Here is a 144,179-nt window from a genome sequence, read left to right as displayed (position 1 = left end):
ACACAATTCTGAATATTAGATCTTCATTCTCCATTTGAAGGTGTTGTGTCGCATAGCCATATGCTGTTAAAAGAGCTTTTCCTTACCCCATATTGAGTGAATTTCAGTTGTAGAGAGTCCCTATGCTTTTCAGCAGGTTTATTATCATTATTATTATATTTTACATGTATACAGTAAATCCTGGCAGACACGATTACACAATCTCCAGAGGACAAAGTGAAGGACTAGTTTATACCTGAATGTTTATCCAATGCTGATATGAATGATCTTAGATACCACCATGCTCTTGAATTAGAATTGGAATTAATGATTCCTGTCAATAAATAGTAATGCTAGCTATTAATGATGCAAGGAAAAATAAAATAAAATAAAATTTTTATTCATGGCCTACATATTTTAAATCCAAGTTTTTGTTGGTAAAAAGATTAAAAACTGCTATAATTTTCAAAAACACTTGAAAACCATTGTGTTTTGGACATGTTAAATAATCCTACATTTGCCTATTACACCAGCAACCTTCACATTCATTTTGTACACTGAGAAAGAAAACCTCTTTGCTTGTAAAAACCACCTTGTCCTTTTGGCTACTTGGGTGGACTAATAAAATATGTACATAATAGTACCTGCTTTGTTACCTCTCATAGCTATAATCTTTACTGCCTTGTAGTGTACTTATTTTTCATTGCTATTACTTGATTAATTATTTTTATATTCTCCGGTTTAGACAGGAAAAATGTTTGAAAAAAATCTTGTGCTTTATTTGTATCAAAGATACAAATGTATATAAGCAATGGTAACAATCAAGCAAAGGAAATTCAGATGTAAATCAAAGTTATGATATGTGCGTTCCTGATGTTCTTCCTCTTTGAGGATTTCAGAGATATTAATAGATGTTGCTGAATCAAGGATCACAATTCTGTGAAAAGGTGCCATAAGGAATGGTGTCCTCACTTTACACATGGGAAAAATGCACTCTGGAAATAATTATTCTACTTCTAACCAAAGAATCACGTTGACTCCCCATGCTTTCATCATAAACTGTTCTATCCTCCTCATATTTTAAATGATCATTTAAAGTCTTCTAATTGACTTCTAAAATGATCATTTAAAGTCTTCTAATACAGAGAAATCCCTTCCTTAGCCCCTCTGATCGAGAAGCAGATATGCTTTTCATTCGTTCCAAATGGATGAGATGGCTTTTACTAAAATAGTTTACTTTTTGTTCTGTGCATTTCATTTCCAGTTTGATTCAAATATCAACAAATTGATCCTTGGCAAACCAAGCTCTCCACTAGGTAATGCCATTTCCTCATTGAACTAATTACTTCACTGTATCAGTTGAAATATTGCTTTTAAAGTAATTGGAGACTTACATATCCATGTTCTTTATGCAAATTAAAATGAATAGCTATACTTAGTAAATGGGAAAACTGCCTAAGTGCTAGAGCTGTACCCAACCTGGAAATCCATTTCCCACAAGAGAAGTTCAGTTTTTAAGCCACTTCTGAATTCAAGTTACAATTTTTAAGCCTGTATGGCTAAAATGCCACTCCTCAACCAGATTGAGAAATCTAAATACAGGTGGCTTCACTGCAAAACTGCTTGTCACCTACAATTGCCTCTAACCCAATAAGATCTGTCAGTGTTCTCACTTTCTCAAAGCCAAATTATCTGCTCAATTACTTCCTTGAAAGTCCATAGAAATCAGGCGTTGTTGCACAGAATGAGCTGGCTCGGGATCAGTCTGTTTCACAGCTTCTGAGAGCAGGAGGCTTGTGGCATCACGGTGGTTGAGTGGTCATTGCAAACAAATGGTGGAGTGTGACTCTCTCTCAGGACATCAGTTATTTTCCAGAGCTAACCACTCAACTCCTGGCTGTCCCTTCAGGGGCACAATGCTGCTGATCCTGCAGCTGATCCAGCAAGGTATATACCAGCTCACACAAAATGGGCTGGAGGTGTGAAGGGTCAACACGCTCATTCAGGCAAAGCTTTAAAAATTTGGCTACTGAGGACATGAATCAAAGGTGAAGCGAGGCCAAGATCTGTGAGAACAAGATATGAATGAGATCATGGAGACACACGGTAGAAAAGAAGGGTGAATAGGCACCATCCACAATCTCAGTTTGCCCCAGCTGAAGCCAAGAACATGCAGTGAGTAGGAAAGTTTACATCAGAAGACACACTAGTTCTGTGACAATTGTTCTCTTTTCTTGTTAACTCCCAGATATTGTTTTATTAGTCTTGCTTGTCTGTGTCATGGATTACAATTTAAATGCATGTTTCAATTCTGCAGATATATAAGGACATATAATTCAACCATCTTACTGGAATTGTGAAATATTACTGTTAAACAAGGTGTGCTTAGAGGGCTAAAGAATATTGCCACAAAGTGAAGTGCACTGCATGCAATTAAAACTACAGCTCTGCATTCATCCAAGAGGCAACACTCAAACATTTAGCTGTGCTTCTTTTTATGTTATTTATTCTCCTAATTTAATTTTGAATAATCTCACTTACGGAAAGGGGAAAATGACTGCTATGGATTGTGAAATACAGGAGTACTAAGAGGGAACTGAATGTGCCAGCTGGGAATATACAAAGGAGGGAATGAGTCATGTAACTTCTGGGTATTGCCAGTCATTCGGAAAGGGGTCGGCCTAACTGTGCAGGACTGCAATTATTAAAATTTATGTAGCAAGCACAGCATTTATTCCTGGGTTGAATTAATAAATGATCTGCTAGCAGATTATAATGATCATAAATGATCTGCTAGCAATGCTGTGTTAAAGGTTCTGTCAGCAATTATATTATAGAGATTTATAATATCAAACTAAAATAGTGCATCCTGGTCACTAAAATAACTCCAGAGTCAGACTTTGGATCAAGTTATCATAACCAAGTAGCTGACTAATGCCCACAAAAATATCTGTGTGCATGAGCATATCTTTGTGCATGTTGGTTGGGTAATTGCTTTTGTAGGGTGTTTTTTTGTGTGTGCATAAACATCTTTATGGAATGGATGGGCACTTGTGTGTGGTGTGCAGGTGCTGTAAACAAACATATGAACATCAGTGCATACCTGTGCATGGGTTTTACACCAAAACAAGCTATTAGACTGTAAAGAACTGAATATTCTTATGGTTAAGTAAGAAATAATCCAGTACATCTCAGTAAATCCCTGTAACAGAAATGCTGGCAATACTTTAAATGTGATAGTGTTAATAGGGATAATTTAAAGGATTTTTTCTTAGTCAGCTGCCTGTGGTTGAAAATGTGCTTTCATAAAATTTTCTGAAAATGAATATAGTTCACTTTGTTTAAAATAAATGGTTGGATTCTTTAACTAGTTGATGTTTTCCGCAAAGCCTATGTGCTGATATCCCAAAAATCAACTAAGTGGACTCTCAGCTTGTACTTACAATGTCCCTCCATGCGTTCTGTCAACTCTTAATCTGGCTTTGGTGCATATTACAGCAAGTTTGCTGTAAGTTGCAGAATTGCATAACAATAATAACTTAAAAAAATGAAAGTTAGTTAACACTCTGCCTGTTAATACAAAAGTAGGGCAGGTAGGGTTATTTTGCAAGAATATCAAACATTTTCAGTGTAACTGCCTGTCTTTATGATCTGCCAGGGCTGGAAGAGCAATCCCAAACACATTCCAGTGCATCTTGTTATTCATCAAGGTAGAGCAATCCTCCTGGGGTTCCAAATGGTGATTGGATTTGTACGGAGCCTGCCAAATTAAAATTGCCTGCTTTAAAATAAAAACTTGAACAAAAAAAAACAGGACAAAATTTTGAGTTCCAGTTGACAATGTATTCTTATCTCATCATGCTACCATAGAGGGCCCTGAAGAAAAAAAAAGAGTGACATAAGAAATCACTCCCTCAGTGCTGTGACTCTGCTATTGATAGACCCAATTTCGTATATTGATAGACATGTTTTGTGAATGCATCAAAAATCCAAGTCTATACACTAATATGTAAAAGATCATGTAGATTGCATTGGTGTTACTGGAATCAGAGTTGAATTTGTTCCAAATGCTGTTGTCAAGTTTGACAACTGGATTGTAAGAGTTAATAGCAAAAGCAATAAGCAAATACAAATTTCAAAGGAAGACAATTATTCAGAAGTCTAGCACTGAACCCTTGCCTGAAAGAGACTTGCTGATAAAAGAACTTCTCTAACATTAAAATGATACTTAGCTCCTAAAGTTGATCCTGATTTCAGCATTCTGTTGTTATATATATGTAAATAGCTGTGCATTTATATATAAAAACAACACCTGTGTGCGTGAAGAGTTCTGAATATGTTTTTTCACCTTGATTGTATCGTGCACAGTGGATTAGGTGATCTTCATGCATCATAGCATCATTGAAATAGTAAACTTTTATTGTTTCAGACTTCAAATAATTCAAACCCAGTCCCAAATTCATGAAAACTGCGTAAGTTCACTGAAGGTCATCACTTAATTTTGACTCACAATCACTAAAGGCTTGGCCTCCGAGCTACTAGTTATACATTTGCAAACAATACATATATTTTTCTGTGTATGTTACGGTACATGATTTTATGTGCAATCATAATTACGAAATGGGTCATGATTTTCAGAAATAGCAGTTTAAACAAGGGGTCCCCGAACTTCTTATCTGATCCAGATGGACCTAGCCAGATTCACCTAGCTGTGAAGAACACAGCTAGTTCCTAAAATCAGGAAGGCACTTACCCTTATGTTTGAATCTAACACATTTGGATTCTCTCCTGAGTAGAGATGTTTCCTAGAAGTGAGAGACTTAAGATCCTATCTAGAGATCTCACATTCTAATTTTAGGCACAAGTCTTGTATATATGTATATGTCTGCGTACCTTTTCAGAATAAATATGTTCCTGCTGGGCTGAGATTTTCAGCTTATTACAATCAATAGCACTATTTACAGCAGCTCTGATCACTAATGATTCTTGTAACAGAAATTTCCATTTCCATTTGAGTTTGGCATGACTGAAATCTTATCCTGTGAATTCAGGTACAAAACCCAGACAACTCCCACTTTTGGATTTCACCTCTGTTTCCTGTACCTGAAAATTCTGAAGAAATGGTAGGCTGAAATTTTTTAGGTGTAACTTATGACATCTGGGGAAAACAAAACAAAACACAACAACAATACTGCCTGTCTGATACTGAGAATTTCACTGTTAGGTACAGGAAGCTTATGTTTTGGGGGCTGAAACTAATGCTCTTCTCTTCCCATTTTGTGACTTTTGGAGCTCTCATAACCCTTCCTTGCATTTGCATGTTCTTTTCCACTTTACTCCCACCTATTCCCCTCACACCTTATCTCTGGTTTAGGTCTGCTGAGGCAGAAGCTGAGGATGGAGTCAAAGGCAGCTTCACTTTTATGTTATAAGACTTAAAAACATCCTGTCATATATGGAGTCATCTTTAAATGTTATGCAGTATAAAGTGGAAAGAGATGTTTCCTCCAGCACTTCGGGATGAAGACTGTGACAAAGGAACTTGGAATCTAAGATTCACGAATCTCCCTGATAATCTGCTTTCAAGTGCGTGAACCTTGTGGAGAAATGTTCCATAAGTCATGCAGTTCAGTTGTGGTGGGGTTGAAAAGATCATTTGCTTCTTTTCTTATGTAACACATGTCAGAGGATCAGGTATCTGCACTGCAATGGAGGCAGCAGTTTGAGTTGTGGGGTTTTGTTCAGCATATAAACCCTGAAGAAATCTTCACACCAAGAAATGGAGATGAGACCACGAGCAGGAAAAGACTGGCACTGAGAGTCAAAGAAAGGTATTGCCTTGATAAAAACGCTTCCAGGGAAAGAGCTATAGAAATATCAAACTAGGGAGCTCATAAAGGTCTGAACAACAACAACAACAACAACAACAAAAAGGAATATTATGAATTTATTTTCTAAAATGATGTGACCATGTTTTTAAAAATCTGTAATACAGAACTAACTTTCAGTACCTCTGCCCTTCACTCCTTGAACTTCTGAACTATGGTCTCAGGACAAGATGCCACATAGAAATATCTCAAAAGAATGATTTCCTCTAAAAATTTCAATGGTGGTAGGTGCGGAAAATTATGCTGTTATTGAAAAGTACCATTAATTGTCACTATGGAGCAGCTCCTGTGCTATATAATAGAGTATCCAAAGCAAGCAAATAATGGAAATATACCAGTGAGAAGTCAAACCTGACTTTCAGGTATTGTATTGCATAACATGATTTGTACTTGCATTATTCAAGGACATGCTGATGTTGAGTAATGTCCTTACCTTACCTAAGAGTCAACCTAATCTTTAGTGAGACTACAACTCAGAAAAAAATATGGTCAGCTCTAGCAACGTAAATTTTATATTGAGATAAGAAAATAAGTAAGTGAAATACATATGGTGCTAGACAGTCTCTATACAGCAATTTCTTACACAGATTATTTTTCATATAAGAAGATTATCCCATATAAAAATTCTTGTACTGCTTAGATGTTGAACATAAAATGGAGGAAAGAGTCTTTGCATGATTTTTCTCCTGTGGGCGTAAACAGATATTTTTAACTTCAGCTACCAAACAGAACTGACTGAGACAGAATTAGATTATACTTGCAACCAATACTTTTGTACCTTGCAAATATATGACAGCTGCGATTTAGAAAGATTCAGAACCAAGTTTGTTAATATCAGTTGTTGCTAAGAGATGCATCGCCTTTAGTAGAAGAATGAATATGCACCCACATACTAAGGGATCTATGAGCTAAAAGTCACAAACACAGTACAAAATATATTGTTTATGTTACAAGAGAGTCTGAAAATATTTTGTTGTTGAAAAAAATAATCATTATTGCACTTTGAGTTCATCATGTGTTTTGTTGACTTGCCCCCTCACAGAAGGTGTACCCAGTGATGACATTTTTGAAAATTATGAATGATTGAAAATCACATTGAAGGCTAAAACTCATATAATGGTTACCGCACACTCAATAAATGAAACCATTAAAATACACTATTTTAGCATCTAAGCTTTTTTGAATGATATTGCAAAGTCTAAAGAAGTTCAAACCTCAGTCACAAAAAGCTTACAATGAAATATATATATATATGGAATATATACCAGATGTTTTCATATGCAGTTATAACTATTGTTACCATCATCATTTTAACACCTGCTTATTCTTTACTGCTAGCTGATGTATTCTCCAGTTTCACTTCTCTCTGTTTGGGTTAGCACACTGAGTTTCCACATTTCTCGTTTCCACATTTCTCTTAAGAATTCTTTCACATTTCTTAACCTATAATTTACTTCTTTATTACGTATCATTTTGTTGAGAGGTGTTTGTTGATGTTTGTATTGCTCTCTAAAATAAGCACTTATTGAATCTCTTTTTAGCACATTTCATTGATTAACTATCTGTGTTAATTGGGGATATCTAAGTTGGTAGGGGTAAATGACATAGATGCCAAGGTCTGGAGATACAACACAGTTCTGCCAGCAAAAAGCACTGCAAAGAAGGGCTATGCATCATCTGAGCCTCCTTATTCTTTATAATCCCTTGTTGGGTTCAGTGGGGGGAAAAAATATCCACAAGAAGTTTTATATTATATAAAAATGCTCAATAGACTATCTTCACCAGGGGACATAGTTGCAGCAATGAGTACTCAGGAACTAAAGCATAACTGACCTACTGACCTGGACACGGTCAAGTGTATAAAGTGTATACCTGGACATGGTATAAAAGTTTTAAAACTTCTAAGTGTAAAAAGAAACCTCCTAATATCAATTCAGCAAAATTTCCTCCGTGATGATTATGTACAAGATACATTATAGGTAGATAATCATTACTGTAGTATACATATGGGCAATCTAAGGTAAAGAAAATAAGTAATAAAAATTTAGTAGCCTTCACAAAGCCCCAAAAACCTTATGTACTTATTTTTCTAATAAAATTCAAGCAGCTTTTTATTCTCAGCCTGCATTCATTCCACGACTACCCAAATGTTTGTCACTGTTATATGAATGAAGCTGCATTTTTCTCGTTGGAGTCATTATTTTGAAACCATTCTCCCTGCTAAATGTCTCTCGGAAAACAGCGAAACTCCATCTGTGAGAATACATACGGGACAGTGTCTTGTTCCAGAAAAATTGCTTCAGGAAAAAAAAAAAAAAGAATAATAAAAAAAAAAAAAGGTGAATAGTTATGAAACTGCAAAGTGGATTCTGACCCTTTGCAGAGTCACATGCAGAGTACGAGTAGCATGTCTCATAGCAGATAAGCTATGAAAAGCAACAAAATACAGCTTCTCATGCCCAAACAGCAGATGGCCCCAGATAATTCCCAACAGCAGATATCATAACGAGCCACTACTTCCTAAATCAACACTGCTAAAAATTTTTCACTGACAACTTTTCCCCTCTGCATTTGTCAGTTCAAAGACTTAAATACCTTGGGGCCGGATTTTGCTGCCGTTGCATTTACCTTCTTGAAGTGGCCAACTTGCTAAAATACCACATGTACTAATTGAAACACACACATCTCTGCACATGGAAAAGAGCACTTCAAAATTGTGACAGGTTACAAAAGGAATGTAAGGCTCAGGAAAAACATATGCAGGGACTCTGTGGGTAGTAATTTCAGAATATCTGCTCAGTGTGCTTTTAAAGTGTCAAAAATACAAGTGAATTTTTGGCTTAAAATTTCTGCAGTCATACTATTATTGTGCCTTCAGCTGAACTACTTTGAATGAAAAACTGAAATATTTTGTAAACTAATCGAGGTTATCTTGGGTTAACCCAAGATACAAAAAATAAATGGATGTGCTGTCACAACTGATGCAGGCAATTCATCTGATAGCTTCTCAGTGGGCCTGAAGGAAGACACAGCTGGTTGTTAGAGGATGCTTGATGCTGCAAATGCCTTCATTTGGATAAGATTGATAACAGGGTTGTGACAATTTGTTGTCCTTAAAGACTGCAATGCATCTTACAGATAGATATAGCTATTGCACACAGCTGGGAGGAGAGAAGCAGTCTCTCAGGGTGTCATGTAACTTTGCATGGACTGCAGCAGCTTTCCTGCTAAGAGGAATTTTTCAAATCTTTTTTAGGGACTTCTGCTCCACATCCTATTTTTCAATTGCTTTTTACACCCACAGAGAAAAGAAGGGAGAAGATGAAACTGTTGATGTCTTGTAACTATCACTGTTAAGTTCTCTGTTTGATGTTATTACACATTGTAAAAAGCTCTCCACTGCCTGAAAACATCTAGACTTTCATTAATCCTACATGATTTTAGGCATCTAGAACCACTAATGGCAGTGAAAATGGGCACTTTCAGATTATCCAAGGCCTGAAATGCTCTTTGATACAACTCTCTGTTCAATTAACTTAGAGGTAGAGTTTTAGAGGGAAACTACACACGCTGTGGTCTTCCAAGGAAAGAATAAAGCGCTCTTTGTTTTTCCAGGATAAGTGGCTAAATATTAAGCTGAACGAATCTGGCCTCTGAACGCATGATAAGAACACGAGAAGTGAATGTGAAGGAGATCTTGTACGTGAAATTCAGGCCAGATATTTTGCCCTTGTGCCCATGTGAATTCCTTCTTCAAACAAGTATTCTACTTTTACTTTGAGCAACCTACTTCTTATATTCATGTTTACTCCTCTATACATTGTAAGTGCTTTGAAACAGGAACAATTATTTTAATTAATAACCCTGCTATGACCACTGCAGCTAACTAATGGCATTTTCAGCCTCAGCATTTCCCAATTTGCAAGAATTTATGCTGCCTTGAGGGGTGGTTTGGGGGCCGGTTGGTTGTGTGGGTGTTTGTGGTCCCATGAAGCATGGCACAGGTGGTCCATGACCTGGGGGGCTGCCGTGAGCCCTGGGCACACCAGATGACCGCAGCAGCACCGTCCTGCACACCGGAGGGCTCACAGACGGGTCTCCTTTCAGAGGCCTCCTGCACAAAGCGCCGCACAAACAAGGACGGCAAGCCGGTGACCTGAAGTGCGAGGTCAGGTCCCACAGGCACACTGAAGCCCTGTTGGCTTTACAGTTGTTAATTCACCTCTCGTTCTCCTTCCCCAATCACGGCTTTATTTGTGCAGCGCGGCGTGGATTAATAACTTCAAAATCGCTTTGCACTGCTGCCCCTGAGCCCACGCCACCTTTCCTTTACACCAACAAGAAGACACACGAGACCTCTTCCCTCACACAACCACCTTTATTCCCGCCCCACGACATAAATAAAACCCGAATCAGCCTCAAAGGCCCTCAGCTGGGGGTGAGGGGGGGGGAGGCTCGGACAGGAGGGGGAAGCCTCGGTGAAGACGCGAGGGAGCTGCCGGCGCGCAAGCGGTTAAGGGCGGCGGGGCCGCACAAGATGGCGCCGCGCCGGCATCGCCCCCGTCCCCGCCCCGCGCCCGGCTGTGTAGCGGCGGCCAGGCCGGGCCGCGCGGCGCCGCCGTCGCACGGTGATGAGTCAGCGGCAGGGGCGCGGCGCGGCGCGGGGCCCGGGGGCGGCCAGCGCGGAGCGGGCGGCGAACATGGCCGGCGTTGCCGACGCCGCCGCCGCCGCGCCGGGGAGCGGTGGGGAAGGGCGGCGCGGCGGCGCCCCGGAGCAGCAGCCCCAGCAGCAGCAGCAGCCGCCCCAGCAGCAGGAGGGCTGCCGCGGGGAGCCCAAGACTCTGTGGGGGAGCAGCGAGCCGCAGGCGGCCCCGCAGCAGCGGACGGAGACGCTGGGTTTCTACGAGAGCGACCGGGGCAGGAAGAAGAAGAGGGGGCTCTCGGGTGAGCAGCGGAGCGGGGAGCGGGGAGGGACCCAGCGGGGCTCGTCCCGGCGCCTCGCATCGCCGCCCGGCCGCGCTGAGGGGCCGGCTGAGCCGCGGCGGGGCTGAGGGCGCTGCCGCCGGCCGCCTTGGCGAACTTGGGCGAGAGACTTCAAAAAGTGCGCCGGGCTGCGGGCAGCCGCGCTGGGCGGCGGCTCCGTGAGGAGAGGAGGGAAGGGAACGGGGCTGAGCCGGCGGCTGAGGCCCTTTCTGCACACTTCGCTTTATTTTCGGCCACCCGGCTCGGCCCCATCGCTAAGTGCAGCCTCTACGCTCGCCCTGTCCGCCCCCATCTCCACACAGGCGTGTCCAAAGCGAGGAGCGGGCACGCTGAAGTTTCACCTAGTGCGTTCACCGATCGGTGTCAGGACGCTTTGTTAAGTTATAAAGGTGTCTGTAACGGGAAAGCTTCGCACCGGAGTTAAAAATGGGGCTGTTAAACCTGCAGCCTGCTGAGGAACGGCTCCGGAGGGCAAGGAGCGCAGGGCAGAGCGGTGTTGTGCCCTCAGCTCCACTCCTCGGCTCTGGGGCACGCTCGCTTGGCTTTCTTCTTGAGGCACAAAACATGCTTCATCGTTAAACATTGCTCGTTAGGTACGCGTAATTACCAACGTAATAGTGTTTTCCCCTACCGCTGAAAGTAGCGGTGCTGTTAGAGCCTTGAAATCCTACACGGATTGTTAGAAGGCTTCTGAACTGACCGTGTTTTACTACCTAATGGTTTCACAGGGAAAAACAGTAAGGGAAAGTAGACTGACAGCAGCCTCCGCTACACGCCTTTATTTACATTTATACTCGAACTGATTATTCTAGGTATCCACCAAGCAGGTTTTGAAATTTAGCCCTGCCTCGTTCATAAAAAGTAAAAATTGTCATCTAAATGACTTGGTTGGCATCTGTGCCGTAGATAAATGATATGGCCAGGTAGATTTGATGTTGGTAAACTTGCAACCAACTTTTTTAGCACCGTATGCTTAATGGAGTGGTTAGCTGGAAATGTGAAGAGTGCTCACAGAAGTGTTCAGATTTCCAAGCTGTCTGCCTCACCGTTGGCTGGAATGTGACACCACAGGGCATGCCAAATAGAAAAGAGGAAAAAAAACGTGATTAGAAATTAGCTTAAATCATTTAGCAATGATTGAATGGTTTCCGTCTAAGCTTGATCGGTGTTATGGCTGTTCTTGATGTGTTATGTCATAGCATCATTGATCACACGGTTTGGTGGTGAAACCGCTGCAGTTCCCATAGTTGTAGGGAGCTGGCTTGGTTATAGTACTGTGACTTGGTTTGTGGTGGGGAAAATATGGTCAAGATGCGCAGTGATGTTCCTGAAAGACAGCTGAACAGAACTTTTTTTAAAGCAAACAAATCAGTATGCGGGGGAAAAAATACTAATAACCTTCCAGTTGATCTTAATTTTAAAAAATAGTTAAAAGCCATTGGTGTACTCTGATTCTTCAAGAAAACATTGGAGGAACAGGCTTTTGATATAGCAACTAAAAATTCTAACTCATCTTTGCTGGTAGCGTTACACTTTATAGTACACAGAAGTAGATTTTCTTTCAAGGTGGTACAGTAGGGTAAGTACTGTACAGAGGAGTTGTCTGGCAGGGAAGGAAATAACTACTTCAAAAATATAGGTATTGTGCTGCTTTAGTCTTGATTTATTTGAGTGTTCACGGAAGAAGTGTGTGTTTAGGATTGACAGGAGCAAAGTGAATGCCTGAAACTGTTAGCATTTAGGATTAATGTTCTGATTGTTTCTCAACAGAAAATTTGTGAGGCACGGTGGATTTTACATTTGCACAAGTTTTTCTCTCCGCTTCTGGTTAATGGTTATCCCTTGTGTCGCTATGCATTGAAGTATAACTTTGGTAAATCATTATCTTTTTACCTTGAAAAATTAACTGTGGCCTTTTATGTTTTGAAGATGCTTGTGCTGCATCTTCACTGCACTGACGTGGGGAGATGAATGAGGATACTTAAAGCATTTAGACTATGCCGTCTGAACAGTTTAAACTTAGGCCAAAACTTTGACTGCAAAGGAGGGAAATTTTAAATAAATTGAAAGTAGGAATTAAAGCAGTTTCTTCCATTTAACAGAAAATGATGCTTTGACAGCAGAATTAAGACCTTTTTCAGGTGATTTACTGCTCTGTCCTGCCTTGGTGTCTCATCCTGTTCTGCTGGCTATGTTTTTCCTACAAGGCCAGCACGGATCTGCTCCATGGCTCTGTGGGCACAGAAGTAGGGCTGATGTTGGGTGCTAGAAAGTGCTTGGAAAGGAGGTGGCTGGGCGACTGCTTCAGCACATCCCATCGCTGGAGAGGGTGTTTGCGTGCACAGTCTGGAGCTTCTCTATTGATCAGCTTCGGTCGTGAGGAGTGTGGGGTGTGGAAGTTAAGCGAGGTGGAGGGAACTGAAAATGATCTGTTTTTCAACGACAAAGCCAATGAACCAGTTCATGTGAGGTAATGGGAAGTGGGAACAGACAGCTCGGCTGTCACTCCACAGTGGTTGCCCGTATGTCAATATTGGTTTTGCAGGAAACTTGTGTTGGTTTTGAGATGCATTACCTTTAGGTTAGTGAAAGTTGGTTATCTCTAGTGTCAGAAGATGTCCCTGGGCAGTTAACCACAGTAGTTAATTTAGATGTTCATACCTAAGCTTATCTTTTGTTATTTTTTTTTCCCCAATTCTTTCTTGAGTTTTACATTATGATGTTACAGAGGAGGACTGTAGAAAACAAATTTGGCTGAGATCTGAACAAGCATTTAGTGGTATGAACTTCTGCCATTATTTCACTAGCATGACCTTTGATTGAAGCTTTAAATGTCAATATTAACTTTTTTTCCACTCACTAAACTACATGTTTGTTGATTTTAAAACAAATATTTCTAGGGGTTACAGTAGCTGTAGCCTGCTAGAAGGGGATCAGTTATATAAATTATTGCAAACACCACCCAAACAAGTCCTTACAGGGTTCGGTTCACATAGTTGAAAGCAAATAATGATTGCAATGAGTTACTAACAGTACATATTTATGTTAATATACCACTGCAAACTTCAAGATGCTCGTAATGCTGAGAAGTTCTAATCACATGTCCACCACCCAAGGCAGTGTAGGTTACCACCCAAGGCAGGCACACACCCCTGCCTCTTCTGTGGCTTTTAAACTTCTTTTCAAGCTGATTGCTTCTTTGCCTTAAAACTCGTGGTCATTTCTTGGCTACTGTTCTATCCAGCTGATGGTTGTCATCATCTTTGGTGTGATGACTTTGGGGTGAACTGTTCACAGGTACCATCCCTGCTTGTGTTCTGTCTTAGCAGCTGTTGTTATCTCGGCTGTTTTAAGGCTGTGCTGTGCAGCCTTTTCCCTTCACCCTCCTCACCACAAACGGGGGCACTGTACCGTGCAAGGCCCCCTGCAGCAGTCACCAAAACTCTCTGAAGTCTGAATCTGCTGCTGGTGAGCGTGTTCTTGCCCCATGATAAGTTCACTGTTGCTTTTCACCTGTCTGGATAAGTGATATCTGTATTTTGGATGCTGTGTGAGCACTGGGAGTGTCTGGTTTTGAATGCCAGTAACAACCAGAAATTTTGAACACGAGTGTAGTCTCCTGTCACTTGTGAAGTGTTACAGATGGGAAGTGCTGATCTCAGAACTTGTCAGTGAGTGTTGTAAGCTCAACTTCCTCGTGCTGCTGATAGGCTGAGCTTTCATAATTGTGATTTATTTACTGTTGAAAGGCTGTTCTGTCCTTTTTTTTAAAGCCATATGGCTTGATTAGAAACTTAGGTCAGCCTTCAGCCTATTTACCTACAGCTGTTAAAATGTGGAAGACCTACTGTATATGCCTGATTGCATTTCAGTCTTGAAGGGCTTTTTATCTGATAAGCAAACAATCAGGACACCTCTACTGTTTGTGAACTGAATCACCTGCAATCACTTACCTATGAATGCTATGATCTTACAGGAGGTGTTCTTTATTTAAAGAACAAGCTGCTAATGTTGCTGAGAGAGAAAATAACTTTAAAAGTCTAGAATTAAGCTCAGTAATTTAGGAGAGCTCTCAGTATGGTAAGAATTAGATCCATTAGATATACTGCGTTCAGCATAGCTTTTTTTAGTAATCTTTTGGAGAAGCAGGATGTCTGATGAAAACGATTGGCTGGGCAGAGCAGTTTGTTTTGCTTGTTGGGAAGCGATCAGGAAATGGGAGGGAGTAGGACTCGATTCTCATAGCTCCTTCTGTACCAAGTTATTTGACATTCTGGTTGCTGTTAGCAGAAACCTATTGCGTTAGATGTGATGGAACTGGAGCACGTAGCAAGTAACAAAAGCACAGGAGCCTTCTCACTCTGTGGAGTTCATGTCTAAAATGTCTTCTGCTTATGTGTGTTCCCAAATGTAGATCTTTCGTTGCTGAGGTTCATCAGTGCTGAGCTGACAAGAGGCTACTTCCTTGAACACAATGAAGCAAAATACACAGAGCGGAGAGAGAGAGTATACACGTGCATGCGGATACCAAAAGAACTGGAAAAGGTGAAGTATTCTTTAAGATTTCTTTTAATTTCGAGATTAAATTGGCTATGTGAAGGTATTTAAAGGAATCTTTGTTTTTCAAACACTTCACTCAAAAAAAAATTGCACATCTGCATTGATTAATATTCAGTGTTTTCAGCTAATGGCCACTTGATGCTATTAGCAGAGACTGACATAATCAGCTTGGAAGTCCAGGTGGTGATGTATTCAAAAATGTCTCTGATCTTCAAGGAATAGTCAGTCAAAGGAAAACCATGGTTTTAAAGAATTTTCCAGTCTGAAAATACAGTGATAGATAAGTTTGTAGAAGGTTTTTGACTTCCGCAGCTTTCTGTTTTGCTTCTGGCCACTGCTTATGACACCTTCCTTTCCTTCTCCCTCTATCCCAGTGTTGTGGTTCTTCCTGATTGATGCATTCCTGCCACTTCCTTTGTGGTAGCTTAAATATAATTCAGTGGGCCAATTGCAGTGCTCTAACGTAAAAGGGAGTTTTGTTCTGGTGTAACCTTTTTGGAATCCTGTAGGACAGGGTGTCAAAGTTGGGAGGCAGCAGGAATATGCTCAGGGATGAAGAGTAAGGCAAATTGGTAATAAGGTTGTGTAGGTTACAGTGTTACCATAACCTTAAGAGTTAATATAGTTAAATTTCTCAAAACCTCTAGATTTTGAGAAATATGGTAAGCCTAAACCAGTTGAACACTACTTTATGTTGAAAAACATAAAGTGCTTGCTCCCACTTCAGTCTCCCACCTTACACGCACTACATGTTTTGCATGAGCTCGTTGTACCGTTCTGAAATGTAAAGCAGCTCATAATTTGGCAGTGAATGCTTCACATTTCTTGCCTGTTTTGTCCTCTGCTAGGGTAGTGTGCTGAATTGCTCAGCCAGTATTCTCACAAATCCAGAGTTTTTGAGGACAGAGGGGTAGATGAATAGCTTAGAGTAGTAGAAAGCTTACATACAGAGAAGTGGAGGAGGGACGGAGAGTAGGATTTGTTTTTGTCAGAGCCCTGCTTCCACCTTCAGCGTCGTCAAATTAATCCTCGGTCACAATGAGACCTGGCTCTACAGAAGTAAATATTCATCTCCATTGTAATTATGTAGACTACTATGTGTAGTTTCCAAGCTACAGAAATTATTCTGAAGGATCATCACCATAGGTTTCCAACAAAACTTAGAGCATTTAAGAACATACAAGATTGTTGGCCTTTGCTTAAACAGGGTTGAGGGTATAAGTGGTCAAATTACTGTTGTGTTTTTGTTTTGTTTTTTTTTTTTTTTTGCGCATGGTAAATCAGACTTCGGTGTCTGTTTTGAATATCAATGAAAGAATATGAAACTAAGGAATAAGCAGAGATATCTAAAAGGTGATTGATATCTTTTTACAGAGAGATTATGAAATAAATGTTCTTTGCCTGGGCATAGTCCAGGTTAGCTTTCATTCTAAATGTATCAAATTGAATAATACTCACTGGAAAAAAATGAAAAAGTATGCTGATGAGCACCTAGAAAGCAAACTAAATAGTGTGCAGACCATCACCTATTGTAGGAATTGTTTGACTGAGTTTCAAAATTGCTTCATTCAAATGAAACATGAGTAGGAAAGGAAGGCAAGAATTGTCTTAATGACTTGTATTGTTTGCTACCTAATGATTTACTTAGAGAGTGGGGATGTACATCATAAAAAGCTAGAGTGAGAATAAACTGGAATAAAATTTACCTTCTGATATTAGGTAAATACTTGATTTTCTTTAACTTGCTATTATTACATATAACCTTTGAGTTTATTTTGCAAAATACATTTTCTTGATCATCATCAACAACAACAAAAAAAAAAAGCATAATATTCTTTTAAACTCAAAATTAGGACTTTATATGCCTAGCTAGGTATGTGCCTAACTTTTCTTGAAATACAATTAGGAAAATCAACAAGTGCCCAGAGTCTCATTCAGATAAATCTTAGATCAATTCAGAAAGCACATAAAGAAGGAACATCATCTGGGGGGAGACAGGTATGTAACAGCTTTCTAATTGGAGAATTCAGGTCTAGTATAATTATGATAGAGTTGCTTGGCTTTTGACTATAGTGAAATGGCTTTAACTGTTCTTACAAGTTAAGGAGGAAGCATTTAAACTGAGGGCGAGTATGTAAATTGATTCTTCATATTTTATATTCCTCTTCTAACGAAAGAAAGGTGCATATTTTCTGAAGGAGAAAACTACCACAGCAGTAATTAGGTGTGCAATAGAAAGCTAACTAGGTAAAACTTTGTTTTTTGGAGGGGGGAAGACATGTTAAAAAGAACATAAGCAGAAAAAGTTTTTGCATGTGTACACACAGCTCTACGGTTCTTTCCCCTCCCTAAAGTTAAAACATTAACATCTCTAACTTTAGAGGAAAGTCACTACTGCAAAATGAGCTGCAGTAATTAAGTGCAATTCATCTGTTGAATAAGGTTTGGTGAATTGGGGAAGTTTGTAAAATTCTTTGCTATCTGGGCCTTGTGGAGCAGAATTTTTGCTGAGTAGTCTAACTGGATAGTTTTTTTTCATCTTATCTTATTTGGTTAATTAAAGTAATATGTAAATGTATTTTTCATAAAACAGTATAATTCTTTATTTGTAACTCTGTATAAACTACTAACGTATGTTTTATTTTTATAATTTAGTTGATGTTTTTTGGAATCTTTTTGTGCCTGGATGCTTTTCTGTATATATTCACCCTGCTTCCTTTGAGAGTTTTTCTGGCAATGTTCCGGTTCATCACTTTGCCTTGCTATGGACTACGGTAAGTTGATTGAAGAGGAAGGAGTTGATACACTTAAATAATGTTTATCTGTTTGCTTAACTTTACGGTCTTTCAGTGCTGTTTGATCTACTAATGACTTTTTCTGCTGTGAAGCAGAAGTTTTGCTCTAACCTAGCCAAAGCAACAGTGTTTGTGGGGTACTGTTAAGCTTTACCACCAGTCACTAACTCGAATGTTGTTCCCTTCAGATGGCAGATTGCTAACAACACCCATTAAGCACATTCAGGTTAGTAAGGGGCAGAGACATAACCTTATTCTGGGTCATTCTGTTCATTTAACTAACGTCTATTTGAATAGTGTTCTGGGATTTGTTAGTCTGGAGTTAATGACTCAGCCTTTTGTATTTTGACAGACTCTTTGGTATTGAAACCAAAATTTGATTTTTACAACAAATGAGTTCTAATTTCCCCAGTAATATTTTCTCAAGGGGCTCCTGTATAAAATTGATTTTTTATATTCTTTAAAAGAATCTTTTAAGTAAGTAAGTGGGATGGGACTAGATAGAATAACATTAAGAAATTTAAGTTTTAACCCCTTTACTGTTTTGCTTAGATTGGTACTAAGGAAATCACTAATTCATAGCATTTTGTTTTACCAAAAAATGGGACAATTGATTTCCTTGATTAAAACTTGCTATTTTAAAGTAAGCTTGGTGATACAATCCTAAGTGTAACCTAAAAGGATAGAAGTCTTTGTATTGATGTTTTAATTTTTCCTTGAATAAATAAGAACTTAAGGGTTTTCATTCTTCATTTCCTCAAACTTGATTTAAAAAGTTGATTACTGGTTGCTGATTCTTTTTTTCTTTTAATCAAACCACTTGCATTTACATTATTAGAATCTCTTATATGTGAAGTGCTTTTCAATGCATAGTTCAGGATGTATATTCAGATTAGAGAAAATGCATGTCTAGTTGCATTTAAAAAAAAAAAAAATACTATTTTAAAGTACTGTCCCGAGTTGAAACTTTTGAACTTGGGTGCTGCTTCAAATAGACACTAGGTGGCAGTCTGACATACGGAATTATGGTGTTAATTTTGAGCTGAATTGAGTATTTTCAAAATGTCAAGAGTTTTCCTAGCTGTGTAAAGAACCATATAGTAGCTATTCAATTTTCACATGATGACAAGTCAAATTATGTGCCAATTTGTAAATATCTGCATGGATGCTATTGCTAAAATATTAAAATTTAGATAAAGGTAATGGATTTTAGCATACTATTTCGATTTTCTAGCTACTTTTTTCAATTTACAAAGTGTTCTTCCTCATTTATAAACTCAGCTTTGCTTTTGACAAATGAACTTAATGCTCTTCTGAAATTGTGATTAAAAAAATTGATAGACCAGTTGCTGGCTTCAGCTGTTACTTAATTTACTGAAAAAAGTGGGGTTCAGAAGACCACATATGCATACGTGCAGTGCTAAAACTTAGTCTGCTTGTCTGATGATATTCTTACTGTGAATGGCAGAGTAGAACCCAATTTATTCTGTTCAACTTGAATATGTTAACTTTAAAGTGTTACCAGGTAAGATTCAGTAAAACTAAGATCATCTTGAATTAAGAAGGTTGTGTTTTGGTAGGAATTCTTGAAACAATTTCCCATGTGTCCGTTTCTTCAAAAGTTTATGGAATATCTTTCCTTTGCATCTCAATTACCTCTTCACTACCGGAAGCTTTGTCCAAGTCATCAGTGTTCTAAAGCTGGTGGATTTTTGTTGAAAAGTTGACAGCTGATGTTTACAGTATGTAATGAAACTTTTTCAGATATGACTCTTATTTCTGAATACTCAGTCTGCACTTTGCTTTTTATTTGCGTGTTTTCTTGTTTTTCTTCCTGGTTATGCTGATTTGATTTGTTACGGTAAAAAATGATTGGGGCTTTTCTAGCTCAGGAAACTTATTTTTGTGTTTAAATAGAGGTCAGTAGGTAAAATGTATTTATTATTCCAAAAGGTACTTAGAAAGCAGGTGGCTAGTTATCTCTGAACTCAATGCTTCTTCACAAATGTCAAGTAAGTGCTGAGAGGTGTGATTAGGTGTTTTTTGAACCTGCCACATCATATTCCATTCTGTGTAGTAAATAAAAGTGCTCCTCCCTTCATCTTGACTTTTTTCTCAACATCTAAGTGACATGATTGAGCAGCGAGTGTTCTGTTGACCTTCCACTTCACTCTTCATTTCTATTTCCTCATAACTTCTTTGCTCTCTATTCAGTGTAGAAACAAGGTTGTTACCCTTTATTTCTTCCAAACAATGAAAACACGTTCTATGTAAAATGGGTTAATTCCTGCCTATAATATTGTGTGCAGTGCTTATTTAAATGCAGGGGCAATGCACTGTTTACCTTTTCCACATTTTAATATCCCATCTAAGAAAGCTAAGAGAACAGAGTAGTGTATCTTAAAGTTTGATTTATTTTTCTACCTAGACAGCATAACTTGTTTCAGTCTGACTGCTAAATCCTTCCTCATCACTGGATCTTTCATTTTGAGTCAGTATAGTTCTGCGTATTTGTCAGAGCTATATTGGCATTAACACAGATATTTTAGAACTACTGAAAACTTCAATGAGAAGAATCCAAGATTATGTCATGAAGTAAACTATAAGGTGCAGGTTAAATTGTTGCAGTCAAACTGGCAGTGGCTGAATCATCAGATTGTGGTGGTTTTGGCAGGTGAAACACTTCATTACTGCTCTACTCTATAAAGAGTAGTGTGCTCTTTCAAAAATTAACACTTCACAAAATTAAATTACATCAGCAGTCTTCAGAAATAACAAAAATAAAAAAAAATCTAACAGCTCTGTTTCCTTCCAAGCAGTGGAAAGAAATTTCCTAAACTCTGCACTTTGAATCTTACACATAAGCTCATTTTATTGAAATATATGACAACTTCAAAGCACGTGCTTTGGAACAAGGGGGGAGAGAGAAAGAGAGAGAAAAGTGGACCTGGTAGAGCTCTTTTCAGACTTGGTTCTTGTTAATAGGTTCCTAAAATTAACTATACCTGTGGTTGAAAGGTATGATTATCTTTTAAAAACGAGACATTTTTTTTTAAACCTCAGGTTCTGAGCAGATTAATATCTCTGCTTGTTTTGAATCACTTTTATAAAGCTAACTTTTGGTGTTTTTTTTTTTTTTTTTTTAAATACATTGCACACTAGTAAAAGCTCTCCTGGGAAAATCACTATGATACAAAGGTTAAATTTGTATGTTAGTGAAACTCTGATAAAAGCCCCAATAAAATTCCACTTTAAGACATTTTACATCTTGACTGTAAACTAAATAAGGATTTTTGCTGTGGAAAATGAGATTTCCTGTAAATTCTAGCTTTCTCAAGAGAACATAGTGTAGTATGTGACTCCTCTTACATGAGGAATGATTGTGAAGATCTTTGCATTTCTTACATGTTGAAGTAGCGATATAGCTTATAAATATGTGTTCTGTGGTTTCTTTTATTACGTTGCCTTCTCCCTGAAATAAGTGAATTTAGGTTTTGTCAGCAATAACATCATTAATTTTGAACCTACCACAGGTATTATATGTGCCTTTTAAATTTCCCACTGCCCTCCTGTGAAGTGATAGATGTACACTTTTCAGTAGGAAATAAATGAAAAAAGCATTACTTCAAGAAATAAATAGTAGGAAGAAAGCATCTCAGAGAAAAAAAGATCCACTGGGATTCTCACTATGGACTTTGTTCATAAATGAATTTGAACTTCAGTTGCACACTTAGTCCCAAACCTGTTTGTTTTTTTTTTTTTTTTTTTTTTTGCCAATGTGACTTTCTACCAACCAAAAAGGGCAGGTACACTCAGTATTTTCTGTAGTAATCTCTCGGAAAGTACTCCTTTCTCCTTTCCATAACAGTGCATAGTGTAGCAACATTACAACCTTCTCTTTCTTTCTTTCTTGTAAATCAGACCGAAGGGAAGAGCACTTTCACTTCCTTTATAGGATGGAATGTGGTGTCACAGGGATTCCTCCTTGGTGAGTAAATCCTGATTTTCTTTTTCCTTTCATGCTATCGGCCAAATTCATCGTCATGTAATCAGTAAAAAGACTGATTACAAATGAATAGGATAGCTAAGTTAACCTACATACTTCAAAGGAGAAGCCAGTACTTAATATTCAATACCCAGTACTTGAAACTGATTCGGTAGGGTTTATGGTAGGTATACTTTTGAATACGACTTCACTTCCCTGTGGAAATTGGTTGTGATCTTAATAGGTTTAAAATGCTGTTCATATAGAGCGCCTGTGTACCACTTCAGCCCAATTTACAATAGGGTGTCTTGGAAACAAAACATAGCCCCTGCTGTACTTTATTTATAGAGCCTTAAGCTTTTTATGTTTATTCTAAGTAACAGTTCAGTCAAGTTCATGGCTATATTTTACGTGTATTACAAGCTGTTTTTCTTGTAATACTTAAGAAGTTTTGCAGAGAGTTCTTAAAGTTCATTGGCAGGTACTTTAATATTAGGCTTTAAATTGATTGTAGAATAAAATGCACTATTTTTTTCTTACGCTTATTTACTGACTTCATTTACAGTTGATTCTGTTACTAAAAAGGAATAAACACTTAATGAAGGATAATTTTAGTTGTCACTTATTTGAAACCTCATTTTTTTTTTATTTATTTTGAGACAGCTCTCATCGGGGCCTAACAGAAAGGTTGGTTTTGTTTCATTCTTAGCATGGTTTTGTGCTGTGTTGTGTGCATGTAGAGGCTTTTTACTGTTTGAGAAATGAAATGCGGTTTAGGTTGGCCAGCTTAGCTCTCTATATATTCAAGTCTTCAACTGAGACGTTTTTATCAGCACTAAGTCTATATATGTCAGCAATTCTATGACAATGAAGTTCTGCATACTGTATTTTTAATTTCAAAGTAAGTATTGGACTCGAACAAAATAGCTCTTTTTCTGGAGCTAAGCTTAGTTCCAAACTTGATCATAGTTGTAGGAAAGTATTTTCAAAATGAGAAGCATAATTTTTGAAAAAATTTAAGAGTGTAGCTATATGTGTAAGTATGCCCTCCAGACAAACTGGGTTTTCTTTCCCTGGCATCTTCATTTAGTTTGCCAACAGGTAGTATCACAAAGTATCATCACTTTGTGTCAATCTGTTCATTCTTGTTTATGTTCATATAAGTTAGACACTTAAAACACTGCAGTTCGTTATTGAAGGATGCATTTAAGGATTAAGGTTCTGATAAAGACTAAATATCTGTGCAAAACAAAATCATACAGTTCACTTCTCATACAAGTATCTATGATGTAAAAAAGGAAGAAACAAGATACCTAAGCATACCTACTTATTTAGATCACTATTCTTATAATGGAAGAACTTTACCAATTGATACAAACCTTAGTGGTTGTCCAACTTTGAAAAAGAGTATTCGAATAAAAGAATTAGAAAACATTTGCCGTAAAATTCATGGGCAAATCTGTAACCTCAGAGCTAAAACCTTTCTTCATTGCATTATTAGCCAGATGAACCTATTCAAATGAATTTTTTTAGTAGTGTGAAGTACAATAGCATTTCTAGAAATAAATGTTATTTTAATTTCATAAATACACGTATATGCATGTGATTAAGTTCCATGATTTTAGGATTTAAATATCCATCTAAAGCATTATTGCAGTTGTAGTGTAATTACATCATTAAACTCCTGCATGTGTGACATCAGTCTTTGGTATTTTATCTGTGATAACTGTGGAGAAGTAATTGTTTAGAGTTACCTGAATAACTAAGATGATGGTATACAATTAAAAATGTAGTAGTCATTCTGCCAGATATCTTTAAACAATAAACATTGAACAAGAAAAATGTACTGGATTTGTGTTGGTTTAAAAAAAAAAATAATCTAAGAGGTGTCAGGTAAGCTACATGCTAGTGAAGAACTGGGGAGCACAAGTGGGCACGAAAGACAAAAGTGATATGATAGTATATAGCAGTCTGTGCAGGGTTGCATTTAAAATAATATATGCCGAGTGCCCATACATCACCTGCTACAGTAATCATGGACTCATAAGTGTACTTATCTACAGATTAGTGTGCAGGCATACACAGACATGACATGGTGATAAAGCTGTAGACAACTGAAATGAGATTTTTAGTCGTTGTACGTTGCTGTACTTATTGCTAAGTAGTTTTAGCTCTACAGCTATCAGAGGGAGCAAAAAGGGTTTGTTAGGGTAGATACCTATGAAAGCCTTGAGCTATTTTGTTTCTTTAATAACCTAAAAAAAAAACCCAAACAACTACCGTGAAATCAAATGTTCTGTTCAGCTGAAACAGTCAAAAACATCATTTATCTTGTCTTAGGAATGTGCTTTAACCAGTAAGATACTATATAAAAGCAAATGTGAGAAGACATCACCATCACCTCTTTTAGACAAGTTTTGGAAGAAAGGACACAGGTATCTTATCTGAAGAGTAGGATTTGGGCTGTGAAACTTGGAGGGTTTCAAGTAGTCAAGTAGTAACAAGTTACTAGTCAAGTAACTAGTTCTTTAAACTTTCTCTTGTCTAAGAAAATTGCTTATGATAAAGTTTTCCACACCAAATTTTTCCTTCACTGGGTTTTATGTATATTGTGAAATAAGCTTAATTCTTACTTCTGTGGGATTTCTTACAAATGTCACAAATTCTTAAAAATGAAACATTTAAATATTATTTGTTCCTAGACTGTATAGAAAAAAAATGTATGTTTAAATTCCGTAGTAGTCTAATTTGATAGTTTTTTAATTATGTAAGACGGCAAAGTAACATATCCTAAACATGTATAAGAGAAGCTGCTTGTTCAGATGACATCATTTTCTAAACAGGAAGAACTTGGGTTCATGCTTTCTAAATGTGCTTCAACACACAGTTGACAAAGTCATCCTAACAGGCCAATTCTCTGAATTCCTAGCTCATGGCTGATGGCAGTCAGTGCACTGTACAGGTTTTACTATAGTTTCACTCTCAGCTGTCACAGTGTGATAAGTATTGAGCTTTTCCTTTTTTTGACTGGGCTGAAACCAAAACCTGCTGTGGTATAAGAGAGAGGTATAGTATATAGGCTTGCATGTCACTTCCTCATCAGCATTAGTAACAAGCATGTTTATCCCCTTAAGCATGCATTTGTGTAATTCTATTATTTGGAAGCATAATTGTTTGTTTCAGTGGAGATTTTTCCGTTAATTACGAGGCATAAAATGTTAACTGTAACCCATATGCTGAGGAATTTGAACATTTTGTTAAGCACATGCTGTAAAACAATAATGTCCCTGCGTGTGTTTTTCTTTGTTCTATTAATTTGCTAATTAGTGTTATGGTGGAGGAAGGTTTGTAGATTCTTTGTGAAGGAATGCTTGGATTTTTCAGTTTGAATTCATGTAGACTGAAGCATCACCTCATGTTTAAACAGATCGGTGTATTCAGCAGTAGTAATAGAAAAGCAATTCAAGATTTTATGTAGCAAATAATGGAAAGAATGGATAAGCCTTATGCTTTACTATACAGGGACTCGGGTGTGTGAAGAAGTCTAATTTAAGAATTTGCTTCCTTGGCAGTCAAGTCTTTAGAGCTAAACATGAGGACTTGAAGCTTAGCGTAATGAAACTGCTTGTGAAAAATCTGAAAAGAGTATCTTGAAGAGCATGACTTAACAGTAAAAAGTTAGAAGTGATAATGGAATAACAGCAGAAAAGAAATGGGTGAAAAGACAGGCATCTTGCATCTTGTTAAGGCACTTCTGAAGGATGCTGCAAATGCACTGAATCTCTATTTACTGGTTTATGATGTGAAAATTGTAATTTAAAATACATTCACAATTTGGCTAATTACATGGGTGAAACAGTTCTCGCATAACATGATTTCTGGAATCCACTAAGATGTTAAGAGGAACTGCATCTTGGACTACAGGCTCTCATAATGCCTTTGCAGAGCAAAGTTCACTAAAGCAGTAAATGGGCATAATTCACACCTGCAGTATCAGTGTATGCCTGGGATACTGACTGCTGTTGAAAGATTGTGTAGCTTGCTGTTCAGTAACTGGAACAAGTAAATACAAACTAGGATAGTTGTCATTGTTATTCATTGTTCTCCTTTTCTTGTTCATGAGGAAAAACCCACACCAATAACTAATTTTCATGTGAGATCTTTGTCTGTGTTTTGTAATCTATCATGCACAACTGTAAAAATGGAAATGCTTACAATGAGTTGAGCTGTTTCAACTTCTGTCTCTGTTCAGTATTTTCTGGAGTTATGCACACACTCAGTATTGTCTAGTTCTTGCCTCTGCATTCCAAAGTAGGGAACAAAACCATGAAAACATCAGAACTATACTATGTAAATCTTGTTCATTTCTGGATATTGGCAACTTATAGTTAATATTGCCCAGGGCTATGACTACTCTTCTTCAGAGTTGAGATTATGTAGTACTCATGATAATGAATATAGCATTACTAATTAGTATGTGATACTAATCAAGAGGTCTGATGGCTTAGTGTTCAAGATTGTTCTGAAATTATTTTCTAGTATCAGCGCTGAGTATGAACGTAGTTACTGATTACTGGAGACACTAAGTGGAAACACTGAGGAAAATGAAAGCAGAAAATGCTGTATGTAATGCATGGGCTAAGACTTTTTATGATAGGCACGAAATCATGTCAGCCTGTGTGTATTTATGTATGTATCTAAATAGTTTCATGTTAAGGACAGGAATAATTTATGACAAATGGAACCAATATGAGCTGATCATATACTAAACCTGCAACATTTATTTCTCTCTGAACTCTGACTACGTCATTTCATAACTGCAGGCTTTGCAGATCTTTCTGTATTACATGCCAAAAGAGGACAGATAGAAAGAATACTTAATCCATTTACTTGATTTCCTTGTCCTTGTAAGAAGTAATTATTCCTATGCCACATTATATTCAGAGCCACATGGCTAAATTGTTCAGTAAATGTCATTAGACAACAGAAGAGGATTCTGCTGCTGTAGTGGTGCTGTTGTAGATTATGATATTTCATGGTTAATTTAGAAACTTGTTAGCAGCAGACCCTAGATTTCTTACCTAGACAGTATAAAGGGGTCTGTTCCATGTAAATGGAAGAATGATGGAGCAGCTTTTAAATGCCAGGATCTTCTTACTCCTTTCACTTTCTAGAAAGTAGTTTTCTAGTCAGCCTGTGTAGTAGTCCCTTGTGCTGACTACGGGTTAGAAATGCTGAGAGCTCTTCTGTCATCAAAGTGATTAAATTGAATTTCTGAGGGTATTTCCATGAGTTCCTTTAAATATGTGATTTGAAATGCTTGTCACAGCATTACTGCTTCTCATGGGTGAGAAGTACAAGTTACTGCACAACTTTGAATAGAGCATTTTTTAGTTAAAGCTTCAGAAAAGATTGAAGGAACGCTACTGAAGTTTTCTCTAGGTACTTGCTTATTTACAGCAAGTGAGAAACTAAATCCAGGTCACCTTGAAGACTGTAAAGTAACATTCTCTAAAACCATTATGTGAATGTACTCTGTTCTACAAAAGCTTAATTCCTGCAAGGCACAGCAGTCAAGTGTACATGTAGATGGTCTAACCCTTTTGGACAGCCTTTGTGTTGTATAGTAGTGATTATTTATTCAGTTGTTCTAGGCACAACATATCTAAAATGTCTTCATCTTTTGAGTGCACAGGATGCTGTGTGTGATTTGGCCACACCTTTGTAAGGCATTATTCTCCTGAGTTAGTTTTCAGAATTGATACCACTTGCAGAAGTGCAGTCGTGCTCTTGATTATGTTCTTAAGAGTTTGTCTTCCCTGTGATGGATGCTGGCTACTTTTACAGCAGCTGCTTGTGACAGTAACTTAGAGGTCATACATAACTATTCAGATGTTTTTTCAAAAACAGCATATTTTTTAAAATTAGCATATTCAAACTGATAACATGTTTTGGAAAAATAATGGGAGTGTTGTCTAATTTCTGAAACTGATGACTGAGGAATACAGTAAATAAACAATTGTAACTCATGTTCAGCTAATTTGTTCTGACTTATGTGAAATTCTGCAACAGACTTTCAGTGTGTCTTAAAAAGACTTATATTTAACAGAAGTTATAGCTCTGTAGTTTGATTCATAGTTGTTAAACTGCCTTTTGATTCGAAGATTTTTTTTTTAAATGCTTTTGCATCTTATTAGTACTAAGCTAACTAAATAGACAAGTGTATACTTCCTACCTTGCAACTTCATTATGCTTATGGCTGGTATTGTGTCAGTTGAGGTGAAACTGTATTCCTCCTGGAGTTCTAGGTTGTAGGATAAAATTGATTAGTCTAAACTTCAGGGAGACTTGTGTGGCTGTAAATAGGAAAACTTCTGCATTGTTTCAACATCAAGCTCTGATATAAAATTGTGCTGAGACTGCTGCAGATCTTAGGGCTAAAAGAAGGTATGGAATTGCAATTAGGATCTGTTCTTTAGCATCTGGATCATTATGTTGAATTGAAGACGACTGCTTCATTTCTTTTGGTTATAGCAAATGCAGTTTCTGTAACTGAGGAAGTCAAAATGATAAGTAGAATTGGCTGGAAAAGGGGAGGTAAATGAAAAGTTCAAGGGCATGCATGGAGAATGTTTTTAACAAGTGAGATTCTTACTCAACAAATACAATATTCAAACTAAATGGATGTGGCAGATAAGATGATCCTGTTCAGGAGTGTGATGCTCATCATGATGATGGTGTTAAGTGTTGGAGTGGGGGGTTGGGGAAGGATTAATAAACTATATTGAAATGCATCCTTGCTAAATAGCTTCAGTAAATTCATACTGACTTTGTAACTTATGTTTTGTGGGGATGTGACACTTAGTGGAACTTCTTGCCCTTTGTATTTCAGTGATAGACGTTTGCTGCAACCTGCTCAGGTGTGTGACATGCTCAAAGGAGTGATACTGGTCATCTGTTACTTCATGATGCACTATGTTGACTACTCTATGATGTATCATCTGATAAGGGGACAGTCTGTCATAAAGCTCTACATCATCTATAACATGCTTGAGGTAAGAATTTTGGCATCGGAATATCAAGCATGTTGTTTTCAGAATGTTTAAAAAATACACTCTTGTTACAATATTTGTTCTTAGAATTTGGCACCTCTCTCATAAATGTGCACACCTAATAAGCCTAAATGTTGTGAAACAGCCAAGATCATGAAAATAAACTTCGTAGATTCTGTTCCATATTACTTAGTTTCCGTAGCTTACTAATCAATTTAGTTAAATGAAAATCGAGAACTCAGAATGGAAGAACTGAAATGCAAGAATGAACAACTTTTTGAGCTTCCTAATATAAGCCAAAACTATTGATTTGAAATAATTTTAAGATCCCAAGAGAGACCAGGGATGAAGGATGGAGGAAGGTGTGAAATCTGACTTTGATTTCTTCATTACAGAAATACAGCTCTCATTGAGACTGCAAGGACTCCTGATACAGCTTAACCTATCCTCAGTCCTTGCTGGCAGCCAAAATCTTGAATACATTGTAGTAAGTTGAATGAATATAGAGAATCAAGAAAAGAAAACTCTGTTTTGAAAGGATAAAATAAGCATAAAGAGAAACCATGGGGGAAAAACTGTTCCTGTTTTGATACTAATGTAAAGCATGAGAATTTTAATTGTATTTCTGCCATCAATGATTCACTAAGTAAATAACGATTTTATAGCTATAATCTTATCCCCAACCTGCATATATAGGACGTAGTAGTGATACAACCTCCTTTTGAAAGTATTCAGTCACAGCTTTGTACACAAGTTACCCTACTAGGGTTCTGAGATCTCAGACTTTTTATCTTTGAACATCCTTGTAACTTCATTTGAAGACGACTTAAATGGGCTATACTTTGTGAAAAATCTGTATATTTTGTCTGGAAACATTTGTTTTCATAAAGTATTGTGCAACAACACTATTCATTATCCCAAGTCACCTAAACGTCTCAGAAGCCACTTCAGTTGCTTATTCATAGGGTTTTTTCCTTTTTATTTTAGAATTGATAAAAGTCTCATAAAAATTGGAACTTGATGCAAATTGTAGTTGTTGGCAGTATTCATCCATATATATAGTTCCCTAACCTGTGAGAGTTTCACAGCTATCACTTAATAGTCTTTGAGAAGACTTTCATTCTCCTAGTGCCAAAAAAGTACAGAACCATGTGCTTACTGTGTAATTTGAAAAGAGACTGAAGCGTTTGCTGTGAGTTGGAGCCACGTGCTGTGCCCTTTTGAATGATGAGCTGAGTTTCTTTGCTATTTTGACAGAACCCAAAATGTGTCTCAAGAAGTGGTACCTGGGTTTCCTTTCCCTAACTGAGGGGCAGAGCGGAGGAGGTGTTACAATGCGTAGTTACTGTAGTTATTGGAAAACTTACTTAGAAGTGGGAAGTTGGAAATCATATTTAATTACCACAGTGTCTCATGAAACTTGACATGTCAAAACAAAGGATATAAAAAGGGGGCTTTTTTTACAGCAAAAAGTTGCAGCCATAGAATCAGCAAAAAATGGCATGGAATCCCACTGAAAGACTTCATAGATTGTCAGCTTTAACAGGTTGTTCATTCACTTGCTTACACTACTTCAGTGAATTTCATTACAAGCCTACTACTTACACAAGAAATGAGATTTTTTTAGCAGCTGTTAAATATGCATTTTTAAGCAATCAACTTTACATTTTTCACAAATTTTTAAAATGGAAAAATCGTTTGAATTTAATTTAATCACTGAGCAACAGAGATGTTTACAATGTCCTAATGTTTTCGGCTGTTAGCGTGTCCTGAGAACACTGTCACGGACAGATATGAGGGATGCAACATCTTCAAATTTTGTGCTGAATGCTCCAAATAGCCAGCCTAAGGGGAGCGTTCAGCGCAATTGGCTTAAATGGCACTTTTCTTTTTTAGATTCAGACCCACCGGCTCCTGCTCCTTGTGAAGCCCCAGTGTGCGTTACGCTGGTGACACCGCTCACCACGGAATTCGGCTGGAGCCTGGAGCCGGCATGTAGGGTTTAGGTAAGTCACATTTGGAAGAGCAGACAACAATATTGTGTGGTGGGTTTTAATATCTTTTTATCATACCAGATAAGAAATGTGACTTACATAAATAAAAAGAAAATCAAAGCCGCCATTTTATTTATTAAACCCCGCACAATATTGTTGACAAAACTTCAAACTCTAAGCATTCTGTGGTAGGTATTACTACAAAAGGTGTACTTATTCAGTGGGTTGTCACAACGAGCAGGAGCCAAACAAGGCACACCAACCACTTTAATTTACAAAATTTACAAGCCGAAAACAATGCCGTTGTAAATATCTCTCAAACTGATGTTTTTTTGAACTTCAGATTTACGATAATGCATCAGCTCATAATTCATTTTATTTTCAAAGGTGATGATTAAAAAGTAGCATTCAAGTTAATTAAAAGATTAAGTTAAAAGTTGAAAGATTAAAGTAGAGCTTGCTTGAGACACCCAGTAAATTGTTTTTATTCAGCCTTCATATTTCAGGAAATTTGAATGTTGGCTCAAATAAGTTAAAACATGATTTGTATCCCTTTCGAATACTTACCTTTAGAACTCTGTTAATTAACAAAGCTGGGAAATTATATGAGATCTGTTTACTGATATTGTCTTCAGAATTTATTTTCTAGTTAACGGGGCATGGTTTAATATTTACAGTCAGTTCTGTATTGCTGCTTGCTGTTTAATATGCCCAAAATTGTCATCTTACAGAAAGACAGTAAGAAACATCAGTTTTGTTTAAGTAGAGGTAATTGGTTTTCATATTTAACTGTTTCATTTTGATTGGGTTAGTAAGCAGTAAAAAATACTTTCTATTTTAGCCAGACACATGACTTGTAATACTGAATTTAATTTTTAAAGTGATTTTTTTTCTGGATCTACGTGCAGCTCAATTTAAAAATTATTGACGTTGAGTATATAGGCAGAAAAAAAAAAACAACACTTCTTTGTAATGATCTTCACTTTTCTGTGCTTGCTAGTTAGGAAGTCTTGAACTGGTGTATTTCCTTGTGATCTTTCTTGCTGTGTTACTGAATTACAAGCTCAGTTTTCTGTCCATATTTTTTTCTACCTTTAGAATTACTGCTAAGTTTCTTCCTATATATTCCTTTAGTTAAATTTCAGATGTTTGCAGGTATTTTTTCCTGTTGTTTTTTAAATACCTGATTTTGGCAGAATTTCCAGCCCCCCTCTATCTCTTGGTGTTGTTACAGTATTTTTAACTTTGATTTCTGCTTTATCCATAGATTTGTATTGAGTATGTTCCTCATTCCAAGCTGTAAGAAAACAATACAGTCAAATCTAATTTAAGTCTTTTTTGTACTTGTGAGCTGGTATTTCCTGTCATGCATTCAAAATTCATTTTCTTCCCCTGTTAAGTCCAGAGGCAGGGGAAAAAACGTTAGCAATGGTTTGATGCAACAGACATACTGTTTTATCAGAGGCTGAAGTTTGAACTGCATTTGGATGTCTTCCAAGGAAGCATCTAAGATAAATACTATGTGGTTTCATACTGTAAATACTGTTGAAAAGGGGAAAATAAATTTGAAAGGTAAAATAAGTTGCTGAATATACAAAAGAACCCATCTAACTGTGAAATTGAGAGTGGGATGATAGCAAAAAGAGATGAAAACTCATGTGAAATGTTTTTTAGGTTGAGCTGTACTTAGACTGGCATATTCAAGTGTCTTTGAGAAAAATATTGCTGGAAGGCAGTAAAAAGTTCTTCTTGTTTAGGTGGCTGATCGTTTGTTTTCTTCATTTGGACAAGATATTTTGGATGCTCTTTACTGGACAGCTACAGAACCAAAGGAAAGAAAAAGAGCCCATATAGGTGTGATTCCTCACTTCTTCATGGCAGTGCTGTATGTCTGTATCCTTTTTTTTTTTTTTTTTTTTTTTTTTTAAAAAAAACCTTCATAATGGTATTTCATTTCAGTAGCAGATTGCGTTTTTAATACTCAGTGATTCAAATAAACAGTAGCTGGATACTTCATGGAAAATTAGGTTACTGTTTTGTGATTGAATATTTTGGGTCACAGGATCTTGAAGATAGTGGAATGTTAGAAACATAGTTGAAAACGTTCCCTTGAAATAAAGGGAGAAATGCACGTGTGAAGTAACGTTACAATGAGCTGATGAAAATGATCTGTGAAGGAATATATACATTAATTCAGAATGCTTGTACTTTTTCCCCATTTCCTGTGAAATCTTTAGGCTGATCCCTCTCCCCGCTCCTCCCCCCTCCCCCCCCCCCCCCCCCAGGTAATGTTACATTTTCTCCTGTTTGACTGGGCTCTTTCAGGATGAGAAAGCATAATTACTCCATGCTGTAAAGCACTGTGGGTACATTAGAGATTTAACTACTGACATGCTGCAAACCTAGGTTGACAGATAGAAACTCCTTTGGTTGTTTAATTTTGGAAGTAAAATAGGAAATCAAGTTCTGATGCTGTTCAGTACTGTTGTGCAGAAAAACTATTTCCAAATACATTTCCTTAACCCTGCTATCTACAGTCCTGCATGCTATTCTCATAATGGTTCAAGCAACAACCCTCAATGTGGCCTTCAACTCTCACAATAAATCATTGCTTACCATCATGATGTCCAATAATGTAAGTATGTAACTTTGTTATAAACCTACCCTAAATTTTTCAGCGTCCTTATTTTAGTGTAGCACGTTGTCAATATTCATATTATTTGATTGTCTGATTTGCTTGCACCAGTTTGTTTTCAAGAGAAATTAAATAACTGCTTTTAAAAATTGCAGTTCGTTGAAATAAAAGGAAGTGTTTTCAAGAAGTTTGAGAAGAACAATCTTTTTCAGATGTCAAATAGCGGTATGTATGGCTGTGCTCATCCGGGAAAATGTGAAATAAGAGGCTGATTTTATTTTTTCAATAGTAGTGTGAAAACAGCTTTACCTTGATGAATGTGAGCATTCTGACTTGAGTTCTTCATTGCCCACGTTGGCTCAATAGGACAAAAATGTGATTCTATTTCTAAGAACGCTATTTTTCCTTAAATAGCTAGTTTTTATTTGACACGCTAAAACAAATTTAGCACACAGCCAATAGGTTATTATATTAAAAAATCAAATCTGAAGCAAGCCTGAAGTCTATTTAGATTTTGAAACCTGACTGCTGACGTGTTTTTTGTCTCATTCATCTGCAAATTGCAGTGATAAATGTAAATGTTAAATGAAAATTGTTTTGTGATCCTTCAAATGAAAGACTGTTTACGCAGAAACTGAACTATATCACACAGAAGAAAAAGTAACACTAAATTTAAATCTTCCTCCTGAAAGTTCTTTAAAGCCAAAAAATATTCTTCCTGGCAGGGTTTGACAAAAAGTTTATCCTATGCTAATATGTATTTTTATTCCAGTTTTTAAATACTACTTTTTTAATTAAAAAGATTTAACTTTACAGTAAAAACATCTAGAAGTGATGTTGATTACTAAAATACTGGCAGAAAACAGTTTCCTTAAGCTTTCATTAAATCAGAGTATCCCCTTAAAATAACTGAAAAGGCTGTCTCATCAAAAAACTTTTCCGGACTTAGCAATATGTGGTGCCATTATGTTTCAAATTTTATTCTATTATTTGATAATGCATTTTTAGGAAGGTTTTTTAATATAGGAGAAAATGTGGTGCTTACTGAAGTAGTCTGTTTGGATTGTTTCTGGAAATAAGGTACCGAAGTAGAAAGTCTCCCTGCCTGGTCTGGGAGGTCAGGTCATAGGACTCTACCCCATGTCTGACAGCTTCTTCATTCTTACAGTTTTGATCACTGAGCTGATGTATCCAGCTATTCCCTTCTAACGCAGCAATACAAAAGTCTAGGAAGAAATCTTCTAAATAAGGTGTAGTAGTTTGCTTGAAACCTTTTTTTTGTACTACAGGACCTTCTATATATTAATTTTCACATCCAAGATCTGTAGAAAGTGAAATTTGCCTTGAACTTAAAATGACAGCTGTTCTGTCTCCGTTTTTGCACCAGGAGGTGCTGTTTCTTTTTGGATCCCACAAGAAAGGCAGGAACTTTATCAAGAAAGATAACTATTTTATTAACATACTGGAAAAGGTGATAGCAAGTTATGAAATATTTTGTTCATTCTGATAGTGGGAACCCCAATTTCATGCAGCATTGGATGGATGCTGCAGAGATCCTATCTGTAGTGAAATTTCCAGCATCTCCCTCCTTCCTCTTCTCCCCCAGTCAAACCTGATCAAATTTCTTGTGAAAGAGAGTGTATAATTCAAGACATAAGAAATGATAGATAAATACTCGTTCTGTGGTTTTATGTCAGTAAACATTTGTTTCGAGTTGACATCTTACTTTTTTTTCTAACTAGATATAAAAGAGAGGTTCACCAATTATGTGCTGCTACTAATTGTATGTCTAAGGAATATGGAACAGTTCTCCTGGAATCCAGGTGAGAAAACCTATAGAAAAATAAAATAGAAAATGGTAAATTCCCATGTGTTAAGTAATAGTTACTGTAAACATTCCCATTCATAATGCAATATTAATTATAGTTAGGATTTTTAACAGAGTATTGAACAAATGTTGGGTAAAAAGTTAGGCTTCGTATTAATAAAAATGTTTAAACTTGATTAAAATAATGTTGAATGAGTCTAGGTCTGCGTGATGTGTTTTGCTTCAGTGTTAGTTGCCTACCTAAGCTTTACCTTAAGCACCTAAGAGGTTAAACTACAGGTACTTGGTCAATTCCATACATACACTTAAAACCTAGTATTCAGTATTTGCAAAGACTCTCTTCCTGGTCAAGATAAGCCTTTATGCTTAAAAAGCATAAAGGTTTCGAATCTGATCCTATTTGTGGTGTTAATTGTTAATTTGTCATGTTTTATTGATGAGTGGAGAGGTGGTTACAGACACTGCTTCAGAAATTTGAGGATTTTTGAATGTTGAACAAAAGTCTTGTCATTTTGTATACTAGAGTCAAATTAAATGATCTAACTTGTTTCTTCCCAACCTTCAGATCATCTTTGGGTGTTATTCCCAGATGTTTGCATGGTGGTTGCTTCAGAAATTGCAGTGGATATTGTGAAACATGCCTTTATAACAAAATTCAATGACATCACAGCAGATGTAGGTATTTTATTTAGAATGCTAAATGCTATTTTAAGTTGTAGTTTATTCTGCTATTTTTTTAATATTGAAATCCTGTTTCAGTACAGAAAATGCAACAATTGGTTATTTTCACGTATGAAATATAATTTGGAAAAGCTTGGTAACTTTCTGATACAATACATTTCTGAGGATCTTTATAACATGCAGCAAACGCCTCTGCTTCTAAATTGGTAGTTCCAGATCTGTGAATTACTGAAAGTATTGTGTTAACAGTTCACATAATAACCACAATTCACATAACTGGCAGATAATTTTGTGATGTGATCTCTAGATAAATTGTCAAGAATGTAAAACATTAAACTTCTTTCAGAGCTTGTACCTCTTATTTAAAAATAGTTAAAATTCAAGTCCCAAGGGGGGGGGGGTGCGGGGGAACAAAACAAAACACAGATCTTGAGGCTTTTGAATCTCTATTCTTCCATGCATGTTAAAGGTGGAATCTGAAATCAGAAGCACTTTTCTACTGTCTTTGCAGCACAAATATGAAGTAGTTTATCCATCAGTTTTCCACTCCTGTAATTTCGTAGACCATATATTATGCAGTCCTTCTTTTAAAGTAGTAGATGAGGTCATTATTTGTGTAGTGTGGCATGATACGCTGGCCATTTGACTTGTGCATTGTGTGAATTCAAATGCACTTGATAAATTTGTGACGAGATGAGTTAGCGTTTTTTCGCTATTAAAACCACTTTTCAGGAAATGAGGTCAAAACTTGGAAGTGCTATCACTTCCATCTCTAGTAACTACATTGTGTGGTGTAGAAACAAGTTCAATAATGTACTTAATAAGCTCCCTTATGCCAGAGGCATTTATGCATGCCCTACTTTCATATAGAGTACAGGAAAGAGAAATAATGAAGTCATGGTAGCCAAAGATGTGTGCTGAAACAGCTTGGGGTGTGGAGGGTAGCAGGTGATAATTTTGCAAAGTTCATCTAACAACCCTTGTTTTTTTGTTTGTTTTTTCAGTGTATGAAGTTATAATGACTTGGGGTGGCTAGGTGAAACTTTTCAGAAGTTTTGAGCACCTCCTATGCAAGTTGCCCTTCCAGGCAACTTCCCCTTGTTTTTCTGTCTCAATGGGCAGAGCTGTTTGAAAAAGAACCAGAAAAGCGTTGTTCATCTTCCTGATAAGATTTTCTTTTTTCATGGGATCACTTGCTTAGTATATAAGCTTGCTCGTTTGTTTATTTTGATCCCAATACTATACTTCACGTGTTTAAAACAAATGATAATTCTTAGGGAGAAAAGTAAATGTGATTTCTCTTACTGTGTGGTGTTGGTTATCTTCAAATTCCATAAAAGCTTTACAGTCTCATTCAATTCTGAAAGCATTGCAGTCTTATTTGTTGTAGGTATGTATAAGTTATTACAGAGATACAGACTCATCTGAAGGGTGTAGCTGAACCTCAGGAAAACTGGGTTTGACTCCTTCAGTCTGCACATAAATGTTTATAATATTTTTAGAAAAATTGTATTAATTCAGTTGCTTTTGTAGTGTGTCAACACGTTAATCATGCATCCGATGTGCTGGATTTTTTCCAGGTCTACAGTGAGTACAGAGCCAGTCTTGCGTTTGACCTTGTTAGCAGTCGACAGAAAAATGTAAGCCAGAAAACAAAGGCATATTCTTGTATTAACTAATATAATTGTTATAGTGGCATATTGGAACAAATACTTAAAAAGAAGTACTTACAGAATAATTCCACTCCTTCAACACTGAAATTGTGCTCTGCTTTATTTAATGAGAGATAACAGGAATATTTCCTTGTAACTTATTTTTATCTGGTTGTTTGGGTCAGTTCAGGCTTTATTTAACACGTTGAGAAGTCTCTTCCAAATACAGTCAGTGAAGGTTTATAACAACTTTGTTTTGGGGATATATAGGAAAGTAATCAAACTGAGAAATGTATTAAGATACTTTTAAAAGACTGTTCTTTTTGTGCTGTTTTAACTGTTAGATCAAAATACAATATTCGTTAGCTAGTGTATGGATATTTGTACCATGCATGTTACTCCTGTGGCATGGGTATTTACAGAGCACAGACTGCTGGTGTTTTTTGTAAGAACTGTTTTTTGGTGTGCTATTGACAGCACAGTTCTCATGAATGAGTCTCTAACTGTTCATGAGTGCTCTAGATGGGTGCTCTGTTAATATTTACAACAATTTTGGTAGTGTTCTTGGCTATGTTCCAATAGCTATTGCTAGGGAATGTATTGATTATACCTAATAAAGAAGTTACCTTCAGTTACCACAAACCATTAATTATTATTAATTTGTTGAGAGAAAAACAGCTTATTAGTTCCAAATACTCTATTCCTTCTCCTGAAGATCCTCTGTGGAAAACGAGTGCCTATGTGATGCCACCTAACTTCAGCGTGGCTCTCAGTAACCCACGAATGTTTTCATGTAGAGTAGTTGTGTTTTAGGAGTGCAAATGTAAACATGTTTTTTGCAATGGTTTTGCGACTGTTATCTTAGGCTAATTATAAGTGGTTTTAGAATGATTTAAAATTGATAGTGTGATAATTGCATTTTTATCCCTGTTGTGGGTTTTTCTGCATAATACTAGAGGATCAAAGTCAAATTAGTACAAAGATGTCCCTAAGCTCAAAATAATCTACAGATGAAATACAGTGTGTTTGGATTCAGTGTCCTAATTGCTTTTGATAAAGAGATTTATATTATACTCCAGTTGCTGTTGATCTGGAGTACTGAAGCTGATCTCACCAGTCATGGTAGTATTACTTTTTTTTGTCAGTGAGTATAGCTATCTGCGCTTGCATTTCAAAATACGAATTTACTTTATACCACTGTAGTGTTTTTAGCACAGATCAGTCCTTATCTAGAGGATGTGCTAAGCTAAAATAAGCTCATTTCTTTGCATAAATAGTTCCATTCTTCCTTTTTTTTTCCTAGGCATATACAGATTATAGTGATTCAGTTTCCAGAAGAATGGGTTTTATTCCTCTTCCACTGGCTGTTCTAGTAAGTGATACTACAAGATTGAGTTAGTATTCAGTATAACCTGTATCACATACTAATTATGACTTCACAAATAAGTTAGTGTTTATCAGCTTTTCATAGATTAATATATATTAATTTTTTAGAATTCATGGGCACTTGGATTGTTGCAATGGAATTAAACTACATCTGTGCTTACTAAACATTTATTCCTTTTGGCAAGTATCCTGTTCATTCATTCAGAATAGTCAAAGCAGCTGGTTGCCAGAAGGTTAGCAGTAATGCGCTGGGTTTTTTAGGTTCTTATAGGAGTCCTTGTGGTTGTCCTTGTAATGGCTAAATGGCTAAATTTTCTTTTGTATAGGGGCACTGTGCTTCTGAGATTCCTTGAATATGTAATTCTGAAATAGTTGACCCTGTTACATGGGCATGCTGCTGTAAAACGAATCACATTATTGGAATTGTGTCCATATGCTATCTGTTCTGAATTAACTACTACAGAATGTTTTCTGTAAATAGCTGCTGTGACATTCCCCATCCACACACACAGACAAGCAGTAGTTATCATAGCACTGGGAACGTGTACTCACTTTGCAAATAAAGATGCTAATTCATAATTGCCCTGGAAGACTGTCACTGTGAATTAACTTTTAAATGTAATGGATGGGGGAGAAATACTATTGACAGGCTTAGCCTAGTTTGTTTTGCAGGATTTTTAATAAAGAAAAGCTATGACCATAATAATCTCTTTTACTAAATAAAGGCACGTCCAGTGAGAACTGGATCGAAGTGCCGTTTTCTAATTAATTGTGTTCTTAGATATTATCCTTAATACTAATAGATTTTATTACAAACTGAAGAGTTCTGCTGTGTTGGAGCCCTAGCTGTGAAATACTGAAGTAAAATCAGATTTCAGGATCTTCTGTCACTGCAACTTGGGATTCATCTATCTAGTCCACAAGACAATTTCGTACTGAGTGTTTTGTGTAGTGTGAAATGCTATGGTTCTGTCTTACCATGTTGGCATTTTTTGCCAGTTAATTCAGCTTTTAGCCCTTGACTTTTGGAGAGGTTTTTAGGTTTGTTATTTTACATAGTAATTTGTGTTGAGGTAAACATTGCTAGAATATAGCTTTGGCAAAGTTTTAACTAAATACTGGTATAGTATCTATTCAAACCAAAATCTTGAGTAGTCAGCACTGTCGAGGGGAATGTTAAAACAAAGTACTATTAACATAACTGTTTCTACTTTTGTCTTGTATTTATCCAATATAAAAAGTCTGTTAGAATATTTGATTAATGATTGTGTCCCGTATGGTATAACTATTTAACTTTTATCCTTAAAACAGCTCATCAGAGTCGTAACAAGCTCGATAAAAGTACAAGGAGTCTTAGCTTATCTCTGTGTTGTGCTGTTCTACTGTGGGTAAGTAAATGTACAAAAATATTTACCAATATGTGATCAGATATGAAAAAAGCTTCTGTTGATTCATATGGATGTACATGTAAACACCATACATGTTGAATAGAATTAAATGTAAAATGCTTCTGTTTATAAACTGAATTTGAAAAAGCTTGGATTGGTCCCTGTATTTGGGGATTATAGTCTTCAATAAGTAACTGAAGTAGTGAAAATAATTTCTGGAAAGGTAATGGAAAGAATTTATGACAACAGACAAATGCCATCCCTTAGCATAAAAGGAGAAATTTAATTCAAAGCAGTAAAACTTCTTAAAAGAACAGAAGAGGCAATACGCACAACAGCAGCAAACAAGTTCAGTGCTCTGAGCAGATCATGAATTCTGTCTTGCCCATGGCAGGGGGGTTTGGAATTAGATGATCCTTAAGGTCCCTTCCAACCTAAGCCAGTCTATAATTCTCTGGTAGTTAAAAACATGTTTGTTTGTTTTATGAAAGAATATACATAAATGCAAGATGTGATACTTACCTTTCCAAGAAAGGTGGTGTCAGTAAGTAATATTAGGTAATAAAACATTGTGACAGGACAAAATATTCCTAAAAGCAATGACCTGCAAGTATCCCCTTACTGCCACGTCAGCTTACACTTGTGTTATCCTTAATTTCTTACCAGTCAGTCTGAGATGAGATGAGATACATTTAGTTGTGCTTTAAATCCAATCTAGTTTGCCTGTCTTGAAGTACATGCTGTAGACTATGATGAGTGTTTTCTAGGAAAGTTGCATACTGAGCTGTGTGAGCATTTATCGTCTCAGAGTACTGATTGATCTTAAAACAATCAATTCCTCCTAAAATTGACCATAAAGAATTAAGCGGTTTAAATTGCTGCAGCACAAAGGAACTTTGGATACCCTTTAGTAACACACATGGTAATTTACAGCGTGGCTCTTCAGGTTTCCCCATAGCATGGAGGGAATATCTGTTCCAGTGTCCCACCCAGTTGTGACTGCAATAGAAGGCATCAAAGCTTGGAAAGTGGAAGAATTTTTAGATCTGGGGCACAAGTTCTTCAGGGATGCTGGAAGAGAGGAGTTTGCTGTTTTACAATAATTTAGGAAAAGAATGAGATCATTACCCATCATTTTATGTGACTATTAGATCTACTCTGTGATCTGCAAAAAAGGTAGTAATCAGCATAGAGACTCTTTAATGCAGGATAGCTAGGACTATAAGCTAAATAGGCCAAATGTTAAAATGTTAGCTGTTCCTCTGCATCACGCTTGGAGTTTTTCCCCAGAGTGTGACATGTTCCTTTTAAGCCGGCTCTTTATAATTGAAAGCACTAGCCCCTGACCATCCTTGTGGTATACCAAGCTCAGCACCTTCATACTGCTCAGTGTGTTATGTCTTTTTTCCTCCATATGTGTAAGTTTTCCCTACATCTCCATTCTGCTACTGCAGTTGTAGAATTTTCTCAGTCTCTGTGGCTTGGAGGATGGAGGGCAGGAAGAAGTAACGTGATTAACATGCAGGATAAAACGCTGCTCTTTGAAGGCATAGTTGCTAGTCTATGGGGAAGCTGTAGTGTGCAGTCAAGGACAAGCACATTTGCTGGAATAGGGGAGAATTGTAGAATGGGGAAATAGGCAACAATGAGGGCTTTCTTTAGAGCTTTGGACCAAAAAGATTTTCTTGGGCTGTGTTCAAGCCTGGAGTTTGAAAGTTAAAACTTCTAGGTTACAAGAATAAATTTTGTAATTTTTCCTTACTGAAAAGTGAGAACAAATTCTAGCTTCTGTCATGATCTCATGTTTGGAGCTCTTGCACCTTTTGAGTAATTGGAGTTGTGAACATAAATTTCAGTTCTGCATCAGGTTAGCATAGTGTAGGTCTGTGAGAAACTCCGTGATCAAATCTGAAAGAGCTAGATTGGCAAAGGATTGAGACTACAATGCAGAGGATGTTGCTTTGAGTTGGTATTTAACAACTGTGATTCTTTAAGTTACCACATTACCGAGTCTTATCCAGCATAGGAAACTTGAGTTTTATTTTTCAAGGACTTTGAATAGTTTTAAACTTCCTTGGTGGTTAGAACTTTGAGACTGGGGTGGACTGACAGAAAGGAATGAAAGAATTGCTAGAAACTCTTGCATAATTTTCCAGGAGAACTTGAAGCATTGAAATGTTGATTTATATCTTTCTCAATTTTTGATGTTATTAAATTAGACTTAGATTATGCTTTCATTCTGAGACAGGTGTTTACAGTATGTATTACATTAAAAAAAACATGTAGGAAAAACTTCTTAACATTTTTTTTCAACTCTTAGGTTATTGGGACTGGCTTTGTTTCTAATAAAATTGTAGAGTCATGGCTTTTAACTTTTATAAAATAATCTCTGTGGTTGCTTGGATACCAAAATGTACTTCTGGATGATGAAGGTAGTCTGGTCTGCTCTGTTCTTTCTTCCATTTCTCTAAATATCTTCTAAAAATAAATGTATTCCATAAAATTGGCTTTAAAATGTGATGTATTTTGTTTTTCTGTTTGAGTTGTGATTATGTTAATGCAGTCAGAGAGAGTGAAGTTGCTGCTCAGGTGTCCTTGGGGGCCACTGCGATTCAGCAGTCAGACTGCTCCATGGATTTTAATTTCTGAATGGCCACTTATCCTCAGGTCTTCCTTTTAGTCTGTTAGCAATGTCCAAAATAAACAGGTTTTCAGAGAGTGGAGAATAAAGTGCATCTGCATTTGATTTGCTTTTGTTACGTAGGTTGATTTATGTAGAGGGTATTTATAATTGATCCTACAGGGGATAGATGGCTACTTCATTGTTACTCTGCTGCTGGTTTCACCTCTGGAGTGGACGTTGGCCTGCATGTTGTGTAATACTAGTAATGGAACTTAGATTTACAGTTCAAACAAGCTTTGTAAAATCTATAAGCACTTGATGGTAGATAAGACTCCCTGTTCTCCAGGGATAACAGGTGCAAGGGACTTCACAGATTTGCTGAAGTTTGTGCTGCAAGTTAGTGAAAACAGAAAAGGAATCTGCCATCAACTGCACTGTACTATGATGATACTGCAGTGCTCCCCCTTGGTTTTGTTGAATTTAATGGACTGTCTGTTGTGATACCAAAAAGGACGTTGTTTGATCAGTCTAATTTCACGAAGCTATATATGTGTGTGTTCTTAGGTTTTAAAGTCCACTACCAATCCTCATCTGAGCACACTTAAGGCTACAGATTTAACAGTAATGCATTTAATTTGGGCTTGCTCTGTTGAGGGCCCTCTTTAATTCTTTGTTTAAATATTTGATGTATTAAATGACGGTGTAACTGTCCTTGTCATTTCATTAAACTTGGTGTTTTCCTCTAGATGCCTTCTGGAGACGGTGGGGGGAAGGGTTTTAAGCACTGAACCTGAAACAAATTGTTAAGAAAAGGAAATTACTTTTTGCTATTGAATGGTTTTAATTTCTTAGCTAATTGTTCCAAGACAGCAGTAATCATATGCAATTATTTTAATATTAATGCTTGGTAATGCAAATATGTAAATAAATCCTTTTATTTATGCAGGTTAATATCCCTAAAAGTTCTTAACAGTATTGTATTGCTGGGGAAATCGTGTCAATATGTAAAGGAGGCAAAAATGGAGGAGAAATTATTCAATCCTGTCCCAACTGCCACCCCAGGGAAGTCAGCTGGCAAATCGCAAAGCATGTTTAAATCTACCCATGGTAAGCCTAACTGTCTCACTCTATTTTCAGCTGTAATAAAAATTGCTTTCAGACTAAATTTAATATTGAAACAGATGTATGACATTATTTACCACACAGTAGCCCTGTTGCTAGACCTTAATTGTACAGTATCACAGTTGTGAATACAAGTCAGTAAATAGAATTTACTGCTTTTAGTTCATGCATCATCTTTTAATAAATAATAAATACTCTTAAATACTCTTCCATAAATGAAAAATGCTCACTCTTCTCTCTAATGAAATCCTACCCTGGTATATGGAGGTGATAGAAATGTCAATACTACGCAAGTAAATATTGATACATCATCTCTGGTAGTGGTGAAGTTAAATAAGGAAGCCTTTCATCCATTTGTTGCGTAAATTAATGTAAAACATGGCACAAAAAATAGGCATAATTATTTATAATTGAAATGAGCACACAAATGAAAAAGCTTTCTGAAATCTAAATAGGAATTTCAGCTTGTCTCTACCTACTTTGTTTCAAGTCTGTGCAGTGTGGCTTCCTTGTATAGGTGCTCAGCATTAATAGTTAATGTATAATTGGACTGAGGCATTATATGATATTCCTGTGACGAGTTATAGGAGGAAACAGAAACCTTCATTGTTTCAGTCAGCTGAGCTGGATTGTGTATCTTCCTCCGCAAAGAGTTCAATGAGAGCCCTAGACAACTTAACAGTGAGGCTTTTGTGTTCACTCTGTTGCTTGCCAAAGACTTGAACAGCTTGAAATGTAAGGTGCTTATTAGTTGTCAGTGTCTTGCCAGCAGTAGTAGAGTTAAGAATCTGTCAGTGTTAGTCATAAATCCCTGCTTTTCAGCTGTGTCAAATCACATCAGGCTGAAATGTGGTGCAGATGTTTATTTTTAAATAGCTTAAATTCATAGAGTTGCTTTAGTTTCATTATGAAAGAATGTAATGTGAATTGGTCTGAATGCCTTTTGTGTTCCACTAGAGAACTCTTACCATATTGATGCTAATGTTTTAATTAAATATTCTAATACTACACTTGTGTATAAGGTTTAATAAGCCATACTTAGACTGACCCTTAAACTTACAATAAATAAATCCTGAAGACTGTTTCCAGCTGAAGCAGCAGCAGTTTCACCAAGTCAGTCGGCGTACACTGTGTTTTCCTAAACCAGAAAATTGGTAATTAAAAAGTGGCAAGCCAAAATCTTTTGTTGATTTTATTCAGAATATTCTTAACTTCCATTAGTAATGAGGAAGCTCAGTTTTCAACAGTTTGTGAGGTTTTTTTTATACCTTCTCACATCTCTGTATGTAATAGAAACCTCAGTTGCGTGAAAGAATGATTTCACCTTCCCCAGCTTTTCAGTGTGTATATTACTACTGGGCTCTGCAATATTCATTGATCCCTGTGCCTCACTTAGCAAGTTCTTTCTGTACAAACTCTCTACTCATCTCTTACTAGAATGAGAGTAAGGGAATTAATCTGGTCTGCTTTCTATCAGCTTATAATGTAAGTCAACTTATTTTCTTACAAGAATTCCTACCTCTTCCACAGAAACAGTTTAAAATATTGAGGAATGAAATACTTTCTCATGAAGAATGGAGGTTCTAGTTACTGGTAATCATTTGTAGCCTGATCAGTTTTCTGTGGAAGCTGTTAGAGCAAAATGATTACCTCTGTAACAAAGCTCTACAGTTAGAATTACTTCCTTTTTTGATGCAAGTTTAGTACCTTTGACTTGCATAATACTGTGAGGAGTAATCCATTTACCTTCGAACGGGAGATGGTATACTGTGAAGAGCCCATACAGAAGAAAGTTCTTGTAGTAATAATTTGGAGTGAATAATTTGTGTAGTGCTGCCATTCTGTCAAATACTGTTTGCTTGAATCATTCTGTAAAACTCTCGACACTAGTCAGATTTCTTCAGGTTCCTCTAGAAACAATAATTCCTTTTTAAGAGGAGTGAGTAAATAAGAAAATTTGACTTTCTTGTTACTTGCCTGTGCATTTTAATGTATTTTTAAAATGCTTTAACAAAATGTGGAAACAACACATCAATACTGCTCCTTAATATCTCATTTGTTACCAGAACTCTTTGGAGCCAATGTTCAGTTCCACTGAAGAAAGGACCCAGTGCTATTAAAGTGCGTAGCACTGCGTGAACCATTTATTAGCTATCCCTAGAGAAATGAGGTTTGCTGTACATATGTAGAGGATTAAGCACATCTAACTCCTCCTACAGAAATTCCTTTGATTTATTTCAGTAGAAAAAACTTGTGTGTCTCACACAAGAATTGTCAAATATCTTCTTGTCTAAGCCAACAAAAATGGACTCTACAAAAGAATGCAGAGTCCAGCTTTGGGCTACTTATTACAACACAAAAGGATTCAGCAAAACAGCTACTTATGCTCTTACTATCTATCTGAACTTCTTTAGAATTCTTTTTTTTTAATCCTTGACCAAATCAGAAAAGCAGAATGACTAAAAAGGATGTTGCATCTTAAAACTAAAGAGGTAATGGCTTGGTAGTTACATTACCGGGCTTTCACAAAGCATTCTTCTGTTGCTTCTGCTGCTTTGATGCATTGCTCTTTTTCAGGACGGCTTTGGCAGAATCTACATGTTAAGAATGCATCAGGATGTCTGTGTTAAATTCATGGTTATCTTTGCAACTGTCTCCTCTCCCAACAGGAATTTCCACAGATGAAAATGGATCTACATCAGTTACCAATCAACCCGTGCATCAGAAGGACAATATGCCGTCTTTACTTGTAACAAGCAATTCCGATCAATTTCTGACCACTCCTGATGGAGAAGAAAAAGATATAAGCCAAGACAGTTCAGAATTGAAACACAGGTCTTCAAAGAAAGACTTGTTGGAGATAGACAGGTTCACTATTTGTGGAAACAGAATTGACTAAGATCTTTTTAATCAATGTGCTAAGGATACTGAGCTGTTGGGACAGCAGATGCTACCAGAATGGACAGTTGCCAAAAAGGCACATAAATATTTATTTAAAAACTTAAATTATTAATGGCAAAAATATTAATTTCTTTCTACAAGTAACTTGGCTTGGTATCTGGTCAGGTCAAGTAAGCGATCTGTAACTTGCCTCTTGGAAAATGTGGTGGATCGTGAGCCTCTAGCCTGGTGGCAGAGCTGCAGTATCACTTTTCTGGAAAATAGACTGGGAAAAAAAGCATAATCCTGTTCTGCATTATGAAACCACGCTTCCAGAACATGCTACTTTTAAGAAGGTTCCTCCAGTGTAAGGATATTCCTGGAAATGTATGACAACATGACAGGAAGCTTGCCTTTCAAGTTATCTTGTTTTATTAAACATCTGCAAAGAGATCTCAAAACTTGTGCTTATTTCAACAAACACATAAAGCATTGGTACATAAAACAGCAAGTCAGGATAGTTACTCTTGTCAACAGAAAAATCTTTTCAAGATGTATCTGAGCTAATCAGAATAAAAAATTGCCTCTAAATGAAATATTTACTGCATACTATTTTATCTAAATACTGAACACCAAGGAAAGATCACAAAATACAACGAAGGTCCTGCTTAACTGGGCAAATAAGAAATATATCATTCATTGTGTTCAGCTATGTGTCCTGCAAGGCAGATTATTTATAAAATAATTTTATAAAGCTGAGGATTTTGTCTTGTATGAAAAAATAAGAGGGAGTAAACCTATATGTTGAGGAAAGGCAGTGTGAATTGCAGCAAGCGGAAATGTTGCATTGGAACCGTATGTATAGCATTAATGTAACAGAATAATACACTGCATTTTGGGATTTCACTCTGGCAAGAATGACATATGTGTATTAACTTGCCAGAAAATACACCTGTAAAAGCTCTTACTGACAATCAAATCAGAATTATCCATTTCAGTTGATTGGTTTTAGCCAGACATAAGTAGATGCACTCCATCTATAAAGTGCATTTAAGCATTACAATGCATCTTACTTCTTTCTGGTGTGAGCAGCAGTTGGAGGAGAATTGATGAAAGATGGTTTGGAGTCCTGAAGTCGAGAATGAAATAAATTTCAGATCAAAACTGAGGCCTCCAAAGAGACCCTTCAGTTGATGATAAATTCTTCATGTATTGTTGTTAAAACACAGCATTAACTTCTAATGCCTTTCAGATACTTAAGTAAGCACCAGTTTCACTTTCTAAGGAAAAGCATCATACCAGTGCTTCAGTGCTGAACAAATGATGACAAATTTACTTTTTGCTATTTCACAGTTTGTCAGAGTGGGAAAGCTGGAGTTTATTTGGTTTACGGATATAAAATGTGAGTTTAATGTATGTGTTAATCCCTGAAACTTGCAGGACTGTGCTAGTTTAGCAATTGGAGCCAATTGCACAGAATTATGAGGTATCTGAGCAGGCTTGGTAATGAGGTGGCTTTGCAGTATGCGTTAGCGTGGTCTGCTCTGGTGGGAACTTCTTGCTGCAGTCTGTCAGCCTCTCCTCTCCCAGTCAGGGGGGCTGGAGTAATGGCCAAAATCTGTGGTTACCGTTCAGGGATGAGAGTAAAGGAAGAGGATTTGTGCTGGGGAAACATCTGAAATTCTTTAATATTTGATGTATTTTCTACTAATTGGAGATGTTCACACATTGGAATTCAGATTATCTGTCAATTTGGTGTATCTTATTTTTGAATTATTTAGCAATTGCTAAAGGAAGCTTGGAATTGCTTTCATTTTTTTCTGTTGAATGTCATTCTGTATCAATTTTATAAGTGCATCTTGTGTGAAACTCAATAAAATTCAATTTTGTAATATTTGTTTAAAAAGTACAGTGTCAACACTTCTTTGTTAGTATGGGAGCCTTCGTTGCCTCGTTTTTACAGTTTAATTATGGTAACAGGATCCAAAGCAGTATGGATGGCTTTTGGTACAGCAGTTACATCTCCATTTGTTGTGTAAGCTTGACACTGATTTTGTTCACTTACAGATCAAAATACCTCAGAGGAATACTTGAGCAGGGGGCATTGCAAATGCAACGCTTTCTGTTAAACTCCGAAGGTTTGGTGGGGGCCCAACTGGGCATGAAATTTCATTGTTTTCTCTTTCTCCAAGTGCTCTAATTGTTCCTAATTGTTCTCATGTTCTCACTTGTGATTAACAGGGACCTCTTGAATATCTAGCTCAACCTTTTCAACGGAAGCCTGCAGCTTCGTCTCTGACCCTAGCTGGTCCTCTCAGAACTGAAGGGGGTTTGTTGGGGAGGGTGGGGGGAGCAAAACACCAAGACCAGGTTTTTAGCCTGTAGATACAGTTCTTCATTTCTTCAGCTTTACTTGAAAAGCTCAGTATTAACAGGGAAGTAAGAGCATCAAAGGTTAAGCAGTGAATAAATGGAGCTCTCCAATTCATAAATCCCTCCACAATTAAAGTCTGGACAGTTCTGATGCAAGCAGTGATACTTCAACAAAAGTCACAGTTGCCAAATTAATTCCAAAAGCACGCACTGAATGCAATGTATATTCATAATGAGGATTATTCATTATGGGAGCATTAAGTAACAACAGTTTTCCATAGGATTATTTCATTAATCTTTTGAAGCCTTTCAGATGTTCCGCAGCCAAGCAGAATTTCCCCTCAAGCAAAGTAGTTTTACAGTAGTCACAAGCATGTTGTTTTCACAAGTGCTTGCATCTTCATTGAGAGTTTGAAACTTTCCAACTCGGTGTTTTTTTTTTTGTGTGTGTGTATGAAACTTTGTATATTCTGACTATTTATTAAAAAGTTAGTTTTCACCACACTTCTTCAGGTGACTTGATAAAGTCAGAATTTGTTTGGTTGCGGCTGCTATTGCAGCTCAGCTGAGCTCTTGGGGTACAGTTATGAATCTTCAGTGGTTGTAATTGAGACTGAGTACAACTTAGTTTTAGTGCAAATGTAGTCAAACTGTGAAACTGAAACATTGCAACACTTTGTCTTACCAATTGGGTTACTCCGTTGTGAATAAGCTGGGAGTTGTACAGCTGTGTCAGAGTTGGGTAATCATGGGTTCAGAAGGGCTCTTCACAACTGCTAAACAATGTGTTCTCATAGCGCTTCAGACTATCTGCTTCATCTCAGGCATCTGGGCTGTGCTACTTTCACTGACCCCGAGGAAGCAAATAGTTTTGTGTGAGAGGGACTGTAGCATAAACACTGAAAGCAGTGCAATGGGACCGTGCCTATCTCAAGAAAACGTTCCTGCATGTAATGGCATGAGATGCTTAGGCTTCAGAGGCTCTCAGAAATGCCTAATGCATCACTGTTGTCTTTTTCTCTCTAAGAAAGCAGTATCTTTTATCTGCCATGACAATTGAGGCTGAGCCTAACTAGTTTTGGGGGGGATTTTTCAGGACTTCAGCATTTGTTACTGTGCTGTAGAAAAGACACTGCCGATAGAAGACCCTGGGTTGTGAATGTATAATACTAAATAAAGATAATAAAATACTAAACAAAGAGCTAAAGAATGTTCTTTAGCAAGCTTGCAACTCTAATAACAGAAAAAAAAATATAAAACAACCACAGCTTTTGAAAGTATTTCTCGGTTCTGCCAAAACACTACCTATTGACATGTTTGCAACGAAATTAATCCAGCATTAAATATGTGCTTACTGCAAAATCGTCTTCCCACCTATATTTCACAGCTACCATTTAAAGCTGTGTAGTTTATTTCTTCCATCCTCTACTCCTCTGTAGTGGAGTAAAGCTGTCAAGCAGAGCCAAGGCTTCACTCTTAATTGCAGGCAACTCTGTCTTACAGCCTACCTCTGGAGAGTGTCGTGCATCCCATCCAGGGTAGGGAGAGGAGTTTTTTGTTTTGGGAGTACAAACAGCTGGGTTGCAGTATCACTTCCTGGGCTTCTCATCTTTTAAGGTGACTGATCCACATCTGTAAGCTGTCTGCTAAACAAACCTTGTCTTAATAGGCAAATACGGTATTATGGTGCATTTATTAATTTCATGGTTTTATATCACTGATTATCTCAAATTGTTGATATGAGAGCAGTGTTATAAGAAAAGTATATTTTCATAGAGCAATTTTTGGTGTTCAAAGAAAAAAAACAGATTTTATGTTGGATTATCATCTATACTTAGTTTGTTGGTCAGAAGTAGTGATGAAGTTAGCACGTCTGTTGGCTACTTTGAATTTCCTAAAGGGTACCTTTCTGTGATGTCCAGTCCTGTCAGGTGCTTATATCCTCTGCTCCATTTGAAAATAAATACCAAGGTAGCTCACAAGTTACTAGATCTTATTTGATGCTGACAGTTAAAAATAGGTAATTAAAATAGGTTGAAATAAGTCTTGGGAAGTGATGTCTCTTACGGAGAAGTGGGGCAATGAAATGCAGCATTGGGCAGCACATTCTTCAGCTCAGCATACAAAGTCAGAGCAGGAGGGTGCTTGAACTGGTGCTAGCAAGTACGGTCCTGGTGTCAGGACTGTCAGTCCAGGGTTTGCCTGCAGAGTTGATTTGAACTTGATGTTTCTGTCAAAGTTAGTAATGTAGCCATCAGCCAACTTCCTTCTATACCCAGGGCACCAGGAGTTTCGCTAAACTCATCTCTTCTAGAAACAGTTCTTGAGGTATCCTGTGCAAATAACTAACCTCGAAGCCATGGGACCTTGTTTCCAGGTCAGTTACACTCTGCGCTTTGCACACCTGCAAGGCATATCTGCAATGAAAACGAATCTTGCAGTGACAGATCTTGGCACTAGCTACTGATTCAAGACAACGTCCTTAATACAGTACCAGAGCACCCACCTGTTAGGCTGATCACTAAATTTGAGTTGTCTTTAGTCACTTAAGATGACTGTGATGTTGGACAGGGAGAGCTAATTGTGTAGCAGTGGTTCATGCTGCCTGCTCTGCCATTTAGTGACCACATTCTGTCCTGCCTCCACACAGGCAGGAATAAGTTCTTGTGGTGGTTTTACTGTGCTAGGCACTGCTGTTCCAGCTACAAGTGCAGAGCACAGCACTGTATGGGCTGCTGCAGGGAAAGTTAACATCCCAGACAGACCCAGTACAATTCTCTAGCCAGTTTTCATGTCAAGCATTCATTTCTTAAAAGCAAGGAGCAAAGCTCTGGAGTATATTTAATCAGTGATTCTTTCTAGGAACAATAGCAGGTAAGTCAATTTCACAAAATGACTCTGCTTCATGGGTCTTAAATAGGAAAAAGTAATAATCAGGAAAAACTATGTGAAGTAGGTTTCAGCTTTTATTCTGAAGCTTTTGATTATTTATTGCTATTTAAGTGATATGGCTAATTTATGAAACATCACTGCAATTGGACTATGTGAATTTTAATGTAGGTTTTTGTCCCAGTGTGCCTGAGGACAGTATGTTGTGCTGAGCTCTTTGATATCCCAACAAAACTGCAAATCCTAAAAAATAAAAAAAAAGACTACACAGTTTCAAATAACCACTGTAAGGAGCAAGGTAACCTCTGCTTTATCTCTGGTGTGAGCAGCTCCTGAGAGTAGGAAGCCTTGCTAACAAGACCTGTTAGTAAGAGACAATGCACAGTATACTTAGTTCGCACTATACTTACACTTTCTAAGTTCTCCTTATGGTTTAAAGACCAAGAAAATGAGTATGGTCTTCAATCTGCTCCCCTTTGTGTCATTTTGGATATGTCGGTTTTTCATTGGTTATTCTAGTGTTCATCCAGGCCATAACCTGTAGCTTTTTTGTTGTTTTTTAAAAGATGACTGGATAAATCTTGTCTTGTTGAAGGAAATATTCTCACAGGAATTTAATTGTGGAAGGGAAAGGCTCTTAAACTGTTAAAAAATGTTGCTTGTCTTGTTTTTGTAGTAATTATAAAAACCTTTTCTTCCTCTAAACACAATTGCTGGCTTTGCGTTTGCCATAAAATTCCAAGCAGCAGTCAGTAGCCTGTGGTGAGCAGTGAGATAAAGTATCAAATTATCAGCATTATGAATTCCCTTCTGGATAATGCAAGCATGAGGACACCTGGTAACCTTCAAACACAATTCTGCAATGACTATAAACCAGAACTCTGTAATTAATGTGGAGCTGTGGCCTAAAAGCCATGTGAAACCTCTTAAATCTGTTTAGTATATTGTGGAGCATTTGAAAGCCTTTCCGGGTGTCTTGAAGAGAAATTGTTCAGGATAATGTTATTCACGGATAAAATTGCTGGTGATTTTCTGCTTCTGCCCACCTTGGGATAGCACAAGGCAGACTGAGGTTTCTGAAGCTTGTGTTGTTTATATGGTTGCTGACGATCTACAAGGAGTATATTTATAATTTAAAAACAAATTGGGCTTGTGAATAACTTTGACCATTGGAAGACAAATGCTTGAAAATAGCTTCTGCAAATGCTGAGCTTTATACTGTCTGTAGCACATCTGTAGTAGGCCAACGGCATCCTGGCTTGCATAAGAAGCAGTGTGGCCAGCGGGGCTAGGGAGGTGATCATCCCCCTGTACTCGGCTCTGGTGAGGCCGCACCTCGAGTACTGCATTCAGTTTTGGGCCCCTCGCTACAAGAAGGACATCGAGGTGCTTGAGCGGGTGCAGAGAAGGGCGACAAAGCTGGTGAGGGGCCTGGAGAACAAGTCCTACGAAGAGCAGCTGAGGGAGCTGGGCTTGTTCAGCCTGGAGAAAAGGAGGCTCAGGGGCGACCTTATTGTTCTCTACAGATACCTTAAAGGAGGCTGTAGTGAGGTGGGGGTTGGTCTGTTCTCCCACGTTCCTGGTGACAGGACGAGGGGGAATGGGCTAAAGTTGCGCCAGGGGAGTTTTAGGTTAGATGTTAGGAAGAACTTCTTTACCGAAAGGGTTGTGAGGCATTGGAACAGGCTGCCCAGGGAAGTGGTGGAGTCACCATCCCTGGAAGTCTTTAAAAGACGTTTAGATGTAGTGCTTAGGGATATGGTTTAGTGGAGGACTTGTTAGTGTTAGGTCAGAGGTTGGACTTGATGATCTTGAGGTCTCTTCCAACCTAGAAATTCTGTGATTCTGTTACCCTACAAGCATGGCAGCTCCAGCCCTTCCACTGCTGCAGATTTGTAAGCTACTCACCTTGGTAGGCCGTATGTTGGCCTAATGCATTGCCCATACCTACGCAGAATGGTTTTGTTGGAAGGGACCCTTAAAGCCCATCCAGTTCCACCCCCTGCCATGGGCAGGGACACCTTCCACTAGACCAGGTTGCCCAAAGCCCCATCCAGCCTGGCCCTAAAACATGAACCAGTCACCGCTTTTAAAGAATTACAGTAGATAGCCTCGTGCCCTGACTAGAGCAGCTGCCTGTGCTTTGGGAGGCAATGCCGTAATTTGGATCTTCATTTTTATTCTGTTGTTTTTTCTTCCTCCTTCTTCTGTGTAGGCTCATCACAAAATCAAGCACCGGGGGTCAGATTTTATTTTATTTTATTTTTTAACCCTGTAAATCAAGCCTTCTTCATTGAATCAAAAGCTGCATAGGGGTCTTTATTCTAGCTCAGGTCTGTCTAACACAGAGCTCAATTCATGTACCTCCTGATAGATGTTTGCTTGACATTTTCCTCAGTCTTAAATGGCGGATTCCACAACCTTCTTGAACAGTAAATATGTACACTGGTAAGTGGTGATATTACCTGTAGAAAGCTTTCTGCTGTGTGAAGTAAATCTTCCTTACTGAAATTTAAATCCCCTATTTTTTGTATGTTGCAGGCATAGAGAGTGAATTTAATCTCTTCCCCCCTCTCTCGTTTTCTCTTCCATCCTTGGCAGCTGAGACTCTTGATGTTTCCCTTCAGGCTCCTTTGCTGAACAATCCAAATGGGTTCAGCTCCTCTTTGTGGTCTGCTTGTCCCGTGCTCGTCCTGAGGCAGAAGCTGGGCACAGAGCTCCAGCTGGTGCCTTCTCGTGGGGCCGAGTTGAGCCAGAGGATTTCATCAGCCAGCTTTTGGTTACTGAATCCTGGGATGGGATTTACTTCATGAAAACAGACAGCGTGCTGCTTTGGACCTAGGAGAATCTGAATGCACTGCAAGATCTATGTACTTTTTATGGAACTGCTTAAGTTGTTCCCAAACTTGGGCTTGCAGTGTTGTGTAGTGATGCCAAAATGTAAAATCCTGTGTTAGAGCTGCTTCAGGGTATTTTTTTTCCCTACCATCTCTTTGTACTTTGTTAAGTTTGCTTTGAATTCCAGTCCTTTATCCCTTCCTTTAGTTTTTCTGGCACCAGCATACTACTACTGGTTAAAAATACTGAATGGCAATAGGCCATGACCAGACTTCCTGAGAATCTTACTTTTGTTGTGGTAAAAGAGCATCAAAAACCTCATGAAAGTCAACGTGTGTGGCATGTGCTGCTTCTTACCCTACGGTGTATTGCACTGTTGAAGGGAAATGCACTGATTTGAAATGATTTGACAAATTTATGGTTTTCCATTCACCGTGTTACTTTTCAAGTACTAGAAAGAACAAAACCTAATCTGATTACTTGCCTAGAAAAATTCTGGATGACTGTAGTTGGTTTGATCTATCGTTTCCTTTCTCCCTGCTCAAAAGATTGCTCTTCTAAATCCCAGTGCCTAATGACTCTGTTAGCTGCTTCTTGGGGGGATTTTTGTTTGTTTCCGTGCCCAGGATTGGATCTAAGATGAATGAAAACATCTCGTACTGATGTGGCAGGATCCCTACGAGTCCCCATGAAACTGCTGGTATGTTTGGAAGAATGGCTGGTGTGTACTGCAGTGTTTAGCCTGCTTGATGTGCCCACAAAGAGGGTCAATATGAATCTGGTAAGAATCTCTCATGATTCATTGTGCAAAGTTGTACCATGTGGAAAGAAATTAGATAAACCCCTGAAGTGTCTTGTGGTGTCCCGATGTCCAGTGATGAGATATGAGAAAGCAAATTCCTGTCAAAATCAGCAGGGCTAGGTCATGTCCCGTAGTGACCTTCAACATGGGATGAGGGTGGCAACTGCTTCTCTGTCCCCATCCTTCACCTGCTTGGAGACAGGGAGCAGCACACAGCTGAGGCAGTATATGTGGATATCTTCCTCCTTAACACCAACACCGTCCACCTTTGACGCTTGGGTGCCCAAAGGATAACCCCATCTCCTGGGTAGGAGCCCTTCTGTCACACAGAGATGAAATTCACTGATTCCTTCTGTTTTTCCTAGTAGTGGTGACTCTGAAACTTAGTTTTCATGTGAGTCACTTGTCATTTCCTGGACCTCACTTGAGTAAAACCTCACTTGCCACTAGGATATTGGATCATCAGTTTAAACTATCTTTTATTTGATGGCTACATGTTAAGAACAAAAGTAGAGGAAGCCTGCAACATGCTAATTTCCTTTTTGCCTAACCCTAGAAGATAAGGAGCACAGTGAATCACTTTCTTCATAGCAACATTTTAGTGGAATTGACAAAAATAACAATTTTAGTGGAAGGCTGGTATTGCCTGTTCTTGATCATCTTGACTGTTGTAATTTTTCTGCGTCTTTGAAGTGTTGTCCCCCAAAGTGAAGGCAGTTCTCCTAATGAGGCTTCACTGGTAACAAAAACAACTGAATAATTATTTCCCTTCCATGCGATGCTCCTATTAATGTACCTTATGGTTGACAAAGCAAATCTTTCATTTAGTTGTCTTTGTCAGCGTGAACTTTGGACACTTCCCATGTAGTGGCATGGCCAACTGCACTGTGTCTGGGCTAGACTTTAAAAGGATTTAAATTCTAATGGATTTTATTTAAGCTGTTGAATACTCTTAGGAAACAGATCTCTTTCATAGTCTGTAGAGGTTGTCACTTTTTTTTACTGAGGTGCTAATAGCCATAAATATCACTTAATGGTTTTTGCTTTGGGACCCTGAGGCTTTGATTATAGATAATCAAAAGTCACTTTTTTCAAGACCCGCAGCAGGCAAATTAAGATTCAATATCAGCTCCACTTACAAAGTCACTATCTTGATATGAAATCCTAGATGTAGTGCTGTGAAGGAGAGATGAAAGGCACAACCTATGCTTGATTTCCATTGCACTTCAATAATCTTTACATTTGCACTTCCAGTGAGATTTCAAAGATTTGGATGTTATACTTTTTGATGAATATTGAAATAAAATACTTCAGGCAAGGAGTTAAGTCTCTGAGCCTCTGCTCTCAGTGGAATATGAGCAGACCACAAAGAATCAGAAACATATTTCACCCTGACAGGTTTCCTGTGCAACGAATGTATTGTATGTGGTGCTAACTTAGTGTAAAGAACCCACTTTTGTCAATAACATCTAATGAAAAAATAATAAAGTTGAATAATTTCTTTAAAATAAATAAATAAAAAACACTAAAACAACACACACCAAAAAAAACCAGCACATTTCTAAGGCAAATCATAGCAATTTCCAGGGCACTGCAATCCACAAGAATCTTTAAAATGATGTGGGACAGCTCCTCAGTTCTAGCTGACTTTTTCTAATTAAAACAAATTCAATCAGTAATTCCTAGGTTGTAAGTTGAAAGCACCGATATAACTTGCCCTTCAATGCAGTAGCATTTAAAGATACCTTTAATCTGAAGTAATTAATTAGGAAATATACTGTAGTTCCCCCTAGGCAATTTCCCTAGCAAACAACCAGCACTACTTAAAAGCTTGTCTGCCTGAAAGTGATACGCATATTAAAACATACCCCAAAATCCATAATAGCTTTCACTCAAGCCTTTCTGCTTTCTGAAATGTGCAATAAATCCCTGTACAAATACAATACCATGCTTTCACATTTCAGCCAATAATCTTGAAAATAATAAATCTCAATTAAGCTTCACAGCAGCACTTTTTCCCGCAGTGGGACACAGAAGACTGTTTCCGCTTAAGAAATTCTTGAAACGAAGTACAGAGAATGTAGCTCACTGACCCAAAATCTGCCTTGGAGTAAGGAACAAGGCCAAGAAGACCAATACAGCTGGGCCTTCCTTCAGGAAAGCACGTCCCTGCTTTTTTGGCTTGAGGTAAGGAAGCAATTTGCTTTACTGTCATCATGTTTGACTTCATCAGGGGAATGTGCAAGCATGGCTCAAGCCCAGGCTTTGGTATTAGCCACCCTTCAGCCCATCTCCCGTGCCCAGAATCTCTGAGCAGGTTCCAGCCCTCTCTGAAGCACCATGATCAATACACACCATGAGACTCAAAAACTATCAAATTCGGGCTTCCATTTTCTTTTTCTGGACCTCCAAGACGTGATTTTATTTTTTTTTTTAATTTTTGGAAGCTTTTGTCTGTAACCTCAAGAGGTGTAGGTTTATTCTTTGAATTAAATACATAAATTGTAGATTTTCATGCAATTAGAAGAGTCCAGGAGTTCACGCCTTAGGAAATTGAGTACATGCAAGTGTTGTGAGACTGGCAGGGCTGTGGTGAAAAAATAAGGCTTGCCACTTTAACCAAATGTTTTCTCCCAGGGTGAAATCCTCCTCTATTGCAGAGAACCCACAGAAGTATTTTCGCATAGTATTACCATGTAATTATATCAGCTTATTAAAAGCAATCGTAGCAAGAACTGAAAAACTCCTAATTCCCATCTCTGTCATGAGCACACTAGTGAGTGTTGCCCCAGCTATGCATGCAGCTTCGTTCTGAGACAGCAATTAGAACAGAGCCTTTTATGATAAGGTTAGCTGACATTTGCTTGCAGAACAATTTTTTTTGACTGAAAAGTTGTCACAAGTTGAGTTTACAGCTCTATACAGCTCTCTGCAGCTAATCATAATCTGATAATACAATGAACACTTTTCTAAAATGGCTTTTATTTTGCAGTTCTGCATTTCTCTGTCCCTATATGCCTGGGCTTTGTTGGTGAGCATTGACTGGCCAGTGCAGCATTTCTATGCATCAGCTTCTGTTGCCATGAGATGATGGGGCATTTAGGTGGGGTACTTTTAAGTCCTATTCTTTCAGGATGATTCTGGCACAATATCCTTTATTTAGCACTGCTTTCTAAGATGCATTAATATTTTATTCTTCTTTATATTTTAATTAAAGCATTCTCTTTCCTTCTGTAATGTATATCCAGGAATTCTTAAATCTAAGTCTTTTCCCTTGAAGATTGTCTTACTCTTTCCTCACCTTATGATTTCTACATCATCCTTGAATGATACAGTTAGGGGTAAGAAAGCAGATCTGCTCCAGATCTTATGTACCACTGCACCAAATTTAGCATATAGAAGTGATGTAATGTTTAGTAACATTGCTTGAGATGAATGTTGTTTCTCAAATATTCCTCCAAGCGAGCAAACTGAACATTTCATTAATTTCAGACAGCTTTATTAGGACACACTCTTAAGAGAGTATGAAAGCAGAGCAGTGCTCATCCCCATGGTTTTGTTTAAGATAATGCAATGTCAAGCCCTGGAATAGCAAAGGCCATTGCGAAAAGCTCATGTGGGAATTATTTAGCAGCTTTATGGGTTTCACTCTGGATTGTTGCACAATTCAGCCAAGACAGTGAAGAATCAGAAAGGTCTTCCCAAGTGTTATAACTACAGGAGAAAAAAACAACAGCTGTGGTACTGAGCATTGATCATTAGAGAAAAGTACAGTGCCTGAGCATACCAAGCAGCAGCAGCATTTCAGAAGACCCCGTTTCCACTGCCAGTAGTGAAGGGATGGGGATAAATGTGAATTAGTGCCCAGGCATGGTTCTCAAGAACTTCTTGTTTCCAGTTGCTCAGGACTGGTTTTTTTTTTTGTTTGTTTGTTTGTTTTTGTTTTTTTGTTTGTTTGTTTGTTTGTTTTGTTTGTTTGTTTTTTGTTTTTTTTTTTGTTTTTTCCAGAACACCTGACGTTGATATTAATAATCTCTCGCTCTTTGATCTTCTCATTTTTTTACTGCTGATTTTTCTCTCACACAATTACTGCAAGTTGTTTGTGCCTTTTTACGGCCACCATATGTTGGAAACCTGAACTCTGCAGGGAGAATCAGCCGGCACTGCACAAGCTGTTGCAGTGCTAGAATGAAGCTGCTGGAATTCTGCCAGGGGAGATTGCTTTGGACCCAGCCTTCTGGATTTGTCTGTGTTCGTTTCTCAGGCCCTGTAATATTCCTGATAGCTCTAATGCTCAGGGAAGACACTTGCACACACGCAAGCAAGAGGTAGCTCACGTAATCCCCACAGATTTTCAATGACAGAAATATGGAGCTGGGATTTGACTACTCATGAAGGACTCCAGGGAGAAATCTTCCAGGTTTATATGGTATCCTATCCAGTTGTTGTTTGATGTCCAGCTCAAAATACAAAACACTACTGTTGCCAGAAAAAGTTCTGAGAGTTACTTCTGGCAGGATTTTCTCTGAGGTTTCTATTTTTAAAATAGGTAAGTGCTGATGAATAAAGGTAGCCCAATGTGGCTGTCCAATAGTGATGCAGGCATCATGCCATTTAATTATCTTTGCTTAGAGATGTCATTATTTCCTTTTTTGGCTATTAGCATGAGTAAGCTTGAGGGGTCTGGCACCACTGTATAAAAGGATGTGTAAAACAGCTGTATAAAAATAAAATGTTGCCTTGATTTTGAGAGCATCAAGGACAGTGTTTGCCCTAAACTGTGACTTGGAGAAAACAGAACAGGTATACACATCTCTTGATTAAAATGAAATTCAGATAGTCCCTTGGAAAGGGATTTATGATGGATCCACAGGGATACTAAGCCCACAAAATAGAATATAGTAGAATATGGAAGGCCAGCTAACCCACAAAGACATGTTCACAACTCAATACAGATATATCACCTCTAATATCATTACACCCAGACAGACCCTGAGCTCAGGGAAATAATTGATCACTTATGCTCCAGTTTGCCTTTCTGAAGGAAAATGAGACAGAAGAGGAGGACAGATTGTGGAAGGTCTTGGGAAAATAAACCTGACCCTTCACCATAAAGGTATGTAAAACTGTATCCATCTTTGAACAGAATAGAGACAAGCCATGGAATATAAAAACTTACCTGAAGATTTCCTCTCTTTTGGAAAGCCAATACTTGGTAGAAGGAAGAAAAGAAGACATATGAATAATCAGAAGAGAGTATATGACATGTGGCCTTAAATAAAGTAGTACTTGGCTGTCCGAAGAGACACTAAGAAGTCCTTTGTGGATTCACAGAATCACAGAATCGTCTAGGTTGGAAGAGACCTCCAAGATCAGCTAGTCCAACCTCTAACCTAACACTAAGAAGTCCTCCACTAAACTATATCACTAAGCTCTACATCTAAACGTCCTTTAAAGACCTCCAGGGATGGTGACTCCACCACTTCCCTGGGCAGCCCATTCCAATGCCTCACAACCCTTTCGTTAAAGAAGTTCTTCCTAATATCCAACCTAAACCTCCCTGGCGCAACTTTAGCCCGTTCCCCTTGTCCTGTCACCAGACACATGGTAGAATAGACCAATCCCCACCTTGCTACAGCCTCCTTTAAAGTACCAATGGACAGACCTCTAGAGTAGGCCAAATGTGGGCTTCTTCCAATGTACTGGGTCTGGCTGCCCAGCACAGTAAAACCACCACATCCAAACGAAGAGTTGCTGCTGATTTCCTAGTTACAGCTGCAGCGTAGCAGAAAGGGAAGATGGCTTGCTGACAGTGACAAGCTATCTTTTCCAGAGGCAAAGCTGTTCAAACCTGTAATTTCTGTTATGATCAAATGGATATAGATGGAAATAGGTGGATGAGTTATTAGTAGCTCCCATAGGCCTGAGGCTCTGTGCCAAGCATCTTTGCTGTAGGAGGACAAGAGGCAGGCTTATGCCACAAGTCCATGCTGTCTTCCAGAATGGATTCACAGAAGTAGAAGCTCTTTCTGCTGAGTAAATGGCATAAGAAAGGCATTATTCACCCTTTATAGGTAACTGAGGGATGTTGAGTGGAGAGGGCACATATGACATGGACTACCATGTTGAATGGATGCTTCACACGAGTGCAAACAAAACTCAAATCTCTCCACTGAGCCACAGAAGATAGACACACAGGATGAGATGACTCATAGCCCGTTTGTTTATTTATTTATTTATTTATTTATTTATTTATTTGTGGCATAGTGTAACTGTGCGCCTCAAAAATACCGAGAGATTGTTCCAGGTTGATCAAAAAGATTTCTATTTCTGTGCAACAGGAAACTAAAATAACTCATTTTTTTTGTGTGTGTGTGTGCGCCTTCAGGGTGCATCTTGCTCGAAAACACAGAAAGGAGTATGTCACCTTCCCCTTTAAGCTGGTTAGACTGGACTGTGAACACCATGAACACTGAAAGCAAGACTCTTGCAGCAGGTAGACCAAGGATGGACATTTTTTTCTTCATGTTCTGCAGCATCGTCATTTTCCTGGGAAAGACGAAATTCTTCCTGCAGGGGAAGAATTCTTGTGGAATTGCATGGGTGACATTTATCCATTTTTTTCTTTTAAACATTGTTATTTCTGTGAATTTAAGCTGCTTTGCGCTGTGAATTGGATCTGTTTTGAAACCCAGAGACTAGGTTTTGTATGAATATCAGTTATGGAACCTGAAACTTTAAACCTTATCAGCAAAACTCAAATCCCATTAGTATTGCATTCTGCAGAAAATATTCAAATGAATTATATATATTTTCAGGGCAAAGAAGGAATATACTAGTAAATGAAAAAAAGAAAAAGGGGGGGGAGGGGAGGGAGGGAATGTTATGTAGGAAAGTATGGCCAGAAGTGTGTCTCTGAGGCTTGGGAAGTTACGCATAATGAATAGGCAAGTGTACTGTTGAATTTGGATATTTTTTTGTAGCTGGATGATGGAAATTGCACAGAAGTGATGTGTAAATAATGCACATATACTTAGTAACTCTGACCCATTGCTTCTGAAACAGAGGAAAACGTACCAGAAAGTGCCTGACAACAGCTCTCAAAACAGGTCTCTAAGCCACATGAGCACGTACAGGTCCCAGCAGCCATTAAAAAGTCAGGCTGGCAATGTGGGAATTTTATTTTGATGATTCCTTCTCCCTTCCTGCCCTCATTCATCATGAGAGTTTTTCTGTGGCTGTATGGGTGGGGGCTTCCAGTGCTTGATGTTTGAACACTGACCTCCGGTTGCTAGAAGGTAAATTCATATAAAATGTGTGCCCTCTTTGTGTACTGCTGAAAACATGGTCTAATTTGTTCATAAAATCTCAGAGATGGACATGTGCTGTAGAGGAATCTAAAAGAACAGCTGGCTCCAGCTAGACTCTGCAGACTGCAAATACTAATTAATGTTTTTCTAAAGGCTATATCTCATACTGCAATTCACCCCAGGACTAGGAAAAAAAAAAAAAAAAAGATATTCACAGCAAGAGAGCGAGCATTTTAAGCATTTGTATGCTACTGAAATCTCCACTCAAAAGCAGCACAAATTTACCCTGATTTCTTCATCTTCATACTTGTAAATGGCTTTGCAGTAGCTCACAATGTTTGTATTTATCACAAAACGACTGAAAATACAGGAGGCATTAGGCAGGTAGTTTTCTCTGTATCGCTGTCCTTCTACTACCTTTCTACTGTGCTAACTGCAGTGGTCTGGCTGATGGAGGAAGCCTCAGATAACCCTTGCCCAGCAGGAGCACGAAGAGCTGGTCCTTCTCAAAACAGAGCCACACAGCTGGGAATCTTCCTGCAGCCCCCACTCCTTCAATGTTTCGGTAAGTGAAATGAATCAAGTCTTGCAAATTCCAGAGAAAATAACTCCTTTGAATACTCTTCCAGTTGCAGAGGGCCAGAAAGCCCCATTCACCCTGCCTTTGAGCTCCACAGTTAGCTTGGGGTGCTTATTTGTAGGCTTGTGCCTTCCTTTGGCTGACACCAGTGTTCAGGTCTCTGTTTGAGCCTGTGCCATCATGTCTCCTGCCACCACAAATAAAATAACACTGTGGCTTTGGTAGCCTCCCCTTAGGTTTTTTATTGCCTCACTGGCAAAGGCTGGCCCTCTCTTAACTCCCTCCCAGATTTGCTGTTTGTTGAGAGAGCCTCAACAGACTTTCTCTAACTGCACGTTGGTAAGACCTACAGAAGGTACAGAAGATGCAGAAGTGCAGAAGCCCTGTCCCTTTCTGGAAAGCTGTCTAAGAATTGATGAAGGGGTTAAATCTTTCAGCAAGCATCTTGAGTGGAAGTGATACATGTTTGGAGGTGATGAACATTTTGCTCTGGATGTGGAAAGCTAGCTCTCGTCCAGTGCCTTCAGAATGGATAAACAAGTTGTCAAATGCAACTTGAGTGGTGAAAAAGACTGCGTGGATGACAGAATGAGGATAAATGCATCTAATAAGAAATCTTGTTATATATGGGTGCATAGACTGCATGTCTCATAAACAATAGCATAATTTATAACTATTTTTAAGATTATTTTTTTGTTGCAACAATTGTGCTCAAATGAGAACTCAACAGACAGTGTGGAAACCTCTCCCTCCTCTGTTAGTGTATTAGTACGTGGGCAAAACAGGCAGTTGCTAAAGATGGAAGCCTGGGAGGGACAGCAAAAACCCTACAAGAGTCATGGACTGCAAGAGTGGGAATCGCTGTCATTAGGAAGGGTTTCAGCTGCACCGGGGGGGGGGGGGGGGGGGGGGGGGGGGGGAGGGGGGAGCAGCCCCAGCAGCAGCAGCTCTGCCCCATCTTTCGGTGGGAGCTGGTGGTGCCAGCTCTCCCCAGCTTTATCTGAGCGATGTTCACAGCCGGGGAGCAAACATTCAGTTTTGGCTACTCTGTTAAGAAGACCTGCCTTGTTCTCATCCCATCTCGACCCACGTGAAGTTGGATCCCTGTGCCTTTGTAACCGCGATGCTCTGATCCCAGCTGAGCTTCTCTTCTGGTGTGGCAGGGGGAGTAGCTGGAAGCCTGAAATGGTGGCTAATCCCTATTTCTAGGCTTCTGCCCTCCTGTTGATGGCAATGGTAGCTGTGCAGTGCCCTGCTGCAAGCAGGCTCTCTGTCAATCAGAACAACAAGGAAAAAAAGCTGGATGATGCTGATGCTGTAATTTCATTTCTAATGGGTATTCTACTATCTGAAACAAAAGCTTAGGACTGCCAGAGGACTCCTACATGATTATGTCTCATGACTAATACAGTATTCAAGAGCGACTCTTCCTTTGCAAGCCGGTCTCACAGTGTATTTACCTAAGCCATTCTCTTTTGGGGGTAACTAGATTTAGTCATGCATGCTCGAGTCATAGTCTGGTGTTACTTAATTTAGTACAGGCCATTAAATATTTTTACCGCTGTATTAGGGTCAGGACAGGAGAACTAATCAAGTGAGATTCAGCGAGGCTTTATCCGTCATACAAAGTACACAGGCTAATCTTCCGCAGGGAAACTTGCATCCCACCACACGTGACTGGCACAGAAACACACAGGGATCAAATTAGCCGTGTATGTACACAGATATTTCCTTGATAATATGGTGAGACTAGCGTGAATGTGTGCCAGGGTAATGTTAAACATAAAGCAGTCTTTGTGCAGAAGCAAATACTTTCAAGGTGAGACCAGAGGCATTCAAGGTGATGGCCAGGGCAGAGGCACAAAGTCTCCAGCCTGGCCTGATCTGAAGATGCTTTGCTGCTGCAGATAGCCGTGGATGCATTGCAGCGTGGCTACCTTAGTGCAGGGTATGTTTGTCAGGGTTTCAAAGCGCCGGGTTTATTAATGTACTAACAGACAGTTACACTGGTGGAAATATCTGTGCTGCACAGAGGCCCAAAGTAAAAAGGCACATGTGGCACAATCATTTTAGAAATCTTAACCTATTTAGCCTCTTTAGTATTCATCTTGTTAAACATGTACAGCACTAAATAAATTGGTGCAACTTAAATATTTATCACATGTCTCCCTGTGTGTTTAAACAGCAAGCAGGCAACCAGGCAGAAACATCAACTTTTCTTCCCCCCGTCCCTCCAGGATCATCTACATCCCTTCTTCCCTCCTCAAAGGCTCAGCAGCGCAGTCACTGCAGGTAGGGGCAGGGTCTGCCAGCCACTTCCCTGCCACCAGGCTGCTCCCGCTGGTCCAGGATGCTGGAGCAGAGCCTGGGACCCCCATCAGGGACACAACCCACACCCCTGGATGCAGGGTCAGCTCTCACTTCGGCTGTTTCACGCTGTTACCCAGCTCTGGTCGCAGCCCCGAGCAGGCATTTTGGCACATTTTTACTTGGAACAAGTTCTGTTTACCTCCGAGACTCCAAATCTTGCTGGAGCTTCAAGCTGTTGTATTATTATAACCTTTTGCTGCAAATAAGCTTTAAAAAAAGCCAAAACCACTTTTGCATCGTTGCCAGGAATTTCAAAAGGGAAAAAGTCAAGAGTTTTAATATGCACTGCAGAAACATAGCAACAGCCATTTACACAGACTCATCCCACATCCCGTTCCTGCTGGTGACCATGGCACGTTTTAATGGTCCCAAAGCTTGTGCCAGGTGCACACGGAGCAGTGTAATTAGAATTCGCTTCCAGCTGTGTTTCACGCCGTGCTGGTGCCATCCGAACAGAAACATGCTCCCTGCTGCCGAGAGCCGGGAGAGGAAATGGAAACAAAGGGACCTGACAAGAGGACAGCACGCTGCAGATCCAGGTTGGGACACCACGAGTGTCAATCCTACAATGACTCTGCTGGATTTCGTGACTTTAGCTTTCTGAACTGCCTGCTTCAGCTAGCCTAAGTGATGAGAGGGCCAGAAACACAGGCATTTCTCTAGCAGAAGTGATGATACACAAGCATTTCTATTTTGCACTTCAATAGCATCTTCTCCCCAAGGAGCCATGTGCTTCGCAAACATCTTCGTTTCCCTTTTGCAGACCAATAAATAAATAAATGAAGAGAGATTACAATAACTTTGTATGATATGCATTCCAAGTTGGTGACAAAATCAACCCAAAACCCCCAACACTCTGACTCCTAAGTCACTAAAGAGCACACTAAGAAGCATTGTAAGTGTGGTTTGTGGAGTCCTCAGGTTGTTCCCCTCAGGAGGGGTGTCCTCAGCTGGCCACACATGTTTGCACAAGTGAGCTACATGTTTACTGGACACCCTAGAGTTGGAGGGAGGTCAGGAGAGATAAATGAGAACCAGACTTTTAGGATAATTCTGAAGGAACTGGGTTTTGATCCAGAAAGCAGAAGAGCAGGAGAAGGACATGGGAACATGTTCCAGCACACGGTCTAGTATTTCAGCATGATAAAAACAATGACAACCAATTATTCTCCATGTCCGCTGGGGGTAGGATGAGAAGAACAGAACCCAATTTGCAGAAAAGAATTTTTAGGTTAGATATTAGGAAAACTTTCTAATTATGAGCATCATTAAGCATTGGACCAGGCTGCTTGAGGGACTCATGCATCTGCCCTCACGGGAGGTGCAGGGCTGAAGGTTGGACAAGTGCCTCACAGTGCTCTGGGCATGCTTACTTTGCAGGGGCAGATGGAGCTGTGGACCCTTCCTTCTCTGTTTCTGTGACGATGTATTTCTGAAATGTAATATTCCTGACACTGCTAACTGTCTTAACTTGTAGCAGCTTCTAGGGAGAAAAAGAGAGGCAAAAAATTTTCTCCAACTGGTTAAGCAACTCGATATAAGACTGATATAAAAGTGCTCCAGATAAATGTTGGTGGGTTTTTTGTTCTCTTTTTTTTTGGTCACAGATGAGTTCAGAATGACTTCATAGCACGATCAAAGCACTGCTAAATCTGGACTAAACCTTTTCCAGCCCACTGAGAAGAAATGACGTTCTGCAGATTTGAAATACAGCAACTGAGGCAGCCTGGATACAAAGGTTAGCCTAGACAGATTAATATGAGCTTGTATAAATCTCTTAATGCTATTCCAAATGCTAATAGTGACTGACATTATAGGGTTTCCTGGAACTGATTTAGACAGATGAGAACTGTTTGCAATAAAAAAACCCCACACTGTTTATCTAATAAGAAGAGCAAAAATTCCTTCATTACCAGGCAATTTAACCAATTATGATCTCATTTAATAGACAAGTCGTTTCTAAATACAGCATACAAGTCTGATTTCCCAAGACGTTTCACTGCACTGTCCAGGGCTTTTCAAACAGGGCTCCACTCCAGAGGCACTGCAGAAATATATGCTAACAAAACTCTGTGATAAAGGCAAGTTTTATTGTACCCTCTTTGTAAACTGGTTAACCGAAGTGTAGCAAGTGAAGGCTTTTTCTCAAGGGTAGGGAGAAGGAGGCAGATAGGTCATAGGAGAGGCTTTAGCCTTGTTTCAAGCCTTGCGACAGACAGCTCCTGGTTAAGCAGTAAGTGAAACTCAGCTTTTCAGCACATAGGTTTTCCACGAAGATGAATTTGAAGCTTTTCAGCCCTGGACACACTCCTCCTTTTTATTTCTTTTTAGAGAAATAACAAATGTGAGACCATTGTGAATCTGGCAAAGGCATAACTCGAGTTTTGAGAGCCTGGGGAAGCCGAGCCATTTCACGGAGAGGAATTGTAGCTCCCAAACATCACAGCAGTCCCTGGTAGCAGTGCAAATCCTGCTTCGGCAGCAAAGAATGTTGTAGAAGAGTTTGTCCCTCTCTAAAATTGGTGAGAAAATGTATACTTAAAATCTGTAAGCATCCAGTTATAAAAACTCCTCCATCACAGAGGAACTTCAGTTTTAAAAAAGAAACTTGTCTTTTGGTTTTGATTGAGAAGCCAACATATTCAATCTACTGTCTTTTAGATGTTGCAAAGTGGCTGCAGAAAATACATAGGGAGGTGGTTATATTATAAACTATCTTCTGCTGGAAATTGAAGTGGAATGATTTTTCAAGTGTACGTGGTATGCTGTGTCAGCAGGTACAAACTAGTATCATGTGATGTCCAGCAGAATTCAGATTAGGCTGACAGCTACACAGCATATCTCCCTTGGTTGGGTGTGATGTAAAGCACATTCTCATCCCATGGCAGGTTTCTGTTTTGTAGTCTTTCTGGGATTTTTTTTATAGTCTTCTGTAGTCTTTCTGGGAATTTTCACAGATTTCACATAGGCAGGAAATATTTTTCATGTGATTTCTCTGCTCTTGGTTTGGCAACTGTTAGGTAGAATTACCAAGCACACCTTTTCATGGTGTTTTTCTTGGTTTTGCTCAGTGTATTGAGATACTCTGCAAGCTACTTGAATTATACAATTATAAAACCAGTCTGCAATGTGCATGTTTGGTAATATGAAACAGCTGCTAAAGAAAGCTCAAAATACGTCTGATGTGCACTTTTTAATTGCCTGCTTGCACTTCATCAACCCTCAGAAAGCTCATATAGAATACATAAACTAATAAGTCTTACTAGAGTGCATTGTGGCTTACTTTTTACAGAATGATTACTTCTTCAACTGAAATATGATTTGGGGAGTTCTTTCTTTTCCTTACTACAAATAGCAGAGGGTAACCACTACAAATCTGCAAAAGCAAATATTTAAGCCTGTACAGAGGCAAAGGCTGTGCATGGTGCAACGGGAAGTGAAATCTGGTAGCCTTGAGAAACTTTTCCTTAAATTTAGTGAAAAATTCTATAATTTGGACATGCAAAGTTAGATACAACAAAGCAACATAAAGTCAGCTTATGGGAATTATCTGCCTGGCAGGTAGATGGCCTTGATCATCCTGCAAGGCCTTTCTATGATAGGCAGGGTGAAATGCAGAGTTAAATGAGTGAGAGGAGTGGGAAAGAGTGTTTGCAACCCCAGCTCAGTCTATTAGCCCTCCAACTCTTCAAATGTCATAACTCAATGTTCAGGGAATTAAAGAACAGAAAGACTGCCATAACGTGAGTCGGGTTCAGATTTATGGAAAAAGTATTAGAGTAATAAACAGCAGCTACCAGATTTCTCGAAAGACATTTTCCACCTCAGCCGCAGTGTAGGCTTGGTAGGCTTTACACATTGAAGAGAATACTGCTACTTTCTAGCTGGAATCCGGCCTGTTGACAAAGCTCCCTCGCTCCTTCCTTTGTATCTCATGTCCACAGTAGACCACTGCCTCTTCCAAGCATGGAATCTCCTTTTCTACAGTGGATGCTTGCACCATATTTGATGGCAGCGAGAGCCAACAATATCCAAACACAGGCACCCATTTAATTAAGTGGCTAGGCAATACCAGTGCCATTGGGTATTAAGATATATTCTGTAATGTGTTTCTGTCTAATACTTAATTCACCAAAGGACAGAAAAACATCAAAGTTCTGCTCTGCAAAATGTCTTTGAGAATCTTGCTGCTCTATCATAACAGCTTTAATTTGCTCATAGGAAAGACTAAAATAATTTCATAAAGGTTGAGAGGCACCAAGAAGATCTGAACCAAGATGTGAAGGGTAGACTTTAAGACAAGCATCACCACTGAATGGTACCACACCTCTGGTATTGCTCAGTACTATGTTGTTCATCACTATTATGAGGCTGTTCAAGAGTAAGAACAAAACTGGAGGCTGATCCTAGACAACTGAGATGATGGCTAAAATTTTGTTTGTTAGTAATGAGAATAAAAGGCCATTCTGACAGTTCTTATTCCAACAAAGTTCTACTGTTGGCTGAAACTGAGGTACCTCTCTCCAGAAGTCTTCCATGTCTGACGAGCTTGATGTTGAAAACAGTATGAGAGTTCTCACGACTTCCCATACGCATGCAAAGTGATCAGAACAGCTGCCTCTGACTTAAAAAAATAATAATAAATAAATACAAACTATGAATCAAGGAGCTCATGAAATTACACTTGCTTATTCCTTTTTTCACCAGATAGTGCAAACCATAGAATGCATGACTTGCTGCAGTCCTTTTTATGAAAGCAGGTGATGACTAAGTACCATGATGAAAGTTTGGCGTTGTTTCTCTCAGACTGTGTGCAATGTCCCTCTTTTCTGTGCCTGCATGGGCTTCCATCCCTGGGGCAAAGGGTGCAGCCTGCAGGACGTGCTCAAGCAAACGACGTCCTGCCTGGCACCGGAGGCTTCACTGTCCCTTGGACTGTGCCAGTCTGGGGACGATGTGTGAACTAATACACACACAGCCAGAGACTGGAAACCTGAGCAGAGAGCAAACAGCATGACAGTGATCTCAAGCACAGAGGGAGGGAAGCTGTAGCCTGCATCAGGGCAGATCCAAGAGGCACACCATGGCTCCTGGAGCACAAGGCTGATGCTTGCTGTGCTGTCTGCACCAATACAGCTATGTGCTGCCTCTTGCTCAGGTTAGATTTTAAGACCACAATTCAGCTTTTGGGCAGCAAACCTCAGGTGTCCTCCAATGCTATAAATGTTTCCTGTCCCCAGATGTTTTATGTTGCCATGAAATACCTCTAATATGGAAAATCATTTGACATTCTGACTGGCATAAAGGCAAAGGAGCAGAGTTAAAGGTCAGCTTCTCTTTTTTGTGTGTCTTGCTTGCTTGACCAGTGGGAATGCTTTTCCTTTTCTTGGTCTCTCATACTTTAATCAGCAGGGAAGTTGAATACAGGAAATAGTGAATTAACGAGAATGTTAGTTAAAAATTCCCATCTTCTCCACAAAATTCTGAAAACACCTTCCTTAATAAAAATAAAAATACAGAATCTTTCACATTATAGTGGAGAAAATGGCATTTATGCTCAGAGCAAGTTGTAATCCAGGCTGCAATCTTCTTTTGCTCAGCCCAAATCAGGATTTTTGTGCCAACCCTGAGAAGACTGAGGAGGGAGCTGTGAGGTGGCAAAGAGAAGAAGCTGCACATCTGTTTTGCATGATAACAGCTTGTGGATAGTAGGCTGCCTTCCCAACCACTCAGTGGAAAATGGGGCCTCGGGATGGGGAGGGACAGAAATGCTGCTTCTTTTCAGTGTGCAATTTAACATGAGAGAGGGAGGAAGAAGCTCACCACCTAGACCAGAAGCCTGGACGAGATAAATTGTTCCCCAGTCCATACAAAACCTAATGATCAGATACCCAACATGCCTCTGTAAAGGACGTATAAAACTCAGGTCTCTTATTAATAAATTTTCAGCTGAGATAGTCTGTGTAAGATAAATGTCTCACATAGTTCATCTGAGGAGACTTGCACTAGTTGTAAAGTTAATAATAGAAACTAGAGCGAAGGGGCCTTGTCAGGTTAATCCTGTGATGTGTGTTGTTTATGCTCTCCCTGCAAGATGTTGTAGGTGGTGGTGTCATCCTCCCTGAAAACATAATGAATCGGTGCCTCCCTTTCTTGTACTTTCTTTCGGTACAGATATTCCATACTGATATTAAAAATAACCTTCTCCCAATCTTCTTTACTTATGTCAGGCAGAATTTACTCCAGAGCAGACAGACAAAAGAAGGTCACTGCAGCAGCTAAGCTCATAAGGTAGGATTACGTTTTGTGGGAAGCATGGGATACCCATCCCGCTTGAGGGACTTCTGTTTATCACAGGGTCATACACAGAGATGAAAACTGATCTTCTCATTCCTGACAACTGTCTACTGAGATCAATGACTTTGCTTCTGTGCTAGCTTTCATGAGTGCACTTGGTTTGGCTGATTAATTATTTCTGTAGTGGTTTGCTCTTGCTGACACACAGTTACTCTCTTAGATGAACAGCTTGTCTACAGCGTATATTGCAGCCTCTCTTGCCTCTCGGACTGCGTGGGTCCTAGCTCTCCTGGCCACATCCTCCCTCAGACTGCTGGTTACATGCAGCTCCTGCAATGAGAGGTCCTGCGAGCTGCGATCCCAGCCCTCTGTGTCACCAGGGGAGGACAACGTGCTGGAGGAAGAACCCAGATATGCTGTAGCAGTTGACCATTTCTCCCCAGTCTTCTGCCAGACAACACCAGAACCAAGCCATGCTCCTTTTGTTCCAGGGCCAAAAGGAGATGTGCCTTCTTCATTTTAATTTCAAGCATTCCTGACATACTAATTTATCAGAATGCCACGCGTCAAAGCTTGCAAGCAAAAATAAAACATGGAGATGATGGCAAGACAGGCTGGGAGGAGCTCATAAAAGAAGCGACAAGCTCAGAGCACATGCATCATGTAATCCCTGTCATTTCCTATCTTCGTTTAGCTCTGAAACCTGATGGAGCAACCAGTGGAGATTTCCCTCAAATGAAGAGAAATGAATGCAATTTTTAGGTTGCTTGACGAGTTGTCATGCAGATCTACCACAGTTTGAGAGGGGGCACAGCAGAGTGTAATGGCAAGACGTGTAGCTGACAAAGCATCGACTCTGAAGGCATCGTAAAGTGATACACAGCGGGATAAATCTTCCCTTCGGATGAAGGCGAGCCTCACTGAGATATCATAAACTGTCATGAATCAAAGGTCTACGATGAAATGTCATGCTATTTTCTAAATCTGAGAATGAATGTGGATAAGACCGTCCGTTTCCTTTTTTTACTTTCCCTCAGGAGCAAGAAATTAAGCAAATACATGGCAGGCTATAGCACACACCAATTGTGCTCTGTTTCCCACCATTTTCAAGGATCCTAATCCTTCTTTCAAGATTTCTGCGGTTGATGACTAATAGAGTAATGTATTTGTCCTCTGACATTTCCCTGCCTTCTGTCACCCCAGTCCCCTGTTTTCCCAGCGTCGGCAGAGTCCGGACTGCAAACTCACACAGACTGTAATCCTTTAAGCCTCACATCCCGCAGGAGAATTAAGGACAGGGAGGGATGCAACTGGGGATGTCAGAAAGGGAGACACAAGGGGGACAGGGAGATGAGCAGGAGGAGGGAGAGGGAGATGTGGGCAGCTGTGAGGTGCTGCCAGGGCAGCATCAGAGAATTGTGAGGGTTGGCAGAAGATGAAGGGCTAAGCCAGAAATGAAGGGAGCCATGGCATCGGGCAGCAGGAGGGAGGGCAGAGCTGGGCAGAAAGCATGGTGGGGAGGACAGGGAAGGACTTGGAGGTTATAACCCACGGAAAGCCAGGCAAGGTGGTGAGTGGGATAGGTAGACTGGTTTCATCTGGAGATGTTGGCAGAATTCACTCCCAGGCAGGCTCTTGGCAAAGGGCATAAATCACTTTTCTCCACAGTGCCAGTGCAGGGAAGGTGCACTGCTTCTCTCCCCACATCCACACACACATTTCCCTCTGAACAAGCACTCAGGGAACAGCCTTATATTGTGACTAAACACAATATTGTGACTAAACACAATATTGTGCCTTTTTTAACCTCAATCTTTTTCTTCTGGGGAGCAGAGAAGGTCGGGATTCTGATTTTAGCTCTCTTCAGGCACTACTCTACGTAGCACAACCCTAACTAATGAAAAAGGTTATTTATCTAATAGACCTTTAATCACGAGCTCTACTTAAAAATCAATTACATGATACAGCTTATAGTTAAGCTCTAAATCTGGTGTATCTTCCTGTTATCTGAGGATTTTCCTCTGAGATAACAGAGATGATTGATGTGCAGCCAGATTTTCAAATGCTCAGCACCAGCAAGTACAGGGCAGGTTTTCTTTCACACAGCTGTTCCTGTTTTGGATGTGTATAAGCAGGTTTTTAACGGCCTTAGCACCTACTGTGCTGTGGTTTGACAGACTTCCTCACCAACGTCAGCAATTAGGGCTTTGGCCGTCCTGGGAATTTGAGCACGGTTCTGAATGCTGAGATCATTTTAAAGTTTTGGCCATGAAGAATCATCCTAGAGGGCAGCCTGATGATTTTTAGTCCCATTGCACTGAGACACAAAGGACCACAGGAAAAAAAAATAAATTATGCAGTCCCTGGAAAACAAGTATTCTTGACGGTTTTTGAACCTGCTAACACTGTGTACAGTTTTTACATGTTCCACTTCTCTAATGTGACGGCGTTACAGCGTGCATGCAAATCTTATAAAAGCAAGTAGTTCGCAGTGCCCCCAGCCAAATGTCAAGCAGGTAAATGTGCAGCCAACCAAGTGGTTCCCACTGTGATTTGGATGGCAGGGAGCAAAGGCAAGGACCACACACTGGTGCAGTATTTCCCGCTTTACAGTTGTCCACCTCTCCCTGACACGCAGTTAGCACGGAAGGAACATCAAGGAAAGGTCAGCAGCTGCTCAGAGCACTTTCAGGCCAGATGTACACTTGGGTTTGCCAGCAACACAATGGGAGGCAGCTGAAGAGGTCACGCTTTGATGTACCATCGCACAGTGATGAGCTCAGGCATGTTAACCAGGTGCTATTCAGAAAACACATTTCCAGTACCTAATACGATATAAATTATCACTTCCAGAGACCTGAGACAAACTCATTGTCTCAGTCTGGATACCAATACTACAAAGAAACTCAGATTATAAAAGACCTAGAAAGCTTTAGGTCTCTTATATCAACAGCCCTAACCACAAAAAAGTGGGACAGCTAGTACAAACAGATAATGCTCATCAGGAAATTGGTGTTGGCTTAGTCTGCTGAAGAAATGCCTCCATCAACAGAGTTGGTCTTGATTTAGCTTAGTTTGAAATCTTCTGTGAAAGCCAGCATCTTTTTCCTGTAACTCTAGCTGCATGTCCTTGTCTATGCAAACTACAGCCATTTCTCACTTACAAATCCTGTGGTAGCTACCATTAACCTGGAGTGAACCTTTTACTCATATTAATTAGTAATCCAAAAGAAAACCTTAATATCTTTGCCTTTTACTACCATTAACCTGTGGTAAACCTAGTACTTGTATTAATTAGTAATCCAAAAATAAATCTTAGTGTCCTTGGCTCCAGAAGGTCTTGATATCCTCACCTTTCATTCCATGGTCTTCTCTTCCACATTGTCTTCAAGTCCTGCATACTCTTCCACTCTTGCTGATATTTACTGTCATAGCTATATGCCTTCTTTCTGCAATTTTAAATCAGTCAAGTGGCAACGAGTCTTGGCTTTTCTGTTCTAACACTGTACAAGAGCAAGGAATCAAATCCACCAGTTCATCAGATTAATAGTTTGGATGCACACGGCTCATTATTGGGAAGGAATATTCTCTTGTATTTAGAACAATTTTCATCTAGAGTTTAAAAAAGGAGCTGTACTTCTGGATTTGAAGACAAACTGGCTAATTTAACACACTTGTCCTTTTGTCAAGATGTTCCGTGTCTTTCCAAAACTACACCATTTCCACTCTTTGACACGCTGCTTGGGGTGTATATGAAGACTACAGGAAGACCTGAGCCAAGAGTCTGTTGCTGAGCTTTGTGCTGTTCTGTCCCGTTTGGGGTTGCACCGCTATGTATCCTCCTGCTGAACAAATCCAGGATTTGCCCTGGTCTGAACAGTTGTGTGTTCTGCACACAGCCAACGTGGCAACTTGTTCTCTGATGGGCAGTGCTGGCAAATGTCCCGAGTTGAGCTGTAGGTAAAAATCAACAATGTTGAATAGGACTCCTAGGGAAATTGTTCAAGAGTTGGCCAAACTTGCCTTAGCAAGACAGACTCCTGCCACAGCAGAAACCTCCTTTTCTTTCTACCTGCCAGTGCATAAAGCCAAATGGGAGAATAAGTGCCTTCTCCTTCAGCGTTTTAAGTTTCTCCAAGGAGCCCGTATGATCCTGGACCTCCAGTCCAGCTGCTTGCTTTGCCTCAATTCATGATGGAGAGCCTAGTAAGAGACGTGGGAATCGTTTTCATATCTTACATCCTGAAAGGGTTGTGAGGCATTGCAATAGGCTGCCCAGGGAAGTGGTTGAGTCACCATCCCTGGAGGTCCTTAAAAGACGTTTAGATGTAGAGCTTAGGGATATGGTTTAGTGAAGGACTTGTTAATGCTAGGTCAGAGGCTGGACTCGGTGATCTTGGAGGTCTCTTCCAACCTAGATGGCTCTGTGATTTGATATTGCAATGGGGAGGGCAGCACTGAAACATCCAGGCTGCAAATAAAATCACAGAGGACAAATGAGGAAAGTGTGTGTGTTACTGTAGGAAAAGAGCTTCTTGTTACTTGTAGAAGAGCTTCTTGTCTTACCAATAAATCGCTGGGCTGAGAAACGAAGTCACTTAGGAACATGGCCACGGTCCCAAAAGACACGATAACCTTGTCAGGAAATAAGGGCATCCCCGGGAGGGGTGAACCGAGACGCTCTTACAGCAGCTAACGAGGGAAGTAACCTTAAGGGATGGAATTGATAGGAAGCGCAAAACAGCCTGAACTCCAAAAAAAAAAAGGGGGGGGGGGGGGGGGAGGGGATCCTAAGAGACATCGCTGCAGAGCCCGGGCAGCAGCAACAGGTCTGGGGGCCGCCCAGACCCCCGGGGTGCCCTCGGCGGCGGCACGGCGAAGCCCCCTCCGCCTCCCCCCGGCTCTCCCCTGGGGGCCAAGCCCCTCACGCTCCTCCTCTTCCTCCTCTTCCTCCCCTCTCCTCCCGCAGCCCGCCGGGGTGGTCCCGCAGCCCCGGCGCGGGGCAGAGCCCGCCCCCGCCATCCATGGGCGGCACCGGCACCGCCGCCACCACCTCAGGAAGGCGGAGCCGCGCCGTGCCCCGGTCGCCTCCATCTCCCCGGCCCCGCTCCGCCCGGTGAGTGCCCGGCGAGCCTGAGGAGGGGGCTCCGGGCAGCGCTGTCCCCCCCCACCCCCAGGGGCAGGTGGGGCGAGGCAGGGGTCCCCCGGTGCGGGTCGCTGCCCTTCCCTGCTAGGGGACGGAGAGCGGCGGGCAGGGAGAGCCCCTTGCCCCGGGAGGGCGGTGGGGACCGTGGGGAGAGCTGCGCTCATGGAGGGGCTGCGGGGGGCTCCGCGGCGGGGAGGCTCGGCGGGGAAATGGTGGCTGCGAGCGGGCGGAGGGGCTCGCCCGTCCCCGCCGCCGGCTCTGGGGGTCGGCTTGGGGAAGGGGGGAGCGCTGCGGTGAGGGCCTGGGCCTGCCCTTTGGGTTACAGGGGCTGCGCCCCCTCCTCCCCGTACCCCGGCAGCGGGGGAGCCGCCGGGGCGGGCGGCGGGGCGCGAGGTGCCCGCGGTGCGGGGCGGTTGCGGCTCCCGGGGCTGAGCGGCGGGGCGGGGAGGAGGGCACTGCGGTGAGAAGCCGTGGGGAGGGCCGGAGGGAAACTTGGGCTCGAGCATAAGCTGGGGCTGCGGTGCGAGCGTGGTGCTGCTAGGGCGCGAGGTGAGCCCTCGGTGGTCTTTATAGGGCGCGAGGTGAGCCCTCGGTGGTCTTTATAGGGCGCGAAGTGAGCCCTCGATGGTCTTTATAGGGCGCGAGGTGAGCCCTCGATGGTCTTTATAGGGCGCGTACTGAGCCCTCGGTGGTCTTTATAGGGCACAGACTGAGCCCTCGGTGGTCCCAGGGGGGCAGACTGAGCCCTCGATGGTCTTTATAGGGCGCGAGGTGAGCCCTTGATGGTCTTTATAGGGCGAGAGGTGAGCCCTCGGTGGTCTTTATAGGGCGCGTACTGAGCCCTCGGTGGTCTTTATAGGGCACAGACTGAGCCCTCGGTGGTCTCTATAGGGCACAGACTGCGCCCTCGTTCACTTCAGCTCTGCCGAAGAGCTGCCTCTCTGGGATGGCTGCGTGGTGTTTCAGCATCTCCTACGAGATGCCGGGGAGCGCTCGCACATGGGAACGCTTGAGGAATGCTAGTGCAAATGCACCACTGGAAACCACGCTGTGTGTTTTTGATGGTGTTCGGTCCATGCAAACAAAGCACGTGTAGGCGGTCAGCTAAAAATCAGAGCTGCAGATCTTCTGGGGGAGATAACTCGCTTGGGATTTTATTTTTATGCGTCTCTTTCTGTTGTCTGTAAAGTGCTGTGACTTGTGAAAGCGGTGGGGTTTGGTTTTTAATTAATTAATTAATTTTGATGTGTATTTATTTCAGACTATGAAGTAGGTAGCTGCTCAAAGCCAACCTGGGTCCCGAATGTCCTTTTCTTTCTGACCTGAACACTTTTTTGTTTTGAGCATCCTGCAATCATGTTGGATGCCTCCTGAGGTGTAGATTTTGTTTGGTTTTTATTGGTGCTGCCGGACTCTGTTCTGCAGCCTCTGGTGTTTACTAAGCTTGTTTGCTTCTTACTCCTCCTATGGCAACAGGTTGTAATCCTTGGAAGGCTTTGGAGAGATTTTGTAACAGAAAACTGCACCATTTTACCTTGACAGCAGCCAGCTTGGCTTGCTGTGTTATGCCTTGTTTGTGTGTTGTTGTTTTTTTTCTTAAATACACACCTTGGAGTCAAAGGCCAGCTGTAGCTACCTGCTGTGTGACTGCCTTACTTCAGGTCTTCTGGTGGCTGCTTTCACAGGAACCCTGAAGGGGATTATGGACATGGCTTTCCAAATGACTAATGAAATGTAAGAAATACAGCCTTGGGGTGGGCTTCCTGCAGACAACTCCTGCTTCCACTGTCCCAGCCCGGGTCAGTGCCAGGAGGCTCCCACGTTGAGTTTCAGCAATTGAGCCTCTGCTTGATTGAGTTTCACTTCGCAGGGTTAATCGTAGTTCGCATCACTGCACTGCAGCGTCGTATGTGCATGGGTTGCAATGTTAAATAGGAGGAGGCCAGTACCGTTGAAACAAAGAGCTGGACATCATGCTGCTTCTCAGTTCAGTTCCTTGGAGTTGATGGATCGCTGAGGCACATAGTGAACTTCTGCATCTCTTGGTTCGTCTCCTCTTCACATCTTAAACTTGCACTGGCATTGCGGAAGCTTTATTGGTTTTGCAAAATACTGCTTTTTTTTTTTTTTTTTTTTTTAATACCAAGCAAGATATATTGGAGATGTGATAATACTGCAGCGTACTTGGTAAAGCAGTGATGGTGTCGTCCACAGGTAGTGCTTTAAAAAAGCAGGAATTAAGTTTAGTGACTTGTGCATGGAGAATGCTTAAGTGACAGCTGCAGAATAAAAAGCAACAGCTCCAGTCTTCTAAAGATGGATGCTTGCAAACCATGCAGAAAATAAATGAAAGTTTTCATTGCTATGTATCCTAAGTAGTTAGCAGGTATATATGTGTATATATTCTATAGTCAAAACTAATGAAATGAACATGAAATGAACGCCTTGTTCATTTCACACACCTTGACAGTTCAGTAATGGAAACACTTGAAAGGTTGACACAGCTTCTTGTCACTCGCTGTTTACTTGAACTTGGGGAGCTGGGCAGGCGTTACTACAGCTCAGTCTGCAGTGATGTCTCGCTGTTCTGGAGGAAATGAGATGGCCACATGCTGCAAGGAAGATTACCATAAGCTGCTATCCACTTCTCTTCATACATTTCTGGCTTGTGTGTATGTCATGCTTGCAGTTCTCACAAATGCGAACTTCATGAACTGATTTTCATTTTCTATGCTGTTTGTCTAGCATATTTAACTACTAAGATGCTCCCGGCTAAGCTATGTGTTTGTTTCAGATCTCAAGATGAGGATACCTGCTGGGAGGTTTTTATACCTGACTTATTTTTAGGTAGGTTGAATACCTGAATGCTCACAGGTATTCTGAGTTATAGGTTTAATAGTGTTTCTGCAACTTTCTGTTCATTATTAATGTAATCTTTACGTAGTTTAGAGAAGACTTGGTGTCAGCCTAGAGGAATTGTTCAATAAGACTGTCTGTACCAAGTGTATTGTGATTTATTTGCCAATAAAGGGAGAAAGCCTGGTAAGAATTCTGCAGATTCTTCCTTACAAGACACCTTCTTGATTTCTGAAGAATCTTGAACTTTATGAAAGCTTAACTGAAAATTATGTAGAATTGGAGATTTCTGTGGTGTGCTTGTGATAGGAAGGTGGCTGTCTGTCTCCGTTCAGCAGGATATTGTTTGTCTCTGCAGTGTAGGTAGTGTCCTTGCAAGTTTAGTGGTGTCCTTGTCTTAAAACTGCCAGGATTCTGTATCAGCTAATGTCTGACTTTACACTTCTGCCAGGCATGGTGATGATATTCCTGAATGGGAAGGGCATTTTGACAGTGCTTTGTTTGACAACTATTTGTACAGTTAGGTCCGATTTAAATTGTTATTAAAAATATAATAATCATATTTTAAGTTAAAGGAAGTTGTATATACTTTTTCTTCTACCACTATTTCTCTGGTATAACAGAAGACACTACAGAAAATGTGCAGTCTTCTAGCTTTGCCTTAAGACATCAGTTATGTTAGGTCAACTTCCCTTCCAATTTTACCTTTTGTATACACACCTAACAAACGTTTCCGTGTGGTGTCTTCTGTACAGTTTTGTATCGTTTTCCTTGACTTTTGCGGTCAAGGCTCAGTTACTTTGTGTGAGCTTCAGGCTTGCTGGGATATTGGAGTGGTTCTTTAGGAATTTCCAGAACGCTCAACTTGGCTCAGAAGGCATCCAAATTCTTAGGAAAAACAAGTTGAGCTTTATCTTATTAAGCTTGTACAACTGCCACTGATCTGTCATTAAGAGGAAAATCTTTTGCACTTAGTTCTGGTCGTTTCTGCTGAAAAATGTATTCTAGGCTGAAAAAGTCTAATAACAAGAAAAGATTAAAGGAAGAAAAATAATATGTTGGAGCTGGTTATTTCTTTCATTATTGTTTAACTTAACATTCTCTTTCTGATAAGAAATCCTCATGGTTTAATGACTAAGTTTTTACATTTCTGTGTTCATATACATATGGTTGCTAACATTGGCTTTTTCAATAAGGTTTGGTAACTCTGATATTCATAGGATTATTAGTGTTTTTCTTGGTTTTCACTAGCCATAGGGGGAAAAAATAGCTGTGAGGTTTTGTTTTTAGCTAGACTGGGCTTCAGGGAAACGAAACTGTCTCTCATTCTTCGATCCGGCCTTGCATTCCTGAGGCCCTTATCTTTGCTGATGCTGCTCTATCTTGTGCACGCAGGACAGAGCAGAGAACGAATCCTCCACATTGTTCGTTCTAGCAAGTCGTTACAGTTTTTGGAAAGGCAGCTTTTGTTGTTACAGAGACTGTAAGGTGTGGGAGGGACCAAATCTCACCTTGCTACCAACTTGTGGAAGTGTTTCTGTCTTCAGACCCTTTGACCTGAGAGCACCTCACAAGTGAGGATGTTGGCATGAGTTTGGGCTGGCTGAGGCCAGAGGTGTTTGCATTGCTTTGCCATCTTTTCTGCAAGTGAGTGATCTGAACAACATTTCCATCGGGCAGCGCTGCTGGAACTGGCAGCAGAGGCTTGTTGAGCAGAGGCAGCTTGTGCTGGGGGCTCCCCGGTTTGAAGTAGGGATCTTGTCAGGGGCAGTGTGTCCCCAGGCGTCCCCACTGGTGGCGTTCTGGTCCAGATGTTTTGTTGGAAACCTGAGGGGTTCCTGTTTACTTTTCTTAAGAAGCACTTGATGAAACTGCTGTGATTTTGCCGATTCAACAACATTCTTAAAGATGCGTAAGCAGCCAAAGTCACCTTAGTGCACTCAGCTTTAGCAAGCAATTAATAACAACTGTTGACTGCTCGAGCTCCTAAGGAGAACCTTTCAGTGTTTGGAGTTAAGAGAAAGTAATGGCTGACACACACAGTTATCTTCTGGGAGGGTGATGGATTTTATTGTATTTTTAAATTATTTTTTTTACCCGTTTTCAGTGATGAAAAGTTATGGTTAAAAGAATGGGGGCTTAAACTGAGATACAGTCTCTGGCTTTAGTTGTGAAACAGGTGTCACAGAGATGCCCTCTTCTAGGTCGTGCATGGGGAGGAAAATGGGAGTCCTACAAACTGGAAAGTTACAGATTGAAGAACCCAAAGGATATGGCCAATAATTGCCATCAACTGGAGTAACAGCAGGTGGTGGTTAATCACACATTGCAGTTACTGTCGCATGGCATACTGTGTTTAGTCAGAGCTACAATTCGTATGTTTGTACCTTTAATTGTGTTTGTTTCTCTTGGAGCTGTCCCAGCGCTCTGCTTTGTTTTTGAAAACTCATTGACCTGGAACTATGCATAATTGTACTTATCCCTCTTTCAAGTACAGTGTGTGCAGTAGACCATTTGATTCACAGACTTCAGTCCTTTTTTTTTTTTTTTTTTCCTCTTTTCTGTCCTACCAAGCTTGGTTTTACACCCGATGATATGTTCAACTTATGCAGAAAATTGCAGGTATCTTGCACTTTCTTATTTGTGTGTTCACACCTTAACAAGCTGTTTTGTGTTTTTTTTTTCCAGAGATGGTGCGCTGAGTCATTTCCATGAGAGGCTTCTATACCACTCCAGGACAAGAAGACATTAAAGAATAAAAGGTGTGAGGACACCAGCATTTTACTGCCTAGAAAGCTAACCCCCGAGTGAATGTACTGAAGATTTCTAGGTTTGGTGGGACAAATACCTCTACCTCAAATTTTATGAATACTGCTAGCCATGGCTGTGGAACTCTGTCTGCTGCTGCTGCTGTTGTTTTGTGGAAGTACTGTTTCAGAGGTGCAGCCTATATACAAACCGCCTCCCGGGACTTTGGATTTTGGATTTGTACCTGCCAAGACGTATGATACAGGTGCATACCACGAACCCGGGCCAATAGGAATTTTGTTTAAAATAGTCCACGCTTTCCTGTATTTAGTGCAGCCCAATCCTTTTCCTCAAGGTAAGTTGATAAACTTGGTAATTTTATGTTCAGATTTGTTACCGATACCAAGACCATAATTTGGAAGCATGTGATAGCAAGGGCTTGATTAGTAGCATATGATGTGACCTGGGAATGTGTACAGTTCCTTATAAAACAACACGTTTTTCTGCTGTGCATAGTTGGAGGCTATTAATGAAAATGAAATGTTAATGAAATTTCACAGTACTTTTCTCTCATATCTCAAAGCTGTCATGTATGTATTTGAGCCTATTTTTCCTGACTGTTTTTTTACTTATTTATGCTCAGAAGCATGGGGTGGGAGTAAAGCATAACTTGTTTTCTGTTTAATATGAAATTCTTAAAAGGCAGGTCTCTGGGATTTTCATATTGTGGCAAGCTTTATTTATTTATTTATTTATTTATTTAGCACAGTATTATTGATGTAGCCTAGGAAGGATCATAGAAACTTAGCAACTTGAAATAAACTTCATTTGTTTCCATATTTGCATCAACAGTCAACTTTCATATAAGGGCAGTTCCTTTACACAGGCATGCAATTTCTTGTTCCTTTGTGAGCCAAAGTGAAAACTGGAACTGCATTTATGTTCCCAGCCCCCGTTCCTTTCTTACTAAATTGTCTCTTCTGAAGGGAATGTTGGGATATCAGAAGAGTGTGTGCTTATCGAGGTTGCATTGCTTGAAACGTGCTTTTGGGATCTGTGTGTTTGTGGATTTTATAGTTGCAGTAATGTAAATTTTCAGCATGCTTTTTGTTTCATTTAGCTGTTAAAAGAAAATGCTAATGTGTTTGTATAATACTGGCTTTTAAAATTATACTGAGGTGAAATTTTAATAACCTAAGAATGGCTTTGGCTTGTTACTGATTCCTTTTGGTGTTTTAGCTGTAACTGTGTATAAAAGAAGCTTAAATTACTTTCTAGTGTATACAATTATGTTAAGATTTTAAATTACTAAAGGATTTAAAAGCAACTTCTTTGGTTAAAGACCTGTATGATGCTCGTCAACTATTATTTGCTGGTATTTTTGCCATTTCTTCGATAGCTATGGAAGAAGTCAAATGAACTTGAATGAATTGCTTGTGTTTAGACAAACTCCTGGAGTCCCAGACGTTAACCCAAAAAGTGAAAGCCTGGTCTGCTCCCTGCAAAACTTGCCTTCTGGGCAGGTCTTACACAAGGTGCAGCGAGGCCAGTTGCATGTGGCTGATGGGGTGTCACCTTCTGGAGGAGCTGTTTCCAGGTGCCTCTGCTTTTGTGGCCTCTTTCCTTCCATTCAATATGCAGACGAACTGTTTGCCTCCCCGTGAGACCCCATACGCTAGGGTTGGTGTCTGCATTCAGCTCTCTGAAAAAGGCCTCTGTGGGGTCTGAAGGCCTGCTTGAATATTTTGCTGTCTTTTGATTATGGAAACTTGAAGTCAGTGAGATATTTATGGTGTCTTTATAGTAATGGGAATTTGATCTATAGTCTTGTGTGTCAGATTTAATATTATGTGGCGTAAATATATAAATAATTGAGTATGCGGTTTGCTATCAAGATTACAGTCACATGGGACTGCTTGTGATAAGTTCTGCATCACGTAAGTAGGTGTTTGTGAAATCCAGCATTAAAGAGAAGGGAGGCATCCGAAAGTAAATCACTTCTGCTTTCCTTGTAAGTTTTGAGCATCTCGCACATCTCATTCCTGCTGGTGTCCTGGCAGACTCTCTTAACCACAGCAGTTATTTTTAGAAGTTTGGCTTTCAGTGTTTTCCTTAGGTGAAGTCCTTTTCCCATGCCCCTGCACACCTCGCTGCAAAATGCAGATTTGGCGGATCATGTCAGTTTGAGTCATACCATTTAATTGGTTAATCCCTTTAATCTCTTTTGCCATATGCTGTTCTATTTTCACGTTCATGTATTAATGGTGTAGTCACATACTTGAAATGTTGGATTTTTTCAACTGCCAACTTGAAATAGAGTTAGTTCTGATTCAGAGATGAAAATAAACATAATCACAAGTGTGCACAGAAAGCCTTTTCAATGCTTCTAATTCCAAATGTTGTCATCCCACTTGGTCTGGTGCTTCAGAAGAGTTAGTTCCAGGTTGATGCCCCAGAATATTGCATGTGACTGTAAGATAGAGGAGGAACGTGATTCATAGGCAGGACTCTGCATCGCTCACTTCTAACTTTGATCTTAGTAGTCTTATATATTTTCCCTAGTACTTGGAAGTACTTAATGTTTGGTTTTCCAATCTACTCTTAGTACACTTAGCTAGGAGGAAAAAGAAAAAAGTGACAGGTTTGTCTAACTGCATGTAGATATTCCTGCCTTTGCAAGTCATTTTTGTGCTTGCAGTAGCACTCTGATGTTACAGTATAACATCTACAGTCCTTCAGTACCAAGTAAGCCTTTAGGAAATAAAACTAGCATGAGCTTTATAGCTTGTGGTTAAAGCAAAACATGAAGTACATGAGAGTCTCTGGGAAAAATTGTTCTTAAGTTGTTCATTTGCCTGCTATTAAGTCTTAAAAATTATTTAAATGTTCTTATTAGTTACTTTAAATAGAGCAATCACTTTCAAATTTTAAAACAAAATAGTTGATTTTTTTTGTATTTGTTAATTAAATCTGAGTAATTATTTGATAAACAGCTTCTAATTAAGCATGTTGCTCATGCCATGAGGTTTGCAGACATACAGCTTAATCTAAGTTCAGATTTAATGGGTAAGTTATTAATAGGATTAAACGTAGGGCCTGAGTAAAGCACACTAACAGAGCCTGGGCGAGGAACTGGAGCTCTTTTGGTTTGTTTCAGATGCTGGATCTTTAAGAACAGCGCTGTGCTCCTTGGGTATGGCAGGAAACGAGTTTAAAAAATGAACAAGGATATCTGCCTGCAATGCTTCAGTGCCTGTGAATGGATTCTGCTTTCAACTCCATCAGTCAAATACTTTGGCTCTCGCTGGATGATGTGCTGGTGTAAATGGGAGTCACTTACTCTGCAGCATAAGCTGTTAAGAAGGGAGGCAGCCTCCTCTATGAGTTGCTGATACACTGGAGTGGAAGGGACTGTTTGAACTGGATTGCTACGTGATGCTCATACAGGAGGTCTCTTCAGCCTCACTGTGCCTTGCTTTCTCTGTTTCTGTTGTTGAAGACAGTGCAGGATAGAGCATCGTTATTCTTTACTGTTAACAGCATCGCTCACAGTACATAGATAATAGGAAAACTGCAGGTTGCTTGCATCACCCAGCTAGGAGGACATCTACACAAACAAGCCTCTGTCCTACTTAGAATCTGTTGCACAGCGAAGCATTAAGTTATTAGCAGAGTTAAGTTGACTGATGGTTGTGACGTGGTGCGTGTCACCTGTTGGGCTGGAGACCTTCAGGTGGGAACTTAGCGTGGAAAGGGCATGGGTCTGGCTGCTCTGAATATCTTAGCATGGCTTTGTCTTTGTTCCCCTGGAAACTGGTTGTTAGTTGCCGTTAAGACGATTTTAATCCGAGATTCCACTTGCCAGCAGGACGTGCACAACAAATCTTCACTTTCACAGCTTGTGTCCTGTAACTAAAGCGTGAAGAGTTCACAAAAGAAACAAGCTGGGAATAAAGTTCCTTCTCTTTTTGGATGAAATTAGGCAAAAACTTAAAGGCATGTTTACCTTGTTGTATTGTATCTGAGCGTATTGCTGGACTCTTGTGCCACTTGCTTTAAATTACAACTGCTTTGTTCCAGCTTCTGCTTTTTAGTCTGGATTGCTCTGTTCCTGCTGAAGTGGGAGGAAAGCTTTCATGTAAACCTGAGTGCATCTACTTCCTGGGCAAAGCATACCATTAAGTGTGCTGTTTATCTGTGGGGAAGAAGAACAGCAAGCTGTGTTGAGACCTGGACTACATCCCTCAATTCTTTCTGTCTGCAGAGTCTCACCTGTTGAGCAGTTTGAGGATCTGACTGAAGAGCAGCGCTGGTCTGTTTTAGTGCGAGTCCTGGCTCTGACCCCTGTTGTTCTTCCCTTTTCCTCGCCTGGTCAGTCTTTTAAAGCAGCTGCAAATCAAGTTTAGCAAGTTAGTCTTGTGTTCCTTATCTCTGAAACTGGTATCCCACACGAGTGTATTCAGCAAGTGTAATATATTTGACGTTAAAAAAAAACACACACAATTTTATGTGAAAATAAACTGTGTCTAGCTAGTGTAGCTGTAATAGAAAAATCATAAGTAAAACCCTCTTGGAGGTAGGTTGGATGAACACTGAGGATATTGTGGGGAATTTAATACATCAGATGTGTTAGAGTTGAGGTTCTAAAGCAAACCATCAAAAGGCTTTATCACCCCCCACAGATAAAACTCAAAATTTTTATTTTTCGTATAAAATAAACTTTTTTTTTTTTTTTGCAAAGAAGTTTACTTCTTGCTTGTCCAGTTCCACTTTGCTTTTGTGTCCTGTTACTAATAAGTCTTCCACGGTTCCTGTATGAAAAAAAACATCTGTGCAAAGGAGAAAGGATAAACCATCTGTGGTTTTCCGATTAGTATCTGAACAGAACAGGTTTAGGAAGCCTTTCCTTTTTTGGCAGTTTCATTTTAATAGTAGACTAAATACGATACTTGACACTAACACCCTTGCCTCATCTGCACAAGCATCTCAGCACTGCCTGCATGAGATGCACGCGTGTCTGGGTGTTGCAGCACTGGAGCTAAACACAGCCGTGCATGGCTAGTGATGTCCTTTTGGTTTGAGGTCCGAGACTCTGGAGGTGCTGGCCATGTCCAAGAACTGCATTCAAGCTCTGGCTTACGTGCAGATGCTGCAGCTCATCAGCATAGTACGGTGCTCAGGTTTCCAAAACAATTACAACCTTTTGTAAAAATGTAAAACCTTTTTCCAGTTGTGCAAAGTTGTTCTCAGTATTATTTCAGACGCAGAACCATGCTGATGTGATGTACTGCTTTTCTGAGCTACTGTTTGACAGCTACCCCCCGTGCTCCTGGGTTGGTTTTCTTAACACTTGCCTCCTGGAGCTGGACTGGGAGCACAGATGCAATTGCTGGTGCAGGAGGCAAGCAGGAAGGAGAGCAAGCCTTAGAGTAAGGTAGCTGTTAAATTGGCTAAGCTGGGTTGTGAAATGACAGCTTCAGTGAGATGTAGTCACTGCCTTCACCACGTCCTGGTACTGTTCTTCTTAGTGCTGTGGCTAGAAGTGTGACACAAATTTAAGGTGGTAGCCAAAGCGTGTTTATCAAAAATGCAGGTTTTGGTGGTAGGGGCTGTATACAGCAAGTAGCAGTGGTAGTGGTTTGGGTAGAACTGGAATAAGTGGGGGGATTTACAGAGCGCCTTTATTTAGTCTTGTGGGGTATACGTTGAAAGAGATGCCTTGTGTCTAAGGTTAGAAATACTGTGGAATACTGAACAGCAGGAAGATACAAGATAAATTAGCATCTTCTTTTCTCTGCCCACTCACATACGCTTAAGGAAAGAGCGTTTAAAAGATCATTGCTCGTTTCATGCTGGGAAGTCAAGAGATGCTCCACTTGATGATACACATATGTAAACAAGGAATAATACTGAAATACTTTCTGAGAAGGAAAAAAAAAAAAAGCATATTTAAAGTATGCTTTTTATGTTAGGAGCATAGTTCTTTTTTTCCACAAACTACTCCAAAACTGTAGACTACCTAACAGATTGCTTGTGTAAAGGATGTTTTGTGGATGGGGAGGAGACAGGTTCTGGGGAGGCTTAAACAGATCATCTGCTGGGAGCCACCATAGAAAAATGTGGTTGCAGACACTAACAGTTCTTTTAGACACAGGTAGTAGGTAGACAATATGCAAGTCAGTTTTAACCACTGTAGCACCTATGATTAATGCAAGATTTTCAGATTTACGAACACGTGGAATCCTTTCTCCACAGTATCCTGAGTGCTTTCCCTGATCTGATTTAATGCTACGTGCCAGCTGTGCCTGGGACAAATCCATGCTTCTACAGTAATTGAAAAATGACAATTCAGCTTCACAATTTAGAATCATGCAATGGTTTGGGTTGGAAGGGACCTTAAAGATCATCCAATCCCGATGTTCCTGCCATGGGCAGGGATACTTCCCACTAGACCAGGTTGCTCAAAGCCCCATCTAGCCCGGCCTTATAACTTCAATAATATTAAGACAGAAGTGAGAAATTAATGAAAATGAACCCTGAGCGGAGCTTGAGGGAGTTGCGTTATTTTCCATGGGGAGGCTGCTCAGAAATGGCCGATGAAGCAGCGATCCCTGCAGCAGTGCAAGGGCTGAGGGCTGAGTGCAGCCCAATCCAGCGGCTGTGGCTGCAAGGAGGGAAGGAGTGCAAGGTACAGGATGGTATCATCATAGGCACTCACTTTGCCATTTGCTTATCATTCTAGGTAAAAATGAAGTGGTGTGTTTTCTTATTTGTTTGCTTGTTTTTGGAAAAAGGTACCATCTCCTAAAAATGCATGTATTGAGACAGGCAGTACTACTGTGTGCAGTGTGTACGAGCAGGTAGCACTATTTCTGTTGAACGTAGTGTGGAGTCTATGCACCAGCAATTACAGTAAAACACTGAATTAAACTCTTTAAATTCTCTGTGCATTCATTTTTCTTTGCATCTCTAAAAGGTTGGCCAACCATGTAGTATTTCATGGCAAAGAGGTAAGGTAAGCATGTTGAGCATCAGCCCAAGTTTTCCCTTTCAGAGGCCAGTGTGCAGTTGCAGTCTGAGAACGCACCACATGAAGAGAGGAGTAGTTTGTGTCCCTCCCTCTGGTAACAAACTTGTAGTCAGGAAATCTGAAACACTGAAGTATGAAACCTTGTTTGAGACTTCCAGAGCATACCTGCCAACATCTCATATGGTGAGAATCCAGATGGAATAGGTTTTGGGTCAGCCGATTCTCTGGTAACGTGTATCATGTGTGAACCTCCTTGAAAGTTTTCCTTGATTGCAGACATCAGGTGGGTTTTCAGGCCATTCAGCCAAGACTCCATGTTTTTCCTGGCCCCACAGTGGCACTTACTCTGTTGCCCATCCTGCCCCTCCATTTTATTTGTATAAGCTTTTCTATCAACAAAGTGTTGAACCTCATTCTCTCTTCTAACTTGCAGTTTGTGAAATGTATAGGGAGAGAGGAGGTCATAGAATCATAAAGGTTGGAAAAGACCTCCAAGAACATCTGGTCCAACCATCCCTCTACTGAACTTACTGGAGTAATGTTCTCAAAAGCCTGTGAGGAGTCTTAATTCCTTCGTCATCTTTATAAAGCAATTTGAATTAATGTGAGATACTGTATGGATGCTGCCTGCTGTTGGAAGAGCAGGCATTTGACTTTGCTTTCCTTTGTTATGGGCCTTCATAATTACACAACATTAGCCTAGCCCTTTCATTTTTTTTCTTCTCTGACAATTTGCTTAGATTGTCTTTTCCAGGGCAACAAACTCTTCTTATCAGTCACCAAAAAAAAAAAACAACCACAAACAACAATATCCAAATCCTGCTTTGCTTTTTTTTTTTTTTAATATGCAGATATATTTCTTCTCATCTAAAAAGAGTTAATTTTAATTGCTTTGGGTGTTTAACGCAGCTGAAGAATGCTCAGGTACAAAAGATGAAAGCTGACACCTGTATTTGTACAAAGCTGAAGCCTTTCTTCAAAGTAGCAACTTTTGATTTTTTTTTGAGTGAAGGGGTGATCTCTTATAGTGTTTTGAACCATTGTGTGTGCCACCATTATCAAACATGTGGAAGACTCTGGTCCTTGCAGAAATGGAAAAACAAAGAGAGGAAATGCTGAGAAATCACAGTAAAGCTGCAGAAAGCCACTTACTGAGGTAAGTAAAAGCTGGTACCAGCAGGGTGCCAGCGTGTCACTCCCAATTATCTGCACTCATATTTCCAACAATTCAGGTTACGCAATACAGAGACAGGATTTTCTGTGCTTCCATCAGTTTGTGGGAACTTCTGAGAGAAGTGAAGAGCAGGAAAACCACAATTGTTCTATAATGAAGGTATTTACTATTTTGATAAAAATTACAAGTCCAATATGTTACACAACTCTTGAACTATCAAGAAATTGCTCTGCAGTATGCTCAAACAGACAAGCATATACAGTGTACCAAGTTAAATCTTTTCCTGTAATCTGTTGTAAATCCTTGCCAGATGGTGGCCTAGAGAGAACTTTAGGTAGCTACTACAAACAAAATTAATGGCAAAAAATAGCTGCAGTGGCACAAACAATGCTCTACAGAAGTTTCATTGTGTTCAGAAAATGAGACGATGCACTTTCTGTGCAGATACTTCTTCAAAGCTTTATACTTGACTTTCTGTCTGCATGATATATGCAAATTTATTGCAAACTCCTAAGCAGAGATTTTTCTAAAGGCTTCTCTCTTTTTGTTCTTTTTCCAAAACTTCAGCAAGAACAGAACTTTCTTTGTAGCAAAGAACTGCTAAAAAGTCCCTGCAAAGGTTATTTTCAAAGGAGAAATTTTTCATTTTAGAGATGTAGTATAACAGTCAATACTGTGGCTGTGGCTTTTTATATATATATATATATATATATAAACTTTAAATTTATTTTCTGGCCAGGCTCTTTAACATTGTCTGCATATGTTCGTGAAAAGCACCGAAAAAAAAAAGGGGGCGGTGGTGGTGGTAAATTCAGCCTGGGGTAGCTGTAAGGTCTGAGAACGTTTTTGTGGAAGACAAAATTACTTGGTTGGTCTTCCTGAGTAATAACAACCTTGAGGAAGCTAAATTTATAGAACTCCTGTCCTTTCATCCATGCTTTGAGGAAATTAGGGAACTTTTTCTGTGAATGAATGAAATTCATACTGTCACTTATCTAATCCACCACTGTGTAATTTCTTCCATATAACAATTGTTTTCTGTCAGTAGGGTGTAAAGAGAGTCCCGGATATTTCACATCCTTGTTGTTGCAGGATGCGTGCTTGGCAGCTGTTGGCTGCCCTGCAGTTCCACATCTCCAGCAATTGCACTGCACCTGGTCCTACCTGCGCTCTGATTAAAACTCACCCATATTAGACCACTCCTACGGTTTTGATGCTGCTCACAGCTGTTCATCCGTCTCTTCAGCCGTTTCATATTGCAGCCTGACCCCTCTCACATCACCCCTCACTGTATAAGCTAAGCCTCATTTCTAGGCATTCTGTTCTTTCAGCCATGATTACTTACTACATGCACTTACTACATATTTGCTTTCTGTCTCATTTTGTGCATTGCTGGATTTTGATACAGATTCAGAGTAGTCCAGGATAAGCTGGGAATGTAGCATCTTTCTCTTGCTTTTGATCACCATGCAATTAAAGTGAGGGAATGAGAATGGGAGATAATGGTGTTGGTGAGAGGAAGCAGCATACTGAAGGCAGAAGAGGGTGAAAAGTCAAACTTGCATTGCAGATGAAATGAGAAATTAAAATAATTAGGCAATTTAGTATGTATTTCTTGGGGAAAGATCTCCTCACCTCCGCAACTTCCTATCTCATATAAAGAGTGAGTTTTCTTGCCCTGCAGAAAGAGGAAAGGTGTCATGGGGTGAGGAATATGGCAGGACACTGTGCATCAATATGCATGTTGGGTTCTCCTGCTGTCACCATTTCTGAACTCCCACCTAGCCCTGCAGTGGAGCCAGAGCCGCGTGATCGTTGTAGGACTGAAATTGTAGCATCACAGAATATCCTGAGTTGGAAAGGATCCACAAGGATCATCGAGTCCAAGTCCTGGCTCTGCACAGGGCCACACAAAAATCAGACCATGTCTCTGAGAGCGTCTGACTTGTCTGAGTGCTCAGGTCAAAGCAAGTATGTTAAAATGTCAGTAAGCTTGCGATAAAACTTGCTATAAAACACCCAAGAGATTTTTATCTCATATAACATTCCAGACATTATCAAGCTTTTCTGGTTTTCTTGGACTTGCAAGGGTTGTTTTTTATTCTGTGTCATAATTAGAGAGGGGGAAAAAAAAAAGCTTGAAGCTATTTTAATTCATTAATTTCAGACTAATTATTGCTATTTTTTCATGACAGTAAATGGGATCAAACTGACCCATATTCAGAAACACGCTGAACTGTGCAGTGAATCCATAGTCCACTGACTCTTATCTGTTAGAGATGAAGGGGAGTGGGATGAAATATTGTGATATGAGTTAGAATGAGGTGGCATGAAAGCAGTTATTAACTTATCATGTGTATTATCTATATAATTCTCCCCTATTGTTCTGAAGATCTCCATTCAGCGTGAGTTGAATGCTTCAGTCATGGTACTTACTGGTTTGCTTGAAGTCTTTTTCAGAATAGAAGCCTAATATGTTATATTATGCTTAAAAGGATAAATTAATTTCTGGCATAATTTGATTAATGCAGGAGTTGCACTATAACCGAACTGGCTCAATGGAATTGTTTGAGTGAAGATCAAGCACAGTGTTCCCAAAGATTTTACTCCAGCTGTTTTCTTGTCACCTAGATTTGAAAAGCTTTCTTGGCAGAAGCCTTTATAACTAATTTATGTTGGTACTTAATAGCCAGAGAGCTTATTTTTAAATCTGTGTTATTTTTGCTTTTGTTTTCTGTCAAGTAGTTCTAAGAAGCAGCCCTAGTGGTAACCTCATTTTCTTGTCTGAGAAATACAGTATTGGGCCTATGTGCACGATCCTCATGCAGCGCAGGAGGTGGGGACTGTTTCTTCATGACAAATTACATTGGTAAATGAATAGTTCATCTGGCTAGTTAGATTTAACCAGGGCAGATAGCATTTCGCATGTGAGATGAGAGCAGGAAGGAGACAGTGCAACGCAGTAATGTAATTAGCCGTGTAAATGAGCCTCACAAGGTAAATCTCTTTAACCCCAGTGATGAAATGTGTTCTGTGCTAAAGCTTCAGATTACTGGTCCTGTGAAACAATGTGTGCAGCTGGTCAAGCCAAAATTTCAGAAGTAATCCAGTTAATTTGAAAATAGAGGACACTGCTCTTTCTCACACCCGCTTAGCGCTTTTATGTCTGAAACAGAAATCACACTCAAGGTGTCAGATCAGCTGTGAGGTACTCTGCTGATGACACAGAATAGCATCATGTGGAGTAACCTTAGTTCCGTTTTAAATAAAAACATATTTGAATGCTAGAGATGAGACTAGCTAGGCTAGAAAAAAGGCACTTCATAAAAGCAAACGTAAATTGTGTAGCTGAGTGAATTAAACGTATGCTGAGGTGTTTCTGCACTGTGCTACAGTGAGCTACATAGCCATATGTGAAAACTTGGTGCTTCTGGTTCACGCTTTACACGGGGGCACAGGGTGATCCCCCACTTAACCTTTAAGCACTGCTGTAGTAAATGTGCATGCAACTTGAGAGGGAAATTCTTGATCCTGAAAAACCCTGAGGCATGTTTGTGCCTACAGATGTGGAGGTGGGTAACTGAAGGTAATTTTACATTTGGTTTTAGCCAGTAGTATTTTTTTTATGGGAATACTTATATGACTTCCACATTTCATTTGAAATGAATTAACTGGGAATACGTCTAACAGTTGATACCGAGGGCTATTGAAATAGTAAATTCATTGTAAAGAATGGTCAACCGTTGTGTGCTGCCTGGTGAGAAAAACACCCTGAAGCTTCAAATTACTTCTGGAAAAAAAAATCTTTACCAAGTAATATAAGTAGTAAATCTTTATTCAGCAGGGAAAACTCACATTCTGAAATTGAGTTAAAAAACAGGCTGTGTAATAGTAGTCATCGTGGTGTGTATGACATGAAACCCGTTATTTCTCTCACTATTTAATACCTAATGAAATCCATGTGGGAACTTCGTGTACCTGTTTTCAGGCATTCTTGTTTACTATAAACCTAAAGGTGCTTTAGTTTCTGATTAAAAGGTTTTAGAGCCTCCAAATTTTATAAACACACGAAGTGCCATTTCCTGCACCAGTTTGTCATAGTGTATTCCAGTTCTGTCATTTTTTTTGACTGTCAGGATATAAAATATGGAAAGGGTATAAATAACAGCTGTGAATCAGGAATACGTTGAGCAAATTAAGTGTATCAAAGGTAATGAGAGGGGTTTGGGATATATATTTATGTATTTATTTTATATGTTGGGTACTGTCCTTGAAGATGATCAAGCCCTGACTAAGTATAGCCCTGAGCAACCTGTGGTAGGTGCCCCAGCTCTGAGCTGGGGTTTGGGCTGGGTGATCTCCATCCTCAACTGCTCTGTGGTTCTGTTCAGTAGTTTTATGTATACGTACACGCACATACAGATGTCCATAAATGTATGTATCTGCGTAAAACTTTATGTAAAACATCTTATTTTCATTTATGACAGGGAACAAACACATTCAAGTAGAAGAACTGATTAAAAACTCACTTTTTATTCAACAGGACAGGCTACTGCTTCTTAAATTGTAGCTTGTACTGATTCACAGTAGGAAATGTATCAAAGGAAGCCTTTGTCAATAATAAAAACCATCTTCCTTACATGCCTCCTGGCAGTGCTGTCACCCCTCTGTTAAATAATTTATGATAAAAAGTTGGCATTATTGTAGGATAATTTTAGAACAGCTTGGATGAGAAGGGACCTCTGGAGGTTTCTGGGTCCAACACTTTCCCACTGCAAGGGCGGCTCCAAGGCAGAAGCAGGCTGGCAGTCGGGGCTGTGGAGCAGAGGCCAGGAGGGTGATGCTGCAGCATCCCTGGGCAATCAGCCCCCATCTTTGTCCTGCAGGCAGTCTGTAGCAGTTCGTGTGGCTAAGGGGTGCAGAAGCTGGGCCTTTCTCTTGCTTCCCATCGCACTGTGACTTGAGTTGGGAGAAACTTCTCTTTAGTGGCTGTTCTGCATTGGGGTGTTTCATGGTGTTAAATGGTTGAATATGTATATAAACAAAAGGGTTATTTTAGCCCTTTTCTTCTGCTTGCTAAATCTAGCTGCAGAGAAAATTCATTGTATTACATATTTCATGCACCAAACCTTTCTTAAATTTACTTGCTTGGAAGGTATATAGATTTAAACAAATATAGATTTAAACTAAGAAGAAATGTTGCCTTTGCTGCAGAAGAAAAAACTTGCCTAACACAACCAGTGTGAGTTATCTTTTGGGGATTTGTGCAGTGCTGCCTCATTTGGCTGTGTATACCTCCTGAAACTCCCCGAGAAACCCGCGTGCTGTCAGGGATGCTGTGAGCATCTCTGCCCAGGGAGGCCTCTGCCAGCCCCAAGGTGAGGGAGATCTCAGAGCAGCAGCTGTGGATCGGGTGTGTGCTGCCCACAGAGCAGTATGTGCCCTTTTCTCCAGCAGTCTCCCGACTCTCAAGGTGTTTAGTAGCTGTGCTTGAACATTTTATGAGGATTATAACTCCTCTCTTCTTCCTGGGCTGCTGTTTTATGTTTTGGTTTTACTTCTATTATTGTGGGATTCAGCCTAATCTTCTAGTTTATGTCTAGTCTTTCCAAAATGAGGTTGTCTTTGGTATAGAGGGTCCTTGATCTACTGCTAGTGCTCCTTCTTTCAGATATACCTCCCATCTGTGGATGATTTGCGACTTGGTGCTCCTCTGATACATTTTCAGGCTTTTATTTTAAATTTTTAATTTGCAGTCTTGGTGGCAACAGCTTCCTTGCAGGGAATGTTTTCCTTGGTACATTGAAAACAGCAGGCGTTGCTCTGCTGCTGTGTTTTCTTTTCCCTTTGAAAGGGTTTTCTGGGAGGAACTTCTCAGGATCTCTTGAACTCGCAGACCATCGAGTACTTGTTCTCTCTGCAGGGTGCTGGGGAGCAAGGGCTGTGGAAACTGTTCTCCTGGGGGTTGTTTTTGTGAGACGTGCAGAACTGGAGTAGTGAACAGCATCTGAATGTTTCATGAGTGCTACAGCAAATTCTGAGGGGCCTTGGATTTGTTTTTTAGAGGTGAATGGTTCTTTTTGAATCTATAGGTCCTTTACTGACCCACAGAATAAGAGGCTGTATGAAGGCTTTTCTCAAGCAGGTTCAGCTCCATGTGGGGCGACTAGTGATAGGACCATAAAGCCCAGCTCTTTATGAACATGGCGGCAGAGAACTCCTTCCTAATGTGCTTCGTCTTCATCAGAGGAACCAGAAGTTCAGTCCATCATTTCTCCCACACATCTGAGTGCAGCTGTTTGTGTGTGGCCTAGTGTGGACCTACATTTCTAACGTTGAGTGGAGCTGTTGATGTTAAATTCCTACCTCATTTCCTTGAGTGGCTGCTGTATCCTGTCTATGTTGTGAATAAGTTAGATATGAGTGTTTGAGATGCAGTTGTGCTTGGAGTACCCTGGTGTGCGTTGGGCTTTCTGATTTCTTTTGGCTGCATTGTGTACTCTCATGCAAGGTCTGTTGGTCCAGGGACCCCCCAAAATATGAAAGAATAGAAATTGGGATAAAGTGGGCAAGATAAGGAGCTTCTTCGTTGTGCTGTTCTGTGAAGAAGCATTATCATGCTTGTTTTGCATATAATGTATGTAATTCTGTGTTTCTATGTATCTATATATATGTGTATGCCGTAAACATGAAGCAAAGCTGAAGCCCAGAATTTTGTCCAAGTAATTGATAAGTTTGTGCTTAACTTTTAATAATGTTGCTAAGGTACAAAGGGTGACCTCAGAAAAATCTTCACTGCATTTCAGTGGGATTTAATTGATAGATAACCTGGTTTTCTTCCTGTGATCTCCTAAAATGCACAGATGATTAAAAATGTTGGTACCAGACAAGTTTATGGAAACATTTATGTGCTTGCTTATCCTGTTGATGTCTATTCTTAATTGCATCTTGTCTGCCTGAGAGTAGAAGTCATGCCATCCTCCTTCCCCCTTTTTTGTAATTTATGTTTTTTAAAACTCTGGAATATTCTTGCTTATTTTCAGATCTCATCAGAAAAGTAGCACAGCAGAAGTTTGGGAATACACAGGGCGATTATCAAAAGGTAAACTGTCTATGTGTATCTACATAAAATAATGATGAATTCAGTTTTATTTCTAAAATATTAAGTAGTATTTTAAAGCTAGAACAACAGGATGCAAGAGTGAAATTTGAGAATAACAAGACTGACTGTTTCTTATATAATGTGGGAGCAAAACTTTTCAAAATGTCACAAAGGAAATTTCATAAGTCAGTGTAAAAATACTACACATAATTAGGGCTCCCTTATAAGTTCCAGCTGTAATGTGATTGTGCTGCTTATTGTGCAAAGATTGAAACCCCTTTGTATTGAAGAATGTGTTTTTTATTTAAAAATGCTTAAGAGAAAGCTATTACTGCTCAGTTTTCATGTTAGTTTCAGCTATTGTCCTCAGAAAGATTCCACATTCTACTGATAAATTATATTATAGTTTATGTGGTATGGTAATCACATCAAGTATATTCTCCATTCTCTCTTTAGGTTTGTGGTTTTCTTGTAACAGCTGAAATCCTTAGGATATCTGGTAGCAAGAGGAGGTAGAACGTAACTTGGATTTGATTTTAGGCTGGTCTCAAGGACAGCAACCCATCTTTGAAGCAGCATCACTGGTTGAGTTCCTGCAGTAGGAATCTTAACTGGGACCACGCAATGAACAAGTCACTTTGTGTGACCCATTTACTTACAGGATCGTGTGCCTGTCAGGTAGATGAGTGTAGAACTTGGCACAAAGGCACTAAGCTATTGCCTTGAATCAGGTGAGCTGAATGATCTTGGGATTTGAATCATAGAATCATTAAGGTTGGAAAAGACCTTCAAGATCATCTGCTCCAACCATCACCCTACTACCAGTATCACCCACTAAACCATGTCCCTAAGCACCAGGTCCAACCTTTCCTTAAACACCCCCAGAGATGGTGATGCCACCACCTCCCTGGGCAACCTGTCCCAATGCCTGACTGCTCTTTCTGAGAAGAAATGTCTCCTCATTTCCAACCAGAACCTCCCCTGGCACAATTTGAGGTCATTCCCTCTGGTCCTGTAACTAGTTATATTTGGGAAGAGGGTGACCCCCAGCTCCCCACACCTTCCTTTCAGGTAGTTGGAGAGAGCAATAAGGTCTCCCCTGAGCCTCCTCTTCTCCAGACTAAACAACTCCAGTTCCCTCAGCCGCTCCTCATAGGACTTGCGTTCAAGGCCCTTCACCAACTTCGTAGCCCTTCTCTAGACATGGTCCAGGGCCTCAATGTTCTTCTTGTATTGAGGGACACAAAACTGAACGCAGAAGAAAAACTTGAAGTGGGAAGACCTTGTGCTTCCACGTCTTTATGACAGCGAGCCTATTACTCCAGTGGTTTGATATACTCTGCATGACATCTGAGTGTATGGGTGTTGTTCTTGTAGTACATCAAGCAACTCTAGCCAATTCCACGGGCTTGTTTGGTGGGGCTTTGTGTAGTGGTGCAACACAGATGGTGCTTGCATTCCTTGCGAGGAGCATAAGGTGGACTTGGTTGGCAGAGTCTTTGGACAAAACATTAGACCATGGGTGGTTATACATGAGCGTCAGTGTAGTGTTAAGTAAATGCTATGTAAGTTGTGAGAAATTTGAGCCTAATAACAGCTGGAGTTCTCTGGTGAAAGCAGTTGGTAAAATGGTGTGATTATAGGGTGACAAACACAATATCAGATGTGCTTATGAACTAAACAGATTTAGGCCATTAAATGTAGGTCCTAATTCTGACCTGAAACTTTGAAACAAATTTGAGAAGTTAAATCAGGGTAAATAGAGAGTCCCTCAGGAGACAGAAGCATCAGAGAGAGGTAGCTGTGAAGAGGTACGCATGGCTGTGGATATGTACCTCTGGATGAGCTTCCAATAGGGATAGGGAAACGTGAACGTCACTGAAGGGTGTAAGTAATAGCAAATACTGCCTCTGGTTTTTGTTGCTCAAATTCAGGAAGAATGAACTCAGACTAGGATGGGCTCATCCTTATTAGGATGATCTGGGAAACACATAGGTCTTCAGAGGAGACTGGAAGAGTTTGCTTAGCTTAGGAAACGCACTGATAAGAGATATCTTTACTCCTTATAAATATATATGAAGAGAAAACTGCTATTTGGGCAAAAGATCGTGTTATCACAGAAGCAGAGGCACAGAAACAGGCCATGTATAAATGCATGTTAGAAGAAGACTTGCCAGTGCACCAAGCAGTAGCAAGAACAGAAGAACAGCTTCTGCTATTTATCCATTTATCCTGTTAAATTTCTGCTGTCATTCCTCCTGATCTTTTTTTTTTTTTTTTTTTTTTTTTTTTTTTTTATGTCAAGCTATTTGTAGAATGTGTTAGTGACCCAGGAGGCCCTTCCCAGTTCTGTGCCGTGTGTCCCCGTGTTCCCAGCTGGATTCTTACCGCGGATGCCTTACCATCCCCTGGCAGGGACACGGATCTGCCAGGATAACCTAGCAGCTGAGCACAGCTGCTGTGTGCTCACACAGAGCCAGCACGCTGCTGCTGCGATGGCTTCAGTTCTGCTGGGAGGTGTTCTTGCTTAAAAGGTTCAAAATCCTACTCAGTACCATATTTTTAAGGGACTATAAGCATTTGTTTTCCTCCCATTATAAATAAGATACCAAATACAATTTTCCGTGTTTTAAACACATTGTACAGCAGAGGTTTCATAAAGATGTGTGTGATGCTGATAAAAAATTTCCCCAAAACTTGAGAACATTTCTGATTCTCACATGGCAGCCTTTGGGTTGAGGGGTCTTGCTGTTTTAGCTAGTCCACTTTTCTATTCTGCTGATGACAAAAGGGATAGCATTAACAGGTGTGAGCTTGGCATGTGGAGATGAATAGGAAAAATACAAGAACTACAATTTTCATTGTGAAAACAAAGGGGAAATCAGGTTTGTCGGAAATTCCTGTCCTTGAATATTTAGCTTTCAGGGTTTTTTTGAAATACGGATGAGAAGTGAATTAGGGATCTGTTAAATACATTTCCCTAGTCCTTCCCGAATGCCTGTTCTTCTTTACTTCTGCGTAATTTAAAATAAACGTCTCTGTAATTAGTTGAAAGTAAGGGTGAATTTTCTGTGTAATCTGTTAGGGTCCCAAAACCACTACTGAAACTGCTGCTCTCCTGCCAAAATAAAATCAGCACTGAAAAGAAAATGTTAGTCAGGAATATCACAGATCAGTTATGGCAGGTGGAATTTCTGAAGAAATGATTAAACCACAAAGTAACGCAATCCCTGGCCTACTCTTCCATGAGATTTGTTGGGAATTACAGGAAACAGATGTTTGGTACGGAAATAACCAGTCTGTGTTGCTCTGAGATGTGTTGGACAAAACCTAGATTCCTTTGTTTACTTGCAAAGGAAACCAGAAATGATCTGCCTCTATATTTTATTGTAAATTCTTTTCTGTGGTTATTTAATGGTGCTTCTATACATTATTTTACCTCGGTAGCTTTTTATTATTGTTTCTGTGTTGTTAATTGTTTTGATCGTGGTTAATTATTCATTACTCAATTTGTTTTTGTGCATGCTGCCTGTGTATTATACACACTCTCCATTTGTTTTGACTTCCACAGCCAGAAAATGTTGTCCTGACTCTCCAGGTAATGTGTTATCTGGTAGATGTGCAGCTTTCACAAAAAACTAACAATGTCGATACGCACTACTCCTATTAAAACATCCATAGCTGTTTTTTGTCTTGTTTTAAGTATTTTTTTCCATCTAACATATTTTAAAATGTACATTGTAGAATAATCTCTGAAGTGTTCAGCTAATTACAAAAGAGAATGAGAATGTTTTTGTGGGTTAGTTTATAATTCTTTCCAAACAAAAGCCAAATTCTTCTTCCAAGCATCTAGTTTGTACTCATCAGAAGGGATTTCAGCAGTTAACTGGCAGTTATTAATAATGACGATTAAAAAAACAAAAACAAAAACAAAAAAAAGAACAACAACACAAAAACTAGATTTCATCCTAGAATTGGTAATTAGGTCAGAAATTTGCAACTCTGCTAATGGTAATGGTCGCTGTATTTGGATCAGTTGGTAATTAGGGACTGTGAGGAAGGGCATCAGTAAAGCTGGAAGTGGAGCATGATAGCTTGTGAGAAATTGCAACTTCTTTTGCAGGACAATACGCAGCCCCACTTTTATCCTTCTACTGCCAACCTGCCCCAGTGCTGGCAGATCTGTAAAACAAGAGGATTCAAAGTACTGGTGTGCTAATCAGTTTTCCTAAAATTGCAGAAAATAAGAGAAGAGAGATTTATTAGGCAAGAGAAACAACTGGAGCATGTTCACACCACACTGCCTAGCTCTGCACAGGGACACCTGCCTGCCCGCTCAGGGTCTGGGCATGTTGGTTTGTATCTGCAGCAGAGCTCTCAGCTTGCAGGGCTCACAGCTTGCCCCCTGGAACCCACATCACCCTGCATGCTGCTGTGCCAGGGCTGCCTGGCCCAGCTTCACAGACCTCAAGCGCTTGCACTGCTTCCAGCGTGAAAGCTAGTTAGGGTATTGCATTGCACGCTTCCCTTTCATTCCTTCCAGGCTTTGAAAGCACCCTTTTAGTTGCTGCTGTTTAGCTGCTTGGCACCAGAATAAATGTCTTTACCTGAGAGAGCCTAAAATCCACTCCTTTATGGTTTTCAGTCCCTAAGCAATTTTTTCTTCTACAGTTTGCAGAAAGCTCTGCTACTGCGATCTGTCACCCAGTGCAGTACTTCCCTTTGCTGTTCATATGAATCTTTCCACTCGTAACTGATTAAAAAAGAGAACAAAGTGCCCTCCCTCCCCCAAACGAAGTGTTGATCTAGGCAGTCTTGCTGACATCTATGGAGGCTTCTTGGAAACAGATGTGAGAAACATTAGAGTTGTGGTCCAGGAAAGCAAATGTGTTCGTTTTTAACCTATTTCAGTGGAATCAATTTGCATTCATTTCATGTGAGCATATTTCTCCCTTCAAATTCATACGTGTAGCTTATCACCTTAATACTCTAGTTAACCAAGTGTTAGCTGTTGGTGTCTGCAATGTCATGTATCCTTTTGTTGGAAAAGCTGTCGATGATTGACAAAAACACCAGGTCCATAACCTCAGTAACTCAGTAGATGGTTTAGCCTTTAGTTTACTTTTTATTAATTTGCTCTGTATTGATTGCAGTTACTGTGTGATACCTGCTATTACCACTATTTTTGTCTGAATTACAGGCCATCTACTATGAAATCGGTTTTATAGTCTCCGCAGCCTTGGGATTGCTATTTATTTTGTTACTGCCTCTTGTGGGACTTTGCTTCTGTATGTGTCGTTGCTGTGACAACTGTGGTGGGGAAATGCATCAAAGACAGAAGAAAAATGCTGACTGTCAGAGGAGCTGTTTTGCAACATTTCTTTTTGTTGCTTCTTTAATAATAAGGCAAGTGGAATAGCACAATGCGAAGCTTGGTATAGCACTAATTTTGCAGTGTCATATGACATTATAATGTTACTGTGTTAGCCTACAGGTGCAGAAGTAATTTCATTAGATTAAATAACATTACTGCTTATTAAAGAAAATGTGACTGCATTATAAAAGTGCTGCTGCCATTGATATCCTCAGGTCATTATGTATTCACTTGAGAGGAATGTAGATATGAAATGTTAAAAAAACAAACAAAAAAAAGCTTGAATTTGACAAACGAGGCTTTTGCCAGTCTCCAGGTGGCAATAGCAGAATGTTACCTTGAACTCCTGAACAGCAGATCCTGTGTCCTATGTTTAATTGCCATCCCATAAAGACCCTAAGGTACATCCTACAGTTTTGTTCTTGGTCATGTAGTAGTGGTGAGAAAAGCTACTGTGACCTTTCTTAGTATTTGTTGACCTCTAGGTTGTTTTATAAGTTCAGATTAACGGGTTTTCTTTTGGGCACTGATTGAGTTGTTTAAGCCATGCTCGTACTCGCTGTAAAACGCCCAAGTTTAGAGACATTTTAATCCTATTAACCTTAGGAGCTGATAATGGGTGATGAGGGGCTGCTGTCCAGACTTTTCCCTGTAGATGCTTTCAAAATATGTTGTTTACTTTTTTTTTTTTTTTTCTAATTTTCATTCAGCTTCTTCATTTTTTTTTTCACCTGCTCTTTTTTTTTTTTGTGATTTTATCTGAAAAAAAAAATCAAGTCTTTGTTTTGTACTTTGTGGCTGTTTAGTCAGGTGGGGCATAACCTGTCACTTCACTGTAACCTTGACTTCTTTTTCATTTTACTGCTGTCTGTTATGCTGAATTAAGGCCTTCCTCATGCTCGAATGTAGACCTGGCTGATATCAAGTATTGGATCATTCTCTTTTCTCCCGGGCATCACTAAAATCCATGACACTTACGTATTCTGAAAACCAGAAAGCCAAATGGTAGGTAGCAGGTGAAGCAGGAGATAAATACATCCTTGCCATGATGACAGGAGGAGAGTTCTTCTTAGTGCAGTGGTGCTTCAAAGAAAATGTTATGAGTTACCTACCAGCATGCTGGAGCTGCAGGGATGTCTTTGTGTCATGTCTCGGGACACTGTGTTCTGGTTATGATGCCTGAGGGCTGCTGCCTGACAACTGAATCTCCCCATCAGTCTCTCCAACATTTGCTGCCAGTTATTCCTGTTAAGCACACCCAGGATGGCAACTGCATCTCCCCATGTCACGAATGGGTGATTGGTGATCCCCAGTAACACGCTTTCCAGGACTAGGGAAGCTGCTCCTTTAACTCATCCTTGTTTATTTTTCTTCTGTATCAGACATCAGGAGTGTGAGATGCCTACCCTAAAGGAGGGCTTGGCCTGAGCTCTGCTTGCAGGTTTCCACAGGCAGAGATAATCCCATACGACTCCCCAGCTAAGTCTCTAATGCTGTGAGTGCTGCGCAAGGCAAGACAGGCTTTACACAGGTAATATCAATGACCCCAGCCCGGCTGAGACAGGTCTAGCCCTCAGATTTCCACTACACACCTGCACAAAGCAGGAGGCTGATGCCCTTCCTAGATCTTCTTTAGCAAGGGAAGAGAAGATGCCATGCCTGGATCTATTTAAAACCATGTCAGCTTCCTTGCCATTGTTCTGAAAGACAAAAGGACTTGTTGGTAGCCGTTCCCTCCCCACCCTCTCCACGTGGATGTATTTTCTACTTTTCCCCCAAGTTGCAGTTTCAGCTTAGTTGGAAGATTTACCTGTTTTTCCCAAAGCCACACATCTCAAGAGCTGTGCCATGGCTTCATGCATAAGCTGTGACATTAATATAAAAGAGTTCAGTCCTGTGCAAGTCAAATGCTTATGGCTACTTGCAGACATAGCCAAAGGAACAAGAGCTTAAATAATCTCCACTGTTACTGCTACATCAAGCTGTGCCATGAAATCACTAAGATGTGTCCTCTCGTTCGAATATGAAGTTCATGCAGCATTGGAGGTCTCCCTTTGAAATATTTCTCCCAGAGATGTGTTTAGGAAGGCAGCCATCCCTTGTGGTGCTCTGAAACCACACCTCCGCCAGTGGAGCTCTGCTTTAAAGGACCCACGGTGGAACTCTCTTGCAGTGCCAGCCATGCTGGGATTCTCTCATTCAAAGGATCAAAGCACAGAAGAACAATAGGAAGCAGGAGCCATTTTTCTTTTTTCTTTTTCTTTTTTTTTTTTCTTCTTTTTTTCCTCTTTATTTTTTCAGTCTTTGGTCTGAAAGACAGATCCAAACTGTCTTTCCTTAGCTGGTGAGGTCAGGTCAAATGCACAGTAGGAGAGTATGAGTAGGGGAAAGATGCTGAACACTGAGCTCGCGATAGTTGGTGTATTTACAGGCAACAACTCCTGAATACTGGAAACATGAAGAAGTCTTTTTTATGAGTCAGCATGCAAGTTCATACTGCCCTGTGCATGCTGTTAATGTAGATATTTAGGAGATTTCAGCTAGTAGATTTTATTCACGAGGAACATTATTTCTTCTCACTTTTCCACTGACAGTGCTCTGGTTATTACGATAAGGTTTTAAGACTACTGAGAAGTTGTGCAAAGGAAGGGCAAAGATGCCAGCTCTCTTTTAAAATAAAGCAAACAAAAAGCTGGCATTGCTTTCTGAAGGCAAGGTGTACTTCTTGAAGTGGGGTTTCTTCAAGGAACAGAGGCAAGTCAGAAGTCATGATTATGTATACAGTTGTTTATCTTGAAGTAAATAAACTTACATGTGTCATTCTCCAGTAGAGGCATTCTACATTTGAAATACCTCTTTCGGTAGTTTGAGTCAGAAATACGTGCTATGCTTTTTGGTAATTTGGTTTTCATGTATGGATATTGTCATACAAAGTAGGATTCTGTTGCACAGAAATTAGGAACAGGTTTGCTATTTAATTTTATTTCCTAGTAGTCAGCAAGCTTAGGCAAACACATTTTCTGAGGGAAAGAATGTAATTCCATTAATTCCTCTACCTCATAAAGACAAGGTATTGGTACCAATATCAAATGTGTCAGTCCCAGATGGTGGTTTGGCTACTAGATGGTCCCTTTTCTGTCCTTCCAAGAGAGGTGGTGGTGGCGTAAGTTCGTTTTGAAGTCATGGATGCTGTCACATCTGATGTGCTAGGGGAAGCTAAGTCCAAAGGAATGGAGGTGGTATTTGGTACCTTGACAAGTACCTTTTTCGGGCTGTATTGAAGGTCTCTGGGATTGGTCATGCACATTGCTCATAACCCAGAAATCAACGTTAATCGACAGAATTGGGTAGCAGGTTGGTACAGAAATCTCTCCCCATTATTTCCTTGTATTCAGTTTTAGTAGTGAGGAAGGTGGCACTTACCCAAGATGTAAATCAATCCAGTGTTTCCGTTCTGTGACTTGAAAGTTTTTTAGGAGCCACAGCTAAAGAAAAAGCTTGGTTCCCCCCAACAACTGGGTTAGTAACTTAGGTCCCCTGGTGACACCTGACAAGAGGCTGATCACGGAAGGTCTGACTCCCAAGGAGCCTGCTCAAACGATTCTCTAATCTGCTGTAGGAAAGGCATGTCCGCTTTATTGCTTCTTTATGCCTTTCTCCTTATAGCTGCTTATTGAATGTTGACTCAAGGTTCAGTTATAGCACAGATAGATTTTTCCTCTCCCGTGTTGGGTATTTGTTTAGTTACAGTTGTTTAGTTATTTAAAGCATCTCCCCCGTCTGGTGTCCTCCCACTCCTTCTATGTAGGAGACTGAAGAGAAAAATGATCGTGCTCAAATCTCACAAAGTACTGTTTTGTTAGCTTGAAATTGACCTTTCTGGTCTGCGAGCATAACAGTGAAAAGGCATAAAAACGCTGCCTGGCCGAAGAACAAAGATGACATTATAAACCCGGACCGCAGAGCGATACACAAATGTTTACTTTTCCTGATAGCTTCAGGTCGTTTTTCTTCAGATCTGGGGGAGAGGAAAAATAAAGGGGAAAACCATCTTTGACTATCTTTCTAGAACGTTTTTGAGACAATTGCCATCCCTGGAGAATGAAGAGAAATGATAAATGGTGTGTGTCCGCACTGCAGAGCGCTTGCTGCTGTTTCTTCTGCTTACGCTGCAAGTTGCTCGGTTTCACGGCATTTTACGCTTCCTAAATTCTCTTTCCACGGGTGGTAACTAAAGGCTGCTGGAGTGTTTGGCCCTGTTGGAAATGTAACGGTGCCACTTGCTGTTAGTTAAGTAGTCAGGTGAATGTCGGTGGCCCTTGGTTAGTGACTTCTTCTCGGAGGAGAGCTGATAGCCAGCTTTAAGGACAGAGCTGTGAAACTGGGCTCTCCCTTTATGTCAGACTCTGTCAGCCTGTTCTGAATTTTTCTTGTGGATCTTGAGAGAAACATCAGCGAAGGAATTCTAACAGGCAGAAGCTGTCTTGCCTGCGTGTAGCCTTGCCATCTCTTCTTGCATCACGCTCTGAAACCTGAATTTGCCTTCTGAGCATTTGTCAGTGCAGCAAAAGGTCTTGCACTTGAGAGCGGCCTTGCTGGGAGAACAAGCCTCTACCTTGCCAGGGAAAGCTAAAAGAGGAAAAGCAAGATAAAGTTTTGGGTTTGGATCTAGGATAAAATGAGGAGATGAGCCTCATCAGCGTGTTTGATCCTGTCTTGCCAGGATTTATGCATCACGTTGTTTTAGGTACTCATTTTCTCTCCACCATCCCCTTCTCATTTGAGTGCCTATGTTATGGCTTCCTTTGAACGTAAGTTGTTTGGATGAAGAACTGTTCTTACTTATTCTTAACTTTGCCCATTAGGGAGCTTAGTATGGATTTTCTATAAGACCTATTTAAAAATACTAGGTCTTCTTGATGCCAGCACATGAAGTTTGTCGGTTTGTGAGGAGTACAGTGCCATCGGTGTTAGTGCCTTCTGTCACTGGGATGTCCATCATGTGTTTTTCTCATGATCCTGCCTCTCTAATCGCTAGGATTGAGCTGTCACACTGCAGTGCAAGCTAAGAGACTGAACAAACATGCTGTCCAGAAAAGCCTGTGATGCAGCAGTGCTGCCCCTCTGGGGATGTGCCATGCCTGTGCTGAGGGGTTCTGTGCTGTCCACCAGTTAAAGCCCACACCAAGTTAGTGCTAAAGCCATCGAGTGGGTTTGTATTCAGCCTGTAACCACTGCACTCCTACCTCAGGCTGCTGTATTCATCTTCTGCTGCCTGTGACTGCAGAAGATGCCTTTCCAACTGGCAGGATAGCTGTTGTGGATATGAGACGTTTAAAACCAAAATTCATCCTTCTGTTTATTTTACACATAAACTAGACTAAACCCCTAAGTATTATGTATGCTAAGAAAGCTTTTGGAGCCTCTCATGGGATTTTTAATTGCCTTTTTACTTAATGTTTGTGCAAATCTATTGTGTTATGGTTAGGATTTTACAGTGGGAATGATCAAATAGGAAATAATTAGCAGCAGTGCTAATTATTTATATATATATATAGCAGCTTGCTTTCCACCTTTTGTTTTATCATCAGGAAATGTTTATATATATATTTAGAGTTAATAGGGTCTATTCATGTCCTTTTAAAAGATGTATGTAATTATGTAAATAAATAGGGCCATTAGGAGTAAAAATTGCTGAAGTTTCCAAATGTAAAATATTCTTTTTCGTAGCTATTTTATGAACATTTGCTTGTAGCCATGTCAGCATTAATGGTACTTGTGGAAGTGCAACATTTATAAGTCTCATACAATTTACCTAGGCTATGCACACTTTCGCAGTTTCTGACAGTATCAATGCAAATGGTAAGTGGCTATAAATTAAAAACTTCTTGAGACTTCGGGTTAACATTGCTTTACCCTTTCTATATTTGAGTTAGTAGTACCATATCTGCCCTTAAGGCTAATTCCTCTGCTCCACTGAGTGGTGGATGTGAGAACTTTATAGCAAGAAAAAGATGATGTAAACATAGGGAGGAGACCATTATTTTGATTATATTTTCTTTTCCTGTATATTTATTCTGTTTTAAAATGTCATAATGGGCATTCACAGTAATAAATATCTGTTAACTGTATTTTTTGTAGCATTGGAGTACTTTGTGCATATGCCGCCAACCAACACTTAACTAGTCAAGTCCGAGGAGCAAAGAAACTGGTTAACAGTAATTTTAAAGATCTGAAAGTTTTCCTAAACGACACTCCAGCGGTAAAGAATTTTTTCTTTATGGGAAATGAGGGTGGGAGGGAAGAAGTATAATTATTGTTTCTTTCTGTTGGGTATAAATTACACCTGCAGTGTGGTGTCTGTTCTTTGTGTGTCAGTCTCACGGAGTAAATTATGTGAGGTAAGAAGTTTTCACGTAACTGTTAATGTTTGGGAGCAAACATTCTGTGAGCAATTTTTGAGCTGGACTGCTGGAGGCTATTAGAGTGATGCTTGTTCAGTGAACCTTTTTTCCTCTCCCTGAACTAGTGTAGACTGCTAGCAGGTGAAATCCTTGACAAAATGTGATTTTAAAAGCAACACACATTAATAAAAAAAAAAATGTATTACATGAAAGCTTGGATTCTGTGTTGTTTCCTGTTTGCTTGTCTTTTGGGCATGTGTGCTCTGGGAATGAACTGTGGTAACTTTATTCTAGAATTATTTTTGACTGTTTTTTTTTCTTTAAACCAATGTGGTACTGTGCCGTATTGAAAAGTTTATCTCTTTTCTGCTGTCAAGCTTCCCTTGACATTGCAAAAGCAGTAGCTTTTTGCACTAAAAGAATAAAATAAATACTTAGACTTGTAAACTTCCCCCTATACAAATTTCAATTCTTTATGTTTTGGGAGGAAAAATGTCCTACTGCTGTAGTATCTTGCCTTTATTTAATTTACTAGTATATCCATTTTTCTTCCATGTGGCTGTTAAAGTTGAAATAGCTGGTATTCACACTGTGGGTGTGGGAGCATCCCAATTACAGTAATTCTGGGATTCCATACCCCACAAACTGCTTCTCTGCTGGCAGGACTACATGAGAACAGGAGACATCTGAGGAGTGACATTTAAATTTTTCCGTATCTGGAGTTGTTCTGTATACAATTATTAATTTGTGCATAGTGGTGTGACAGGAGGGTGATGCAGGTATATGGTAGGAAGCAGAGGTCACATCTCATATCTCTCTTGAGACAGAGGGCCTTTCGTGAGCCTGGAGGTGCCAAAAGAAGGTTTGCACTCAAAGATGTAACCCAGCTGCTTCAGAACCCACTGGTCTCTTCACAGAGTGATTAGTGCCCATGACGCTGTGAGCGTAGACAATCTTGTTACATAGAAGAAGCTATCTTAATAGAGAAAAAAATAGACACTAGTTTAAAAGTTAATAAAAAACACCTGAATTACTGAATTTAAATGTCAGGACTTGAACATTCATGCCAGGAGTTTGTCAAAGTCTCAGATACGTAGCAAGTTTTTAGTTAATATGTGGGATTACTAATTTTTCTTTCTTAGACTTGATAGCACTTAATTATGTAATCATCAGATATATCTCAAAAGTCATTTTGACAGAGAAGGTACAATGGTATCATGTATAGGTAAGTACACGTAAGAATTTCGTGAGGAAAAGAGAAGGACTGCAGTTTGCTGAAAAGGTTGTGGAATTCAATTCATTGGCTATAGAACTCTGAAATCCTAACTGATGTCCTTGCCTCATGATTAGGAGGTGTATAACATAAGAGGATTTGAAAAATGAAGTCACGTGTAAAGAGTTCTTGCCTGAAAGATTAGCAGACAGCATGAGTACTGAGTGATACCGCTGGTAGTTACACTGAATCACATTTTGTCTGTGACATTGCTGGAGATGGTGTAAAACTTGTAGACCTCCAAAATGTTAGTTCTCGAGTTAGCTTAGGAAAGTAGCCCAGCCTAATGCTGTCCCACTTAAAAAACTAAAGCCTTCTCGCTATGATTTCTTTTTCTCCTTTGGTGAAAAAAAAGCCTGTGTGATACTTTGTTGTTTAATTACATGCACTGCTGTATGATGTGTGGGTTGTTTTGTGGGTGGTGTTTTGTTTGTGTCTTTTTTTTTTCTTTACTCCACTGAAAGCTTGAGACTGGGCCAAATCCATTTGTGGATAATGAAAAACATTTGCATTAAGGCAGAATGACCAGCTCCTTTCTGTAAGAGAAGCTCTGAGAAGCTGCCCAGGTAAAAGCCAGTCAGGACTGTGAATTTTCTTCAAAGCTACCATCCCATCAATTTGTTGCATGTCTCTCATTTCCAGAGAAATTTTCTCTTTCACTAGAAAAATCAAGTAAGAGAGGTGAAGACATGCACAAACTTACCGTGCCTGCCTGACTTGAAACCTTCATATGGCCACCGTTCCTGGTACTTAACACTTTTAAGCTGAATCTTTTTCCCCAGAGATGTTCCAGTTGCGTAGACTTCCCGATTAACTGCATCTTTTTTATGTGCACTTCTGCTAAGCAGGGTTTTAAAATATTTAGTTAACTGAAAACAGAGCTCTAGGATTTGGGAGGTTTGCACAAATATTTGGATTGTTTCAGTGTGGCAATTTCTGACTCATTTGAAAACATTACTTTTTTTTCCAATTACTTTAATAGTTTTCCATATTATCTTTTTTCAGCAAATTGACTACTTGGTGAGCCAGTACAACACAACCAAGGATAAAGCACTCTCTGACCTAAATAGTAAGTACTTTTGATTTAAAGGGAGTTAGTGATGTGTATTTAAAGCCTTCGATAAGATAATGTAAACAGTTCATAATGCAAAGTGAAATTTTAGTTGTAAGAATATAGTTTGCAAACATAATTACTGTTCTTAATCGTAAATGAGGCTAAAACCTAAGATTCTTTTCATATAAATTGTCTTGGAACTGCTGTAATGCACATTATTTTCTGAAATAATTCTTTTGTTAAATCACTTATACAGTAAGTCAGACTAAGATTTTATTTTCCTTTTTATAGTTCAGTAACCACTAATACCTAATGCTTTTTTAGAGTATTATTCCTCGGTTTTTGACTGTGGAGCCAAATGTGAAAGAGGAGAGCTGCTAGCTGTTGCCACAGTTACAATGACTGATAGATCTCTGCATTTGTTTATTTTTGTTGTTATGCTTTGTCCTCTACTCAGCTAGAAGTTGAGATATGCGTTTATCTTCTTCCCAAAGCTGCTTAGTGTATTTGGCATTTCAGGATGAGCACTTGAAGAGCGAGAGATAAAACTTGACATACAACTGCTTCACCTTCTCCTTCAGTGCAGTCATGATACACAGCATCACCTTTTTATATGCCTCAATAAACAGAAACAACCAACCCTCTGATGTTTTTTAGAACTTAAGCATCACTTTCCAAAAACAATGATAATAGAAAAGGGTGATCATATTCAGTACAGATTAGAATTCAGTACATATTGTTAGCATGTGTTAATAAACATGGCAACTTGGGTACAGGTCTGCGTTTCAGACTGAAATGCAATACTAAAATACCAAAACTAATTTGAAACAGGACTGCTGGAAGCAAATGTATTGATTTATCATTCCTAGAATCTATCCTTCAGTGTAGGTTTAAAGTCCATTTTAAAAATAGTTTTCAATGCAGGCAGCTTGGCATACCTTCAGGTCAAAGTGTCTCTGCTGTGAAAGGCTACTAAAGCATGGTAGCCGAAGTGGTAGTTGCACATCTCCCTAACTAACTCTAGCCAAGAACACTCTAGTCTAAAAAGCTGTGTGACATGTTTAAGTCTTTAAAAATAATAATAATAATTTAAAAATAAATTGACATCTGCACTTCAAATACTAGCTTGTAGCTTCCCGGGCACTGCAAACTGAAAATTCCAATTAAATATTTATTTACTCTCAATGCCTGTTTAATGCGTTAGTTAACAGGAACATAGCTGGTTCTGTGATAAGAGTGCTCATCAATAAATAAAGATAGCTTTTATTTTCTTGTATAGTACTGGGATACCAGAATTAAGTGTGTGATACCTGGGGACAAAAGGGTTTCATTCAAAGGGAATCAACAGCAGCATAAACCTCGAGAGAAATGTAGATGAGTTCAGTTTGCCCACCCTAAGGAAATGCTGAAAAGTCTTTTCTGCTCGATAAAAAGCTCATCCCAAGCTAGAAATGACAGTCTTGACAGTAATGGATGCTTCTGTACCACTCACTATTCCCATCTCATCGAGAGCAAAAGCCAAAAAAGCTGTTTACTGTAACCTGAAAATGGAGAAGACCCAGCAGCCACCTACAGGATATGTTGTGTTAAGATGCTTCACCAATTTCTGCTCTTGCACTTGTCTGTCTTCCACACACACCCATTCTCATTTCTGCTGAACTAAGATTCATTGGTGTTTGCGGGCAGTGAGGCAGGAGGGTTTGGAGGGTGGGGATAGTGCTGGGTGAGCTTGAAGCTGGTGCCATGAGCACCAGAGCTGAATGCAGCATGTGAGGAGCAGTGACTGGCAGACGTGCATAACGCACTTAAGGGATTTCAGCAGAGGTGTTTGGCAGGTCCAGGCTTTGGGTGACCTTGACGCATGAGGAACGAGTAAGGAAAAGAATCTGTTTACTTCTTTCTGTTGCACTACAAAACCGTAGCTTGTAGTGAATGAGTATGCCACAAAATTCCTTTCCAGATGTGAGACTGTGTTAAGGTAGCTTGTGGAAAAAGTCTGTTTCCAAAAAAAGTAGTAAATGTAATGTAATACAGATTCTGTAGTCTATTGGAATATTCATGGAATCATTCAGGTTGGAAAAGACCCCCGGGTCATCTAGTCCAACCTAGTACTGACAAGTCCACCACTAAACCATGCAACTAAGTTCTACATCTACACATTTCTTGAAGACCTCCAGGGATGGTGAGCACTTCCCTGGGCAGCCTGTTCCAATGCTGCACAACCCTTTCAGTAAAGAAATTTCTCCTAAAATCCATTCTAAACCTCTCCTCACACAACTGGAGCCCGTTTCCACTTCATCTTACCACTTGGTACTCGAGAGAAAAGCCCGATCCCCACCTTGATACAACCTCCTTTAAGGTAATTGTAAAGTATAATAAAGTCTCCCTCGAGCCTTCTTTTCTCCAAGCTGAACAACCCCAGCTCCCTCAGCCACACTTCGTAAGACTTGTATGGGTCTTTATGTATATGGTCAAGTGCTACTGAATATTTTCCACTGTATTTTGATGTAATGCTGTCCTTTATAAGCCTATAGCTAACTAAAGGACAGTTGAGTTTTTGTGTGATCCTTCTGTCACTGAATTTTGACTGTCAGGCCTTCGAGAAATTTTAATACTTTATCTATCCTTTGTTCAGTCTGATAGCACCTGTGAGGTAGTTTAAACTGAACTAGTATGTAACGTTTTTTCATCTCTCCGTGCCACAGATGTTGGACCTTTGCTTGGTAGCAGAGTTCAAGAACAGCTGGGGAAAGAAGTGCGTCCCGCACTTGATGCAGCTTTGACAATGGCAGGAGGTAAAGATGTGCATATTCTTGTATTAATGTTCAGTTGCCATGGCAAGACAGGCGTCATCTTTCTAGTTCACAGCATGGGATGGCTTTATGCAGTACTATGATTCTACTTACCATTTTTCTACATGTCATGTTGCTTTTAGACTGAGGATATCTGATGTTCTAAGATTTATAAATGTATTTAAAAAGTAAATCAGGTGCCATTGTTGATACCTAGTTTCAGCAGTCACTGAAGACAGATGAAATCTGTATTCCCTATTCAGGTGGTTGTCCCTTTCCATTGATTTTAAGGGAGACTAGGAGAGCTGTGCTCTAAGATCTCTCTGTAGGTCTTTGCAGGTTAGCCTTTGACAGGTCAGTGAATGAACAAACGTTGGCCTCATCACTGCCAAGCCTACTATGAGAGTGCCAACAGTTTCTTGATCGTACCTCTAAGTTTAGCATTGCTTGTGCTTAGTTCTGTCTCCTTTAAAGAAAATACTTTTTTTTTTTTCCCCTATTTAAGGTTTTATTTTTTTTTCAGGAATCAGGCACACTTCAGAGAGCAAAGTGAAAGGCATCCTTAAACTTGAGTCACTTTGTGTTTGTTTGTTTTTTTTTTTAACTCATAAATTCTTTATTGAGTTCTTTCTCATTCATTCGTCACCATTTTCTTTTTTTGCTTTATTTCTCTTATTTGTCTTGAAGTCAAAGTGGAAAGGGCTATCAAAGGTAAAAAAAAAAAAAAAAAAAAAAAAGATTGTGTTGTGTGAAATGTGCTTTATTTTTGTACACTTGTGCATTTTTAGTTGTATCTTTGTGGTTTTTGTCTTAAAACACCTGTTTAGTGTTCTTTTTGTTTTGTGTGGTTTGGACAAAATCTGAAAGCATACAGTGTTAACATGGGTTAATGCTTGGCCATTACAACATGATCTCTTTTCCTTTCCTCTTGCAGCTACATAATTTCTTGAGTTGGATTACAACCGCCATGTTGAAAACATTGTCATGTGGATATGGGCTTTCTTTTGATTTCTAATAACCAAGCATTAAAGTTCTTTATCAAAATCCTCTGGTTTAGAAAAATGAGGGAAAGAGGAGAAAAGAATAATCTGAGAAGTGGGTAGAGTCTCAATAAAAGTAGCTTGAGCTCATTAATTTGTTTGTAGGAAAATATAAGTGATTTATTTTTATCTGCAAGAAATATGTATTCTGTGCTAGAGGGTTCTTCTGGGAGGGATGGAAAGGTTATTTAAATCAGTATTTTTAAGAAGCTCATAGTGCTTATATGTTCATGTATACTTTCTCTACCTGTATCTAGTTTCTAACTTAAGATTTTTTAAAAACTGTATCTCATCCTTGCAGCAATCAGAGAAACGAAGGAGGCACTGGAAAATGTGAGCGTCTCTGTTGAGGTTTTGCAGGAAGGCACCGAGAGACTTCATGCAAATTTGACAGATGTTAAAATGCACCTGAGCAACACCCTCAATGATTCTGCATGCTCTGCAGCACAGGCTGCCTCAACTTGCAATATCATCAGGAATTCATTAAATCAGCTGAACATTAATGCCAATTTTAGTGGGGTAAGAGAATATTTTTCAGACTTGCAGAGTGATTGCCTTGAATAAGCCCACTAATATCTCTGCAAATTGATGGTTCAGTGTGCTGTCACTTGTGAGATACGTGAACTTCACTTATTCTGTGTTTCTGGGTAATTCCAGTTACTGTTTTCATCTTCTCTGAAGAAGAGAATAAAATGTGTATCAAGCAGCTACATTAAAGTGCTGCTATGGGCTGCAAAATAATCTGTTCTTCCTGAAAATGCTCAAGTTAAACTTTACTTTTGTACAACAAAGGTTTCAGGGGTGTGCTAGAAAGATTCTGTTATAAATGGGCTTTCTAGTTTCTTTACCCTCACTGCTATATTTGAAATATTAGTAAAGTAGCAAGACTACTACTTTGATGTGACTGAAGAATGCTTTTTGTTTCCTAGTTGCCGGGAGTGAGCTCACAGCTAGCCAAGGTCAACGATGTCCTTAAAATAGACCTTTCTAGTCTGGTTCAGAAGGTATGTTTCCTGACAAGCTTGTTAGTGCTTAATAAATAAACCGGGATACTTACAAATCACCTGTTTTCCCTTGGTTTTCTCAAGCAGAATTCTCTTGTTCCCACCTTATCTTGCCTCATGGTAGATACCTCTCATTATTCCATTGTTTGACCAAGATTTAATATTTAAATATATGACTGTGGTGCTTTACATCCCCAGGATACTACACTTCAAAATTGTTATGCTAATTGTCTGCTTGAAAGAAGAGCCCTTAAAAAGCAAAAAGGCAGAAATGTGGATCTGGTTGCAGACTTTATATTTTTAGTTTACATTAAAAAAATAAAACTCCTAATTGGTCTCCTAATTGGATGTATTGGAATCCCAGCTATCTTGAAATATATATTTTTTAATTTTTTATGTGTGTATTTGATCTTAAGTCTGGTGCAACAGATCTAAGGCAATTACTATTGGTATTTTTGCAAGTCTACAAAATACTGTGACTTTCACCTATCCTTTCACCTATCAGAAATAGCATAGTTTGAGCAGTTTATAAACTAGCAATTTGAAAACATTTGTGAGTAACAGAAGGGCACTTTCTTGAACCAAAGGCTACGTGTTGGAGGCCTATACCCCTGCAAGCTGCTGAATTAATCAGGCCTGCAGGAAAAGGCTTCAGGTGTCCACTGCAGTGGCTTCTCCTTTCTGTCCAGCTGAGCTACTGAGCTTGGTCCCCACAGCTTTTTTTTTTATCTTTTCTCTCCCCTTCTCACTGAGGAAAATGGATTACAGAGATAGATGGATTTCATTGTTTGTAAAACACGTTTCATGTTAGGAAGGTATAGACTTGCAGGGAGAAGGTATTTCATGTGCATTCTCAGTTCTGCATGAATTAGATCTGACAGGCAAAAGTACTATAAAATTCGATATGATTGTGACAAATGCATGTGTATATAAATTTAGATAATTTATAAGGAATATGATGGAGTCCAAACCAAATCTGGAATGCACCTGACTTCATAATTTGCTTTAATGTGCAGTAATAAAATATATTTTTTCATAGTATTACCACATACATTTTAACCATGTATAAACTTTCAATCCTTGTATAAAAGGAAAAAAATTGCAAGTAATTTGACAATGAGAAACATAATTATAATTTTTCCAATTTTTATTCTTAGGGCTATGCAGCATTTAATGATACTCCAGACTTAGTGGTGAATCAAACTAAGAACATCTTATCAGGTGAGGACAATGGAAACTGTCTTTTCACTTTAGCTGTTTAATGCTGATGTTTTTACATCAATTACTGATCATTTGTTTTCTTTTGATGATGTATTTCCCGGGCTAAAGATCATTAAAAATGAAATGCAAAATTTAACTTTTTTTAAGATTTGGTGCCACAAATAGCATAAAGAGCAAGTATGTCTGAATGAAGACCCAAAATAAAATCTAAAAATAGTCCATATGGTGTTTTATGTAGGGGTTCTATTTGTTGGGCTTTTTACTCCTCAAATAATGAGAAATCATGAGGTCCCAACTGGAAACTTATGCTTTACCTTTGCTTGGTTGCAAGCCTAATTTTGCTTGACTAATATGTCTATGCTATATTCAGGAATGTGATGCTTTTTTTAAAAAAACAAACAAACAAATGAACAAAAAAACCCTGATCCTACCTGCTGTTTTACTAAAATGTAGCAAATGACAAAGGGGAGGTAAAAGATGTGCCTTAATTTAAATGCCTGTCTTAACTACTTTGTTATTCTGACTTTAAATTGTGGATTTTGACAGTACCTGGACACTTGACACTGACTGAAATGTAGTATATAATGTATGTATACTAATCTGTTTTAATTTTTGTTCTTGCATTGTGGACCTGTTCTGCATAAATATACAGCTGTTCCTTGTAAGTTTTTCATTCTGTTTTTTTTTTCTTTTTGGCAACATGAAACACAGTATGTATACAAGCATAGTATACTGTGTGAACTTGCCGAAAATGAGCCTGTTTTCTAAGAGTGTGATGTGATGCTTTTCATTAGGAAACCTAATGCAGATTTGTTCATTTACCATAACTGCTGATATCCATAAACACGGACAGGTCATCTTAATGTATCCATTTATTAAATCTGTACTTTTTTGTTTTTATAACAAATGAATTTGAGTTACAGAACAAACAAAAACAATACTTCTACTACAGAAATTTCATGTTAGTTTGTAAATTTTTCTAAAAAAGAAAATTTTGGTACCTGGTTGAGCTTAATTGGAAGAGTAAACATCAAAACACAGATCTTGTCCAGTTGTCAGAGAAAGATGAGGGTGCTGCCTACTACCAAGTCGCAACCTATAGTTGTACGTCTTGATGTTTTCAGCATGTTCCAAGTTCAAAGAAAGGGGAAGAATAGACAGAAACTGCATTTTACAAATAAAGAATAAGTCAATGAATCGTCTCTGTGTATCTAAATAATGTGTATCTAAATTGTGAGCACAAGAATTGTTCATAATTTGAGACAAAAATTGGCTTAACTGATCATTATCTTGAATGTAGCTAACTAATTGGAATGAATTTAAGTAATCTTTTTTAATAAGACTGAAGGTAACTATTATAGATTATCAATATAGGCAGTCTAATTTCTTTCACAGTGTTGTATTCCCAAGGGATGAAGTTTAAATAGATTTTGATCTTCTCCTTCATAAACCTAGTGGCTAATTGTCTCACTCAGTGTTACCACTAGCAATATTGCACGAAAAGCAAGATTTATGCTGGCTAGATAAGTGGCACATTCATTGTAACAAAAGGAAAGAAAACTCTGCTCGACATCTACATCTTTCATCATTAAACTGAATGCTAAAAATAAAGTGTGTGTTTAAAATGCCATTGCGTTACTTTGAAGCTAAATGCTTTTGTTGCTTGCTTGTCTTTTCTTCACGCTTGTCTTCATGGCTTGCCTTGTTACATGTGCAAAAAGGCTTAATAGCATTTTATAATGCATAGATGGAATGTAAATTTATTCTACTAATCCGTAATAATGTAACACGTTTATTCTTTTAGATATCAAAAATGTGCTGGAATCCATTGGTTCGAATATCAGCAGCTTCACAAAAACTCTCCCTGTTCAGAAGATCTTAGCAGATCTGACAATATATCTTACACAGAGTGAAGCATATGTTCAAGATTACTTCCCATTAGTGGAGCAATACGATTTCTACAGGTATGAACGTGTTATATAAGAAATAAGGCAGGAGTGAAGTCCTACCTACTGTTAATTCTGTGTAATATTTTAATGTTCTGTAAGCCCTGTTCAGAATCACAGCTAACCAAGCAGGGTGCTGTTCCTGTACGGAGCAAGTGGTGGTTTCTACACTGCAGGCCTTCAAATCTTTTCCAGAAAGGGTAGATGTCAGAAGATGTAATGCATAAGGAAAACAGTTTACCCCCAACGCTGTGGTGACTTCTTTATTTGGGGCTTCTTTTTGTTGAGTTGCAGGTAAGTTGTGAGAGCATAGGGACACAGGGGCCCTGGAGCCAATGCCTTTTTATTGCAGGCCTTTGCAATGCGGAGTAGTAATAGCAGAGATTTTGCTTCACACCTGGTAAATCTTTGTGCACTTACGCCTGTTCCTACTGATGTAATACTTGTCCTTGCGAATGCATGGGTCAATTACACTTTGAGAAAATGTATTCTTTCTATTACTTATTCTTTCTAATTGAGACCTATCTGACTTCTGTAATTGAATAGTAATCTCATTTTGCAGCACAAAGCTTTTTATTTCATACTGTTTACTTTGTCTAGTTTTTATTGCAGTCCTCCAGCTCATCAAGTTCTCTCTACATTTTGAAAATTCAATTGAGCCATTCAGTTCAAAAATGCAGTTGCTTCTTGAGCAAATTGCTTTTTGGCTCAGTGGAGTTTGGAGTTTGATTCGTTGTTTGCTCCACGTGGAGTCCTTAAAGCTTCAGTATGGGCCACCTGCAATAGCTGGACCTTGGAATACTGTAATGTAATGTTTGTTTATTCCCCAACCCTTCCGTAGCAGCTGTCTGTAATCCAATAGTGATTGGGTTCTGGCTCAAAATACATGCTGGTGTAGAAAAAAACATTTTTTTCATAGCTGACATTTGTTGCTCAGCCAGAATCACAAATGCACTGTTAAGAATATAGTATGGCCTGAAGTGTTCTGCAGGTCTCTAGTACATTGCACGCTAACCAAGCACTTCGGCTTTATTCCTTAGGTGGCTGGGTTGTCTCATTCTCTGCTGCATGGTGGTCTTGATTGTGGTTTTCTACTATCTTGGATTGCTATGTGGAACTTGTGGTTATGATAAACATGCTTCTCCAACAACCAGGGGCTGCATTTCCAACACTGGAGGAAACTTTCTTATGGCGTAAGTTTCACTTATTTGTGAAAAACAATATGCAAACAGATACCTGTAGAAGGTTTTTGGTTTTGTTTTTAATTGATTTTGAAGAACATATGTATGAAGAGAATTTTTGTTACAAATTTAATGTGCTGAAAAAAAAAAAGAGCATAAATATTTACTTAACATACTTCCACTGAGGCACTTAGGTTTTGGATTGTGCTTTCGTTGAGGATTATAGCTGAAGGTAAAAGCTCTGAATCTACTCTTGTAAAATGAGTGTTGTAGTTATTGTATCAGTGTAAACCTATTTGGAAACTTCAGAATATGAGAACTGGGTCAAATAATTGGAAGGGTAAATTGAATTCGTAGGTCTTTTTTTTTATTATTATTATTATTAAATATATTTACATATTGCTCAAAAGAAAAAAGATGTACAAGGAGGCAAGGAACACATGATTTTCTCAGACCAGGTTTTCTCAGCTTTGGGGATGCTGTTTGAAGTTCCCAGTGGGGGTTTAATATAATTTCTGTTGTATGCAGGAGAAGATTGCATCTGTAATCTGTCTAAAACTTTTTTGAGAATACAAAACTGGAGATTTGAATTTATAAAAGAATGTTGTGTGCTTTTGTGGCTTCTAACTCTTAAAGGAGTTTGCATGCCAACTGTAAATGTGTCTCCCCGCTTTAGCTGAACTTTATCTGTAAAAACTGAAAACTTTACAGAACCTAAACATTTAAGAGATTTCAGACTGCAAGAACATTGCTGTAAAATTGAAGTATTTTGGCCATCTACTAGGTCATCATTTCGCCATCTACTATCTCTGCAAATGCTATAGCTGCTAGTTGTTGCTTTCACTGTTACCCAAAGTATGTATATTTTCTTCTTGAAAACTTAACCTAATATTTCTTTTTCAGTGGCGTCGGATTCAGTTTTCTTTTCTCCTGGGTGCTGATGATTGTAGTGGTGCTCACTTTTGTCACAGGTGGAAATGTAGAAAAACTGGTCTGTGAGCCCTTTGAAGATAAAACTTTATTCAAGGTGAAGTTATTCAAATTCAAGTTATTAAACAATGAATAGAATCCCTGTGAGTCTTAATGGTCTTGTCAGTTATTCGTGACTTATTATTTCTTATGGGACACCTCAAGTGAGTTTGGATCTGTTTTTACTTTCCATTTGCACATTGAATAGAGACGTTGATCCTTTCTTAGTTTAATTGGCTTTGCAGTGTAAATACTGCATGCCTGTCTTCCTTTGGAGATAATTTTTTCTGCAGTTCAGCATTTCTTGGGGACATGGAGCTTTAATATTCACTTTCTACACCAGAGAGGTTGAATCTACTGCTCTGCTTGTTTTTCCATCAGTGCGTGATAAGCTTAGATGTGGGTATGTGTCAAAAGATCACACATGAATATATTCATGAATTGAAAACATGGGCTTATGGTAACATTGCTGAATTTTGTCTCCTAGGTTTTGGATACTCCCTACTTACTAAATCAGCAATGGAAAAACTATCTTTCTGGCATGCTCTTTAAAAATCCAAATATTAATTTGACTTTTGAAAAAGTGTACAGGTATGCAAAGTTATGGTCAAGATTGAATTCCATTTATACATAGTTTTTGTGTTATCTTCCAGGCTTCATATTTCAAGCATAGACAGAAATCTCACATATTCATGAAGACAACATTGATTTTCTGGCAAATCACTAGTAAAAATGATTTTCTTATATCAGTGAGTTACTAGGGATAGTTTTAACATAATATGGCAGAACGCTAGCAATTGAGCTCTTTGCAAAGCTTATCTTAATTCTGTGATTCTGTGATCTTTGAGACCATGAGAAGTTATTACTTACATAGATGAAGCTTCAAAGAATGTAGCCAGAACTTTTTTAAAAGGCTGATTTTCCTAATATATGAAAACATCATTAATCATTCTCTTAATGCTTTGTCTCCAAGGTGGTTTTCAGGCTGATGAATGTATTTTTATTTTTACAGTGATTGCAAGGAAAACAAAGGAATTTATACTTCCCTTCACCTAGAGCATCTGTTCAACATCAATGAATTTCTGAATATCAGTATGGTAAGTAAAGAAAGTATGAGTGGGTTCGTGAATATTTTTGAAGGCTGGTACATTCTGCGAGAAGGCACGAGCTGTCCAAACTAATTTGAAAGAAAGAAATATATTTGCAAATAAGATGTTCTTTATCAGTCTTAATCAAAAACCTTGGAAGGTTTTGTGATGTGCTTTTTTATGGGTGCAGATGATAATGTTTTTAATTTTGAAACTTGCATAGAAGGTCTAGCATTTACCAAAGGCTGCTTATGGTGTATAATGAGGGTCTTGTTCTTTATATAAATGCCTTTCGTGCTCTGTTTTCTTCCGATTCTAATCAGAATGATGTTGATCTTGTATACAATGTGCTATGCTCCTAAGAATGTTTCCAATTTTGGAGGTAAAAAGAGAGGGATAAAATCATAGATAAAATCCTTTCAGTTAAGCTGTAATAACACACAACTGTACTGTCACTGTACGACTGTACTAATGTTTTGGTTACCTGTAATCCTGACCTGCGTTACTGCAACCCTTCGTATGCTTCTTCACAGAAGTGATGAGCCACTGAAAGGAAGATGTTGTTATGTGAGGGGAGGGGTATGGAAGACTCTGCCCTGGATGCAGACTACTTTTGTGTTCTAATTTGTTTCTATTCTCAGTATACAGAAGATGTAGCACTTCGAATCGAACATATTCAGATAAATCTCAGCAAAATCATTCTGCTGGATGAAATAGGGAAGGAGAATCTTCTGAATTTCAGCTCTTCAGGAATAGATGGGATAAACTTTGGAGCATATTTAACAGAGGTGAGACTGTAGTAACCTAGGGGCACCACTGGAACAGCTTAACATGAAATGTTTCTTCAGCAATGGGAAAACTAGAGGAAAAATCTGCTTTTGTGGGGAAGGGAAAGTGGAGCAAAAGTACTTCAGAAGTTAAGCACTTCAGTAAACATTTGAAGAAATAAAGGATGGACAGAGTAGGTGGTGTGATTAATTGCAGTCTGTTTGTGCAATAACAACGTACTCTTTTCATTCTTAACTGTTCATATCTTGTTTTAGATCAATAAAAGTGTAACCAAGGTTGATCTGTTGTCATTTGCTAATGACTTAGAAGCAAGAGCAGACCAGCTGGTAAGTTTAATTTATCAATACAATAATAAATAAAATTTGGCATTTTAATATTATATAAGTATGTATAGCCAAATATTTAGACTTTCTGTTGGAAAGTTCTTGTACTTCAGACACATAGAAGGTGCATTGTCGCATAAGGAAAAACTAACAAACAAACAAACAAACAAACAATGTTGAATGTGAGCTATGTTTTAGAGAGTGCTCAATCTTGATTTTTACATGTTAGCAGTTTTACAGCCTCTGCTTTGGAAGCATACTTTGTTAAACTGCAGATTAAGAAATCAGAGTGCCTGCTAACTCCATTGTAGTGTTTCCTCTGACGCTGTCTACGTTTTAGGGTCCTAGTTAGAAGAAAAGTTGCTTGGATCATGATGGATTTCAGTGGGTTTTCTTTCACTTAGTGCTCAGAAGATTTTGCAATTAGCAATGAAATGAATACTGAGGCAGCTCATAAGGCCTCTGTTGGGAGCTGGGGCTCCACTGAGGGGGAAGAATGCACAAAAGAGATCCTATCTGCTCTGTAGGGCTTGTTCAATGTAGACACACTGACACTGCTCAAAGGCTAGAACTACAACAAATGAATGAATCTGCAGAATGACACAGCTGTGTTAACACCTAAACTAACTAAATATTCAAGTGATACGTTTGGATGTATGTCAAGGTCACTTTCTATTTAATTTCAAAGTGGGAGACAGTTTGGACACTAGATTGCTTTGCAGTCACATAAGACAAATTGCTGCGTTGTGGCATGGGAGAGAGTTATGCTGCACATGTACTACAGTCATTTGTATCACAAAAAGACACAGCAGCAGAGTGAGACCATGCTGGTTGGAATTTATCAAATTTTCATCCTTCCTCCAGGGAGAGGGCAGCACTGGTAGAAGTGGCTGGTATGTTTAATCCAGCTTTTTGCAAAAATTGATCACACCTGTTCCTTTTTTTTTTTTTTTTTAAATGTCAGACCTGTACTCACATGGGGGTTAGTCTGCCCATGTTTTTTTTTTTTTTTGTATGGTGTCTATCATCCTCTTTAAGCACAGTGGGTGAGTCATACTTTGTATGTTTGCTCATTTAGGTTGTCTGCTGACTTGGACAGACACCAATAGCTTTGGCCACACTTCACTTCCATTTTCAATTTTTTCTCTACCATTTTGAAGGTTGTACAGATGGAGACTTTTTGTTTTGGGGGCTGTTTTCTAAAGTGAAAGCTGAGGTTCTTCAACATGTTATATCTTAATAGAATTGCCTCTGAGATGTCTCTTTAAAGGTACATTTTACATAGCTCCATAAAAGAAAATCTATTGTGCAGGTAGATTGGGTTTTCTTTTTTTTTTTTTTTTTTTTTTTTTGTAGCAGAATCTAAAGGGAGCATTGGAAGTGCGAATAGATCAGGCTGAGTAATTTCTTCATATAAAAGACAAAGAAAAATACAATATTAAATGTGTTCTCTCTCAGAGTGTATGTAAGTGAGTGTATTCTTGCTATATAGTGTAATCTGTAAAGTGACTAAACAAAAAACCAACACAATACAACATATTAGATTGTTACAAAATGGATGGTGGTTTCCAAGGGTATTTTATAATTCTACTTTATTATTGTGATAGCTCTTACAGCTTACAGGAACAATCAATTAAAGAATACATTAAAAACTTTTGGAATTAATTAACTTTGAGTGTATAGATTGCATTTTCTGGCACCTTGCACAAAATTAAATGTACATTTTAACACTGGAAAAAGCAAACAGTAAAAAAAAAATTGTATCAAACCAAGGGGTCATGCTATGAAGAAAGGAGCAATATTGCCCACAGATATTATTAGGTAAGTGGATCCAGCTTGTCAGCACAAAGTGTACTGAAGCTGCTCTGTAGCCTTACGGACAGTATCGAGCACCCTTATCTCTCGGAACAGAAAACATGAAATGACTGCTCACACGAGCACTTCTCAGGAAATGAACGCATGTCTGAGCATCAAAGCCTGCTGGCCATACAGCTAAAAATGATGGTCTTTTGCTGTTTGGCTTTACAATAGGTATATTTCTTAGTATTTAGCCATTATACCTGTAAACTGGGTAAAGGGGGCGAGGGTTTGTTTCCTTCTCATTTGGAAAGAGGATCACAAGACAGAGCAGCATCCCTGGCAGACTGCTATCGAAAGAATAGGCAAAGCTGGAAAAAGCTACAGGGGGGCCTTAGAAAAACATTGCAGAAGTATGTACCCCAAAGATAAAACTGGCTTTAAAAAGGCATAAGTCTAACTAGGAAAACGTTTTGCTACTTTTCACCAGGCTGGTTCTCTCAGATTGGATGGCAGCAGTGGAGAAGAACAAGTACTGTGAGAGATGCATTGCCATTCTCAATTACAGTGCTGCCTTGGGATTTATTCTCTTTTCCAGTGTAGACGCTGCTGTAATAGGCATTGCAGAAAAAGTAATTTCCACTGTACAGAAGCAGAGAAGCAAAATTCATACAGCCATTCGCATTGTCATTTGTTCCTTCTGGTATTTGACTAGCATGTCTTTTCATGAAATAATCTAATTTTGACAAAAAGTAAATTTTCCACAAAATGAAATGATAGCTCTTCCTATTCTCTATTTGCCAGTACAGTAAAGAGTATCAGCAGAAGTTTTTCTCAGTAGAAAGCTGCACTGTTAGGGTACCCCAGATGAAACATCTTGAAACCCCTTTTCCTGAGTGAGGGCTCATCTCTACACAAGCCAGGGCTTGCATTTAGGGTAGCTCTTCTTGCAAATCCAGCAGTTTTTGAGTCCTTAAAACTGTGTCCTATGGAAATGGGCCTGTAGTTACCTGCTGTAGGTACCTAAGTTCCCCAAGGGCTGCGGTCTCAAAATGGGAAAAGAAGTTTCAGAGGAGGAAAGGCAAGCAAGCCTGCTAACCAAAAGTGGTGTTGGGGTACCAGTGGATTGTATGATGTGAAAACAGAGAAATCTGATTTCCTTTGAGAAAACAGGTTTAGGTCTATGTTTTGTCTTGGACTAAAATTCTTCTACTTCTGAAATTGAGTTAAATGTGTATTCAGGGAGCCAGTTGTTTTTGCCACCAAGAGGTGGCAAAAATGAAGAAAGAAGTGGATGAAATGATTTAATTCTCCTAAATACATTTAATTTTGATGGCGTTTTGCAACAAGTGTGAGCTCCAGGTGGGTATCCAGGCTTTAAAATCAGGGCACAAGCTCATCTTTTGGCTGAAAAGTGGAAGCCACTAAAAGGAAAAATAGCCCTCACAGAGTCATTTCCAACTGAAAGGGTTCAGACTTCACTGCCCTTCAGAAAGCAGATGACTAGTGGCTATGTCCATGCCGCACACAGCAAAAGTATTTGAGCATCTGTGAATGAGAAATGCTCGTTCCAGAGGAGGGCACCCCTGCACCAGGGACGGGCCAGAGGAGAGGAGAGTAGCAAGGGGTGTGCTTCCTCTTCTGTATTTAAACTAACTTAGTGGGCTCTGTGAAAATTTTCTATTAAATCTGATGATAATGTTACAGCCAGACAAGCAGTTTAATATATATATGTTTTGGTTTCTGAGGTTTGAATTATTAATATGGCAATTTTTTTTTCCCTTTGTGTTGAGGATTTCCATTTGTCATAGCCTGTTGTTAGCATTAGCAGCCATGCAGTTTATAATGTGTAACTTTCATTGTGGTTCACTTTTTTTTTTTTTTTGCTTTTATTTGAAAGCTTTGGGAGTATTGAACAATACTGAATAATTTCATTTTTTGCAGCCAAAAGGAGCACTGGAAAATGCCTTAAAAGGACATGCAAACAATATTCGGATGATTCATAACCAGCAAGTTGTTCCACTAGAGCAAGCTATGGTAAAATATTAAAGCAATATTAAAACATATATGTAAAAAAAAATGGTTCTCTGAATCTTGAATGCAGTTTAGAAAGATGAACTTGCTAGTATATAAGCACAAGTTGCATTTGTATTGTCACTGAAGATTAAACTGGTTAAAGTCTGTATTTAATAAACATTTCTCATACGTGGGATACTACTACTTTATAATACTGCCTTTAAAATACTGCCTAAGATCATGGCCCCATTTTTTCCCTATTTATATTTTTGGTTATATATGGATAAAAGAGGAAACGGGGAAGAACTTTCCAAAATTCTAATCTTAAATCACCCATTTTCTTTTTTCCTTACCATTTGTCTTCAGTAATAAAAGTAGTTTTGACTTTCACACATTTCATGAAGTTAACAAGCACTTAACAGTGCTGGAATTGAAGCTCTGACAGTCGTAGTTAGAGCCAAAGGAAAATATTTTCTGTTGATGCTGTTAAAGATGTGAAAAGGCTCCTTCTGAATGTTTTTTTTTCCAGACACTGATTTGTATCAAGCTGTGAATTTCATACGTGCTAGCTGTTGTTTTTTCCTCTACATAACTTGAAGACTTTTATTTTATCTTAGCATCAGATAAAGTATTTCTGCCCCTGTCAAAGCCCTCCTAAAAAAGCACTAGGCCTCTGATTCTATGCTGTTCTTTCTAATTAACTCCTAATTATTCTCATCTCTTTTTCCTTTTACAAAACTGACTGTCAAGAAATATGTTAAAGCTAGGGTAAGTGCTTCTTCCCTTCTGACACTGCACAATATACAAATACTGTATATTTGTATATACAATAATACCACAAAATACAAAGCTGTACTCTGGACACCCAGTTCCAATTTCAACTGTTCTCTCTTTCTTCCCCCAAATAAATCTTTCCTAGTTTATTGTTACTAATTTGAGTTAATTTGAAGTCTTCAAGTACACAGCTTTTAACGACTTAGTGCTGTAACTGAATCACCAACATGAATGGTTAATAACACAATATATTTATTAGTTTTAAGTTAATATAACTGCTGTTACTGTATAAAATGTGGTACGTTATATTGCAAACAAAATAATCTGTACAAAATTGAAGCACACATACAGTGTTGCAACAAGTAGGCTCTTACCTCTAGTGATGACTTATCTTTTTTTTTTTCCGCTCTTTTGTACTAGAGCACTTTAAATCAGAGCATTAGGCTTCTGAAGAGGACATCATCTGAACTTATGGTAAGTTTTTTTTTCTGGCAACAGGAGCATTTTACTGTGTATTAAATCCATTTACCCCATATACAGGACATATTTTCAATACAGGTTTGACTATTTCTGGTTGTTCTGTTATTAGGAAGAGATTGTAGTGCAGTGAGGTAGTAAAAAGCTTTTAGATATCTCTGCACAGCTTCTTCTATGCTGCCATTCCCTTCCTTTTAGAGGAGGGGGAGAGAAGGAAAGAATCTTTTTTTTAAATATGAATTACAAACTTAATTATCAGGTGATAAAATAGACTAGAGTAAAGTTCCATGTATGGTGCTAATAATGCTAGTAAAAATGTAGCCTTTTTATTTTCTAGAATCCTTGAAAGCTAAACTTGGAGATGGGGAACAACCAAGAAAGAAAACCCAAAAATACAACTGAGACAAGAGCTTTGTGATTCACATTCTTAACCAGCTCTTGTCCAATGTCCAGCTCCCACTGGGCCCCATCTCTTTGGCATTGTAGTCATTACCCTTCTGCTTCTGCAGCATCAGCCAAACACTGGGAGCCTGTGACTGTGTAGAAGCTTCTCCAGGGTGTCCAGTTTCCCATTCAAATAGCAGCTAGTGCCTGCACCATAGTGAGACCAGCTGCCTTTGGGCTCTGGAGGTGTGAGGAGGATAAGCAACGAGATGGTTACTTTTGTCAGCAAAGTTTTCTATCGCTTCCAGCCTGCCTTTGGCTCTGGTACCTTTTTTTTTTTTTTTTTTTTTTTGTGATTTTGACCACTATCGTAGGACCCAAAGATTGGATTTCTCAAGAGATGAAAGTATCTCTACTCTTAAGACAACAAGAACAGAAGAGAAAGGTGGTCTAGTATATAAACTAATTACGTAGGTTCCAGGAAAAGTTGCCGTTCGTACCTACTGCTACTTTTCTCTTTTAGTAGTCAAAGGTTTTTGTCAGATGGTCATGATCCTTAGGCAGAGTGTAATTGCATATTTTGTCAGGTGTTCACAAGACAATGTAATGGATGTATCAAGAGAATAATTTATCATATATAGTGCCTGCAGAAGAACTGTAACAGCTTGAAAGGGATTTATTTATATTAAACACCTTCTCTTCCCCTCCAGGTTAAGGTGAAAAACGTCATTAGCGCTGTTAATGCTGCCCAGCTTCTCATAAACAACAATGCTTCTCTAGTTATTGTCCAGGTAAGTTTTATCTGATTTAATTCCATTTGTTTAACCTATCATGGAGATAGAGGTTCACTTACTTTTGTCTGTTTTTAGGAAACAAAAAAGTACATGGACACCATAGTTGGCTACTTCGAGCAATACATTGATTGGGTGAAGGAGTCGGTAAGGTGCATTTGCTTTATTGAGAGAAGCTGCTTTTAAAAACGTAAAGGAGCTAAATAGTAGTAATAGAAAAGTTACGTTGATTGTATGTTTTGTAATTTCAATTTGTAAGATATTTGTGCTCAATGGGAAGGAGAAAACTTGTCTTCTCAAAATAATTTTGTATGAAGTAGAATTGAAAGGATGAGTAGTACTGATTGGAATAAAATACCAATTTAGTACAGTTTGTTTTTTTTGTCCAGGGCTAGCCTGAAAACTACCATTTGTGCTAAAATTGTACTGAGACTGCTTAGTTCAAAATTATATCATTAGCATCTTGTTTTGTTCTTCTTTCTGTAGCTTAAGTCATTGAGAAATTGAGTTGATGTTTTAAAGATTTAAGTTCAATTGATAGCATATCCCATTGGAATTTATTGTGAATTTGGAAAGGGAGAGAGAGAACAATTTAGTAAACAGTAGCTGTAAGCAAGTTTTGAGGTTCTTATTTTTAATCTGTTAGATAACTCAAACTGTTTTCTTTAATGTCTTTCAGATTGCCATGGAGGTAGCAGCATGCAAGCCTATTGCCAATGTGATAGATACAGCAGTAGATATATTTTTATGCAGCTATGTAACTGATTCTGTGGTAAGAAATCTTATCTGTTTCTCAAAATTAGGGCATCAAGTGAGAAATTCTTTGAACATAACTCTGCATTCAGTTATTCTGGCTAGACTATTCAGAAGTGTGACAGTAAAGGATCACATCCAAAGTTATTCAAGGACCTGGATCAACCAGTGCTGGACTTGTTTTCAGTTTTCATTAAACTTCGGCTTCTGTTAGCAAGAATCCTGTAAAATAAATCCTGTAAAATCAACTTTTCTTAGCAAATATTTTTCAAAGTTGTATTGTGAAATAAATACACTACTAATTTGGAATCTAAGTTTTGGAAAGGATGGTTTTCAGCTTGCATGATTCAGAACCTCCTTGAAATAGAAAAAACATAAAAATCTGAAGTTTCTAACAGTAACCACTTCTAACTTAAGGTGGAGGGAGAGATAAAGAAATATTTAGGAAAAACTTTCTCAAGTATCTTTTCGGGAATCTAGAATTTACCTGAATGAGGTAAATGGATTTTTTTATCACTTGACTTGTAGCAGACTGAATCATTCTTGTACAGTGGAGACTGAGCATGACTTGCATCAGTATGCAAGGGCAGTGTTGGCCCTTTTGTCTTGCAAAAGAGCTTGGAGATGGGGCAGCATATATTAAAAATAAAATAAGCAACCACATGCATGGAAATGACCTGAAACATCTAGCTATTATTTGTATCACAATTTGAGCTGGGTAACAGTCACACTAACAGTAAATGTATGTAACCAGTCAAAGACACTCTGACCTTGATAATGCCATAAAATTTTCTAACCTACCAGAACCATGTTGTACATGTGGATCATCTCATAAATTACAGAGCTTCTGAGTTTTGAGTAGCAACTAAGCATCCAGCGGTAGATGAATCGTGGTTTTTTTGATGATAGAACCTATCTGAGTCACATACAAGTCAGAATGCCTCCAGGCGATACAAACCAAATTTGAAAAACCATCATTCTAACATCTGATGATAACTCAGCTCATCTGTGCGATAATACAATTAGTTATGCAAGCAGGTTGCAGCTAACAAGTTAAAAAGCACATTGAGAAAGTGCTGGAAACTCAGATTTTTGCAAGAACCTCAGATACTAATTTAAAATAGCGAGAAAAGTGAAAAAATGACACTAGTAAATGCTGAGAGACAAAATCGCTTTCTAGCCCAAGGCTGACTAAGTTGAAATAACTACTTAAGACATTATGCATGTGTGAATTTGAGAATTTGAGCATCTCTGGACAGTCTTGTGTTTGGTTACATCTGTAAGATAGTGGTGTCTTTAGAAAGAACACTTTAGAAGTGTTCTTTACTTTAGTGACTGTGGAGGTTGCTTAGCTTGTCCTGTTCCATGCTAGTATAAGGAGCTTCAGTGCACAGACCACTGACAGTAGTTTCTAATGAGCTCTTTTAGTAACTGTGCTGTGATCTTTTTTTTTTCTCTGGATTTTGTTTCTTTTCAGAATACCTTCTGGTTTGGTTTGGGAGGCTCTTCAATATTTTTAATTCCTGCCATAATTTTTGCTGTAAAACTCTCCAAATACTATCGTAGAATGGATACAGAGGATGTGTATGACGAGTAAGTATATAGTCCTAGTCAAACTAAAGGGCAAATGGGTTTAAATGTTTTTTTCTGGTGTCTCACATGAAGGTGCTATAATCTTTAAATCTTCTGTGCTGTCAGATGAGCAATGCATGTTCTTGAGAAATACTGCAGGTTTGGGTTGGTGCCTGCAAAGTGCTTCGTGCAGGTAGACTTTGGTGAATTTAAATTGCCATGATTGTAGATATTTCTAGCTCTGGCTTCAAGAGATGACTTCAGAATGAGGTCTTCAGAGCTTTATGTGCAGCCTTTATATAAATATCTTCCAATGTGCAACCAATTAAGCTTTGCTAAGTTATCTGTTTAGGTGAACTGTGCTTTTTAATCTCCTTGAATTAACTATTTGCTTCCTTACTGTCTTAGTTATTCCTAACCAGTCTTTCCTTTTTCAATTGCAGTTCCTCTGTCTCAGGGACTTGGCATTTTACTTTATGATAACTGTTCTTACTTATTTTCCCATCAGTTTTGGTTTTACTATTTTCTTTTCTGCTCTTCGTTTTACTCATTCTTCAGTTGGCCTGTGCACTGCATTTCTCAAATTTCACACTGATAATTCTTCATTACACATTCAGAAATCAGTAGAGCAGAAACAGGCATGTACAGCTAAAGTTAATCACTTATTTTACTGTCTGGTTAATGACTCCTCCTTTTTTATGTTTTTTAGTGTCGAAACTATACCCATGAAAAAGTAAGACATTTTTGCTGGTATTTGGTAAAATTATTTTATTCAGGTGGGAGGGTTTATATTTTTAATATAACTTGTTACTTCAACAGAGGTAACACGTTTTGTTTCACCAGACTTTATATTAGAGTATTCAACTCAACTGGAATATCTTAATAAATAGTTTATGGAGAATATTAAAATATAAAAAATGTAAAGTTATACTTATTCCATAGCTCCTAATTGTTACAAAGGAAAAGTTATCTTCTACTGTACAGAAACAGTTTATCTTTACATATAAGACCATCATCCATGTACATGTCTTGGAAGCCATACTGTACATAGTGCATCTTGTAGTTAACATGGTCTTTTTTGGTGTATTTATTTTATTACAGTACGGAAAATGGTAATAATGGTTATCATAAAGAGCATTTATATGGTATACACAATCCTGTTATTACAAGGTAAACCAAGTCTGAAACTGCATGCCTTCATGTCCTTGCTTAATCTACTCTATTAATCACCTATCCAGTTTCCTGCACGTTTTAAAGTGAATCACTTAATAATTTATGTTTCTTGCATGATTATTCATTATAAAAAATGCTGTATGATTTATATTTCTTAAATTTTCATTACATAACAATTAATATTGTAATAATCTCCAGCAACATAACAAAGGAATTGCCTACATTTGGACATAAAATCCAGATAATTAGGTATTTATCTAGCACAATGGGTTGCCCTAAATAATTGGTAAACATTAAAATATTTTGATGGCAGGTGAAAGTGATAGGGTGGAATGCATTCTTGCTCCTTTTTTTTTTTTTTTTGTCTGTAATGAGCGTATCTCTTTATATATTATCTAGGACTGAAGCAGGTGCAACTTTACAAACTGATTAATTTGTGTGTGTTCTTCCTGTGCAATGCATGAAACACAAAAGCCAAATTTTATAAAATCAGCTTTTTCTTCTGATCATCCTGAATTCTAATGAGGAGCTGTAGAGACTCTGCAAATAAGCATAGCATTTAATTGCTCATTTGCTCTGTCACCAGAGTAAGTGTGCTTATATTACATTTTTTTAGATGATGCAGTGAAGAGCTTTTGCTGTGCAAAAGGCAGATGATCCAGGATATGCAGAAAACATGAAGAGATTAAATGGGTGTTTCCGCATGGGTAGAGTTAGTGTAACATCACAAAACAAGAAATTTAAGTTAGATTTAAAAGGCAGGAGACTTGTGTTCTTTTCTGTCTCCAACTCTTGTGCTGTAAGACCTTAGCTAGTTGTGAGACTTTCAGTTTTTTATAGATAACATAGGGTGTCCCTCAACTTTAATAGTATATTTTGCAAGATATGAGTTGCTTAAGGAAGGCTGTAATCTGTAATTAAAGTACATAGCTCCCCGTGCCTTAATTTACAACTTTATGAATAAAAAAATACAGGTCGAGAGCTGGCAGACGAATAAGATAGCATTGTTCTTTCAATGATGATTAAACACCAAGAAAATGGAAAGTTTGCAAATCTTGCCAGATTTTAATGGCTGCATCAGCTGCATGTTACTGTTTGTTAGAAGTGTATTTTACAGTCATTGTTAGTGACCAAATCTGGATTCCGCATTTCCTTCTAAAGTAAGTATTTATATATAACAGTGTTTTCAGTGATCTGATCAGGATTGTCATTGTCTGTGCTGCAGTTTAAAGATTCCCTAAATAAATCTAGAAGGTATCTAATTCAAAACTAATCTCCACCGGCACATATAAGAACTGTTTCAGGACTTTTGATATTTTACATAAGAGGAAACTAATAATTGCTCAGGCCTTAGAAGTCCCTTTCTGATCTTTGAATCTTTAATATGAATGTTAATAATCTTGAAGTTTAGAGCATGTTTTTCATGATATTTCAGGAATTGATTAATAGTTAATACAGTGTTCCTGAATAAGCTAAAAATTAACATAAAATAATCTTTTAAAGCCACTAGTTCAATTCTGACTTCCTTTTTCTAAATTTTAATAGTTACTCAAAATTGCCTTCTGTAAGATGGCATAAGAATTCTGTTTGAAGCAATACTTTCTTCTGAAAAGTTAACTGAAATCATTTAAAAAACTGCTGATTATGTTAGATACATGCATTGGGTTCCTTAGTCCAGGATTCTCGTATGAGTAGGGTCTTATTCTTCATTTTTATTTGAGCAAGCTCTTTATTTTTAAATGATCCTTGCTTTTCCTGCAAGGATTTTAGACACTTTGGGAGATCTGACTGTGAATAGGTCTCTGTACACCTGCACTTTTGCATAGTTTTCTTTGTCCTTGGAAACCAGCTGAGTTGTTTTGCTAAAAAGAGATGCAAATCTCTCTCTTTATAAATACGAGATATGTAAATACAAGTAGGAGATCCATGAGGTGTGTTTACATTTATATAGATACCTCACATAGAGGTGATATACATGTTAAAGCAAGTGTTAAAGATATAAATAACCTCAAATGCAGACACCACATTGGGAGAATAAAATTGGAGGCTGGATTAGGCTCTTCAAAGAAGATTGGTGTTGAATTGGTAACCCAAACATTTCTTTCTATCCTAAAACAAAGGTAAGAGGAGAGGTTAGTGGAGTAAACGAGAAAACTATTTTCTCTTTCTTGAAAAGTTCTTCATTAAATAAGTGGAAGTTTGAGAAAGATTTGGTACCAAATGAGCCTTATAGCTAGACAATCTGTTTCTGTTCTGTCTGTGGACAAAAGAAAGTTACGATTCTGATTTGTGTTGCTTGTTTGTTTGCTTTTTTTTTTTTTTTATAGCTCTGTGGAACAGTGGTAACAGATACTGGAAACTTTAAGGGGTAAGCAATAAGCTTTTAAAGTCAATTCCAGACCTACTTTCCCATTTTTAAGACTATTCTGCTTTCAGTAATGTGAATGTTGTAAGATTTAAAAATAATTTTAAAAACGTATTGAACCATATTTGTGTTCCTATGAAAATCTGTGCCTTTGTTCTGGTTAAATTACGTTAGAATTGTGTCTTCATCAAGTTTTCCTGACTTGTTTTTGTAATTATTTCCAGGCTACAGAAATGAGGCTCAAGATTCTTCTATGGGACTGTATCGTTACTCTACCAAGAATATTGGCATTTACATTCATCTTCAAAATACTGAGCCACTTGTTTTATGTGACCCGCACTGTAAATCACAAATGTACTATTGAATGTTATGCCATAAACTACTGTACAGGATCTTTTGTGACCAGGGCACTGCCTCTCAAATACCACTGTTCAAGGCTTGAATTAAAACGGTTTTTTGTTTTTTACTTTTTTACACTGGGCTTTCTATCTTACATCACAGGATATAAATTAATTAGATTAACTGACTTTGCTTAGTCCTTTGACAATTGGTCAAGTTCTTATTTTAAATTGTTGAGATGCGTTAAATACAGTACGTACACGTTTACATAAAAATACATTTTGTATACAGAGACTTTTGTATATATGTTTTTCTTAAAACTTATGAGTGTTTAGTTAAGATTTTAATATTGTATAATACATTTCACAAATGAATTTACCAGCATGATCAGTGTTGCTATTTGGTGCTCTTGAATGAACAATTTGGACTAAATTTTAATTGTAATGGGATGCACAGTGTCTCTTTGTGTCTCTGAAAGTTCAGTTGCATTTTTTTCTTCCTTTTTTTTTTTTTTTCTAATTATGATTTAATTTATAGTGTTTTTTTGCAGCATAGACCTAAAAGGGAGACTTCTGTTTTGAAACTGTGTTTAGGTGGGAGGGTCGGGAGTATGTGTAATGCTTAATACAGCAAAAAGCTAAGCTTTCTAGAGTTCAGTAGTACCCAAAAAGAGCATGAAAGATGTCAATGTTGGTGATTTTCAGAATGCTTTACATTCGCTGACTCCCTTTTCCCCATTCACACCCACTTCTGTAACATCCTTAACAGTATCACTGTTAAGCTGTGCCTCTTTGAGGGGCAGTGATACTATTTTTGTTAAATAATTTCAAAATAGGATTTCCAATATTGAAATTCAGACACGTTCAGCAACTGGAGTTAGAATTTCTATTCTGGCATTATTGCTTTGAATTTTGGCATACGGTTGTGTTGCTGAATTAGTTAACAGCAGAATTAATCAAAAGAGCCACAAGTATTTATTGTACTAGTGTAAAACATTACAAAGTGTGAAATAATTGGGCATATTGATCTCAAATAGTGTCTCTTTGCATATCAGTATTCTTAACTGTTTCCAGTGAAGTTCACTAGCTTGAAATAGGGATAATCCTGAAAATCATTCAAATAATTTTAAAGAAATGTTGGAAAGTCATACCAGTCTTTAATCTGGAATAACCTTATTTTTTTCATTTTTAGGTCATAAACGAAGACATTTCTAATTGACAGTATGTAGCATAATGTGTATATGTAATGTTCAGAACTGTAGATTTTTAAAAGCTTCTATTTTTAATTTGAGAAAATGTTGCCAGTTCACTTAAATAAAAAAGAACTTGCTTAACTAACTGATGTTTGATTCTCAATTGTTTTGCTACGCAGACCTGTCTCAGATTTGCAGTTAAAATCTTACAAAAATGAGTTATTTTTACCCTGACTAAAAACTTATCCTATATCTTACTTTTATTGATGACTTTAGCTTATGCAAGATAAAAGACCAAGAACTGGAGCAGGAAGGACTGAAAGAATATTGACTCTGTGTGAGAGAGCTTCTGAATTCCACAAAGGGTGTGATTTATGCAGAGATGTAGGGTTTGAGCTAATGAGTTGTGGGGAACACCTACATATCCTGCAAATGCTCAAGTTGTTAGTGCTTATCTTTGTTTGTGTTGTGCTGATAGCAGAATTAATTATTTTCTAGGCCTTCAGTTCCCACAGTTCACTGCTGGCAATCTAGCCCGACCTATAAAAGGACAAGTGTTTTCCAGTGATATTACAGACCATGGGCTATTTCATCTGAAGCATAGGCAGGCAGGACATAAAAGTTGGATGGGAATGAGACAAACGGTTTGCAGTTAACATATTAACTGCAGTACTTAAGTACACCAGAGCTCTTGAGTCCAAGCTTCAATATTTCTCCTTGTCCTTGTAGGCTGATTTGTCATCATGATTGCACCTGAGAACTTTTCAGAACTAGAGATCTGAAACTGGTATAAAGTATTTTTTAAGTAATTTTGAACTCCATCAATTATTAGTGAGAACAAGAGACGAATGTCTTTAGTTTCCAGGAATTCTCAGTGCTATTGTGCATAAGAAAGTGTAAACACAATGCATTTATTCGTTCAGTTATCAAGAGGTCTTTGAGTGCTTCCAGTACCACTTCGAAATCCTTGGAATGAAGTGTGAGATAGGCAACAAGATTCTTCTGGCTGGCTGGGTGTCAGGTGAGAAGACAGGGCCTTATGAGCTAGAAAAGTCCTGGATCGTGCAGCAGCACAAGAGGGGGGTTCCTTGTGACCAACTGAACACCAAGGGACTTACCACGACTTTCCATAGCTCTGCTGCTTTTAGCTACTGCAGAAACTGTTAGTACAGAACTGCACAAAAATATTTATATTCTCTTGTATTTGCTTTATGACCTACCTATGTCTCATTTATTATAAACAGGGAAATATTAAAAATAAATAAATAAATAAAGGGGAGGGAGTGTGGAAGTAAAATCTGATAAAGCACAAATATGTGTTAAAGCACAAATAAGTAAATTTGACATCTCCTAGGGTGTATTCCCTGGTGCTGAGAGCTGTGATAAGCTAGTTCTTGTTCTGTTGGCTGAAAATAACCCAAGGATTAACAGTAATTATAAAATTTCCAAACATCTGCCTTATGTTTAGGCCTACATTATTTTGCTAAAGCCTTATTCCCTATATATTTTTAAATTGTGCAAGTATTTAAATATTGCAAGTCTAAAAATCTTTCATGACTTAAAGATTGTGCAGTTGATTCTTCCCTGTGTCCACAGTGTATGTCAAGTGCTGACAAAATGAAGTACTAAAATTGCATCCTTACTGTGCAAATCCACAGAAAAGCCACTGCACAAATCAGCTTTTATTAGCAGGACATGTTTATAATCATCCAGACGTATCTGCATAGATAGTTTTGGCACTTTTATCTTTTTTACTTCAACATGGCTTTACAAGTTCAGGCATGAAGATAGCTCTAAAACAGCTGAAGAATGGAAAATACCTGTTAAAAATCAAATATGACATGTTCATCCTGGACAGGAATGTGCTTCTCGGTTATACAACTATCGTTCTGTATTTAACTGCGTTTACAAGATTTGTCTTGTTACCTTCTTGGGAGTTCACAGGTTATTTGACACTCCCTTGGGCTATAAATTATGGGCACATGCCTACTGAAGGGTGATTTATTATTTAAATAAAAAAAATTTACATCCTACATCTAGCTGGAAAGAGGCTTCTTTGTGCACTGAGCCTTTAAATTGTGAGCAGCCAGGTACTTACAACTTCCACTTTCTTGGATCATTTTGCTCAAGGATCTCGCCATGAAGAGCGTTGCCCTTCTTTTCCTAGTAGTGATCTGTGGTGTGGCAGGATGGGGACAGAAACTGAAGCCAAAGAAGAGAAGCAATGGTGAAGAAATCATTTTTCGGACTAAAACCAAAGACGTCTGCACCATGAGCATGAGTGGGGATGAGGAGATGAAACTAAGAATTGAATGCAAAAGCCAAGGCAAGTCCTACTGGTGTGAATACACTGGCAAGCCATCAGTCTGTCGTCCTTTCCGAAACAATCCCAAACTCTACTGGAATCAGATTGCCATGGAACTTAGAAAGCTCCCTCATGCTTGCGAATCCACACAAGTGTTGAAGGCCACCATGTGCCAAAAGGCTCCTGCAGATGCTCTCATGAAGCAAATAGCTGCTGGTATGGAGCCGGAAGACCTAGCAAATCAGGACAAGTCAGTCCAGAAAACTTCAGCCTCTGTGAGGGGAGCAGGGAAAAGCTCTGTTAAGAAAATAGGGAAGCCTGCAGTACTACCTCTTATAAAACCAACCCAACATGGTCAAGGGTCTGAAAATGAAACTGAAGCAATGAAACTGGCACGGGAACATTGCTGGGAATCCCTGCATGGTTTCTGCTCCTACATTATTGGCATCTTTAGAGGTTAAGGATTTGCTTCAGGTAAAACTCTGTCTTGAAGCACAGGAGAGCATACCGAAATGTAATCCTATTGTAGTTCTGTTTATCTTTGTTTTAATCCTGGGGATCTCTCAAGGGGGTGGACAAGGAGGCTTTAGGGTCACTAACTAAAATCTGAAATAGGAAAGTCAGCTGTATTATAACTTCTGAGTGTCTGGAGAGCCTAAACTCCCATTGATATCCAATAGGTCAGGACTCCCTCGCAGCCTCATATGAGGTGCTCAGTACATACTGAGATGGTGGTTATATCTGTTGATAAATAGTGAACATCGCTTGTATTTTTCCTGTTAGAATGTGTGTCTGAATCCTATGGTTTAACTGTTTGAATTGGGCTTGTTCCTCCCTTCTGTCCTTCCTTCCATCTTGGGCTTTTTTTTTTTTTTTTTGGATGTAAGCCAGCAAAATGTGATAAATAACAAACACATTAGACCCATATAAAAAGTGCAATTTAGAGAATTGTATTTAGACTGTGACAGGATAAACCATGTTCATCAAAACTGCTAGTTGATATTTAGCCATTTACATTTTAAAAGTAGTTCATAAACAACTTGTAGATATAATATCTATAGATATTATAGGTATTATTCTATTCATATTAGATATGTAGATATGAAACCAAACTGTCTTGGTTTCCACATCTGTTTCTGTAGCCATGCTAGGTGATCCCACACAGGCTAGTCTGGTAAGTCTCAGGTTTTTAGCCAGGATATGAAGTGGCAAAGCCCTCACAGAAGTAATTGGTTTTATACCTACTTACGTTTCACCTCAGGTAGCCTGCCAGGAGCTGGCATCTAAACCTGAAAACTGTTGACAGAAATGGGAATATATGCAGTGTGAGCCACTCTAAGTGCTTAGTCTGCTAATGATCTTGGTTGTACTTAATGCAGCAAAGTGACTAATTTTTTTTCTTTTTGTTTTGCAGAGCAAAAAAATTTCTGCTGAAGAAGGGTCCCTGCTGTAGTTTAAGAATTTAGACTTAAGAATTTGATGTAAAAATGAGTAATCTCTATAAATGTTGTAGCTGTTTTCTCTGTCTACCCCCAAAATTGAGCTTTTTAATATCCCTGAAAGCTGCATGAAACTGGAGTGACCTGTACTTGAAATACTACGATAAGCTAACTCGTGTGTACTGCATTTATGTAACCAAGGTTCCACTCATGATGATCTTGAGCAGGTTTTTGTGTGTGTTCCGCTGCTTGGCTTTGTTAGAAGTGAAAGCCGTACATGATGCTACAGTTAAGGCAAACAATAAAGATAAGAATTTTGAAAACATGTTTGCTGTGCTTTCTTACAATATTGAATAAATGGTGCTACTTGTGTAAAGTCATGATGATACCTGTTTCTTAAGAGATTGTTGATAGAATATGTAAGAAATTACAGAGCTGAGTCATTTTTCCACTGTTAACATGTTTTCATGAATATTAATATTTTCAATGTTATTACATTTATGTTACAATGATAAGTTTCAGCCAGCAGGAGAAAAAAAAAAATAAAGAATGAAGAAATAGAAGACTATGGTAAAAGTACACTTCTGAACATAGCAGTTTAGAGGTGTTAATCTCGTGTCTGTAGAATTCCGTATTGTCAGGATCTGTTGGTAGTAATATTAACACTTAGGTTCAGTAAGTATTCTGAAAGGTAACTCATGTCTATGCACTTACGAAATTATATCTCACTCAACACAAATCTCATCAAAACAGTAAAGTGAGACCTAATAGCCTATTGTTGAATTTACAAAGCATTATACTCTGACTATTTTTTAACTTCTGTTCCTAAGCGAGCTTCTCAGCAAGGATACAACCAGAAAAACTTGGTACTACAGGGTACTCTATATTGCTGTTCAACAATTAATGCAATGCAAAGTTATGCTTAGGTACTTATCCAGCTTCACTCACAGATTTGCAATTCTTGCCTGAAAATCCATAATTCCAGAGCTTGCCTACCCAATCACTGAACTTTTTGCCTTGTACCAAGTACATAAATAACATTTCTGTCCCCAAGACTCTTAAAATATTATATGGAAAGGAAAAGCAAGTAATAATTTTTTGCTACTCCGTAAAATAGTGCAGGACTAGTGCAGGAGGTTGTACATGCAAGGCAGAAATACAGCTTGAATTCTGGTAAAATGCAAGCTCAAGTGTATATTTCTGTCGCCCATAAATCTAATATGGTTAATCTTCATTTTGTATTTTCAATTATCCTTTATAGGCTCTTGTATTGTGAGGAAAAAATGTAGCAGTACATCTATTCATTATTTCTGTCATAGAAATTAATTGTTTAATTTGCAAACTGTTACAGTGCTTCAAAGTGATTGATACTTGGGAACTATTTGGAAGTCTTAAGTG

General features: G+C 39.0%; 3 protein-coding genes across 10 annotated transcripts; all 3 read left to right on the top strand.

Moving 5' to 3' along the window:
* Nucleotides 1–10,417: 10,417 nt before the first annotated feature.
* Nucleotides 10,418–49,337, top strand: TAPT1 (transmembrane anterior posterior transformation 1). 2 transcript variants are annotated; one of them, XM_084517319.1, is made up of 15 exons: nt 10,418–10,811; nt 15,265–15,395; nt 18,066–18,184; nt 22,854–22,877; nt 29,083–29,245; nt 32,994–33,129; nt 33,774–33,871; nt 34,027–34,096; nt 35,614–35,694; nt 36,265–36,374; nt 37,961–38,020; nt 39,336–39,404; nt 40,730–40,806; nt 44,376–44,536; nt 47,221–49,337. In XM_084517319.1, the coding sequence occupies exons 1-15, from the start codon at nt 10,499–10,501 to the stop codon at nt 47,448–47,450; spliced, it is 1,842 nt and encodes a 613-aa protein (XP_084373445.1). In that variant the 5' UTR covers nt 10,418–10,498; the 3' UTR covers nt 47,451–49,337. The 2 variants fall into 2 exon arrangements, with proteins under 2 accessions (XP_084373445.1, XP_084373446.1); XM_084517320.1 differs by lacking the exon at nt 22,854–22,877 and having other exon boundaries at nt 10,425–10,811.
* A 28,550-nt stretch (nt 49,338–77,887) lies between these two features.
* On the top strand, nt 77,888–138,401 carry PROM1 (prominin 1). Of its 7 annotated transcripts, none has more exons than XM_084516837.1 (29): nt 77,888–78,006; nt 83,581–83,995; nt 98,888–98,946; nt 102,518–102,544; nt 104,147–104,352; nt 110,462–110,582; nt 113,003–113,066; nt 115,757–115,846; nt 117,185–117,402; nt 117,813–117,887; nt 119,045–119,108; nt 120,913–121,072; nt 122,095–122,247; nt 123,139–123,262; nt 123,692–123,795; nt 124,217–124,301; nt 124,934–125,080; nt 125,336–125,407; nt 129,146–129,238; nt 129,968–129,985; nt 130,412–130,465; nt 131,563–131,643; nt 131,722–131,790; nt 132,323–132,415; nt 133,874–133,989; nt 134,678–134,701; nt 135,070–135,138; nt 137,469–137,509; nt 137,731–138,401. In XM_084516837.1, the coding sequence occupies exons 2-28, from the start codon at nt 83,773–83,775 to the stop codon at nt 137,485–137,487; spliced, it is 2,628 nt and encodes an 875-aa protein (XP_084372963.1). In that variant the 5' UTR covers nt 77,888–78,006; nt 83,581–83,772; the 3' UTR covers nt 137,488–137,509; nt 137,731–138,401. The 7 variants fall into 7 exon arrangements, with proteins under 7 accessions (XP_084372963.1, XP_084372966.1, XP_084372965.1 ...); XM_084516838.1 differs by having other exon boundaries at nt 77,998–78,073; XM_084516840.1 differs by lacking the exon at nt 102,518–102,544 and having other exon boundaries at nt 137,731–138,400.
* Nucleotides 138,402–141,106: 2,705 nt separating this feature from the next.
* Nucleotides 141,107–142,161, top strand: FGFBP2 (fibroblast growth factor binding protein 2). Its single transcript, XM_084517720.1, has one exon. The coding sequence runs from the start codon at nt 141,177–141,179 to the stop codon at nt 141,801–141,803; it is 627 nt and encodes a 208-aa protein (XP_084373846.1). The 5' UTR covers nt 141,107–141,176; the 3' UTR covers nt 141,804–142,161.
* Nucleotides 142,162–144,179: the final 2,018 nt, after the last annotated feature.

This window comes from Aythya ferina (assembly GCF_964211825.1).
Source record: "Aythya ferina genome assembly, chromosome: 4".
NCBI classification, from domain to species: Eukaryota; Metazoa; Chordata; class Aves; order Anseriformes; family Anatidae; genus Aythya; species Aythya ferina.
Note: the sequence above shows the minus strand (reverse complement) of the source record. Positions and strands in the feature narration are given on the sequence as shown.

Coding starts and splice junctions, on each gene's coding strand:
- TAPT1 (XM_084517319.1), top strand. CDS start 10,499: ATGAGTCAGCGGCAGGGGCGCGGCGCGGCGCGGGGCCCGGGGGCGGCC. Junction 22,878..29,082: donor CATCGGGGCCTAACAGAAAG/GTTGGTTTTGTT, acceptor TTTGTATTTCAG/TGATAGACGTTTGCTGCAAC. Junction 29,246..32,993: donor TCATCTATAACATGCTTGAG/GTAAGAATTTTG, acceptor CTTCTTGTTTAG/GTGGCTGATCGTTTGTTTTC.
- PROM1 (XM_084516837.1), top strand. CDS start 83,773: ATGGCTGTGGAACTCTGTCTGCTGCTGCTGCTGTTGTTTTGTGGAAGT. Junction 125,408..129,145: donor AAGCAAGAGCAGACCAGCTG/GTAAGTTTAATT, acceptor CATTTTTTGCAG/CCAAAAGGAGCACTGGAAAA. Junction 132,416..133,873: donor GCTATGTAACTGATTCTGTG/GTAAGAAATCTT, acceptor GTTTCTTTTCAG/AATACCTTCTGGTTTGGTTT.
- FGFBP2 (XM_084517720.1), top strand. CDS start 141,177: ATGAAGAGCGTTGCCCTTCTTTTCCTAGTAGTGATCTGTGGTGTGGCA.